The sequence below is a fragment of the Salmo salar genome, chromosome 08 (assembly GCF_965601325.2).
Source record: "Salmo salar chromosome 08, fSalSal1, whole genome shotgun sequence".
Classification (NCBI taxonomy): domain Eukaryota; kingdom Metazoa; phylum Chordata; class Actinopteri; order Salmoniformes; family Salmonidae; genus Salmo; species Salmo salar.
Genome location: NC_138298.1, coordinates 22,219,439 through 22,363,617, shown reverse-complemented (window position 1 = coordinate 22,363,617; position 144,179 = coordinate 22,219,439). Strand labels below are relative to the sequence as shown.

Sequence of the window (144,179 nt, the reverse complement as noted above, 5' to 3'; positions counted from 1 at the left end):
AGTCTGTGTAGAACTGGTCCTGTCCAGCATGAACAGCAGCCTAACCTAACCCAAGCAGCACACATTAGCATGTTGTTGTTGCGCTGCTCTGTTGCGGTCAGACAAAAGAGGGCGACCACTCTCTCTGGTACATGACAAAGCACTCTGGGCTCAGGTTACCCTGTGGGGACACCGATAGGGCCATGGGGTGAGGTTACACTGGGGGAGAGAAAGAGCGAGAGGTTAGGCCAGGGTCGTGTTCATTTCTGCTAAGCATTTCTTATTGGACAAGCTCAGGTAGTCCCTTCCCGTTTCAGTACTTTTTCTACCGTTTGGTGCCTAATGAAAACGACCCTGGTTTAAACACACGGGGACATTTGACAGATGCTCTTATCCAGAGCAACTTACAGGAGCAATTAGGGTTAAGTGCCTTGCTCAAGGGCACGTCGACAGATTTTTCATCTAGTTGGCTTGGGGATTCGAACCAGAGACCTTTCAGTTACGAGCCCAACGCTCTTAGCCACTAGGCTACCTGCCGCCCTGCTGCTGTCCATAGTAACAGCTGGTCTGACTAGTTTCAATGGTGCTGGTTAAGAGCTTGTTGAAGAAGGCTTGTTTGAGTGGTGCTTCATTGCAGCTTCAACACGGAGTGAGTTTTACAAGCCTACTTGATTAAGGGGTGCTTTTCCCATATTAGCATGGTAGCAGATAGTGTGTAGGGGTGGGAGGAAAATGGTCAGGGATGGAAAGCTGTGTGAAAACATGAGCAATGAGAATCACTCTCAAAAGCTCGCTTTCTCCACTGACCCACACGTGGCCATTCCATTCATCACACCTCTACTCTAGTTAAATCTTAGCTAAACTGGTCCCTGTAAACCCCTGCCAGGTTCGTATTCAGTGAAACTGCACGCAACCAGAAATGCCATTGGTGTCTCCAGCCAGACAGCCAATGGCATCTCGCTGACACATACTTTCTATTGTCAGTGGAAAACAGTCCAAAAAGCTCTTCACAACAACCACACATGACAGTGACTGATGCACACAGTAGCTGAATAGCAGCACTGTTAGACAATAACTGTCCACAGACCTAGCCTGGTTCCAGATCAGTTTGTGTGGTCTTGCCAACTCTTATGGCCCTTGTTTTGACAATTACCATAAGAGATGGCAAGACAGCACAAACAGATCTGGAACCAGACCAGCACAGACCTACCTTGTGCTATTGATCCTGAAAAGGCCAGCAGAGGCAATGAGGACTCTAGCAGTGCTGAACTCCTGTTACTGTCCTCTCCTCCATTGTAGTCAATGAGGCACAGAGCACAGAACAGTCAATAATCCAACAGTCCCCAAACTGATCTGAGAGCAGTCGTTACTGATCACAGAACACAGCTAATCCAGGTTAGTCTACTTCCCAAGGCCCAAGACGATAGAGTCGATCAACTGATCACAAATCAGTCCTTACATACAACCAACCAAACAATCTAAGTCGTAACCAAGTGTGTGTTGACTCTTCACTGTCTGGGGGAGTGGAGTGGGACGGGGTGGGACGAGACAGGAGGAGCCCCGGTGCAGCAGCTGTCCCCCCCCCCCCTCCCCAAGCACCCTCCCCTGCCCTCTGATAGGGTGTGATGCAGGAAGAGACCCCTGTGCCCGCTCCAGCCTCCAGCCAGACAGAGACACCATTGAGGGGACGACCGGGAGGACTGGATGGGGGAATGCCATCCGAGTGGAGTCACACTGTTGCCATCAGGGCCCCACTGACCCAGAGACAGAGAGGAGAGGGGGGAGAAGGGGAGAGAGATGGAGTGTCTGAGAGGGAGATGGATGAACAGTATAGAGAGAAGAGAGGTAAAGGAGGAAGAAGACAAGAGTGAGTGAGAAAAGGAAAGAGGGAGAGAGAAAGCTAATACAATAGACTTGAAGCACTTTACCACATTGGGGGTTTCCCCACATTGAAGACTGGTTATGGGGTGTGGTGGGTGAATCAGAGGGACAGGGACAGACATTAAGCAAGGGGGTAACAGTGGGTGGGGCACGGGGCCCTGAACCGCCACATTCCTGGCTATGGCCTTGGCCCTGCCCTCCTATCCAGAGAACAGTGGCCTTTGTTGGGCTTGACTTTATTAAGCTGCCCCCTGGAATATCTGGAGCTCCAGGGCTCCAGTCTCAACCTTCTGCCTGATAGATAGGGGCCACAAAGGGCCCAGAGCTTTAGAGACTCCCAACTACCCAATCGTCTGCCCATACATATGTATTTATATACTGGAGTCTTGACATATCTACTGCTGTACATACGATGCAGTAGATCTTGTGTAGATTCATGCAGTGTACATATATATTGAATTTGGATTACTGTTACAGTGCTGTTTGGCTGTTAATTGGATTCGTGCCGATATTTCTTGATTTCCAGTGTAAAAAAAAATATATATTGTTTACTATGACATTTTACTGCATTGTTAGGAGCTAGTAACAAACGTTTCTCTGCATTAGCTACATCTGATAAACTGTGTACGTGACCAATAAACTTTGATTTGATTACTGTACCAACACTGACATTCTGGGAAGGTGGCAACAATACCTACCCATCATACAGCATGATGTAGCCTAGCGTCTGGTTTATTATAGTGACACACACAGACCCAGATTAAAACCAAACAATACCAACCCATCATACAGCATGACGTAGCCTAGCGTCTGGTTTATTATAGTGACACACACAGACCCAGATTAACACCACTCCTGTACTTAGTGTTTATAATGGAGAATCTTCATTGAAAGCTATTTAAAGAAGTCCAGGCGTAGGCTTAATCTCTGTGCAACCGCCCTCGACTGTTCTAACATACTAACTAACATCTATTACATAGTCTAACTGTGGCACCTCTCATAATAAACAACCAAATGACGTAATAGTGAAAGTGAACATTCCAGAAGGATAAGCGCACCAGCTGGTTGGGGAGTTCCACCGGGCTCTAATCCTAATCAAAGAATGTTCTGGAAGGAGAAGAAGAATGGGACATTATGCCGCCATTTAGGACAGTGATTAATGACATTCTCCGGTACTGTAGCTAGAAATGAGGCCAGGCAGCTGGAGGAGCTGGCTAGTGTTTAACAACCTTGAGACGGCAGCGCCTTGGAGCAGGACTGCTGCTGATCTAGGATCAGTTTCACCTTTTAGATAGCTCTCAATGAATATGATTACATAGACAGGCCAGACCTGGATCCCAGATCAGCGTTCCTACTTTGAGATACTATGTGAATATGGGCCCAGCAACATAATATTCAATATATTCTTTATCATTGCTAACTACATAGTAGCTCCTTCCTGCACTTATGAGGTCTAATTATATTGCAATTAAAAAAAAGGTAGCTAATGCACCTGAAGAGCCTTTAAGAGCACCGATGGCTACGGATGGTCCTCCAGGGTAGATAAATGGCACACTTAAACACATCCATATACTCTACATATCTGATGGTTTGAGAGTTAAAGCTAGAATCCTTAATTGCGCTACAATCATTTTTGGTCTTATAAATTAATGATATATACCCATTAACTTAGTTCAACTGTCATAACCCATCAGCACCCAAAATATCAGCTTGTTTTACTCCAATGTTTGTTAACTAAGTAAAATGTAAACAAACAAGCCTCAAAACATGGTTAAAACTATCATTTTGATATCATGGCTGGTCCTTGCATCCATAGCTCTATGAATGAGAGTGGTTCTACTTCTTTAGGTCCATTCCTTAACAAAACAGAGGCGGAGGCTTTATTGTTTCAAACAAATAGTTCAACTTAAAGCACGGCAGGCCTTGGGCTTTTTGCCTGCCACAGTAGCATTTGGAGCAAAAGAGAGAACCGTCAATTGAAGATATAGGACGGTGTTGTTCCTAGGATACCAGCACCGGCGACTGATTAGCAGGCGAAAGGTGACGCTGAAGTCATTTGTAAGTGTGAAATGGGCCCTGGCTCGTGTGCCAACGAGGTCTAATGTGGCACAGCGTGTGCCCTGCTGGACCGTCAGACTCATTGGGCTGGAACAGCGGAGTCGAGTCCATTTGGAACGACAACAGGAGCCACTAACCACATAGCCACTGCTAACCATAAGCTCTTGGGTTGGTCCTAATAGTGGAAACTGACCGTGTTTGGTTGGACATGTCAGGGATTTAGCCATGGTGCTAGTCTTCCGGGGGAAATTAGCTGTCTATAATATAGCTGTTACAGCCAACTTTAGCTTGGTTGCCTCTTCATAAAGGGCCTACCTGCACATGGAACAGATATTCCCACATTGAGCCAGGTGGTGAATGGTTCAGGGGGGGGGGGGGGGGGTGGTGTTAAGATGTCAGCAGCTCAACAAGGAGTACCACAGATCGGCCTAGTAATCAACTGACTCACCCAGGCATGAGCCAAGAACAGGAGATGCACACAAAGACCAAAAACAAACTTGGCACTGGAATCGGATATGCACTACAGTAAACCAGGAAATTAACTTGAAGGGTTTAATCTGTCCTGATAAGTGTAGCGAACCAACGTAACACCACGAGACGAATCATAACCCACCGACTGACTGGGTTACATAACTGATTACAGAGGTTACTGGGGCTGTTTGTGTAGGAATTTGTGACCAGAGCCCGGCTGTCCCAACTCCATATATAAACACACACAGCTGCTACCTTTGAGAGGAAAGACTAAGCCAGGCACGCTGGCTTGTGTTCAGTGTGTGTCACAAACATGTCAGGGCAGAGTCCCGGGCATCCACCCCTCGTGCTGCTGGCACTGCCACCAACACAGGGTTACAGTGTCTGTCAGCTACAGCATTCTGCCTAGCTACAACACAGTCAGACAGTCACCTTCGCTGACAACAACCAACTCTCACCTCCTGCTCCATTATATTTAACACTGCAGGCCTATGCTGCCTAGTGACAAGTGAAAGCATGTGGGTTGGTACAATAGGAAAACAAAAATCAAGGCCAAGTTTACATTCTTTTAAATGTTTTTGTCATTTAGCAGACACTCATACAGAGCGCCTTACTGTAGTGAGTACATACAAGAATCGTAAAAAGTAGATACTGTTAAGGAAATAAGGTTGCAATCTACAAAGGCAATTAACCGCTGAAAACGTTGCCATTGCCTCACCTTTCAAAGTACATCAATTAATTGCATTGTAATGGCTGAGACTCAGTTTCTGCAGGGGAGTGATGTCACTCATTGAAGCTATGGTAAACCCTAACCAACTCACCAACCAAATCAAAAGCCACTTTCCTCATTTCCTCATCTAGTCATTACCAGATGGATTGGGATTCCCTTCCTTCCCACTTCCCAGTTGCTCCAAGGGCCAGAACAGGTCATAATGCCTCTGCCTAGATGATACTCCGGGAGGTGGAAACTGCATGAGGTCTAAAGGCTCACACGCCCTGTGGTTATCTCTGGGGCTATTATGTCTGAGCAGCCGGGCTAATGGGTTAAGCAAGTGTCGTAGTGGAGAGTCAACCATTACCCCTCTGGTCCAGTGTTCTCTCCCTCTCTGGTTCAAAACAAGAGCATATGTTAACTTTAAATGGATGGAGCAGCTACGTTTATTTACAGTCTCTCTCCTACACTCAAGACAGCAGGTGCCTCACGAAATATCCCTTTTTCTCAGTCCCCCTTTCCTCATTCGGCCATTGTGTGTGCTTAGTAAGGGGTGAGGTGAGGTCAGATTGTTTTACGGTCTTGACCTGAATAATTATGTAATTGTAAACCATCTTCTCTCTTAAGAGTTTCAAAGGGAGAGACTGACAAAAGAGCAGCGTATTAAAGTCTGTTGATTTATGAAAGGTAGCGTCTGGATGATAGTGTCCTGAACCTTTTGCTCCCATGACTGAGTCAGTTGTCAGTATTAGCCTGGAACTATCCCTTACTCAGATTGTTGTTAGCATTAGCATAGAACTCTCTGCTTAAAATCAGACTTGTGGAATGCAATAGATTTATTCTGTTTTTCTGGGTTTGGTATTAGCAAAAGCATGGGGCTAACAGCGATTACACATTTGTAGCATAGCATTGACACAACTCACTTTGCACATGTTATTAGCATTATAATAGCCTAGCTCCCTCAATCACTCTGGTGTGGTTGTTAGCAGTATAAGCCTAGCATAGCTCCCTCAGTGGCTTTGGGTGTGTTAGCATTTAGCACTGGGCCCAGCAAAGGCAATCTTGGCAGAGGTGGGATGGAGAAGGAGGGAGCGAGAGAGAGAGGGCGCCGGGGGCGTGTGACCTGCAGCTCCAGCTGCACTGACTCATCCCCGGCTGGGAACAGCCTCTCCATTTGTTCCTCTGAAAACAGCTTCTCTCCAAGCCCAGAGAGAGAGACAGAGGAGAGAGGGGAGAGAGAGGGGGAGAGAACCCGAGAGTAACAGGACAGAACCAGAGAGGAGGCAGGAGTGAGCATGGAGGAGGAGGGAGGGAGAGGAAAGGATTGGAGAGGGGAGAAGAGGTCAGGGTATTGATGATGCCATAACAAGATGGCCTGGTGACACTAACAAAGAACGGGGTCACATATTTTCAGGCCGGCCAGTCTGCAGACAGTGACTGCTTTTTTTCCAGACTAGGTCACTTGGAGGTGACATACGACCAAACCCCTCTCATATGGACTACATAGCCTAACCTAAGCCATAAAGAAACCATAAGCAGTCAGTAGTCCAAAGGGAAAAGACCAGGCAGAGACCAAACCCAGAGAGGTACAGTTGACGTCGGAAGTTTACATACACCTTAGCTAAATACATTTAAACTGTTTTTCACAATTCCTGACATTTAATCCTAGTAAAAAGTCCATCTCTTAGGTCAGTTCGGATCACCACTTTATTTTAAGAATGTGAAATGTCAGAATAATAGTAGAGTGACTTATTTCATCTTTTATTTCTTTCATCACATTCCCAGTGGGTCAGAAGTTTACATTCACTCAATTAGAATTTGGTAGCATTGGCTTTAAATTGTTTAACTTGGGTCAAATGTTTTGGGTAACCTTCCACAAGCTTCCCACAATAAGTTGGGTGAATTTTGGCCCATTCCTCCTGACAGAGCTGGTGTAACTGAGTCAGGTTTGTAAGCCTCCTTGCTCGCACACGCTTTTTCAGTTCTGCCCACAAATTTTCTATAGGATTGAGGTCAGGGCTTTGATGGCCATTCCAATACCTTGACTGTTGTCCTTAAGCCATTTTGCCACAACTTTGGAAGTATGCTTGGGGTCATTGTCCATTTGGAACACCCATTTGCAACCAAACTTTAACTTCCTGACTGATGTCTTGAGATGTTGCTTCAATATATCCACATAAATTCTCTTTCCTCATGATGCCATCTATTTTGTGAAGTGCACCAGTCCCTCCTGCAGCAGAGCACCCCCACAACATGATGCTGCCAGCCCGTGCTTCACGGTTGGGATGGTGTTCTTCGGCTTGCAAGCCTCCTCCTTTTTCCTCCAAACATAACGATGGTCATTATGGCCAAACAGTTCTATTTTTGTTTCATCAGACCAGAGGACATTTCTCCAAAAAGTACGATCTTTGTCCCCGTGTGCAGTTGCAAACCGTAGTCTTTTTTTTTTTTTAAATGGCGGTTTTGGAGCAGTGGCTTCTTCCTTGCTGAGTGGCCTTTCAGGTTGTGTCGATATAGGACTTGTTTTACTGTGGATATATACTTTTGTACCCGTTTCCTCCAGCAGCTTCACAAGGTCCTTTGCTGTTGTTCTGGGATTGATTTGCACTTTAGCACGTTCATCTCTAGGAGACAGAACGCGTCTCCTTCCTGAGCGGTATGACGGCTGCGTGGTCCCATGGCGTTTATACTTGCGTACTATTGTTTGTACAGATGAACGTGGTACCTTCAGGCGTTTGGAAATTGCTCCCAAGGATGGACTTGTGGAGGTCTACAATTTTTTTTCTGAGGTCTTAGCTGATTTCTTTTGATTTTCCCATGATGTCAAGCAAAGAGGCACTGAGTTTGAAGCTAGGCCTTGAAATACATCCACAGGTACACCTCCAATTGACTCAAATGATGTCATTTAGCCTATCAGAAGCTTCTAAAGCAATTACATTTTCTGGAATTTAAGCTGTTTAAAGGTAGTCAACTTAGTGTATGTAAACATATGACCCACTGGAATTGTGATACAGTGAATTACAAGTGAAATAATCTGTCTGTGTACAACGGTTGGAAAAATGACTTGTGTCATGCACAAAGTAGATGTCCTAACCGACTTGCCAAAACTATTGTTTGTTAACAAGAAATTTGTGGAGTGGTTGAAAAACAAGTTTTAATGACTCCAACCGACGTGTATGTAAACTTCTGACTTCAACTACATCTCTAGCCCTGAGTAAGAGTAGAAGCTTCTGTTCCAGCCATGTGTTGTGGTGAATAGAGTGGAGTCTTGTGGGAGAGAGGCAGCCAGGGAGAAAGGAGCTAGTTGAGGCGTCAGGTGCGGTAACCGGAGAACGAAGCGTTCTTCAGCTGCCACCCCCCCCCATTCGACAACAACCTCCTCTCAGCTCTGCCTGTAAACCAAACTACTAACTTGTTCCCCTCTCCCTCCCGCTCCCTCTACCTTGAACAAACAGGTCTGTTTGTTCTCAAGTCGGGTTCCGCTCCAGCACCAGGATAGAAAAAGATGAGGAAAACCCACAGAACACGTCCACGGTGTACGCACGTCATTGGCCATTCTTATTAACAACCACACAGCGATACGCTGCAGTCATCTCTCACACGTTGGTTGGTTTGCCTCTGATTACACTTTGCTTTTCCAGACTGAACGCATGAACTGTTCTTTGAGAGGTCCCACAAACAAAGACGGTGCCGTGCAAACGCAGGTCATTTCAACAGAATAACCCTCATTGAGATCTTGTTTGCCCAGCAAGCATGTGTTCTAATCAAGTGCGTTTCAGAGCATATGTAGCCTAGATTCTATTGGGCATTCCAGGTAGTGGAGCATTTGTTGTCTTTCTTATAGATCTGCTCATGCAGACAGGTAGGCCACAAAACTGTTTGTGCAACAGTGCTGGGAAAAGGTAAAGAGAGTGGGAGGAGCCATTCTGGAACTTTTCCTGTTCCGTGTTCATGACAGACGCGAGACGCATTCAGTTGCAATACTATTGGCTCTGGCATTCGTCATAATGCTGTCCTCTTTAAAAGCTCAGTGTTGCAACAGGTATACAAGTCAAGCCTTCCAGTAATGACTTGGGAGAAGCCAATAAAAACACAGAACTGCTGGAAATAGTATTAGTAGAACTAGACGTGAAAGCACTAGTGAGAATCAACCCCCACTACCAGATAAGGATAAACGGTTTTATATTTTTTTTTATTGTGAAATAGCTCTCTGCTTACTCAAAAATGTCCTGAAACCAACCACACATTCAGAATGACGCCGCAGTCCAACGTCAGGGCTTATAAACAAATGCAATCGCGTACACCGTTGTGGTACTCCAAGCCAATCAGCAAGGACCCCAAGGCCGTCCCAAACAATGCCCGTTCTTAAAGTAGAGTATTAGAGCTCGTCAGAGGTTTTGGCGCTCGCGGCCTTGGTGATGAGGTCTGGAGAGAGAGGGAGGTTGGGGGCACAAAAGCCTCTCTATGCTTAGCCCAGTAGCTTGCATAAATCAGTCTTTGTTTTCTGGGCATGTCTAAGATTCTTGCTGCTAAACAGCTATTTTTACATCCTCATAGGCCACAAGAGATATGGCGGTCAACGAAGGCCAGTTGACGCTCGAGCAGTGTGTATGCCCAGGCGTCATCCCCCTCCCCCGCTGGAGGGAAAGGGGACTTCCATCTGCAGGCAGGCAGACCTGAGGTCCAGCTGCCTGGAGACTGGTGGTCAGTGGTCAGTCCCTTCTCCTGTTATTCACTGCCATCAACATGTGACCTGGGATCAGCTTTCTCTGCCAGCAACTATCACTTTAATCACTAGCAACAACATAACAGGTCCTGGATCTGCTTTTAAAGGCAAATTGTGCACACAAAGACATGAGTATGGCACCTCTAGAGGTTTGGGGAAACAAAACAGAGTGATGATACTGGTGCTGATACATTGAACAGTGTTTTCACATAGTATTCTACTAGGGAAGGTAACTGTCAGTGTGTCGAAAGGCCATTGACAAACCACCCAACTGCCACAATGTGAGTTTATTCAAGGTTCCTCTTAAGTGAGAAAAGGCCTCCCTTGTTTCTGTTCTAATCAGTGGGAGTCGGTATGTGTCCTAACAGTCCCCCCTGGCCAGACAGGAACCCAGGGAGAGAGAAGAGAGACAGAGGTACAGGGTGCGGGCCAGCCGCCCCTGCAGACAGACACACAGAGCCAGAGAATAAGAGAGAGAAGGAAAGAGGGAAAGAGAAAGAGCCACGCGGGGGCAGGAAATGAGGGCTGGGAGCTGGAGGAGCGATGGCAGTTTGAGACCGAGGAGCAATAGCAGTTTTCCCGCAAGCGGGAGAGAGACCGAACAGAGGGAAAATGGTCTCTGTGCTAGCATCTGGCTCTGTCCAACCTGGCACAGTCGTTAGGGGAATTCAAAACCCATCTAAACCGCTGGTACAGTTCATGTCATAAACAGACATAGGAGGCCAAAATAAAATAGTTAAACAAAAAGGTGGCAAGTGTTTCAGTTCACAGCTATTGTAAAGCCATTGGTTTTCAATCAGTAATAAAATACTGAGCTAACACCTCAACAAGCATGAGTGGATTTAATAGTACTCCCTCCAACAACTGAATAGAACAAACATCTGGATCTATTTGTTCAGTTATAGTGTATGGCTGCATGGTCCTCCTTACACCAGCCTCTCGCATGTCGCCCAATGTCAACGAGACAGACCCTGTCAAATACAAAGCAGCAGGAGCAGAAGCTCCAGTTACATTGAGGGATCAGGCCAAAAAGGAGAGCGCAAAACACCTCGACCACTGACTCCGTTCTTCCACCCCAAACACCTACCACAGACCAGAGTTTCAGCCCATGCTGCTCCACTGTCTCACACACACACACACACACTCCACAGGTGAGTTTCAGTCATCTCACCTGGCCTCTCCCAGCAACCCTCTTGGCAGCTTGGCACGCACACAATCTTTATGTATTTGATATTACCTCCCCTGGCTGACACACTGTCCAAACAAACACAGGAGACCGAGCGTACCCTTTTACTGTACCTTACGAGTGCTGCGCGGGGTTTTGATGAGTCTCCTTAAGCGTCTGGTTAAAGTGTGAGTTTGTTGTTGTCTGCTCTCCTCCTGTCTTTATGGAGAGGTGCAGTGTGTTGCGCGGGGCTGCAGTTTGACCTCTACCTCTGACTTCCTGTGTAGTGTAATCAGGTGGTCCCAGACCTTAACTGCCAGCAGCACACAGCAAAAAGCAGCAACCACTAGCCCCCAACCCACCACTAAATCAGAGGGGGAGGGCCAGACACAGGCAGGGGTGGAGTGTGTGTGTGTGTGTGTGTGTGTGTGTGTGTGTGTTAAAACATTTAAATGCACCCCAACACACACATATATTTGGAAAGATAGTGAAACGATTACCCAAGAGCATCTCTGAAAAGCAAACACACCAGTTCCCATTGCACTATAAAAGTTGATCATGTTTCATTTCACTGACATTGATGGATAACTGACTTCAGCAGTCATGGGGAGAGTCTTCCTCTAATATTTACGTCTCTCTTCCTCCTCTTTGAGAACGAGGATATGGTCATCGTTTCACACACACACAACTTATCAGAACCACAACATTTTCAAAATTCCCCTCAGCACTAACAGTGACTAAAAGACAAACTGAAAGACGAACACCTTGCTTCTGGCCAGTAACCGAAAGGTCGCTGGTAGGAATCTGCCGTTCTGCTCTTGAGCAAGGCAGTTAACTCCACAACAACAACAACTGCTCCCCGGGCAATTCAGAGGGGTGGAGTTAAATGCGTTAGACATTTCGGTTGAGCGCATTCAGTTGTGCAACTGACTAGATATCCCCTTCCCTTTTCAGTAAGACAGGTTTACATGCTTTACCAGCAGAAAAATGTCCCTAATAATCCTGTTGTGGACAGATCTGACATCAGGCCAACTCATGGGACTTGAATAAACTCAGAAAATCATCAAAATAAACATTCTAGTACAGTGACCGTGTTATTTTTGCAAAGAATATTCGATTCGCAGTTCAGACATAACGTTTGTATGTGACAACTATAGATAGATTTTGTACCCTGTTATGACTTACACCAAATACACTATTCAAACCAATAAACAGCTTATGAAGCTCTAAGCCTATACTATAGATCACATATTGCCAACAAATAATCTTGAACTAAAAACTCCACACATATTTTGGAATTCCTGTGCATACTTGACAACGGTTAATCAATATCCAAAAACGGGACACGTTTTTTTCTGCAAACCCACACATCTTCTCTTTGTTGTGGCACCAATGTGAGGGGTTATGGTCGGGTAAACGGTGTGGCGTGTGTGGTGCGGGAAGAATCACGAACCTGGGGAGCTGTGTTCACATTGCCCTAAAACAAAAGGGACCCGGATCTGGTAATTCAAGCGAACGGAACTCAGGCCACCTCTCAAAATGGAGTGCTCACACCGCACAACAAATTAACCTACCAATGTGCTGGCACACGAGACGACAAAAATTGGCTGAAATTGACCAAGCGTGAATACTAAGTTCTTTTGAACACACTTCATATGAGGGTTGCGTGACCGGTGCTGGCACATACGCAGATCAAATACACAGCTGGAACGCCGAAAAATCCCTTTAAATATCCTAGTAATTCAAAAGATTGCTCAGAACGAGGTGTTACATCAATTAGGACCTTAACCCAATTAAGACAAGCAGATAAAGGTGTTTACGTGACTAATGCCATACTCTGCCATAATCAGTTTGATATCGAAATATTAATGTGCATGTAATCATGCTCAGTGTCACATCTTGAGACTAACCTAGTTCCTGAATCCTGGGCCAGCTAAGAGTCTTACTTCCTGTGCTCGGTTAGTTTCCTCCTGGGCCTGGTTGCTCGGGCTGCCACAATTACTGTATAATCGCGTAACGAACAACTGACTGAAGAGGGGACGGCCGGGCATTCATGAGGTTCAGTCCATTTCCGCAGTAACATGACCTCTAAACATGATAGAACTTTGTTGCTCCTTGCTGAAACAAGCAAGATGTTGCGGCAAACAAGAATTTGGTTGCCTATGCAACGCGCCCCCCCCCCCAGCAGCACATGCGGTCAGGAACAGAGGAGAGGAGAAAATCTGCACCAAAAAGAAATGATACTATTCAAATTTTTGTTAGTGCAGGTGGTCATTCCATTAACCTTCACAGGCCTAATCACAACCACAAAAAAACATCTCAGCACTACCAGTAACTAAAAGACCAAAACGTTTGCTTCTCAGTAAGACAGCCACATTCCTTGCAGACAAAGAATCAGGATTTTATTATTTTTCCAGCCAGTGTCACATCTTCAGACTTCAACCAATCTCCTGAATCCTGAGCCAGCGAAGTCTTCCTTCCTGTGCAGTTTATGGTCTTGTTCCTGCACGGTCAATAAAAAGAGGTTGGAGACGGCACGGTCTGCGTGGTCGGTTTCCTCCCGGGCCTGGTCGCCAAACACTCCCCATTAACAGAGCACAGCCCCCCTCTTACACTGAACAAAAATATAAACCCAAAATGTAAAGTGCTGGTCCCATGTTTCATGAGCTGAAATAAAAGATCCCAGAAATGTTTAATACACACAAAGAGCTTATTTCTCTAAAATGTTTGTTTACGTCCCTGTTAGTGAGCATTTCTCCTTTGCCAAGATAATCCATCCACATGACAGATGTGGCATATCAAGAATCTGATTAAACAGCATGATCATTACACAGGTGCACCTTGTGCTGGGGGACAATAAAAGGCCACTAAAATGTGCAGTTGTGTCACAACTTAATGCCACAGATGTTCCAAGTTTTGAGGGAGCGTGCAATTGGCATGATGACTGCAGGAATGTCCACCAGAGCTTGGTATCAGGTGGATGTATTATCTTGACAAAAGGATACAATGCTCACTAACAGGGATGTAAACAAATATGTGCACAAAATTTGAGAGAAATACATATGGAACATTTCTGAGATCTCTTATTTCAGTCAAGTAACATGAGATCAACAATTTACATGTGGTTTATATTTTTGTTCAATGTATTTGCACATTGTTACAACACTGTATATACCCATAATATGACATTTGAAACTTGAGTAATGTTTACTGTTCATTTCGTACTGTTTATTACCTATTTCATTTGCTTTGGCAATGTAAACATGCGTTTCCCATGACAAAGAGAGAGCGAGAGAGAGAGACCGTGAGACTCATTTATGCTGCAGCTCTTTGCTTTTCACGAGAGTAGTGGGCGTAGCTTCTTGTTGTTGGCCAATCATAAGTCATCAAAGCAGCAATAAGGTACAGTCAGAGCCTCCATGTGGGGGAAAAAAATTAGGAGATATATTGAAATTATAAATGAAAGGAGAAGGTTAGGCTACAACGGCCAAGTACAACAGTAGGCTGCTACATTTATATTCTAAACGGAGTTGTTTGTAACTGTGTAGGACTCACGCTATACTATTAGTCTACTTTAGAACACGTCTGATTGGTTGGTTGCGGTCGCTCCTCTCTCCCTCCCTCCTCCCTGTTCCCCATGTCACTCGCTCACACTCACAGGAGCCCACACACACACGGCCCCAGCTAGAGCGTCACCTCTCTACCTCTATCAGCTCCGTTGCTAAGTGACAATTGACACTTCCGCGTTGCGCTGTTTATTTCTGATCGTTTCCTAAACTAATGAAGATGTCCAGTGAAAGCAGGATGTGCAATTTGTTGACAGCACAACACAGTAAAGACCTGGATACACATTATCCTGAATGTTAATTATTAAAAACATCTGTTAAATTCACTGCTCTGTTTTGCTTGTTTAGTGTGTCATTTCATAGCAAATTGTCAGAGGCACTCCCGTGTTGTTACGCCACCAAAACACTCTTACTGAGGGGAGTTACTGGGGCGGACTGTGGTCCTCTCAAGTCCACTAGTGTCGACTGACTGGTATGAGATGGACTAGCATGAACTGAACAAAGAGTTCATATTTAAAACCAAACACGGATTTCACTTTGTTGATAATTGATTGAAACAGGGGGCTAGGTAAGAGAGTGGTTGATGCAAAGGCTTTGCCTGCCTTTAACAGAATATTCTATGGGCACAAAGTCTACGCGCTCATTTAGAACCCATACGAGGGGCAAAGGGGATTTTTGTCCAAATAGAATACGAGTGGCCCTCTAAAAAAAGGCACACAGTGAGTGACGTTGCCAAGCACCCAGGGAGTGGTCATGCATGACAGTCTAGACCGCAGCTCTGTGCATATTGACTAAGGTGCTTGCTTTTTATACCAGAGCATAAATTGCTCTGTTTAACTGGATAATTTGAGGCATTACAATGAAACAGGAAAAATAAATACATTCGGCCAACCCATCGTGATTAACTTGACATTAGGTCAGTTACAAAACTTCAGTTCAAACTAATTTTGCTTCCAATAAAAAAAATATAAAAAAATACTCTCCCACATTACAAGCAGGAGAAAAGAAAACCATATTTGAAAACCACAAATGGGGGGAGGGACTACCACATCCAGTCTGAGGTCATTAGGTAACGCTGTCTCCAGGAAAACCACCATAGAACCATAGATTGATTGCCCCATAGCCCTAACACAACCCCTCTACAGAGAGTCAGTCCCTAGTTCCTATCTCCAGCACCTGAACTGATATGTGAGCCGGCAGCAGGCTTGATGAAGGTGGAGACACAGGGGTGAGGAGGCCACACACTTACATTACACAGCCCTTGGCTAATATGAACCATGGAGATTCCCCCTCAATTCCTGTGTGTGTTTAAGCAAAATAGAGGGAAAAAGGAGAGAGAAAAATAAAGTCATACTGGTAAGGAAAGACACGGAGGAGGAATGGGCTGAGGAGCACCCGTGACCTTCTAGTACAGCGACCTTGTAAACAACAACCATGCCAGGTGTAGGCTACTTTCTTAAACAACCAGAAATAGGTTTATTTTCTGGTTGATAAAAGGAAGCTGAACTTAGATATGTGTTTTTGGTTGTTGAGTTAAGTAGACCATGCCCATTTCAAGCTTATCTTAAACATAAAAAAAAAAAGTTAATTCAGAATATTTAGGCACGTTAGCAGGCTAACTCCTGGGTCCTGTGTTGCAGTAGATTTGAATCTGGACAGGCTCTTCTGAATAAGAGCCAACATCAGAAGGAAAAACAGTGGCCAGTCCACCTAATGTCGTCATCATATACTGTGACCTTAAACACTTTCCTCCCCCTGGAAATACACTGGCCGGGACCTACATCTGCCGTGTAACATAAGGACGATCCTCTCTCCTCCTCCTCCTCCTCATCTCTGTAAGGGAAAGGCCAGCTGTAAAAATAGCCTACAGTCTATGCAGAGCACTGCTAACAGCAACAGAAAAAAGCATGGAATCCGCATAAGTCTTCATGCACATGAGGTCGCAATAACAATGGAGACAGACCGGAGAATATGGCGACCCCCAAAAAAGAACCGACGCAGAGTTCATAAAACGTTGCTTTGCTGAGACGAAGACTGACTAATGATGATGATTTCTGTGATGTTGCGAGAGCAGAATAACATTTTTTTTTAAAAGGAGCTCCACTTATCTCATCTTGTTTTCATATGACGTTAACAATGAAGTGACCAAACAGCCAAGGTACAGTATTCTGCCAAAAAGCCCTACACACAAACAATAGCAAGAGAAGCATCCTCACCTTACAATTCCATGTCCTGTTGAGGGGATGTATCTAAGCGGCGATGCATAGAGAGCATCCCATCTACATAACCTTCCAGTATCGTGCTATAGCTGTATGCATCAGACCCTGAGCTGCACTGGCTGGCTGGATGTGATCACTGTGTATTGATCTACCATGATGAACAAAACAAGCCTCCCTCCCTCCCTCTGCTGTCCCACAGTCCTGCTCTTTGATGTGCAGCTGTGAAATTCACACCCAGCGAGGCGCCGTCACCGTCGGACCTCATATCCATCAACCGCCCTCTACACTGACAGTCCAAAGAACACAAATCCATGTTTGATAGCCCTGCTATCCAGCCAAACAGTGTACACACACACACACACACACACACACACACACACACACGCTTCTTCAAAGGCTTTCCTGTAGTCTTGGGACAACAAGTGTGCACTACTGGAACAACACCTTCTGCATCCTCCCAGTTGAGATAACCGAGGTGCTTTAGTTCTTACCTGTCTGTGGGAGTGTTGGTCAGCTGGGAGGCGTTATCCACAGAGGACCAGTTAGAGGCAGCTCCCCTGTCCACCAGATCCTACTAGTCCCATCTGCTGCTGTCCACCTGTCATACTGCCACCCAACGCCGTACTACTGCTGCTGTGACGGCTAGGCTAGGGCTGTGTGACTGACTGTTACTGACTCTTAAGGCAGAGACAAGAGGAACTCTCAGTCAGGGGTCAGGCCACAATCATTCATTAGGAAAGGCAGAGAAAGAAAGAGGGGGGAGAGAGAGAATGAGAGGGGGGAGGAAGGGAAAAGAGAGAGGGAGAGGGCAAGAGAGAACAAGGGAGAGTGGGAGATCAATAGCCCTGAACAGAAACAGCGGTCCCGTGGGAATGGCCTGGTTTTAGAAACCGAGGACCGTTTTTATCTCCCGCTTCAACTGGTTCCGTTTCCTCAACCACCAGCAACCCGAAACCCCCAGCGACAGACAGGGTTGATGGTTGCCAGAGTGGAGAAATCCTCCCTCCCCACCACATCCCCCAGTATGTATAGCTCCAGTCAGTCCAGGTTAGGCTGCAGAGGCCTAAGGCGGGTAAAGCATTAACTATGAGTGAGTGGGCTTAAACATTAATGTGTTGGTTGATTTCCCATCGTTCACGGCTGAGAGAGCGTGGTGAAGTAACAGTTCTCCCACAGCGACTGAACACACAAACACAACCACTGACTGAACAGTAGGTACTAATCCATTTCTCAAACGCCAAACCAAATACCCCCCCCTCTTCTCTCTCAATGTTTACCAGGAAACAGGGTCTTTTAGAAGAGAAAAACACAAGAGCGAGAGAGGAGATAGAGAGACAAACACACAAGGAAAAACCATCCCTTGCTGCTGGAAGTTTCCACTTTGTTGGCATTTTTCTCCTCTTTTTTTTAATCTTCCTGGTCATCTGTTCCCGACACACACATGGCAAAAAGACTTCCTGTTTTGCCTCCGTTGTCACGCGGCAGGGGTCCGTTGGTCAGGGCTAACTATAGATCCCCCCCCCCCCCCCATGGGAGGAGGGAATCCTTTAGGAGAGGGGACCTGTCCTGAGTGTGAGGGGAACTGGGGATGTCCTGCCCATCCATCCAGGTCCCCTTTGGGCCCCCACAACTCCACAAGTGTACCATTTGGTTGTCTCAATGCAATACCGAGCGGAACGGATTCACACACTGATTACACAGGTTAGATAATATACTGTACAGTGCAGGTTACAAACTCAATACCCCCGTTGACATGGACATGCAAGTAAACCTAATGAGATTTAGCTCCCTTGAGAAAGGTCTACCGTTTAGCCCAATGCTATCATACAGAAAGGCTCTCATTGAGAAGTGTTATTACCACAGGTACTGCCCAGCTTCCTCTCCTAGTCTTCAAATAATACACGTCGCCTACCATGGCCACCCTGGAGGAGGCTTCACCTTACATAAGAGTGAGGGCGGATGGCACACTTCCACCGCCCACTTCCCGTCTCCCGTGTTATGGGTTTTTAGCGGCGGCGGCAAACACTGTCCACACGCAACAGATAAAGAAACAAGCCGCGGACAGACGATCTACAACGTCCAACTTGAAAGAAATAGGCACCATAGGCGCTGAGTGAGGGTAGGTGTTACCCGTCAGACATGTGTGATCGAACAATTTCCCCAACAACAAGTAAAAAACCTGCATAGCAACAAGAGGAAAACATGGCTACCACTAGTATGCCAACGAAATCAGGGGGCAATGTTTTACCTGGTGGTGCCGATTCGGAGTGGAGACGGGTATAGGGAAGCGAAGACAGGAGCGTGGTAGCTAGTGATCCAAGCTGCTTGCCAGCCAGCCAGCATCAAGTCGACCAAGTCTGGTTCCTTGCCTCCCCACCTCCGTCAAGTCTAACACCCTGCTCCAATAACCACTGGCCCACAGGAAGTAGACACAATGGACTGAAAATAACAGAGGCCACCTCCCCTCCACCCACCACCTCCTATTCCCCGCTCAGCTACGGCAGGCTGTTTCCACCGAGAGGAGAGGGGCCTACGCTAGCTAGGCCAGTCGTACAGCGGCGAGGCAGGACAGAAAACACCCTCACCGTCCGCCCATCGCCAGGCTGTGGCCAAATGGAGTCAGGACCTTAGTTCTCCTTAAGTCTGGCCCACAAGGCCTGCTGACAACCTGTTGAGTCCGTTCCGACCTGTTGTCATACGTCGTCATGCAAAGTTCATGACCTTACTAACAGATGGTCAAAAGACGATGATATGCCTAATAGGTCGGGGCTTCACCACTACCCATGAAGGACAGGTTAACTTCTGACAGACACAACCATAGTATGTTGATGAAGCTGATGGAACCAGAGAGAGACAGCACTAATCAGTAGAGCAGCCACACTACAGCAGCAGGCTGTGGGTGGTGGAGACGCCAGCCAGCCAGACACATAACCAGACCTTCTCACTGCCCACTGAGGGTGTGTGTGTGTGTGTGTGTGTGTGTGTGTGTGTGTGTACGTGCATGCCTGTGTCATGTGGGTTTGAGTACGAGTGTGAATGCTAGGGCTGTGACGACTACGTGATTTTGGGTAACGATTAATTCTCATGCAAATGACAGTCATGGTCATTTTTTATTTGGAAAAAAATGTGCGCTTTAATGAATCTTCAAAATTGAGCTACGACCATGTGGTTCTGCTCGTAAAATAATGACCAACCTTACCCTCACGGGGAAATGGAAAACTGTTCAAATCCCCCTCTTCCTAAAATGAATATATTGAGACCATAACAAAAAAATATAAATAATTACACACGTTTACTGTCCATAATTGTCAGTTACACATTCATACGATTACTGTGGCAGCCATAGTGAATGCATGTGTTTACATGTCTGAGTAAGTGTGTATGCATCTAACGGGGAATCCCTGGCCGGTATACACACACACTCTCCCCCTCTCGCTCTCTCTCTCCTGGGTCCCATCCGGAGTGTCTGAAGATAGTGACCAGCAGCAGACACAGACCGTCTCTAATCCAATCAGAGAGCAGAGCTAACCCAGACTAAATGACATTTACTGCCCCGGGCTGCGTTGATTCAACCATAATCCAATTCCTCTGCTCTATGACTAAGGAGGAGGGAGAGGAAATGGGCCTGAAGTTGCACTGACTATATTTAAAGATAAGGAAATGGAACGGACAGTCGCAGACATGTGGATGTGCTTGGTGTCGCAAGGGACATCACGTTTTTGTTTCCTCACCAAACCACTAGAGTACACAGTGTAAAACATTAACGTCTTCCTAATATTTGAGTTGCAGCCCCTTTTGACCTCAGAACAACAATTCATCGCAGCATCGACTCTACAAGGTGTCGAAAGTGTTCCACAGGGATGCTGGCCCATGTCGACTCCAGTGCTTCCCACAGTTGTGTCAAGATGGCTGGATGTCCTTTGTGTGGTGGACCATTCTTGATACACAAACTATTGAGCGTGGAAAAACCCAGCAGCGTTGCAGTTCTTGGCACACTCAAAACATTGTGCCTGGCACCTACCCCGTTGAAAGGCACTTACATTTTTTGTCTTGCCCTTTCACCCTCTGAATGGCACACACAATGCATGTCTCAATTGTCTCAAGGCTTAAAAATCCTTATTTTACCTGTCACCTCCCCTTCATCTACACGGATTGAAGTGGATTTAACAAGTGACATCAATAAGGGAACATCGCTTTCACCTGGATTCACCTGGTCAGTCTGTCATGGAAAGAGTAGGTGTTTTGTACACTCAGTGTAAAATGAGTATTTACAAATGATTTGGTTCAAAGAAATATAGCAACCAACACGACTGCAATACTTGACCTTCTATAATCAAACACTCCTTATGAGGGCTAAAAGCTCTCACACACACTACTTGCAAATGTGAACACTTCAACACGTGCAACTAAAGTAAGCAGTGAGAAGCAGTTTATTTTAAATCAAGTTATACCACACCTGTCTCCTCCTACAAGTGCAGGTATATCCCTTTGAGGATCATAATCCTGCCGTTTCTATAGTGACTCCAGTCACATGACGTGCCTGTGTGTTTCCCCTCTAAGAAGTGGGGCGGCAAGGTAGCCTAGTGGTTAGAGCGTTGGGCTAGTAACCCCGAGCTGACAAGGTACAAATCTGTCGTTCTGCCCCTGAACAAGGCAGTTAAGCCCAGTGAACAAGGCAGTTAAGCCCAGTGTTCCTAGGCCGTCATTGAAAATAAGAATTTGTTCTTAACCGACTTGCCTAGTTAAATAAAGGTAACAAAAAAAAAAAGTGTTAAAAAGGTGTTGGGCCTGTTGAGGCATGTTGTTCAGATAGCAAGGAGACACCTCCCCCTCTCATTGGCCCAGATTATAACATCGATACTGACACCACGCTTCACTTTCGATTGAAGGGGATAGTGTGTGTGATTGGAGCCACCAGGCAGCAGCAGGAGGAGAAATGTGAAGCATTTCCTAAGTCAGGCCTAATGCAAGCAGCCCCAAAACAATGTCAGCAATTTCTCAAACAGTTTTCTAGATGTTTTTTGGCCCTTTTTCCAGAGGACGGGGGTTGACTTGTGCCTACTCAGGCCCAGCAGGCTTGTACACACTGTCTAAGTGCTATGACGTGTGCAACGAGTTAGGTTATCTTGTGGGAAAGGACCCGTAAGTAAGCATTTCACTGTTAGTCTACACCTGTTATTTACAAAGCATGTGACAAATCAGAGTGTCTGTGTGCGTATCTGACTGGGATGCGTGTGTGTGCGCGTACGCCTGTCAGTGTGTGTATTCCTGAGAATTGTGTCATGATGTGTCTCTCCTGTTAAACTCTGCACACCACAGCTGAGAGCCTGCAGGGGGTTTCAGTTCCTTAAATGGGGTAAACACCACTGTGTTCATGGAAAGAACAGCAACCACCCCACTTCCTACTCCTGAAGCAGTTCTCTGGAACTATTGACATGCAACTCTGTTAACACCAGCGGTGCAGCATTCAGGAGTGCAACCGTTCATAACACTGCACGGGCACAACTACATTGCGTGAGGTTAGCACTGTTTTACATGGAACGATACCTTTTCCAAGCATAATGTATTTGACAGTGGTGGAGCGCAACAGTTCACTGTAGATTCAAGACATTAAGGCACAACTAGGACTCTACTGGTATCCGAAGAACCTCATGGAGCAGACAGTGACTAACAGAGCAAAGTAAAGGTCGACCGATTATGATTTTTCAACGCCGATACCGATTATTGGAGGGCCCCAAAAAAGCCGATACCGATTAAATCGGACGATTTTTTTATAATAATGACAATTACAACAATACTGAATGAACACTTATTTTAACTTAATATAATACATCAATAAAATCTATTTAGCCTCAAATAAATAATGAAACATGTTCAATTTGGTTTAAATAATGCAAAAACAAAGTGTTGGAGAAGAAATTAAAAGTGCACTTTGTGCCATGTAAAAAAGCTAACGTTTAAGTTCCTTGCTAAGAACATGAGAACATATGAAAGCTGGTGGTTCCTTTTAACATGAGTCTTCAATATTACCAGGTAAGAAGTTTTAGGAATCATAGGACTATTTCTCTATACGATTTGTATTTCATATACCTTTGACTATTGGATGTTCTTATAGGCACTTTAGTATTGCCAGTGTAACAGTATAGCTTCCGTCCCTCTCCTCGCTCCTACCTGGGCACGAACCAGGAACACATTGACAACAGCCACCCTCGAAGCAGCGTTACCCATGCAGAGCAAGGGGAACAACCACTCCAAGTCTCAGAGCGAGTGACATTTGAAACGCTATTAGCGCGCACCCGGCTAACTAGCTAGCCATTTCGCATCGGTTACACCAGTCTCAATTTGGGAGTTGACAGGCTTGAAGTCATAAACAGCGCAATGCATTGCGAAGGGCTGCTAGCAAACGCACAAAAGTGCTGTTTGAATGAACGCTTACGAGCCTGCTGCTGCCTACCACCGCTCAGTCAGACTGCTAAATCAAATCATAGACTTAATTATAACATAATAACACACAGAAATACGAGCCTTAGGTCATTAATATGGTCAAATCCGGAAACTATCATCTCCTAAACAAAAAGTTTTTCCTGTCAGTGCAATACGGAACCGTTCTGTATTTTATCTAACTGGTGGCATCCCTAAGTCTAAATATTCCTGTTACATTGCACAACCTTCAATGTTATGTCATAATTACGTAAAATTCTGGAAAATTAGTTCGCAACGAGCCAGGCGGCCCAAACTATTGCATATACCCTGACTGCGTGCAACGAACGCAAAATGACACAATTTCACCTGGTTAATATTGCCTGCTAACCTGGATTTCTTTTAGCTAAATATGCAGGTTTAAAAATATAAACTTGTGTATTGATTTTAAGAAAGGCATTGATGTTTATGGTTGGAGCAACGTGTACCTAAGCGATTATATGAAACGCAGGCTAGATAAACTAGTAATATCAATAAATCATATGTAGTTAACTAGTGATTATGATTGATTGATTGTTTTTTATAAGATAAGTTTAATGCTAGCTAGCAACTTACCTTGGCTACTTACTGCATTCGCGTAACAGGCAGGCTCCTCGTGGAGTGCAATGTAAAGCAGGTGGTTAGAGCGTTGGACTAGTTAACCGTAAGGTTGCAAGATTGAATCCCCGAGCTGACAAGGTAAAAATCTGTCATTGTGCTCCTGAACAAGGCAGTTAACACATCGTTTCCAGGCAGTCATTGAAAATAAGAATGTGTTCTTAACTAACTTGCCTAGTTAAATAAAAGGTCTTAAAAAATTTAAATTAAATAAAAAAATAGAAAAAAAATATGAAAAAGAATATTCAGCGTCCAAAAATACCGATTTCCGATTGTTATGAAAACTTGAAAAATCGGCCCTAATTAAATCGGCCATTCCAATTAAAATCGGTCGACCTCTAGAGCAAAGACACCTTGATGGACAATAAGAAGACAGGAGTAGAGAACTGTGCGGCTGTCTATGTGGTTTACAGTAGTCAAGACAAACAGCATAACAGTTTGCTTACACTGCTGCCAGAGACAAGACTCTCTCCGGACTAACCAATCCAAATGGGATTTTGTTTTTTTTCTGTCTGCGTCTCCTCTCGTGATCCGTCAAGATAACCCCACCTCCGCTCTCCCCTCCATGACCGCACCAACCCTCTCTAGTCCCTACTCCTATCCCACTCCACCAAACCACTACTAAATGGTCTCCATCCCTCTAAACAACAGAGCCAGCCAGTGTCTCGTTCTCTTAACAGCATGAGCCATAGCAGCAGCACCACCAAATAAAGCAGCGGCCCAGCCCCAGGCCTTTACTCCATCCATAACATTACCCTGACTGTTTTGGCCAACAGGACAGAGGGTTTCCGTGAACCCAGTGGACATAAACTTTAATAATCTAAAATAATGAAAGCCAATGGCCCGTAGGCTATATAGAGATTTACAGTGAGTCTGCTGTGTATGTGTTCCCATAGATAGAACAAGGCTAGTCTAATGACAGCCTACTGTGTTACAGCAGCAATTTCCCCCAAGCCACTGGAATGTCTTACTAAGCACTATATTATGCTCTGCCACATAACAGTGGGCTGGTTTTTGTGTTCTAAATGACCGTTTTCACATCAGTATTGTGACACAATTTTGTTTACATTTGTTTGCGTCTGAGAGGAATTGTAGGGAAGTGAGAGTGTGCGTGCGCGCACACACACACACAAAGTGCCAATAAGCCTGGTTGCCTAGTCTTCTCAATTACAGTGCCTTCATAAAGTATTCTTACCCCTTAACTTATTCCACATTTTGTAGTGTTACTGCCTGAAATCAAAATTTATGAAATCCTTTTTTTCCCCACTCATCTACACACAATGAAAGTGAAAAATAGACATTTTTTTTTTTTACATTTTTTCAAATATATTGAAAATGAAATGCCTATTTTACATAAGTATTCACACCCCTGAGTCAGTATTTTTTAGAAGCACCTTTGGCAGTGATTACAGCTTTGAGTCTTTCTGGGTAAGTCTGTAAGAGCTTTCCACACCTGGATAGTACAACATTTTACCCATTGTTATTTTCAAAACTCTTCAAGCTCTGTCAAATTGGTTGTTGATCATTGCTAGACAACCATTTTCAGGTCTTGCCATAGATTTTAAAGTAGATTTAAGTCAAAACTGTAACTCGGCCTTTCAGCAACTACAGTGTAGATTTGGTCTTGTGTTTTAGTTTATTGTCCTGCTGAATGGGAGATTAATTCATCAGTGTCTAGTAGAAAGCAGACAACCAGATTTTCCTCTAGGATTTTGCCTGTGCTTAGCCCCATTACATTTTTTTTTTTATCCTGAAAAACTCCCCAGTCATTAAAAATTACACAAATACCCATAACATAATGCAACCAACACTATGCTTGAAAATATGGAGTGTGGTACTCAATAATATGTTGTATTTGCCCCAAACATAACTTTTTATTCAGGACAAAAAGTTTTTGTTGCAGTATTAATTTAGTGAGTGCCTTGTTGCAAACAGAAAGCATGTTTTGGAATATTTTTATTCTGTACAGGCTTCCTTTTCACTCTCAATTAGGTTAGTATTGTGGAGTAACTACAATCCTCGGTTTTCTCCTATCACAGCCATTAAACTCTGTTTTAAAAGTCCCCATCGGCCTCATTGTGAAATCCCTGAGTGGTTTCCTTCCTCTCCGGCAACTAAGTTAAGAAGGATGCCTGTATCTTTAGTGAGGTCAAAGACCTGGCAGTGTGGTGCCAGGACAACAACCTCTCCCTCAACGTGATCAAGACAAAGGAGATGATCGTGGACTACAGGAAAAGGAGGACCGAACACGCCGCGATTCACATTGACGGGGCGGTAGTGGGTTCAAGAGTTTCAAGTTCCTTGGTGTCCACATGAACAAACTATCATGGTCCAAACTAGAGTTGCATATTTTGGGGAATATTCAAAAGTTGGAAACTTTCCATGGGAATTTACAGAAATATGCAAATTAATATTAATACCATTTAAATGTAGATGTTTTCTGCATTGGATATATTTACCATATCATATGGAGACAGAAACAAACTATTAACCTTATAAGTAGACAAATGCAAATGATTAAATCCTTCCAATAGAAAAAAAAAAATCATTACGAATTGAGCTTTAATTAAATGAGTTGACTCTTCACATGGGATGATTTCACTGAACAACAACAATGGAATATTGAATGATCCCAATAATCCATCGCATCTCTAGAAAACATTTTCAACAAACATCTGTAAAATGATAGTTTCTAGACTAAAGCCTTGCTTGTCTTCCTCTCAGGCTTCAATGTCTTCTCCCTGAACGACCTCAATGTCCAGCTCTTGAACATCAGACTGAGGCCTCATCGTCACTGTCACTCTCCAACCTTGTTGAGGATGGCTCGTTGTCAGGCTCAAAAAGCCTCAAATTTGCCCGGATGGCCGCCAATTTTTCAACCCTTGTATTGGTCAGCCTGTTGCGTGCGTGTTCCCAAACAAGGACCAGTTGTGCTTTGAGGTGGCTTATGTTGGTGGAATTTGGAGAATGGATGCAACAGGGGAAAGAGCCACAGATCCATAAAGTCCCTTCCACCAGGTGGCTGATGAAATATGGCAGTCATGCCAGCATCTCATCTCCATCCCAAAGCCCTTGCTTGAAAGTGTACTTCGCCAGACTGCCAAGAACCTTGCCCTCATCCAGGCCAAGGTGGCGAAACACAGTAGTGATGACACTATAGGCCTCGTTGATCTCTGCTCCAGACAAGATGCTCTTGCCAGCATACTTGAGGTCCAACATGTACACTGTGGTGTGTATGGGCTTCAGGCAGAGGTCTTCACACTTTTTGATGTATTTCAGAACTGCAGTTACCTCTGCTTGGAGCAACAGTGAAGTGGGCAGGGCAGTACAGATTTATTCTCTTATATCGGCAAGCAGTCTGAACATCAGACAGGACGGCATTGTCTCTCTCAATCCATGCAATGGCAGCTGCCATAGGTTTCAGGAGTTTCAGGCTGCTTAACACTTTCTCCCAGGAGGATCCTGATCCAGGAGGATCCTGATGGGGCTGTCCATATCAGACTGAAATGGCCATTTCTTGGAGAGCCTCCTCCTCCAGGAGACTGTCAAACATGATGACAACACCACCCCAACGAGTGTTGCTGGGCAGCTTCAATGTGGTGCTCTTATTCTTCTCACTTTGCTTGGTGAGGTAGATTGCTGCTATAACTTGATGACCCTTCACATGCATAACAATTTCCTTGGCTCTCCTGTAGAGTGTATCCATTGTTTTCAGTGCCATGATGTCCTTGAGGAGCAGATTCAATGCATGAGCAGCACAGCCAATTGGTGTGATGTGAGGGTAGCACTCCTCCACTTCAGACCAAGCAGCCTTCGTGTTTGCAGCATTGTCTGTCACCAGTGCAAATACCTTCTGTGTTCCAAGGTCATTGATGACTGCCTTCAGCTCATCTGCAATGTAGAGACCGGTGTGTGAGTTGTCCCTTCTCTGTGCTCTTGTAGAAATACTGGTTGAGGGGTGGACATGACATAGTTAATTATTCCTTGCCCACGAACATTCGACCACCCATCAGAGATGATTGCAATACGGTCTGCTTTCTCTATGATTTGCTTGACCTTCACCTGAACTCTGCATCCAGCAAATGAGTAGAAAAAGCATGTCTGGTTGGAGGGGTGTATGCTGGGCGAAGAACATTCAGAAATCTCTTCCAATACACATTGCCTGTGAGCATCAGAGGTGAACCAGTTGCATACACAGCTCGAGCAAGACATTCATCAGCAATTCTCTGACTAGGTTCCTCCATTGAGTCAAAAAAAAACTTCTGATTCAAGGAGGACCATGAGCTGTTGCTATCGATAAGTTAAGGTCTGATTCAACATGTTCAACTTGAATAGAAGTAGAGGGACTTTTGTCAGAGGTTGCTTGTTGTGAGCGCTGAGGGAACTTTATGCACTTGGCCAGATGATTCTGCATCTTTGTTGCATTCTTCACATATGATTTGGCACAGTATTTGCAAATGTACACCGCTTTTCCTTCTACATTAGCTGCAGTGAAATGTCTCCATACATCAGATAGTCCGAGGCATTTTCCTGTAAAGATTAGACAAAAATGAATAAAAAAATACAAAAACACAATTCCACATACAGATAAATAGTTAAGCAGTTAGATCAAACAATGTATGGACACAGGTGAATTAACACTCCTCAGTCAGCAGGCTCAAGCAAGCTAAAACCCACATGGTAGCAAAAACTAACTAGAAGAAATTGTTAACAAGTATGAAATGATTTAAACACACTTTGCTGTAGGCTACTATTTACTAGTTAACAAAAATCATGTCATATAAAATATATTCACCCCACCCAGTATCGTAATCAAAACTTACCAGAAAGCATGTAGCGTGGGCTCAATAGCATCTCATTAGTGTGCAAGATCTTGAGAATCAGCTGTACATGTGATGTAAGAGTGCACTGCACATGTGATGGAAGAATGCACTGTGCATGCTGAGGGTTGCAATTCCATTGAATTGGGGATAGTTTAACCAAAATATGCCACAAGACCTAGAATTGCCTTGTGTGTCCCACAAAAAAGGTTCAATTATAAGCTAACTTTTTTGGTGAATTTAAGCAAAATTCCAGGGCTTAACTTCCCATGGAACATTTACCGGCAAGTTTCCGACCCTTTGCAACCCTAGTCCAAACACATCAAGACAGTCGTGAAGGGGGCACAACGACACCTTTTCCCCCTCAGGAGACTGAAAAGATTTGGCATGGGTCACCAGATCCTCAAAATGTTCTACAGCTGCACCATCAAGTGCATCTGACCAGTTGCATCACCGCCTGGTATCGCAACTGCTCAGCGGGTAGTGCGTATGGCACAGTACATCACTGTGGCCCAGTACATCACCTACAGTTGAAGTCGGAAGTTTACATACACCTTAGCTAAATACATTTAAACTCAGTTTTTCACAATTCCTGACATTTAATCCTAGTAAAAATTCCATCTCTTAGGTTAGTTCGAATCACCACTTTATTTTAATGTTTAAAGTCTAGATTAATAGTAGAGAGAATGACTTATTTCAGCTTTTATTTCTTTCATCACATTCCCAGTGGGTCAGAAGTTTACATACACTCAATTAGTATTTGGTAGCATTGCCTTTAAATTGTTTAACTTGGGTCAAACATTTTGGGTAGCCTTCCACAAGCTTCCCACAATAAGTTGGGTGAATTTTGGCCCATTCCTCCTGACAGAGCTGGTGTAACTGAGTCAGGTTTGTAAGCCTCCTTGCTCGCACACGCTTTTTCAGTTCTGCCCACAAATATTCTATAGGATTGAGGTCAGGGCTTTGTGATGGCCACTTCAATACCTTAATTTTGTTGTCCTTAAGCCATTTTGCCACAACTTTGGAAGTATGCTTGGGGTCATTGTCTATTTGCAAGACTCATTTGCAACCAAGCTTTAACTTCCTGACTGATGTCTTGAGATATTGCTTCAATATATCCACAATTTTTCTTCATGATGCCATCTATTTTGTGAAGTGCATCAGTCCCTCCTGCAGCAAAGCACCCCCATAACATGATGCTGCCACCCCTGTGCTTCACGGTTGGGATGGTGTTCTTCGGCTTGCAAGATTAACCCTTTTTCCTCCAAACATAATGATGGTCATTATGGCCAAACAGTTCCATATTTGTTTCATCAGACCGATCTTTGTCCCCATGTGCAGTTGCAAACCGTAATCTGGCTTTTTTTAATGGCGGTTTTGGCTTCTTCCTTGCTGAGCGGCCTTTCAGGTTATGTCGATATAGGACTAATTTTACTGTGGATATAGATACTTTCGTTCCGGTTTCCTCCGGCATATTTATAAGGTCCTTGCTGTTGTTCTGGGATTGATTTGCACTTTTTGCACCAAAGTAAGTTTTTTAATTTTACCTTTATTTAACTACGCAAGTCAGAACAAATTCTTATTTTGAATGACGGCCTAGGAACACTGGGTTAACTGCCTTGTTCAGGGGCAGAACGACAGATTTGTACCTTGTCAGCTCAGGGATTCGAACTTGCAACCTTTTGGTTACTAGCCCAACGCTCTAACCACTAGGCTACCCTGCCCCCCCAACATCTCTAGGAGACAACGCGTCTCCTTCCTGAGCGGTATGACTGCTGCGTGGTCCCATGGTGTTTATACTTGCGTACCATTGTTTGTACAGATGAACATGGTACCTTGAGGCGTTTGGAAATTGCTCCCAAGGATGAACCAGACTTGTGGAGGTCTTGGCTGATTTCTTTTGATTTTCCCATGATGTCAAGCAAAGAGGCACTGAGTTTGAAGGTAGGCCTTGAAATACATCCACAGGTAAACCTCCAATTGACTCAAATGATGTCATTTAGCCTATCAGATGCTTCTAAAGCTTGACATCATTTTCTGGCATTTTCCAAGCTGTTTAAAGGCACAGTCAACTTATTGTATGTAAACGTATTGTGATAGTGAATTATAATGTCTAAACAATTGTTGGAAAATTACCTATCATGCACAAAGTAGATGTCCTAACCGACTTGCCAAAACTATAGTTTGTTAACCTGTTAGGGCTAGGGGGCAGCATTTGCACGTCTGGATAAAAAAAATGTACCCGATTTAATCTGGTTACTAATCCTACCCAGTAACTAGAATATGCATATACTTATTATATATGGATAGAAAACACCCTAAAGTTTCTAAAACTGTTTGAATGGTGTCTGTGAGTATAACAGAACTCATTTGGCAGGCAAAACCCTGAGACATTTTCTGACAGGAAGTGGATACCTGATGTGTTGTATTGACTTTAAACCTATCCCATTGAAAAACACAGGGGCTGAGGAATATTTTGGCACTTCCTATTGCTTCCACTAGATGTCACCAGCCTTTACAAAGTGTTTTGAGTCTTCTGGAGGGAGATCTGACCGAACAAGAGCCATGGAACGATGATGTCCCATTAGACACCTGGCGCGCGAGTTCATGTTGGGTACCCTCGTTCCAATACGTTATAAAAGAGAATGCATTCGTCCACCAGAATCAAAGGTAATGGATTATTTACATAGTATTTTCGATTTTAGATCTCCCCAACATGACGTCTAGTCTGTATCGCAACGCGTATTTTTCTGGGCGCAGTGCTCAGATTATTGCAAAGTGTGATTTCCCAGTAAGGTTATTTTTAAATCTGGCAAGTTGATTGCGTTCAAGAGATGTAAATCTATAATTCTTTAAATGACAATATTTTACCAATGTTTTCTAATTTTAATTATTTAATTTGTGACGCTGACTTGACTGCCGGTTATTGGAGGGAAACGATTTCCTCAACATCAATGCCATAGTAAAACGCTGTTTTTGGATATAAATATGAACTTGATAGAACTAAAAATGCATGCATTGTCTAACATAATGTCCTAGGAGTGTCATCTGATGGAGATTGTAAAAGGTTAGTGCATCATTTTAGCTGGTTTTATGGTTTTGGTGACCCTGTCTTTGACTTGACAAAACATTACACACAACTCTTGTAAATGTACTGTCCTAACATACTCTAAATTTATGCTTTCGCCGTAAAACCTTTTTGAAATCGTAAAACGTGGTTAGATTAAGGAGATGTTTATCTTTCAAATGGTGTAAAATAGTTGTATTTTTGAAAAATTTGAATTTTGACATTTATTTGGATTCAAATTTGCCGCTCTTGAAATGCACCTGCTGTTGATGGAGTGCACCACGGGTGGCACGCTAGCGTCCCACCTAGCCCATAGAGGTTAACAAGGAATTTGTGGAGTGGTTGAAAAACGAGTTAATGAGTCCAACCTAAGTGTATGTAAACTTCCGACTTCAACTGTAAATACTAGGCGGTGTCAGAGGAAGGCCCAAAAAAATGTCAAAGGCTCCAGTCACCCAAGTCATAGACTGTTCTCTCTGCTACCACACAGCAAGCGGTAACGGATCACCAAGTCTAGGTACAAAAGGCTCCTTAACAGTTTCTACCCCCAAGCCATAAGACTGCTGAACAATTCCTCCAATTGCCACCCGGACTATTTACATTGACTGACACACACACCACCACCACCACCCCCCCCCCCCTCTTTGTTTTTACACTGGTGTTACTCACTGTTAATTATCTATGCATTGTCACTTTACCCCTACCTACATGTACAAATTACCTAACCTGTACCCCCCACATCGATACCACCTATATATAGCGTCAGAATTGTTATTTTATTGTGTTACTTTAGTAAATATTTTCTTGACTCTATTTCTTGAACTGCATTGTTGGTTAAGCACTTGTAAGTAAGCATTTCACACTACACCTGTTGCCTCCAACACATATGACATCAAATTTGATTTGACTGAGGGGCCTTACAGATAATTGTATATGTGGAGTATAGAGGTGAGGTAGTCATTCAAAAATCACATTAAAACACTAGTATTGCACACAGAGTGAGTCCATGCAACTTATGTGACTTGTGGTAAGTACATGATGGCCGCCATCTTCATGCACTTTCGCTATTGGCTGGTGGAGCTGTATAGATGTTGGTTTGTGGTAGAGGGATGGAGCAACAGAAACCAAAGCTCAATAGCTATTATCCCCAGTGCTCGACTTGGACTGAAATGGGTTCCGGTACTTATTTTGGGGGCCGGTACTGTTTATATTTAAGTGCAGGAGCTCCACAATACTTTTGAGCTAATGTTCTATAAGAGGAACAGGAGCTCAAGCAGTAGAAAATCTGACGTGTCGGTACTCAGCTCCGGTGAGCTCCTGCCCAAGTCAAACACTGATTAGCCCAATGGAGAACACAACACCAACTGGCTTCTATCTAACTGACAACTGAACAGAGGTGGAGTCCATGTGTTCACTTGTTGCATGTTTGTAAGGAAAACACAGTAAGCTATTGTATATGTATGGGAGAATACTTCAACTACGCGAAAGAGTCCATTTGTGGTGTAGGCCTCCGTCATCAAATAAGATGGGTTGTACTCCAATTGTATTACAGAAAACAAGAGCAATTTGTTTGCCTAAATAATAAATTATGCAACAGTAATTCATGTTTCAGATTAGTTTAGAATTCTAGTTTAGAATTCCTTATATGGGATAGACAGACTGCAGAGAGATCTGATTTAGTCAGTCATACAGTAGGTTGACCCCTATTAGCTTGTTAACCCAATAACCTGATAGAATTGACTCGTTGATTTGTAGGTTTATTGAGTTATTGATTGGTTGAAGGATTAGATGATTTGAGTTTGAATAGTGTCCTTTCTTCCTAATAGGCCTGCAATGACAGAGGACTACAGTTACTTCCAGACGCACGCACGCACGCACACACACACACACACACACACACGTTAATTGTTTATCTAACGGAACCGCTACTAAGAGCGATTCCCATATTTATGTAGTTAATTGCCCTTGTTGCTATACAGTAGCCTATTCAATTTATGCAGGATAGTATTCAGTTAGGGGGATTGTTGTTAGTGGAACTGGCAACCGATCAGCCGTGAGAACTGATGGGGGACTGGAGATAAGGGCTCGGACTGGGTCATCTGACTATAGCAGTACAGGGCACAACAATGTGGAAGGCTCAGATAAATATATTATGGGGAACAAACATGCTCTCTCATGTTAGGAGGAATACTGTAGGTTCTACTCATGACATTTCTAGCTGTGCTGTTCAACAGCGTTTGTCTACTTAACGTGGGGGAGCAGGCATGGTGGAGGTAGGTGGCAGAGACTTCCCTCCCCTTGTACATCTCCTCTTTGCCTGATATTCAAGTTGGTTCTCAACAATAACATCTGTACAAAGGTTGAGGATCAAAACATGTACGGCAGCCCCCCCCCCCCCCCAAAATCACATGTGTTTGTCAAAACTGCATCTTTAGGAATTCAACACATTCCATTGGCAGGGCAGGGCCGTTCACATGATCAGTGTTTCTTGGCTGCAGAGAGCGAGCAGCCAGGCTGAGGGGAAGACTAGCGGCCCAGACAATTCCCCTCTTAGTTCTGCCGTGGTCTGTCTTGGCCTGAGAGTGCGTGTCTGTGTCTGGTCTGTACACACAAGAGAATGACTGAGCGAACAACTCGACAAGCCAAATGGCAGAGTAGTGGTCCAAACCACACACTGGCATAGTGGAGCTGAACACGCAAAACAGACAAGGCTATGCCATGTGTTATGTTACATGTTAAGGAAGTATGACAATGAATGCACGGCCAATGCCAGACCTTTGACTTTTCTTAACCTATATTTAACTAGGCAAGTCAGTTAAGAGCAAATTCTTATTTACAATGACGGCCAACCCCGGCCAAACCCAGACGACGCTGGGCCAATTGTGCGCCGCCCGATGGGACTCCCAGTCACGGCCGGATGTGATGCAGCCTGGATTCGAACCAGGGACTGCAGTGACGGCTCTTGCACGGAGATGCAGTGCCTTAGACCTCCGCGCCACTTGGGAGCCCCACATAACCACATCTATGGGCATAACACTGATCAACTTAATGGCCTGTTGATCGATAAGTTCTAGTTGAAAGAGCAGTATCTGGCTGAGGCGTATCTACTGTAAACAACAAATCCCTTCCAGACAACCAGCATGTCAGAATACTTACTGGAATGTTGTCCATTACTTTACCAATAAACTATGGAGGAAGGATCTTTTGTTTTTGGGATGATCGTTTTGAGAACCAAAACCACATTACTTTCACTGACCCAACACTTAGAGACTCCGTCACAGGCTGTACGGTTTCTGAATAGGCTGTACGGTTTCTGAATAGGGGAAGCCGAGTTGGTGTGTTGAAGGAGCAGTAAAGAGCTAAGCTCCAACGGCTGGTGTCTTGAGTTGTGTGAACACCTGCAGCCTGTGAGTCCACCTGGGAACCAGAAAGCCAGGGTCTAGTTGGAAATCCCCAAAATGTCCAGATATGCAGTAGTTAACTCAATAGAATTCCCTCAACAATAAATCAAACAAAAATGCTTACATTCTGCATAGTAGTACTGACCTGGAATTCAATGCCTGATCGACCGGTCCAGTCGCCTAGCCAAATGCCATTGGTATATCAGAGCGAGAGACAAAGTCGGCCCTACAAAATGTCGACGGGTCGAGCACTCAAGCTATTCCACAGGGTTCTGAGACGTACCCGAGAGATATACGGAAATAACGTTGGGAGAGTACATGGGAATACTGAGAGAGAAGGTGGGAGTTCACCGTCTCTCAGCCACCAATCAGAGGGAGTGTAAACTAGCCCACTCTCACAACAGGGTCTTCACTGGGAGGTGTGTGTGTGGTGGGGGGGCACCCCCCTTCCTCTGGCTGGTAGCCAGGCCAGAGATATAGAGCAGCACCAGAGCAGAGCTCTATAATGCAATCAGCCTGGCCGCAGGACACTCATTGGGGACAGGCTAAGAAAGGACTGGCCTGCCCCTCTCCCCCTCTACCTCTTGACTAGACACACATCTCTTTTTCTCTGGTATGAACTCATTTATATAATGATTTTAAAAAGAGAGAAAGAACAAGATGAAAAGCGAAAAATACAGAAAGAGAGCGATAGAGGTAGGGAGGAGTGTATGTCTGTCCGTATGGGCCTGGCTGACTCGCAGTAACCCGAGAAATTACACGGGGCGGCGGCGGGCATTTCACAGCTTGTCTCCAGGGTGCCCCCTCCCCCTGTCGCACAAACACACACAGGAATCCTCAAGAGGGGAGATTGGGCCACACAAAGAGGGGCTAGGCCACAGCAGCAGTGGGTCTAGAGGCTGTATGAAGGCCCTGCAGAAGCACAGGTGCACTTACACACGGTCCCTTGTGGTCGACTCTCAACAGTAGACCACTCACATGGATTGATAAAGAGTCAAACAGTCCAGATCTCTAGATCAAACAGTAAAGTCATTAAACACTGAAATGTGAAGGGCACACCATTTTCTCTCAACCACCATGAATTACAGCGGCTGTAAAATGTATGAGGTCTGGATATTAAAATGTAGCATTACAGGCTTTATGGCCCCGTTATGCTCATCTAGTTCATGTCTGCGTCCCAGAATGGCACCCTACATAGAGCACTACTTTTGACATGAGCCCTATGGGCCCTAGTCAAAAAGTAGTGCACTAGATAAGTAATAGGGTGCCATTTGGGACGTGACCAAGGCATGCAGGAGTAGGGAAGATGATTTAATGGTAGTTGTTAATGAAGCATGTCTTTTCTATGAAAGTGGATCTGGGAAAAGGCTCAACTATAAGCTGACTAAGAGGAGCACTGAGAGACAGGCAGAGTTAACAACCTCTACTGGGTTAAACAGCCCACAGCAGCAGCTCACACCCTGATACACACCCACAAACTGTGGGATTAGGTTAGAGCCAGAGAAAGAGGAGGCGACAGAGCGACCCATAGAGAGCGACAGAGCGAGAGCGACAGGGCGACAGAGCGAGAGCGACAGAGCGACCCAGAGAGAGCGACCCAGAGAGAGCGACCCAGAGAGGAGTTGTCAGAGTGACCGAGCGACCCAGAGAGGAGTTGTCAGAGTGACCGAGCGACAGAGCGACCCAGAGAGGAGTTGTCAGACTGTCCGAGAGAGAGTGACCGAGAAGAAGGAGGTAGCACAAAAGTGAAACAGAATGAAAAACACTAGACACCAGCGTGATAGACCACTATTCTCTTCCCTCTCTCCCTCCAGACATCTGGTAGCCATCAGCACCGCACACAGGAAGCGGCCGCCATGCCGTGCTGGGGCGCCAGGGAGCTGCGCCTTTTTCCCCCCATCAGACTCAGCGCTGCGCTCAGCAGAAACAACAAATCAGCCAGAGGCCAGCCCTCACTGAACACAGCAGAAGCACAGAAGAGGCTCACATTCCTACTGCCACAGCCTGCCAAGAGGAGCCCTGAGCAGGGAGAGGGACAGAGAGTAGGCTGACTGAGGCTGGCTAATGGTGTGGGTTTGAGGCTAGCTCAGTGCATCTTTTATTTTCCTTCCTTTCTCTCCCTCCCACTCTCTCCCTACCGATGACCTATGAGGAGGTGGATGGGGTTATTGATTGACATTCTGGAATATCCCAAAATGCACACACCAAACACATGCACACACACCTTGCTCACTTCGCCTCGGAACTGGTCCTGAACTCCTTCCAGGACGATTTCACATGTGCTTATACACAGGCTCCATACACACTCTCAGCTTTAGAGACTTGTTCCCATGACTGCACAAACAATCCAGTGGTCTGGACCATAGAAACAGGATCACTAGAAAAAGCATTCCCATTCAAGTCAATGTTCTGTGATGAGTGGATGGCCTGCAGGTCATATTTGTATTTCTATGGTCTGGTCCCGTGAGCTGCTGGAAGGGGAAGCCAGCTCTGCCTGAGAGGCCAAAGCAAAGGGACCATCTTTGGACATCTGTGTGCTCCTGGGTCCCTGCAACAGCCCCCTCTCTGGAGCAGCAGTAGGACTCAAAGTTGGGGCTGGAAATAGCCTCTCTCTCTCCGTCATAAGGTCTATTTTTACTAGCCCGATGACTCCAACCGAATTCTTCCGCTGCTCTGTTCACTACATAATTCAGTCTGAGACCGCCACCAACTACTTCAACGATGGCAACGTCAAAATAAGGGGTGTTGTACAGAACAAAGTAATCAGCGATTGGATCATCTCTAACCAATCGGAGTATCAAAGCCAATGACAAATGTAAAAAAAAATAAAAACGGCAATTTACCCACGAGCGTACCCGCCCAACCTGTCGGTTTCTGAGACCAATCAGAACGGTTAGAATGTTTGCGTCGGGGAAGTAGTAGGTACTCAGATAAATTGCAGAGAAGAAACTAGCATCCATGGTCGTGGCGTAGCGTTTGGGTAGCCAGGCAATATCTTTACAGCGAGCCATTTGTCCAGCCAGATGTCACTGGACTGGCTTAACATGGAACAATAAATAACAATTTCTAAAGTTGAACTCTGAACACATTCATATTATATCATACTGCAAGTTGCATTTGTGTAGCCTGCATTGCATAACTTAGGACCAAATCTGGCTTAATTGTCTGCCCTGGGTACAGGCTAGCATTTAAACATATCCAGTCTTGTGCACAACAGCCATGCCAAGAGTCTGGAGAAGTGTCTTCTGTGCTTCATAAGAACTGGCTCTGGATAGTGTTAGAGTTGGCATATTCAACCATAACGCCATGGGACTGTGGAGCTCTACAACAACCACAGGAGAGTTTCCACACAAAGAGTGTGTGTGTGTGTGTGTATATACACACAGTAGGTGTACAAAACATTAAGGACACCTGCTGTTTCCATGACAGACTGACCAGATGAATCCAGGTAAAAGCTATGATCCCTTATTGATGTCACTTGTTAAATCCACTTCAATCAGTGTAGATGAAGGGGAGGAGACGGGTTTAAGAAGGATGTTTAAGCATTGAGATAATTGAGACATGAATTGTGTATGTGTGCCATTCAGAGGGTGAAAGGGCAAGACAAAATATTGAAGTGCCTTTCAACAGGGTGTGGTAGTAGGTGCCAGGCTCACCGGTTTGAGTCAAGAACTGCAATGCTGTAGGGTCTCTCACGCAACAGTTTCCTGTGTGTATCAAGAATGGTCCACCATCAAAGGACATCCAGCCAACTTGACAACTGGAGTCAACAGCAGCGTTGGAGTCAACAGCAGCGTTGGAGTCAACAGCAGCGTTGGAGTCAACAGCAGCGTTGGAGTCAACAGCAGCGTTGGAGTCAACAGCAGCGTTGGAGTCAACAGCAGCGTTGGAGTCAACAGCAGCGTTGGAGTCAACAGCAGCGTTGGAGTCAACAGCAGCGTTGGAGTCAACAGCAGCGTTGGAGTCAACATGGGCCAGCATCACTGTGGAAGGCTTGACACCTTTTTGTCCGTGCCCTGACGACTTGAGGATGTTGAGGGGAAAAGGGGTGGGTGGGTGCAACTCAATATTAGGAAGATGTTTGTAATGTTTTGTACATTCAGCGGGAGATAGATAAAGACTCAATGACAGTTCAAACAGCAAGAGCCAGGCAATAAAGGAACACAGCTGTTTACAGAGTGCACCAAGTGAGGCCAGCAGCCCAGCCACCAAGCAACATGACAAAAAGCTTGTTGTTCAAAAGGGGGGATTAACTTCCAACTAGTTGCTATTTTCCCCAAGAGGAGCGGTAAGGAGAGAGGGAGAGAAGAATAGTTGGGTGGGTGGTGGTAGCATTATTAGCAGTGTTTGTCAGCGGAGCACGTTGGGAGTTATAACAGGGGGACTTTGGAAAGACGACATGGGCCTAGAACGCCACATGACCACCGCCGCAGTTGACGAGAATAGCCACAGAAACAGAGAACTGGTCACCAGGGCTGGCCACACAGCGGTAGTGAGTGACGCAAGGAAATTGTTACATATGGGGAAGGATGGGGTCTGTTCTGGTGGCCTTTCCCACTCCACAACAACAAGACAGACCCCAAGGAAATACAGATAAATGTATACTTAATAGTTATAAATATTTAATAACTTAGAAGTTGAATAGATCTTATCCCTGTTATGATATCACTGCAGTCCACGCTGTCAGACAGTGTGCCTCGTCTGACCGGCTACACGTACCTGCTGTAGCACTAAGCCTGTGAGTTTACGGCCGTGGGTCAACTCACAGCCCTATTTCTTGGTCCCCGAGTCCCAGACAGACTATCAAGCAGAAAGTGTGCATACTTTAACTGTCTAGTGTCTGTTATAAAAAGACCTATGGCTTTCATCACTGAATTGCTAACTACACCAATGAAACCAAATCAGGCGAAAGCGAGCACTCCCGTTGCCACACACACACACACACACACACACACACACACACACCTGAGTGAAAAACAAGCCGCTCAAATACACTACCTCTCCAGACAGCACAGGTCATGTTAAATCAGGCTTCCTCGATGTTATAAAACACTGACGGAGGTTTTCACCCATGCGTGTCCCCTGTAAAATAACCCAAACTTTATTCATAGGGTTTAGCTTTAATTGGCTGCTGTGTTATTGTGGTTATGCCCATTGTTTATCATGTCGTGATTGGGTTTCAAGCGGCCCCCGCTACGTAAACAAGCAAATGAAAACTTCGACAAGCGAAAAGCGCCTTGGGTCGTCTGGTGATACTGGTGGAGCTCTGGGTACATAAACACTAGTCAGGTGGTCGTTTTGGCTTTTGGAGAATCATTCAAATACAAACAATGAATGGGTCTGATGCAGTTAATCTGTTTGGAAAATATTTCAACTTTAATTTCAGTCTTTTGAAACGAGTGAAAAAAAAGGGATAAACAGGGTGTAAGTGATATGTAACGGCATTGTAATTGCTGCGTCAACAAGATATCACCCTGCATTAATTTTGTATGCCTTTTTTTCTTTATATTTCTAATGGACATTTAAATAATTGATGGCCGATGCAATCCATTATTTTCTGGGCATGACTGCTCCCACACAACAACAGCAGTCTGCTGCTTTTCAAAATGGACTGTTCCGTTGTCGTGGTAGCAAGGAGGACATACTCTGCATCTCAAATGGGACCCTGTTCCCTATATAGTACACTACTTATTGGTCAAAAGCAGTGCAATACATAGGGAATAGTGCTGTTTGGGACACAGGGGCTCTCCAACCCTGTTCCTGGAGAGCTACCGTCCTGTAGGTTTTTACTCCAACCCTGTTCCTGGAGAGCTACCGTCCTGTATGTTTTTACTCCAACCCTGTTCCTGGAGAGCTACCGTCCTGTAGGTTTTTACTCCAACCCTGTTCCTGGAGAGATACCGTCCTGTAGGTTTTCACTCCAACCCTAATCTAGAGCACCTGATTCTAATAATTAGCTGGTTGATAAACTGAATCAGGTTAGTTACAACTGGGGTTTTAGTGAAAACGTACAGGAGGATAGCTGTCCAGGAACAGGGTTAGAGTGAAAACGTACAGGAGGATGGCTGTCCAGGAACAGGGTTAGAGTGAAGACCTACAGGAGGGTATCTCTCCAGGAACAGGGTTAGAGTGAAGACCTACAGGAGGGTATCTCTCCAGGAACAGGGTTAGAGTGAAGACCTACAGGAGGGTATCTCTCCAGGAACAGGGTTAGAGTGAAGACCTACAGGAGGGTATCTCTCCAGGAACAGGGTTAGAGTGAAGACCTACAGGAGGGTATCTCTCCAGGAACAGGGTTAGAGTGAAGACCTACAGGAGGGTATCTCTCCAGGAACAGGGTTAGAGTGAAGACCTACAGGAGGGTATCTCTCCAGGAACAGGGTTAGAGTGAAGACCTACAGGAGGGTATCTCTCCAGGAACAGGGTTAGAGTGAAGACCTACAGGAGGGTATCTCTCCAGGAACAGGGTTGAGAGCCCTGGTCTAAACAATAATGTATGCTGGCTAGGAATAGCCTCTTACGCTAACGCCACACAAGCGCTTCTCTGTTCCACTTGCTAAGCAGATTTAATCCTGTACTCAACAAAAAAGCTATTCCTTTGTTTCGTTTGACCACTCCACTGAGTCCCGTCTGTCTATCCGTCCGCTCTGTCGTTTGTTCAGAAGTTGCAGAATTTCCTCCATGGTTGGTCGCAAATCAAAAATGTTAAATTAGGCTTGAGCACGAGTAATGGCTTACAGGGCGCTGCAGCGAGCTACATAGAGTAAGTGGTTCAGGTCAGGAGACAGACTCCCTCAAGCTGCTAACTGGTGGAGAGACATTTACAGGAGTGGAAGGATATTTTCTGAGCCGGCTAGAGGATGTCCTCAGTGAGTCTACTGCCATCACCCTATGGATTTGTCCCAAAGGCACCGTATTTCCTATATAGGGCACTACTTTTGATCAGGTCCCATAAGTAGTGCACTATATTAGGGAACAGTCTGCCATTTGGGACAGTGAGAGAGAGACTCAAAACAGGGACCTTTAGGGTTCAACATTTTCCCTCTCAGCTCGTTGTGTCAGCCTGTCTCCAGAGTGGTGTTGTTCAAACATTGAGGCCCTGTGAGGGAAAGGATGGTTAAAGCACAGCGTGAATAACCCCTCTGAAAGCTTTGGATGGGACCAACCAATTGAGCTTTCTATGCGGAGAGGAGCGATCCATGTCACCATACGGGGAGGGGACACCGAGAGAGATTCCCCCCTGCTGCCTCCCGGCCTCAACTGTCTCCGCACATTAAGTGGAGCTGACGAAGTAACAACCAACTTCTGTCCCCTTTCATTTCCTTGGGTAGTGTAGAAAACAGAGCGCAGATGTCGAGACACACAACCTGCAGGGCTCTCTGATGAAAGCTTTACAAGCGGGACCTCCATAAATTCACAGATTGCGAGAAACGAAAGAGGAAGTTGGTAAAAAAGAAAGATGGAAAGTGCAATGTCAATGAAATGAAAACCTAACAGAGATGCATGTTCAGCGCAAACGTTTACATTTCTGCGGCTGGGGGGGAAAAAAAGAATCAGACTGAAGTGGTTGTGGTAGGTTTCCTCATACCATCTCACCAAGACGAGAAAGGAGAACGGTTCTGAAGGTGACCTTACATTAATACATCCTATAGGCCAGGGGAATTCAACGCCTACTCTACGAGGTCCGGAGCCTGCTGGTTCTCTCGTCTACCTGATAATGAATTACACCCACCTGGTGTCCCAGGTCTAAATCAGCACCTGATTAGAGGGGAACAATGAAAAAAAGCAGCAGAACTGGCTTTGAGGTCCAGAGTTGAATTTGGCTATAGTATATCAAATTGAAAAAAAAAAATACCCATCCTGTGTATGGATAAACTTATAAACACACTAAACACCCACAACCCTGTGGTCCATGAAGTCTATATGCCAACGTATGGCCCCTAGCCATGTGACAGAGACCCCTTTCTCTGGGGCCCTGCACTGTCATGGTTACGCTCCCACTATATACGCTGTCTGTGTGCCTACATGTCTCCACTCTCCATAAAATTGAAAAAAGGCCTTAGTGTGCACTTTGAGCGGCCCAGTGCTCTGCCTGCCGGTAAACAGGGCGGTGCTGCAGACACAGGCAGGCCGCTGAACTGTTTAACCCTTGATCTCGTCCAATCAGGGGCTGAGCTGGCCAGCCGGGGACAAACTTTGCCCAGAGTGGTTAACCTCGCGGCAGCCGGCAGGGCTACGTGTCTGGACTGGAGCTACTGTGGAGAGTAGAGGCTGAATGCTCAGACGGTAAGGGTCAACACTGGAGAATGAGAGGGCACACAAACAGAAGGTCTACTTAGATCAACCTACACAGTCTATAGATGACCCGTCTCCCTGACAAAAAGCAACAGAACCACCTCTCTGACCCCTCCTCTCAGTCAACACCTCCACACAACCAAAATACCCAATCCTGTATCTGTAAGGTCACCTTTACATTCAGAACCCTTGCCAGAGTTAGACCTACACTACCTTTCAAAAGTTCAGGGTTAATCAGAAATGTCCTTGTTTTTGAAATAAAAGCACATTTTTCGTCCTTTAAAATAACATCAAATTGATCAGAAATACAGTGTAGACATTGTTAATGTTGTAAATGACTGTTGTAGCTGGAAACAGCTGTTTTTTTTATGGAATATCTACATAGGCATACAGAGGGCCATTATCAGCAACCATCTCCAATGGCACGTTGTGTTAGCTAATCCAAGTTTATCATTTTAAAAGGCTAATTGATCATTAGAAAACCCTTGTGCAATTATGTTAGCACAGCTGAAAACTGTTGTCCTGATTAATGAAGCAATAAAACTGGCCTTCTTTAGACTAGTTGAGTATCTGGAGCATCAGCATTTGTGGGTTCGATTACAGGCTCAAAATGGCCAGAAACAAAGAACTTTCTTCTTAAACTTGTCAGTCTTTTCTTGTTCTGAGAAATGAAGGCTATTCCATGTGAGAAATTGCCAAGAAACTGAAGATCTCGTACAACGCTGTGTACTACTCCCTTCGCTGTCTAACCAGAATAGAAAGAGGAGTGGGAGGCTCCGGTGCACAACTGAGCAAGAGGACAAGTACATTAGAGTGTCTAGTTTGAGAAACAGAAACAGCCAGTTTGCACTGTTCTGTGAAAGGAGTAGTACACAGCGTTGTACGAGATCTTCAGTTTCTTGGCCATTTCTCGCATGGAATAGCCTTCATTTCTCAGAACAAGAATAGACTGACAAGTTTCAGAAATAAGTTTTGTTTCTGGCCATTTTGAGCCTGTAATCAAACCCACAAATGCTGATACCTCAACTAGTCTAAAGGACAGTTTTACTGCTTCTTTAAAATCAGAACAACAGTTTTCAGCTGTGCTAACGCAAAAAAAGTGCTTTACTTTCAAAAACAAGTTTCTAAGTGACCCCAAACTTTTGAACAGTACTGTATATTATGTTGGCCTATAATCTGGATGGGCACCTGAAACCGGGTCATGATGTCGTGGTTACGGCGTAATCCTGAGGACCCGTAGGCTGTGTTAGGCATAATGGGTTCTGTTATTCACAGACCCAAGCCGTCCTGAGAGGGCTCAAGTGAGGTCGCCTCCACCCACAACCGCTGCTGTCGTTAGCCACTGTCACACCCGGCCAGTTTCACACACTCAGCAAGTGGGTCGCACACACCTGGCCTAGTGTAACTCAGTGGGGGCTCCAGCTAACAGCTTCAACCAGAAACAACAATTTGTCAGTGATCAGTGTTCCTTCTCATACTGCATGCAGGGCCTCATCTACACCACACAGATCCTATTAACACTGGAGGGTTAAACACAGCTATTCATATTGTAGAACACCATTAAGGACACACACAGTTCCAAAAATTGCACACACAAAAGGTTACAAAAGCGGTGTTTAAACAGACGCCGCCAGGCTTTGGCAGAAGTGTGAATCAGATGAATTGGGTCAAAGAGTTGTTCAGAGACAGCAGTAGAACAGGCTGTTCCTACAGGGCCACAACGAGGCAGCAGCAGAACAGGCTGTTCCTACAGGGCCACAACGAGGCAGCAGCAGAACAGGCTGTTATAGGGGCACAATGAAGCCATTTAGGCCAGAATGGACACGTACCAAATCATACAAATAGATAAACACATTCTTAAGGCCTAATAAATGTAGGGTGAGATAAATACACACTAGTCTATAGACCTGAGGGTAGTGAAGTAGTAGGCTACAGTGCAATCAGGTCACAATCAGTTTGCTCAGGGGCCTGGTGAAATGCAACGCACTGCATTGGATTATGCACTTAACAAAATGTCCACTTTTTAAGGGAGTAGACCGTTCTCAGTGCTCCATTCACATAAGGATAAATGTTCCCAGTCTGTCACTTCAGAGTGACATGCTGTAAGTAAGATGGACTTGATGAATGAACACCTCAGGGTGTCGCAGTCCACCAAGTTAGCAGTTACACAACCTCAGTGTGTGCAGCAGCTGGGCTGGCTCCCTACACTACCCACCAGTTAAATCATCACACACACGGTCTCCCTGTGTCTTGGGAATAAGGAACTTTGCTCACTAAGTGTCATGTGATCAGTCTCCTGTCTCATCTGTTCCTGCTGTGGGAGGGCATGGTTACTGTATCACCATGGTTACTGTGTCACCACCACTAGCCATCCCATAATAACCCCTACACCCCCATGGCTGACTGTCACACTTCACAAGGACAGAGGGAGTGTTGAGCTCCGGGTGCCGATTGATCATGACTAGGGGCTGGACTTCTTATCCTGACCATGTGACCTGAACAGGAAACGCTCTGGGCCCTCGATGCAGGCTCTAGCATTGGGGCGGCAGGTAGCCTAGTGGTTAGAGCGTCGGGTCCTAGGCATGGGGAACAATGAACAGTTCTGTGCCGATTCAGATTGATCATAACATCAGTGGAGGACGGACAGAAGGAATGGTATTTGGCAGGCGATGCCTTGGTTCAGTATAGCCAACCAGAGACATTGGGAGAATCTCATTGCATCCTCCTCGCATCTTCCTCTTGATCCGCCTCCTTCTCAAAACCCATTGGTTGAGAAAGCCAGAGGTCCTTCGCCTCCAGTGGGTTTTGAGGCGGCGGCGAGGAGAGAGGACGCGAGGGGTATACAATCGAGATTCTCCCTGAGAGATCGGTTGAGGAGAACTGTGGTTGCTGTGAAAACATGTAGAGTGCAGGGCTGTCCAGTTCCTAATGCAAACATCAATAGAGATATCCAATAAGATAGATATCCAATAAGCCACAAATACAACACTTAACAGCCTTTTGGACACAGCAAGACTCTTTTAAAAATGGCAATTTGTGTCTCAGAGTTGTGGCGTGCAGTCTCTTTAATACGCCATCTTTGTAGATTGGAGCAAATACAACTGATAGAGGGCCCACGAATACAATGGCGATAGATGTTCTTTGGATAGATAACAGATCCAATATCATGGGAACTAATATAGAGCCAACTGATTCGCCCACTGATTCACACAGTAAAGAAAGGGGACATATACAGGGTGGCAATTTCATTATGGGTGTGAGAATGTTAATACTTTTCAGGTTAAAAACACAAAGGTCATGTAAGACTATCAACAATGACATCCAGCTTCCAAAGAAGTGTGTGATTTATAGAGAGACAACCATTATTTTGCATAATCATGTTCTAGCTATGCAACTGTGATTGAAATGTATTTTTTCATATTATTTGAATACTGTACTGATTTATATGGGCATACCTCCCTGTCTCGTAACTAGGCCGAGTCTCGAGTCTACATGGGACACTCTTCACACCACTTTTGATACAAAGTGATTTGTTGCAGGTTAGGAGAGGATTTTTGGTAACCTTAACCTCAGTCTCCTAACCTGCTGCGTAAGTTCTCCTAACCTGCTACAAAAAAATGTCACTTCGGTATCGAAGTGGCGTGGGAAGTGCGTTTCCCTAGTCTACATAGACTAGACTATGGAGAAGACGGAACATTCTCATTTCCTGTGACAACCAGGAACTGCTTTCAAAAGCATTCCTTTTAAGAACACAAGTCAATTGGAATTCATTCACGACATTGTGAGAGTTGTCAATGTGATCTGGTTGTTAGATCCGTACATTAGTCAAACCTACATTTAGGATTTTGACATTAAAGCTTGTGCTCAAACTATTATGCTATGACTAGACAAGACAAGCATTTCAGTTGCCTTGCCGTGGAATGCGAATGTTGCACAGTATGGGACCATTTTCATGAATGCTTTGAAATAGGCCCACTGTTGGAATTTGCATCAAATCACTGAAAAGGTCAACAGCATGCAGGCTGTCATCATAACAAGATGTAGCCTAGGAGGCCATTGTCACTTGACAATACTACAAAAGGATTTGAAATCCACTTCTTGCTATTCATGAATTGTCGATAGTTTTGTTGTAGCAAACACAGATTCGAGATGCTGCATAAACTTTGTGCAGCTGGGGGAAATAATCAGCGAGGCAACGTAGGCAAATTCGAAATAATCGAAAGTGTTACATTTGCATAGCTACACTGGAACCGCTCTGTGGTAACGATCCAAAACAAGATATGAATATGATCAAGCTTAGACTTACGTAACGTCTCAACTTTTTTTCTGGAGGAGATTTTCTTAACCAGCCCGAGCACACCACATCTCCCCCGCTCATCTTTCCTCCTTTCTTCCTCGCCGTCTGGATGTTTGGGCCGAGATTGTTTTGAGTGAACCTGCAAATATTGACAGGGAGCGGTCAATGGAGAAAAAAAAAAGCTGAAAAAAAAATTACAATGTCGCATTGGTTGAGATTTTACGAGTTGGGTAAGCGATAAATGCCGTCACACCTCCTAGTCTGCGCTGCGAGTCACCAACAGCGACTTTAAGACAGTCCTCTGAAATGTATCAACCACTTTTGTCAAGAAGTGTGTTAAATAGCCAAATTAAATCCCAAAGTGTCGTGCGTCCGTGGTTACCTTCTTCTGGATATGTTTCGTACTCCAAGCAGAATAGTTGCTTGCAAGTGAAACTCGCCGAGTTCGGCTTTCAGTGAAAGCGCTTTTATGCAATTCCTTCCAAAGTCGAACAAATATTTTTAAGCACACTAGGATACGTATTTTCCTCTCCTTTCCGACGCATAATTGTTTCACGGAAAGTACAGTGCCTTTTCACCCAAAAACGTAGCGTTTCACCGACCTTCCTCCCAGTTTCACTCCCTGTGGTTGCTAATTATGATTGACAGATCGGCAGCTCTGTGTTTTCCCTGAACTCAGCCTGACAGCCTCCTTTGGAACGCGCAGGCAGAGGGAGAGGCGGCGTGCAGGAAAAATTAACCAACATACCTTGGGACATGTAGTTCTCAATTGTTTGGCGTTACTCCCCCCCCCAAAACAAATAACCGCATTTTGATAAATTATTTTTTGCATATGGTTAGTATAGATTTACACCCATCTGACTGAATACCGGGGGAAAAGATGGCTTTCTAATGACTGAACGAAATAACAAAGAAACTGCATTCCAGTGTTCAATGTAGGACCTCTCATACCATGCGCACGTGGAAACTACACTTACCACAATGCGCGCCATTTGTGCGCTCGAAGTCGTGCAACCTCGAGGACAGTGTAGAAATGACCGTACAATTAGAAAGTTGGCGATTTCCATTACATTATATCCATGTGTGTAAGTGTGAGCACCAAAACGAGAAACAACAACAACTCGAATAGGAATATTATAATTTCAGCAACAATAAATCAAACAGATCTCTTCATATGTTTTACCTTTATTTAACTAGGCAAGTCGGTTAAGAACACATTTTTATTTACAATGACTGCCGACGCTGGGCCAATTCTGCGGGTGCCCCATGGGACTCCGAATCACTGCCAGTTGTGATACAGCCTGGATTCGATCCATGGTGTCTGTAGTGACGCCCCTAGCAATGCAATACCTTAAACCCATGCACCACTCAGGAGCCCAAATTAATGAAATGTCTTTGTTGCTTCATTGCAAGAGTAGACTATCCATCCCTTGAAGACTCTAGTGGTGTTGTTCTTCTAGACCCTGAGCCTGACTATTGGCAATTTGACAGAGATAAGTTCCCATGACGGTTAAAGTATCTGTGGAATCCTGGAATGTTATTGTAATGGTAAAAAGCTCTCCACTGTCTTTTGGCTATTAGCCTGTATTTGTAAGTGCGTCTATAATGTTTGACTGCCAATTTCTAATGGGTTTGAGCATAGTATACATGAAGGTCAATATTGTTGTGATTAACGAATAGTCAACTGATGTACCAAAACAAATATTAACTTTTCATATAACTTACTATTACAAATGAATAACTATTATTGTGCACAACAGCCACCACAGGGCGGCAGGTAGCCTAGTGGTTAGAGCATTGGACTAGTAATACAATGTATTAATCATATGCAGATTCACAACTAAGTACAGTCATGACCCACCCAGTTGTGAGTGAGACTTTACATTCTAATATTAATCAATTTAAACATTCACATAGCCATTCAAGATATTTGTCACAGCATAGCTCCATACAGCAGGCAAGCCCAACCAGTGAGGACAACAATTGAGTACATTTGTCAGTCTACCATCCATAATACTATTGCTCCTACTTGTCAATTTCTTCCAAAATACTATTCAGCCCGGGAGATCATTTTTCCTTTTTACTGTGTGCTCCTCAAGATGGGTCTATGACACCATAGACCTGAAAGAAAGATATTGCTGTGGTAAAAGTTGCTCTAGTCACTGGAATTTTGCTGAGCCATGCTAGTCACTGGGTTAACAGGAGCATAAATCCCAACTTCATGGTCCCCAATAGACTGAAATCGAAAAGGAGAGAGGAAGGGAGGGAGGGAGACAGAGAAAGCATTATGTTTATTAAATTACATTTTAAATGAGTGGTTCCAGAGTTCATGCTTTTGCAATGGACTTAAACTTTTATGAGAAAGGCATTAAAACCAATTGCATTTGACGTGCCATGGGTGGAGACCAACCACAGAAAAATAAAAACAATCAAAACAGGGATCAAACAATATGCTTTTGTGTTTGTGTGGGGATGTTAGCTGCTCATCAATTCATCTCACGTTGGTTTTTGCCTTCATTGTTGTCACATTGAAATCTCTGCAATAATAGAGGGGTTATAGCATCCATTTTAAAGCCCACCGCCACAATAATAGTATTTCATAACTTCAATTGAATTGAATTGTAGTGTACTTCATATGTTCCCAGAGGGAAGTTGTTTTGCCACCATGGCAGTAAATACAATAGACTGAAAAAGTTGCTCCTAAAAATTGCAGCCAGGCAAATCTACATACAATAGTGAAAAATTTTATAAATGCAACAATTTCAACGATTTTACTGAGTTACAGTTATAAGGAAATCATTCAATTGAAATAAATAAATTAGGCCCTAATCAAGCCATGGGTGGGCTTGAGAGGGCATAGGCCCACCCACTTGGGAGCCAGGCCCAGCCGACCAGAATTAGTTTTCCCCCACAAATGGGCTTTATTACAGACAGAAATACTCCTGTTTCATCAGCTGTCCGGGTGGCTGGTCTCAGACGATCCTGCAGGTGAAGAAGCTGGATGTGGAGGTCCTGGGCTGGCGTGGTTACACTTGTTCTGCGGTTGTGAGGCCGGTTGGACGCACTGCCAAATTGTCTAAAATTAGGTTGGAGGCAGCTTATGGTAGGGAAATTAACATTCAATTATATGGCAACAGCTCTGGTAGAGATTCCTTCAGTCAGCATGCCAATTGCACGCTCCCTCAAAACTTGAGACATTTGTGGCATTGCGTTAGAGTGACTTTTTATTGTCCCCAGCACAAGATGCATCTGTGTAATGATCATGCTGTTTAATCAGCTTCTTGATATGCCACACCTGTCAGGTGGATGGATGATCTTGGCAAAGGGGAAACGCTCACTAACAGGGATGTAAACAAATTTGTGCACAAAATTTGAGCGAAATAAGCTTTTTGTGAGTATGGAACATTTCTGGGATCTTGAAACATGGGACCAATACACTTTACATGTTGCATTTATATTTTTTTCAGTATATCTGAACCTGCTGATGAAGCTGCTCTGGTGCTATCAAAAAAAGGCCACACTTGATATCATACAACACTGAGTTGTATAACTTACAGTGAATGCCATTGCTCAATAAAACTTTTGATGTGTCCTTACAAAACTGTAGAAGTGAAACGCAAATGGATCAGTCAATTAATAATTGAGTGCCATTGATTTTTCCCAAATGCTTTTTGAGGCGATTACAGTGCTACTACTACAGTGTGTTGTAAACCTAATGGCAGGGATACCGAATAGCACAGAAATGCCCCATTTGCAAACCACAAGCTTGCATTGCTACATTACACATATTGGCTATGCCATTAGCAACAGCAAGTGTGCTGATAGGGTCAACCGTTGCATACCATTCTCTCCCATTTTCTATTCATGTAGTGCCACTATTGCAAGTCTGACTACTGTTTTAAGACCCATTACATAAAGATGCTTCTCGATCTCCTTTTGGAGAGGGTAAGGGTTCTATAACATGTCGGCCCCGTCTAAGAGGTTTTGGGTCAGTTTCCACTGGGTAAGGACACCTATCCTGGCTGGTAAGTTGAATGATGAGGCTTTCCCATGGAAGGTGTCTGACATCACCTTGAACTCTCCCTTCTGTTACTCCTATAATCTCTCTACTGGGTCATGTTCATTAGGGCACACCGTAACAAAACATTTCAAAATGTTGTGCAACGTAAAACAAAAATGTGCGTTTTTTTTGTTAACGGACATGTTCAGATAGTACTTCCCCGTTTCAGAACGTTTTCCTCCATTTGGTGCCTAATGAACACGACCCATGGTATTATACGAGATTGTCAAGGAGGATGGATTTATTTCCTTCTTCCTGGACAGTCCTTCAGTCTTACTCAAACATATTCACCTATGGGCATAGAAGAGCACCGGTAATTGACCGAATGCCGGTACTGTGCATGAAAGACCTTGAGACGCCACAGCAGTGATAAACGCACCACACCTGAAGCAGGTGGTCTTGGCTACAGCTTCAAAGCCACTCTGCTCGGTCTTTGATCTACGGAAGGGAAAGGGGATACATAGTTAGCTGCACGACTGAATGCATTCAACTTGAAACATGTCTTCCGCATTTAACCCAACCCCTCTAAGTTATCTGATGAAATCACATCCACACTGGCAGAGGAAATGTTACCGCCACTGTAACTTAGCATGCCGTTCATCTGTATCACAGCAACAGACTTCATTAAATAGGAACACCACCCAAAGGTAAATGTCTGGACATTCAATCATTAACAGTGCCTCAAAACCAGACTTAACATTCACTCAAACATCAAGTGGCCAATTGGAAACCTAAGAACCATAGCCAGTACATGTAAATGTTTAGTATGGCTACAGCGGAGGAATGCCATGAAAAGAAAAACAATACACATAGCAACCCCAACCTACGATATTATAATGTTGAATAAGACAAAAGGGAGGAGGCATTGATTATGTGTGGGCAGACTGGCCACTGACAACACATGAAGCTGAACACAGCCATGCATTCACACGGCCGATAGCTAGCTACCGCAGTGTGTTCAGAGAAGCCAACAATACAAGAGCATCTAAATGACAATTGTGGAAGAATGTGAAATGTAAGCAAAAGAGTGTGTAAAAAAATAAAATAATAAACTCACCAGGGGGGGCTTGTGGGTAGCGCGAGGTGGACAGAGCAGGAAGACACAAACAAGACCCTTTCAGCAATTAATCTTTAATATTGGGGGGGGGAAAAAAATCATGTATTGTACATTACTTTAAAACACTGTACAGCAAGGCTGAGGTTTGTGTCTTTCCAGTCAAATTCTGCTTGTAAAATCTGGTTTAATAGTATCTAACTAAAAGGCACAAAATCTGCAACAAAAAAGTATCCCTGAATGAATAACTTAATTATATGAGTCAATGTTAGTAACCATAACCCCACCTTAAGAACATTGTCAAACGTTCAGCATGCAATTGTTCTCACGCAAATGACACAAATTTTGTATTAAAAGATTAATCGTATCTTATACTTTTTGTATACAGTATTCATGGCATTAGTTAATCATTCCATGTTTATTGAATATACTTTCGCACCCATATCTGTAAATTTTATTGCATATGAAAATGTCTTATGACAAGTACACGTCAATGAATCTCCTTATCAAAAATCAAACCCACCGCTTGAAAAAAAATAAAGAGAAATGCATGCAAACCAGAAAAGGTTATGAGGTCTAGCTTGTCCCGAGGCAGAAAGTTGTGAGTTATGGATGATAATAAAACAACAGAGGCAGACATGAGAGGTAAGACCCTCACTGTAAGGTTGAGTCCAGTGTTGGATTTAAGTCCATGTGGGCGTGTACATTATGCATTGTATTCAAGTGCTCCCTCCAAGATCTTCAGCGCTCTCTCTACGGTCATGTGCTTCACCATCCACTGGATGAGTAGCCAACCAGACTTCTCTGTGCATGTCTCTCATATAGAGTCCAGTGGTCTTTCAGTGTTATATTTACTTGTTTCTCACTCTTCCCAGTCCCTCCTCCATCAGAAGACCAGTCTGTTGACAGTGTTGAACCCCCCACCTCCTCCTCCTCCCCCCGAGGGACCACAGCTGCCCGGGGGTTCGTTGTCGTCTGGTCCGTTGGGCCTGAACGAGCAGGAGGCAGAGGCCGCCTGGAGAGCTCGGGTCCGCGCGTTCAGCTCCTGTTCCTATTGGACAAAGGAGTTCGGGACCATTAAACACTGTTCAGAGGGTCGTTCATTAGGGACAAAATGGAAGAACACAGAAACAGGCAGGGACTACCTGGAGTTTAATTTTCCATTGCAGAACTTTTTTAAATGTTGCCTGTCCTAATGAGTATGACCCAGGAGTTTGGGTAGTCTGTCTGAGCAAGAAAATGCAGCTCTGCTGTCCTCTAGTGGTTTCTGCAAATGTGTGGTTGAAGTCTTATTTTTTTGAGAGATTAACGACTCATAAAATTTCACTTGACTAATTGCAACTTGAAAGCACAAAGGAAATGTGTAACATGTGTATGGTTGGCTTTCTGAATACTTGCAACATGTTTTGATCAAAGCTTTACAGAACTACTTTACTCCTGTCAATGGATACATGGAAAACAGGGTCCTGTTAAATTTTGAACATGGGCACAAGTTGAAAGGACAAATTCCGAAAACAAGTCCAACGGAGAAGAGCAAAGCATGACATTACCAGAAATACCCTGAAGAATATGGAAACGTGTCTGACATACTGATGCCATCCCCACAACATTTTTTATTTTTTTTAATATTTATTTTTCCCCACCATCACGGACTTTGCTGATAACCAAGGGCGCAACTTTGGTTTTAGAAGTGGGGGGACACAATTTTTTTTTTTTATGTATCCAGTCAGATAAACACGCCAAACAGCCTACCGACCACTCAGAGGCGTCCGCATGGTCCTAAAGCACACTGTTGCCTTGTTTTGTATCACATTCCAATGATAAAACTGGGGGGGGGGGGGGGACAAACATTCTGAAATTGCATTTATGTGTGTGTGTGTATGTGTGTGTGTGGGGGGGGGCATGTCCCCCCTTCCCCAGTGAAAGTTGCACCCCTGCTGATAACTACTTTGTTGAGGGAAAATGTACTGATACGATTATGATATGTTGTCTCACCTAGCCATCTTAAGATGAATGCATTAATTGTAAGTTGCTCAGGAGAAGAGCGTCTGCTAAATGACTAAAATGTAAATACGCATGCACCTCAGCATCCCATGCTAATCAAGCAATTAGAGGAAGGTTATTGGAGGCTAGCGTGATCATAAGTGAACACAGTCCACTTCCCTGGGCCAATACATTAGCATAGCCTGATGCATCATTTAGGTCAGGATCACACTAAACGGTTATGCTAATGGCTGCGTCACCCCTCCTTGGCCTGTATTTAGTGACAAATGACAGGATCCGACACAGGGTGGGACTGGAGGGCTTTTTATATAGTGATAATTGGTTTGAGTGAATCGGATTTTCACCCTTCTGCTACCCTGTTATCTAAAACTGGTCATGGGGAGAGAGATGAAAGTAGATTATTATAATATGGGTTGTTGCCCTCTAGTGGTTAAGAGGCTGGGTGTCAAAGGTGAGGCTTGTCCTACTTGTAAAGCCAATGGAAGAGGCTGCTTACACGTCACCAATTTAAGAGTTAATTCGATTAATTTTTTTTTTTAAAAGCACTGATAACTAAAGAGACCAAATCCTTTTTAAGGTTTCAAACCAAAAATGAACATACTGTAAATGAAAGTGAGTAGAGCACTTGGATAAACACGAGCAAACAGAAAACGCCTCATTCACTATACTGTAACTCCTCACACCCCCTTCTCTCACCTGTAAAAAGAGCTTGTTGTCCTTGGTGACGGCGTCCATCAGTTCTTTCTGCAGCGGAGGTTCAGAGCCCAGTCTCATGCCGTTGGTCGTCACTCCCCCGGTACTGTTCTGCCCCCCGGTAACGTCCTGTTTCCGGTAGATCAGCACATAGGCCGTGTCCTTGGGGAAACGGTTGGTTACGTTCTGAACCGACCCCAACGAAGTGAACGTCACCCTGCTGTCGTTGAACAGCAGCCAATCCCCGGCCGCCTGGCCTCCGCACACCACCTCCACTTCCTGTTTGGGATGAGTCACCCCGGAGCAAGTGAGTGCGATGGGCTCAGTCTGCCCGTTCCCAGGCTCCTCCCCCAGGGCGAGGGGATTGGCTAGATGGTGTTGGGCTCCGTCGGCCCCGTTGAGGTTGCGGCCGTAGGAGTAGTAATGGCCGCTCTCCGACGACATCCCAGAATGCATCACTACAGAGCTGAGGACGTAAGGAACGAACTGGGCCGCCGGCCACACCCCTACCTCACTTTCTCCTCCTGCCATCCCGTTGTCGCCCTCTAGCCCAGTCTCCTCCTCCTCCTCTCTCTGCGACGGCTTCAGTTTCTTGGCCAGGTTTTCGCTGCTCTCGGGTGAGTCCACTTGGAGTGGAGAGGATGGTGGCGAGGAAGAGGACGAAGAGTGTTTGGGTGGAGGGGCGTGCACGGGCAGTCTCATGAGCGGCGGGATGGTGACGTTGTCCAGGATCTTGCGGCGCACGTGGCACTTTGCGTCGTAGGAGAACCTCAGCAGCGTGAGGATGAGGTACTCGGGCGCCGCCACCACCCTCATCCCCCGTTCCGCCCGCTGCAGCGAGCCACACTTCTGGCAGAAGTAGGCGTTCTCCTTGTCCAGGATCTCTGGCGCCAGGAAGTAGTCCACCAGGTCAGGAACAGACAGCGGTGGCTCGCTGGACCCTGGAACAAAATGGACACCGGTGGTGGAGGCCGTGGCGGGTTTGGGAGAAGGGCCTACTTCGGGAGCCTCACTGCCCCCGTTGACAGCCCCCTGGCAGGGGCCCCGGGGTTCCTCTGAGGGGCCCTCGGTCTGAAGAGGGCTGGAGGTGGTGGAGGGACAGAAGGCCAGGGATAGGTCAGTGAAAGGTTCTTCTTTCTCCGAGACACTGTTGCATGTCATACAGCGGATACCCGTGCTCAGCCTGCCTCCAAACATCCTCTCAATCAGCGTCCTCTCGTCATTCCCCTCGGACTTCCCCTCCACAGGGGCCACGGGTGACACTCCGGCACCCTCCGCAGAGGTTTCACCCCCGGTGTCGTCGCTCGGTCCGTTGCCAGGGGAGACATTTGACTTGGCTGACATGAGAACCTGGATGGTTTTCTCCTCTTCGTGTAACCTTGGCAACAGAACACGAGGAGACAAGAGAAAGTTCAACATGCAAATGAATGTAACAGCATAATAAATGGAGCTGTCCTTTTCAATAACACCCATTCGAGTGAACATGAATTCTTTAACTTCTTAAAATCTTCTCTCAAAACACTAGATTTATACATACATTCTTTCCATCTGTACCTGGAGTCATACAGGTTTTAGGAGTTGTAGGGTGCTCCAGCAGTCTACTAGATGGTGTACCTACCTGTCCAGGAGGAAGGAGCTGTAGGGTGCTCCAGCAGTCTACTAGATGGTGTACCTACCTGTCCAGGAGGAAGGAGCTATAGGGTGCTCCAGCAGTCTACTAGATGGTGTACCTACCTGTCCAGGAGGAAGGAGCTGTAGGGTGCTCCAGCAGTCTACTAGATGGTGTACCTACCTGTCCAGGAGGAAGGAGCTGTAGGGTGCTCCAGCAGTCTACTAGATGGTGTACCTACCTGTCCAGGAGGAAGGAGCTGTAGGGTGCTCCAGCAGTCTACTAGATGGTGTACCTACCTGTCCAGGAGGAAGGAGCTGTAGGGTGCTCCAGCAGTCTACTAGATGGTGTACCTACCTGTCCAGGAGGAAGGAGCTGTAGGGTGCTCCAGCAGTCTACTAGATGGTGTACCTACCTGTCCAGGAGGAAGGAGCTGTAGGGTGCTCCAGCAGTCTACTAGATGGTGTACCTACCTGTCCAGGAGGAAGGAGCTGTAGGGTGCTCCAGCAGTCTACTAGATGGTGTACCTACCTGTCCAGGAGGAAGGAGCTGTAGGGTGCTCCAGCAGTCTACTAGATGGTGTACCTACCTGTCCAGGAGGAAGGAGTTGTAGGGTGCTCCAGCAGTCTACTAGATGGTGTACCTACCTGTCCAGGAGGAAGGAGCTGTAGGTTGCTCCAGCAGGCTACTAGATGGTGTACCTACCTGTCCAGGAGGAAGCGGAGGTACTCAGAACAGTCCTGCTGGGAACCTGCATTGAACCAGGGGGGCCGAGACGCCTCAAAGAAGACTCTGGGGGCGTACGCTGCCCTCTGCAGGAGAGACACACACAAACTGAACGACCACTCACCGAATACACACACCAAGTGAAACGTCAGGGATGGAGCCATAGTCATTTCCATTGAAAAACCCGATGGCCACTAACAGCAGCGGGAGACAAACCTGGGTGTGTGAGAGGAAGGTGAAGAGGAGCTGCAGTTTCTTCATCAGTGTGTTGGCAGTGGCATCATTCAGATGTAACGATAAGACACGCCTCCTGAAACTGGGACAGGACCATAGAAGGGTTCGTGCAGAGCATTTCATAAGAACGTCCTACATAAATATTACAGCATTATATCATTCTATCGTGAGGGGATTCAAGTGAGAATGTATATAGACAGCTTTGTTAACCACGTGTACTAAATCCACTACTCACTCTGTGGCTGAGAAGAGTGTCTGTATGATACTGTTCATGTAGCAGGTGTTTCCCAGGTTGACGAGGCCAGTCTTGCCCGTCTCAGACTTGCCCGGCAGCCTCAGCAGGCCTGAGGCAAACGAGTTGGACTGGGACGTCCAGGCACTTTGGTTCAGAACCAGCTTGATCTTCTCCTCCCCGGGCCCAGGTAGCTCCTAGAGGGGAGGGAGACAGCTTTCAGACACTCCATACACCCCGTTTACTATACATGAGCTGCATAGTATTGTACACTGTCCGAACTTTAAAGGTCTATCCTTCAATAATGACGACATTATTCACGACGCCACAAACACTACAGTTGGTCACATAAATAACGTAAACCCCCCCCAAGGGCACCACTCGAGTGATCACTCGTTGTCAAGGTGTCTTACTTTGATGGCCTCCAGGATGTCGTCGTAGAGGTCAGGGAAGCCAGAGTACTGGTACATCATACAGTGGACGAGCTCTGTGAAGTGCAGCAGGAAAGCCTCACTGGTGGGCAGGCCGTCCCTCTTCAGACTCTGAACCAGGTCCACTATGTGTGGCACGACCTGGGGAACACACATTGAACGTATTGTAGACAAACATTTACATTAAAGTCATTTAGCAGACGTACAGTTAGCGCATTCATCCTAAGATCGCTAGGTGAGACAACCAACGTATCACAGTCGTGGTACGTCAATTTATCCTCATCAGCTAAGTCAGTGCTGATAGACATGATGTTCTTGGTCATATGCACATCACATCTGTTCTAATGTGTTACAAGGTGGAAAGGTGCAGTGGAGGAAACTAGGCACTGCATATAGCAGTAGAACAGCACTAAACACACTGATGTAGTGACTGGTAAAAACATCAACCTTCACATGCTACATTAAGCCTCCCTTTCTGTCATTGGGGTGGGGGTCACACTGACTTAAATGTAATCAACCTTTTAAAATGAATTGACAATCATGGCAGATGAAACCACCGCCAGTCAACTAAAGGACCATCATGGTGCTTTAAACACTTTACACCTCATTAGCGGAAGAGCCCTGCTGAGAGGAGAGTGCTTCTGGGAAATGGAGTTTAATGGAGCCTGAAGGTATTTCAGCTAAATGGGGGGAATGAGGGAGGGAAAGACATGCGGTGCACAATAGAACGAGTTGTATTGTGTGTTTCTTACCAAGTGGAAGGCCTCGGGAGAGTGTTGGAAACTCAGCAGCATATGGGATAGAACCACTAGGGCCCCCTGTCGCACGATGGGGTACCACAGACGGTTGAACACCTACACACAAAGATATAACATACAGCATATGTATTGTATACACACTGACACAGAAAAACACAATTCAGAAGTGATATAGCTAGACACCATAATGACCAAACTACAGGAACTCATTTTCGTTCATGTGATCATCTATTCATCAGTTGTAACTGAAGTTACTCTTGTAGCATCTATAACTATCACCACAGAGTTTCTAAACCCAGAGGCGCAACATCGTAAGACTTCTGGGAACGCTTGCGAAACAGATCAGGCCGGGGTTTGGGGTTTGATACGTCAATGAGAGAAGTGAAAAATTGTTCCTTAGTTGTGGCTTGTCTCAAAATCTAAAGCTACAGCCTAGATTCCAGCCAATGTCTTCAGTAGTTGAACATGTTATTACTCCAACCTCGTGAAAGTGACAAACTGACACGTTTTAATTTTCGTCGAATACTACTTTATATGGAAGGAGTGCCTTTGATTTGACGGCCTGCACAGTTCAGCGCTAGATGACCGTTCGACCCGATGACGGGTTTCTGCGCATGGGCTTAGCTAGCCAACGTCGCCATGGCGTCACCTACAGTGTGATCGGGGGTTTCTATTGGAGAAGCAATTTCTGCCCATCTTCATATAGAGTACTGTCTTTGCTATTACCATGTGTAACTACCATCTTAGCTCATTGGTGCATTGACACTCCCTGCTGAGGTAATAGTGGTCAGTACACTACCCACCAGTTCAATCTTAAGCAGGGTGACATCTATGAGGATGGTGAACTTCTGCACCGCAGCCAGTCCCTTGAGCAGGGCAATGACCCACATCTCCACATGGTGGGCTAGAGGCCAGGACAACCAGTCAATCATCCTGAGGAAGGAAAGAGATGGAGAGAACAGTATAAGGACGAGCTCTGTGAAGGGCAGAAAAGCTCTATTAAATCACTACATCCCATCTAGTATACACACCGCAAATACAACGGATTCATTTATTCAGTTTAGCTAATGAAAAAACACAGTAAAGGCACCCAGTGACCTGCAGAGTGCTTGAGTCATGCTGGTGTCTTTGACGTTCTGGTCGGTGGTAAGGCTCTTGATGAGAACTGTGATCATCTGGAGAGGTATGTGCTGGACCAGGCTGGCTAGGGCAATGGAGGGGTCGAAGGAGGGGTCTGTGCAGAACACAAAAAAACTTGAGTATAATTGACTGATGTTTTTTTGGGGGGGGGGTCACAGCTTATGAAATATGTCCCAATTGTATTCAAATGTGTTGTTTACAACCTCTACCCTAACCAAGTGACCCAATTCAAGTCTGATATTGAGCGGTGCATGAACTCTCCACCACCCTGGATCATTAAAATGACAAAGAAGTTACCGTTCCAAGTCTCAAGCATGTGCTAACAAGCCTGACATTCCTAGTTTTTCCATAGGTGGGTGAAGATGGAGGTCAAATTAGTGACTGCATTAGAAAATACTATAGTGTACTTTACTTCTGTACAGTAAAAATTGCTATTGTATTTGAAACTGCTTATTTTGTTCAAATGATTTATAAAACTTAATTTAACTAGGCAAGTCAGTTATAAGCAAATTCTTATTTACAATGACAGCCTACCTGGGAACAGTGTGTTAACTGCCTTGTTCAGGGGCAGGACGACAGATTTTTACCTTGTCAGTTCGGGGATTCGATGTAGCAACCTTCCGGTTACTGGCCCAACACTAACCACTAGGCTACCTGCCACCCCAACTTGTATGGGGCATTGATGCATAGACACATACAGTGCAATCTGTGCGTGTGTGCTCATCTGTGACTGTGTGTGGTGCACCCTCCCTCAGTCTCACCAGTGGAGGAGATTATAGCGAACACCTCCTGCAGAGATGGCAGCAGTGTGACCGGCTCCGCCTTCCAGATGTTCTGTAGCAACGTGCTGACCTTGGTCACCTGGTCCACGTACTCCCTCAGCTCCTGCTCCTGGCTGGCCGGACAGTGGAAGTACCCAATGGTCCTCACCAACTGCTGGCAGAACAAAATGGCAGCCTTCTCCCGGGGGATGCACTGTACGAAGTCTGAGAGCATGGTGGCAAGACGGGCGCACAGGGCTGGCTCGGGCCGTTCGCACACCATCCTTAGGATTTCTGTCTGGATGATGGAGAAGATATCCAGCACCGAGGGGCAGCTGATCAGCAGCCGCAGGCAGCCATGGATGTAGTCGACCACGGCCGGGTCCTTGCGGTCCAGGGGGCCGTAGCCCTGCTGTAACAGGCCCAGAACAAAGTCTTTGCTGAAGAAGAGCTCAAAATCAGCACGGTGGTAGCGGGCATAGGCCTCCAGTACCTGGAAGCCCACCTGTTTCTGGAAGGCGTCTTCGCCCAAGAAGATGAGGCGAGTGGTGAGAGTGTACAGGGCCTGACATTGCTCCGCCGTGACCTCTTTCTCTGCGGCTTCGACTACCTTCTTCACGATGGCCTTCTTCACTGGGACTGAGTGAGAGGAGCTGACCAGGGCCTCTAGAATCTTGTCCATGATGGCAGGCAATCTATATAGCTGTGAGGGGAAAGATCAGGAAGCAGTCCACACCTAAAAGACGAAAGCGAGCAGGTCATCAACCACCATTAGTGACCAGTTACTTATTCTGGCTAGCTTTCCATTTCTTCATGGCATGTCCACCACAGCTAGCTAGCTAGACGTATGATTCGGTCAACAACTTGTAAATAACAAACTGTAATCGTTTTTACCATTGCTGAAAAGTTGTATAAGCATAGCAATATCACACGGCTATGAAGCTAGCCACAGGTAAACAAAAACAACACAGCATCATGCTTTGCCTTATCATCACAAAGTCAGCTAACTTAGCTAGTTAAACAAGTTAACACATTGAGATAGTTACAGTAACCACAAGCGGCATGTTATCGAATTCAAATTATCTGAGATTAAAGACATTGATGCACAAATAAAACATGTGTGGATAACAAACTTATTTTTCGCAATCTAGCTAGCTAACGTTCTTTAACAAACTAGCTAGCTATGCTAGCATGACGTTAGCTGTGTATGGTATTGCAACAAAGCAGGCCGGAGATGTAACTAATTTAGCTAGCAGAAATGTATCTTCCCAAACATCACGTACCAATATAATTCATAACACCAGCATCCGATGAAAATATCATAAAATGCCAGTTGACATTAGTCGCCTGTTGACAACTCATTCATCTCTTATTTTGACATTATAAAATCAGCTGATTTAAAAGCCCTGCAGAAACGTCATTCCGATGGACCACGAATTTTTCTAGGAGCCTTCTGCTTTTGACGATCTCATTGCCTGTTTAATAAAGAACAAAAATGGCGACTATAAAATAAAATATATAAACATTTTGTGAATTACAGGTTTGTTTAAATACAAATATAAACATACTGACAATGGTTTGTAATGACTTAAAACAAAATGTATTATTCCACGGATTTATTTTACGCGCAAACTGAGCTCATAGCCATTGGACAGGCATAGCATTTAGACTGATAGAGTAGCAGATGGGTTATAAGTCAGTACATTTGTGCAGTTTTTGCATTTTGGGAGTAAACACGCAGCCACGCTACCAAAGTCTCGCGAGACAAAGCGGAACCTTTGTGAACGCGGGTAGCGGGGAAAGGAAGCTAGCGAATGAATCACTTGTAGCCAGCCAGTCTCTTTCATAATAAACAGTAGGACTATAGCAGCGTATTTTCTGAAAGAAAGTTTTTGAAAACCATATCTGCCATTTATAGGCGGACGAAGTAATCGAATAAACAGACGATCGGTTTAAATCGAGGAAGAAATTCGGTAACAATGTCCGAGACTGGAAACGGCGTGGAGCTGCGGGAAGAGCAAGCAGTTGAACTTGAAGAAACCGGAGGAGTGGAGGTGAGCCTGAACAAAATAATAATAATACATATTCTGAGCCCATCATTCGAAAAAATGGCTCAACAAGTTTTAGATTATGCTAAAATCAACCGTATGTCTTTTGTGACTTCCAAATCGAGCCATCTCAAACTTTGTCTTTGCTAGCTCGAGTTGTTTAGCTAGCAAGCATTAGCGTCGTTAGCTAACGTTAATCGACAGCTCCGACCCATCTTCCTGGAGAGTGTGTCTCGCAGTACTGTATAGTAGAGCTAGCAGCTAGCCTGTTTCATAAACACTCAGCTCACTATGCTAGCTAACGTTACAGCTAATACACTTTATTTTAATACGCATCAAGGGTTTCTATACAATTGTAGCAGTTGTTTACATCTGTTTGAAGCTGCATTCGATCCTCTTTATATTAGTGCAGCTTATCTCACATTAAGACAACTGGGAACTCCCAGTCAAATCGTGACGCCAGTGATCTTCAGGTTGGAAAGTCGGAGCTCTAGAGCAGTTTTTCCAGAACCTGGTCCTCGACTACCCCCAACAGATTCGTTGTTGTAGCCCCTTGACAAACACACCTCATCCAACTCATTTAGGGCTTGTTGACAAGTTGAACCAGGTATGCTTGTCCAGGGTTACAACAAACAGGTGTACTGTTGGGGGTACTCGAGGACCAGGGTTGGGAAACACTGCTCTAGAAAGATGCCCAAGTTTCAGACTTGGAATTCCGAGTTAGATGACCTTTCAAAATATTTTTCCCAGTTGGAGGTTGTTTTTTTCTTCTTTTTTTCTCGAGTTCCCACTTGTCTTGAAGCCACTTAGGTCAGAAGTCAGAGATTTCTGAGTTCTCAGTTGTTTTGAAAGTGGCGTTACATTCCTCTTTTCCAGGAAAAGGATGATGCGTCAGAGGCCAGCAAGGAGGAGTCTTCTGAAGCCGGACAGGATGCCCAAGATGAGGACCCCTCTTCATCTACAGCGCCAGCCTATGAGGAGAAAGTGGTAATGGCACACTGCTAGATGTTCATTTACAGTTTTAATATCTAATTTTCCGGTTGTAAATGTAATTTGTTGCTCACAAAGTTTCACTGCTTTTCTGAGTGTAGGCATCAGACCGGACCAACCGATTTGAGTACCTACTGAAGCAGACAGAGGTGTTTGCCCATTTCATCCAACCTGCGGCCCAGAAGACCCCCACCTCCCCGCTCAAGATGAAGCCAGGACGCCCTCGTGTCAAGAAGGACGAGAAACAGAATCTCCTCTCGGTCGGAGAGTGAGTATACAACGCAACACGCAGAACAACTTGACCTGATGATTCGTCAGTCTTCCGTGGGAGTACGTTTGGTGTACGTTTGGGGCATTTGATATGCTGTCTCTGATGAATTGCGGGTACCCCTTTCTCTCTTTGACAGTAACCGTCATCGTCGCACAGAGCAGGAAGAGGATGAAGAGCTGCTGAGCGAAAGCAGCAAGACCACCAACGTCTGCACCCGCTTCGACGAATCTCCCTCCTGTAAGCAGTCACATGGTTTTACTTATTAAAGCTACAATATGTAACCTCTTGGGTGACCTGACCAAATTCACATAGAAATGCGTGTTATAGATCTGTCATTCACATTAAAAGCAAGTCTAAGATGCGGTAGATCTGTTCTAGGTACTCATTTTCTGTGCAATCCATGGTTAAGTTTTGCATCTTTTACTTTCGGTTTTGTACACCAGCTTCAAACAGCTGAAAATACAAAATGTTATGGAAAATACATTTCACAGCGGTTTAGATGGTACAAAGATTCACTAAACTTACTTGTTTTGTCACAAACTGAAATTAGGTGAACTATTAGAATTTTAGCATCCATGAAATGGCTTCTGCATAGTGCATCTTTAATGTAGCAAAGTCCTGACCGGGACTACTATAGTCCATAGTTGAATGGAAAGTATATCAAACTTGTGCACTACTGAGTATGTTGTGCTGTATCTATCTCCCAACAGTTGTAAAAGGGGGTACAATGAGAGACTACCAGGTCCGTGGTCTGAACTGGCTCATCTCTCTGTACGAGAACGGAATCAACGGGATCCTTGCTGATGAAATGGTAGGTTCTCGTTTCAAAATAAAGTGAAAAATGTTACCTTTTTGGTATTCTGGTAGTTCTACATGTATATCTCTTGATCTGTGTGTGTGTGTGTGTGTGTGTGTGTGTGTGTGTGTGTGAGTGAGTGAGAGACTCATGAAGATTAGTCCTGGACTACATCAGTAACAGCATCCAAAGACCCATTCATGCTAAAATTCGGTATTCAAATTATTGTGCTTTTTTTAAATTGTATATATACTCACCTTGCTTGTTGTCCTTCAGGGTTTGGGTAAGACCCTGCAGACCATCTCTCTGCTGGGGTACATGAAGCACTACAGGAGCATCCCCGGGCCCCACATGGTGCTGGTGCCCAAGTCCACCTTGTACAACTGGATGAACGAGTTCAAACGTTGGGTCCCCTCCCTCAAAGCAGTCTGCCTCATCGGAGACCGAGAGCAGAGGGTGAGCTATGAGCAGCAGCAGACCACATGAATTCTCTGATGTAAAATGAACAGGGCATGTTGATTGCTGTAGATCAACTGGAAAGCATTGGGTGGTGACTGTGGGACAGTGTTGAGGCTTATGTGTTTTCCAATGTTCCATATGGGAAGAAATGTTTTCATGGAAATAGTCAGTTAATGTCTATCTCCGTCTGCAACTGAAAACGTAACACGTAGATTTCCTGCAAAATAAGACTACTAATGGAGATTCTGCATAATGCAAGCCAATGCTTGTCATTTTTCAATAACTTGTACTACAGCAGTTGCAGCGCGTTAGACTGGTGATGTTGCTGGGGCTTTGGTCTTGTGCCCCACCGATAACCCTGTATCTTCACCCTCTTTTTTTCCCCCCCAGAATGCCCTGATCAGAGATGTGCTGCTGCCAGGGGAGTGGGATGTGTGTGTCACCTCTTACGAGATGCTCATCATAGAGAAGGCCGTGTTCAAGAAGTTTAACTGGAGGTACCTGGTCATCGACGAGGCCCACAGGATCAAGAACGAGAAGTCAAAGGTTAGCGAGCTTCTAAAGTTGACACACTCGCACTGTATCCATATTTGATTAAATGTAAATATGTGATTTAAAATGTGTATATACACTAACAAAACGTCAATGGGCTCAACTCACAAAAGACTCTTAGGTGGTTTGTCTTACCTGTGTATGTTTGTGCTGTAGCTGTCTGAGATAGTGCGTGAATTCAAGACCACCAACCGTCTGCTGCTAACCGGCACCCCGCTGCAGAACAACCTCCACGAGCTCTGGGCCCTGCTCAACTTCCTGCTGCCAGACGTCTTCAACTCCTCAGAGGTAAGAGGCAGATAAAATAGGATGAACTTTAATTTACCTGAGGGGAACAAATTGTTGAACACAGACAATTGCCCTCTATTAATACTACAGTTTAGGAATAACGCTTAGTAACACTTAGTGAAAATAACAATATTCTCTATTTTTCACTTATTTAAAGGGTCCCGAAAATATGGATTGATTTAACTTTTAATTTTTCTCTCGAAGGACTTTGACTCGTGGTTTGACACCAACAACTGCCTGGGGGATCAGAAGTTGGTGGAACGTCTTCACACTGTAAGTATCTGAAACACTTCCTTACATTTAACTGTACTGTATACGTGAATATGTACTGTGTATATATGAATGGTGAGTAAATAGTAATTTTGTCTCTTGGTGCCTTGATAATGTATTACTTTCAATTTTAATGTAATAACATCTTATGTACTTGTCTATAACTGTTTTTTTGTGGACCCAGGAAGAGTAGCTGCTGCATGTTCAACAGCTAATGGGGATCCTAATGAACTAAAGATGTAACCATGTAAGGTTTTATCAAATAGTGTTATGGGGCCTTCCCCCATGTTCTCTCTCTCTCTCTCTCTGTGTGTAGGTACTGCGTCCTTTCCTGCTGCGTCGTATCAAAAATGAGGTGGAGAAGTCTCTGCTGCCTAAGAAAGAGATCAAGATGTACGTGGGGCTGAGTAAGATGCAGAGAGAATGGTGAGTAGCCCACACACAGTCAACGTGTGCCCTTTCCCTGCCAAACAAATTCTTCAGCCCTATGCACTATAATGTGTATTGAAAACACTGTCCCGTCACTCCTCAGGTACACCAAGATCCTGATGAAGGACATAGACATCCTGAACTCTGCAGGGAAGATGGACAAGATGCGTCTGCTCAACGTCTTGATGCAGCTGAGGAAGTGCTGCAACCACCCGTACCTGTTTGACGGGGCCGAGCCCGGCCCGCCTTACACCACCGACCTGCACCTGGCCGTCAACAGCGGCAAGATGGCCGTCCTTGACAAGCTGCTGCCCAAGATGAAGGCTCAGGGTGGGTGGAACGAATGGCTCCCCTCTAAGACCAGTTACAAAATTGGTGTTTTTATGGCTTGTTTGATGGCTCTGTGGCCCTTTCAACTTTAAAGTTGATATGGAGACAGTGTTGTGTAAAGGCTATTTGACTTTTTGTGATTCAAACTACTATGTTAAAGTTGCAGAAATGTAGGCATGGTGGATGATTGATTGGCGGCCATTTTGAACTCACCTCCCTCTCCCAGGCTCCCGTGTGCTGATCTTCAGCCAGATGACCAGGATGCTGGACATCTTGGAGGACTACTGCATGTGGCGCAACTTTGGCTACTGTCGCCTGGACGGACAGACGCCCCACGAGGAGAGACAGGTACGACTATGACTCCCACTCCTGGATCTCATTAACGGCAGTGGCTTATTACCCAGGTCCCAGATCTGTTTGTGCTGACTTGGTGTGACATTGACCGTAGGAGTTGGCAGGGCAGCACACGCAGATCTGGGACCAGGCTAATAAATGGCTTGTAAATACAAATAATTTAACTCGTTGCAGTTTGAACACACTTCATTTAACACTACATTTCCCATGTTCCCTTGTTCCTCTAGATCTCCATCAACGCGTACAATGAGGAGAACAGCCCTAAGTTCATCTTCATGTTGAGCACCAGGGCCGGAGGGCTGGGTATTAACCTGGCCACAGCTGACGTGGTCATCCTCTACGACTCAGACTGGAACCCTCAGGTCGACCTGCAGGCCATGGTCAGTACCTCTCATTGACCCACGTTAGTGGACTAATTAATCAGTCTTTTATATGACATTTTACTGTTACTTTAATTAGAATTTGCCCTACAGATTTAACATGGTCAATTGCCCCTAGTTTGAATCATATCACAAGTGAGCTTACATTCAATAGAATCTCTCACCAGTAACTTAATTTATCAAGATGTTTCTACAGTGGGGGGAAAAAAGTATTTGATCCCCTGCTGATTTTGTACGTTTGCCCACTTACAAAGAAATGATCATCATAACAACAAAAAAATCCAGAAAAACGCACGTCAAAAATGTTATAAAATGATTTCCATTTTAATGAGGGAAATAAGTATTTGACCCCTCTGCAAAACATGACTTAGTACTTGGTGGCAAAACCCTTCTTGGCAATCAGAGGTAAGACGTTTCTTGTAGTTGGCCACCAGGTTTGCCACATCTCAGGAGGGATTTTGTCCCACTACTCTTTGCAGATCTTCTCCAAGTCATTAAGGTTTCGAGGCTGACGTTTGGCAACTCGAACCTTCAGCTCCCTCCACAGATTTTCTATGGGATTAAGGTCTGGAGACTGGCTAGGCCACTCCAGGACCTTAATGTGCTTCTTCTTGAGCCACTCCTTTGTTGCCTTGGCCGTGTGTTTTGGGTCATTGTCATGCTGGAATACCCATCCACGACCCATTTTCAATGCCCTGGCTGAGGGAAGGAGGTTCTCACCCAAGATTTGACGGTACATGGCCCCGTCCATCGTCCCTTTGATGCGGTGAAGTTGTCCTGTCCCCTTAGCAGAAAAACACCCCCAAAGCATAATGTTTCCACCTCCATGTTTGACGGTGGAGATGGTGTTCTTGGGGTCATAGGCAGCATTACTCCTCCTCCAAACACGGCGAGTTGAGTTGATGCCAAAGAGCTCCATTTTGGTCTCATCTAACCACAACACTTTCACCAGTTGTCCTCTGAATCATTCAGATGTTCATTGGCAAACTTCAGATGGGCATGTATATGTATTCTTGAGCAGGGGGACCTTGCGGGCGCTGCAGGATTTCAGTCCTTCACGTCGTAGTGTGTTACCAATTGTTTTCTTGGTGACTATGGTCCCAGCTGCCTTGAGATCATTGACAAGATCCTCCCGTGTAGTTCTGGGCTGATTCCTCACCGTTCTCATGATCATTGCAACCCCACGAGGTGAGATCTTGCATGGAGCCCCAGGCCGAGGGATATTGACAGTTCTTTTGTGTTTCTTCCATTTGCGAATAATCGCACCAAATGTTGTCACCTTCTCACCAAGCTGCTTGGCGATGGTCTTGTAGCCCATTCCAGCCTTGTGTAGGTCTACAATCTTGTCCCTGACATCCTTGGAGAGCTCTTTGGTCTTGGCCATGGAGGAGAGTTTGGAATCTGATTGATTGATTGATTGCTTCTGTGGACAGGTGTCTTTTATACAGGTAACACGCTGAGATTAGGAGCACTCCCTTTAAGAGTGTGCTCCTAATCTCAGCTCGTTACCTGTATAAAAGACACCTGGGAGCCAGAAATCATTCTGATTGAGAGGGGGTCAAATACTTATTTCCCTCATTAAAATGCAAATCAATTTATAACATTTTTGACATGCGTTTTTCTGGATATTTTTGTTGTTATTCTGTCTCTCACTGTTCAAATAAACCTACTATTACAATTATAGACTGATCCTTTCTTTGTCAGTGGGCAAACGTACAAAATCAGCAGGGGATCAAATACTTTTTTCCCCCACTGTACCTGGTAACTGTTAGACACTTACCTGATTGGTTCATTTAACTTTTCTTCTCAGGACCGAGCTCACAGGATTGGTCAAAAGAAGCAGGTGCGTGTGTTCCGTTTCATCACGGAAAACACAGTAGAGGAGAGGATCGTGGAGCGGGCCGAGATGAAGCTCCAACTGGACTCCATCGTCATCCAGCAAGGTACTGCACCGGTGGCCATTTTGGATCTCCTCTTCCCAGTTTCAAATCTACACTATTGAAGTCAATGCCTTGGTAATGCAACTAGCTGACTTGTCTGTGTCTACTGTGTCTGTTCTGCAGGAAGGCTAGTGGATCCCAATGCCAACAAGCTGGGGAAGGACGAGATGCTGTCTATCATCCGGCACGGCGCCACGCACGTCTTCGCCTCCAAGGAGAGCGATATCACCGACGATGACATCGACGAGATCCTGGAGCGAGGCGAGAAGAAGGTCAGAACACAGACGGACAAGGACCTAGCGTTGGCATTGGGCCTAGCATTAGCATTTATCTGCACTCAGATCATTTATATAATATGTGATAGCATTAGCATTGCTATATGTGGGTTGATATCTAGATGCCAAACACATTAGCAATGTGTAGCTAGATGCTAACGCTTTGCTGTGTGTTTGTATCTGACAGACCATGGAGTTGAAGGAGAAGATGAACACCATGGGCGAGAGCTCCCTGAGGAACTTCACCATGGAGTCCGACAACAGTGTGTACACCTTCGAAGGAGAGGACTACAGGGAGAAGAAGAAGGTGGTCACCAACTGGATCGAGCCACCCAAGAGAGAGAGGAAGGCCAACTACGCAGTGGATGCCTACTTCAGAGAGGCCCTGCGTGTCAGCGAGCCCAAAGCACCCAAGGTAAGCCTCGCTACCGCCGGCCTCTGGCTATGTATATGCATGCCACTGGGATAGCTGTGTGGAATGAATCAGACCATCTTTCTCCATGACTAAAACTCCAGTCCTCCTCTTCCAGACCATCTTTCTCAATGACTAAAACTCCTGTCCTCCTCTTCCAGACCATCTTTCTCCATGACTTAAACTCCTGTCCTCCTCTTCCAGACCATCTTTCTCCATGACTTAAACTCCTGTCCTCCTCTTCCAGACCATCTTTCTCCATGACTTAAACTCCTGTCCTCCTCTTCCAGACCATCTTTCTCCATGACTTAAACTCCTGTCCTCCTCTTCCAGACCATCTTTCTCCATGACTTAAACTCCTGTCCTCCTCTTCCAGACCATCTTTCTCCATGACTTAAACTCCTGTCCTCCTCTTCCAGACCATCTTTCTCCATGACTTAAACTCCTGTCCTCCTCTTCCAGACCATCTTTCTCCATGACTTAAACTCCTGTCCTCCTCTTCCAGACCATCTTTCTCCATGACTTAAACTCCTGTCCTCCTCTTCCAGACCATCTTTCTCCATGACTTAAACTCCTGTCCTCCTCTTCCAGACCATCTTTCTCCATGACTAAAACTCCTGTCCTCCTCTTCCAGGCCATCTTTCTCCATGACTTAAACTACTGTTCTCCTCTTCCAGACCATCTTTCTCCATGACTTAAACTACTGTTCTCCTCTTCCAGACCATCTTTCTCCATGACTTAAACTACTGTTCTTCTCTTCCAGGCTCCTCGTCCACCTAAGCAGCCCAATGTGCAGGACTTCCAGTTCTTCCCCCCAAGGCTGTTTGAACTGCTGGAGAAAGAGATCCTATTTTACAGGAAGACTATTGGCTACAAGGTATACAACATGTACTGTTACTAGTGTAACTGGTGGTACATCAGTGATGGCAGGTGCCACTTAAAATCTAAGGATGGGCTCATAGTAATGGCTGGAATGGTATATATGTGCTTGAGCTGTCCTCCCCTTACCAGCCTCTTCTGTGGTCAATTATGATGCCGTCAGTATGATAATGTTCCATCAGACGGCGGCCATTTTGCAGTTTCAAACCAACACAGTCGGTTTAGTTTAGAATGGGATGTATCCGTTGAGTGTTTAAGTGATATACATTTTCTCTCCAGGTTCCTCGTAACCCAGAACTGCCCAACTCGGCTCAGCACCAGAAGGAGGAGCAGGCCAAGATTGACGAGGCCGAGGGCCTATCAGAGGAGGAGCTGGAGGAGAAGGAGAACCTCCTCTCGCAGGTAATTGGCTGAAACAAGACCAACTTAAACACTCTAGACATTCATCATAGTGCCCTACTCCATGTCATACTTATAGAACTACATATAGTTCAGTTGAGATACTCTTTAATGGCTTCAACTACAAAGTAGAGACAAATGTTAGCATTTGTGGCTAGTGTCGTTACAAACTGTCATCGATCTCTCCACAGGGCTTCACCATCTGGAACAAGCGTGACTTTAACCAGTTCATCAAAGCCAATGAGAAGTGGGGGAGAGACGACATCGAGAACATCGCCAGAGAGGTGGAGGGCAAAACCCCAGAGGAAGTCATGGAATATTCCGGTAAGAAGAAAAAACATGTACCTTTTTTTTTTTTTTTTTTTTTTTTCAAATCGCAGAAATGTATCTGAATCTACGTCTTATATAGCTAGTGGACATTACTCCCAAGTGTATGACAGAGATCTAAACGTGTGTGTGTGTGTGCACACAGCTGTGTTCTGGGAGCGCTGCAACGAGCTGCAGGACATTGAGAAGATCATGGCTCAGATCGAGAGAGGAGAGGCCCGCATCCAGAGGAGGATCAGCATCAAGAAAGCACTGGACACAAAGGTAAGCCATTCCAGTGAGGTCATCATTAACATGAACAACGTTGGGGAGCCTAGACCTTTTATTTTGATCAGATGCTCGATACAGTTGTGAAAACCTCTGGGCACTCCCAACCCTTCTGAAGGAATGTGTCTGGGCCCTCCCAACCCTTCTGAAGGAATGTGTCTGGGCCCTCCCAACCCTTCTGAAGGAATGTGTCTGGGCCCTCCCAACCCTTCTGAAGGAATGTGTCTGGGCCCTCCCAACCCTTCTGAAGGAATGTGTCTGGGCCCTCCCAACCCTTCTGAAGGACTGTGTCTGGGCCCTCCCAACCCTTCTGAAGGAATGTGTCTGGGCCCTCCCAACCCTTCTGAAGGAATGTGTCTGGGCCCTCCCAACCCTTCTGAAGGAATGTGTCTGGGCCCTCCCAACCCTTCTGAAGGAATGTGTCTGGGCCCTCCCAACCCTTCTGAAGGAATGTGTCTGGGCCCTCCCAACCCTTCTGAAGGAATGTGTCTGGGCCCTCCCAACCCTTCTGAAGGAATGTGTCTGGGCCCTCCCAACCCTTCTGAAGGAATGTGTCTGGGCCCTCCCAACCCTTCTGAAGGAATGTGTCTGGGCCCTCCCAACCCTTCTGAAGGAATGTGTCTGGGCCCTCCCAACCCTTCTGAAGGACTGTGTCTGGGCCCTCCCAACCCTTCTGAAGGACTGTGTCTGGGCCCTCCCAACCCTTCTGAAGGAATGTGTCTGGGCCCTCCCAACCCTTCTGAAGGAATGTGTCTGGGCCCTCCCAACCCTTCTGAAGGAATGTGTCTGGGCCCTCCCAACCCTTCTGAAGGACTGTGTCTGGGCCCTCCCAACCCTTCTGAAGGAATGTGTCTGGGCCCTCCCAACCCTTCTGAAGGAATGTGTCTGGGCCCTCCCAACCCTTCTGAAGGAATGTGTCTGGGCCCTCCCAACCCTTCTGAAGGAATGTGTCTGGGCCCTCCCAACCCTTCTGAAGGAATGTGTCTGGGCCCTCCCAACCCTTCTGAAGGAATGTGTCTGGGCCCTCCCAACCCTTCTGAAGGAATGTGTCTGGGCCCTCCCAACCCTTCTGAAGGAATGTGTCTGGGCCCTCCCAACCCTTCTGAAGTACTGTGTCTGGGCCCTCCCAACCCTTCTGAAGGAATGTGTCTGGAGCTGGTGTCTGATCATGTCTACCAGAGGCTTACCATACACCCTGAAGGACATCTTTTTCTCTCCCTCGTTGTAGATTGGTCGCTACAAGGCGCCGTTCCACCAGTTGAGGATCTCGTACGGCACCAACAAGGGGAAGAACTACACAGAGGAGGAGGACCGCTTCCTCATTTGCATGCTGCACAAGCTGGGCTTCGAAAAGGAGTCGGTCTACGACGAGCTGCGCCAGTGCATCCGCAACTCGCCCCAGTTCCGCTTCGACTGGTTCCTCAAGTCCAGGACCGCCATGGTGAGTGGAGTGGCCCCGGGCCGACAGTGGAATTAAGTACAACTTTGTTGTAGAATCAATAGAGTACAACCTGAAGGTGGAAATGTGTCTTTACTTCTTCAGTAACATGATAACCATTCATTCAAAACATTCTACATTTCAAGAGTTGTGGTTGTATACGTGTGTGTGTAGGAGCTCCAGAGGCGATGCAACACCCTGATCACCCTGATTGAACGAGAGAACATGGAGCTGGAGGAGAGGGAGAAGGCGGAGAAGAAGAAGAAAGGACCACGGAGTCAGTCTTCTGTAAGATCACAACGCTCCACTTCCTGCCCATCACTGAACTCTCTGGTCATGCAGTCCTCTATCTCTGTGCATTGTCCAGGAAGACACACACGACACTAACAATATCACACAATGTTCTTTTCCACTATATAATCTTGTCTATACCAATATAGCATTGTAAGCAGACGTTATTCTATGAAGTGCCGATTTTTATGATTATTTGAGCTGACACTCCTTTTCTGTCTTCCTCTTCATCCCACACTTCCTCAGGCTCAGAAGCGTAAGGGAGAAGGGACCCCAGACCAGCGAGGAGGCCGCAGGAAAAAGCTAAAGCTGTGAGGTGGTGATGGTCAGAATGAGGGCAGCGGCAGGCAGCAGTATAGTAGCCGTAGCGTCTGTTTGTTTTGTACGGGTTACCGTGGTGATACATGATGATGATGATTTACTGTATAAAACCCAAGAGGACTGAACTTTTCTTCACTATAGCGTGTCGTTCTATCTAGAAGATTCCAGGAGGGAGCCTAGGTTCTTAGTGTCAATTTAATGCAGCCCCCCGCACCTCTCTGATTCAGAGGGGTTGGGTTAAACGCAGAAGACACATTTCAGTTATATAACTGATTAGGTATCCCCCTTTCCCTATAGTATTCCTTCTACTCACAGGCCTGCTAGTAGGGACTAACTGCCATACTGCAGATGCGCTGATTTAGTTGAATTTTTTGGTTGTTTTCTACCCTTTTTTACTAGTACTTGAGGTGACGAGAAATGTATTTATGCCCGTTGGTTATGTTATCACATTCCATTGATTGTAACGATACCTGTATGTACCCCCACTCCCACTCTGTTATGTTACCGACCTACATTGTAGAAAATGTATTTTTGGAACGTGTCACTAATAAATTACCCCTTTTTTTTTTTTTAATAAGTATTCTTATGCAACAAAAAAAAATACTTATGTTGAATATTTGTGCAAGCTTTTCACACAAAGAGCAGTGGACGTTCACAAGCAGTCTGAGTGAAGACTAGGACCAAAATCATTCAGAAAAGTACATTTGTATTTGGCAGTTAAAGTTGGAGTACATCAAACAATTGATTGAAATTATCACAAAATTGATAAGTCACCAATTTGATCTAAATTGGTCGGAGACAAATTTCTATACCTTAACTAATTGGCACCTATTAACTTAAATTGTCACTTGCATAAGATCAAGATGGTCACATTCTTCAGTTGATAAACAGCATCAAATGTGGGGTTTACATATTCTTCAAGTTGCACCAGGGTTTAGTAATTAATACCTTTTTTGTTTGCATTGTCCTGTGTTGACTTTGAACATCCTATACATGCAGGTATGTACAGACTTATAAGAGTTAATAATATGCACATACATGGGATTTTTTTTCTTTTAAAACCGCACCTGAAACAAAAATGTATAAAAACATTCTGAATTAATAGTTTACGCACTTGAATGGCTAAAATCACAATCCCATTGAATAGCACCATGTCTATGCTCTGCTGCAGTGGGCACACCTGCTGACGACTGAGGGCTTTGCAGTGCATCAATCAATATTAGAAAATACACAAATTTAGCGCATTTGATTCGACCGGACCGACACAACATTCGATCCACTTGGCTCTCTATCTCGCACTCAAAAAACATATCAGTTGACACGGATTGAACGACCGACAACAAACATACCGTGATAGGCTAGTTCTCTTAAGAAAAACAGGACAGAATAGTCTCCTCAAAGCTGCTCTGCACTATCAAGGGGGACATTTAGTTGCTTTTACCTTCTGGAGATGCCATTACTGTTTTAAGATTTAATTGGGATGTTCAGCTATGGCAGTTAGCTTAGTTGGAAGGGGTATTCTCCACAACATCAGCCCTTGGGGACTCCTAATATTTGACACATGAACTAAAGCACACCTGAATGGAGTTCTGACAATTGAGTTGTTGAGGGGGACTAAAACCCATGTTATACCACAGGAAAAGGGGTGAAAACACTTTTGAGGGTTCATGGATCCTCACATGACTTTCTCTCCAGGCTTGGCCAGCCATGCATGCATTCATACTCTGGTTATAGGCCCACAACACACAACTGACATCAACTGTCCCAAGAATTGGCTGTGCTGTCTTCAGTGCTAGCAGAAGGCAGGGTTAGCCCTGTCTTAGGGCTCTATTCAATCCGTATTGCTGAAGTTCAAGTGTTACAGCGTGATTGAAATTGAAAGCCATTGTTCCCGAGTTAGCAGAGGCTGTATTCACGGTAAACGCTGCATATGTCGGCTCAATCGGAAATGACCTTTTACATTTCTATCACGCAATCTATAACGCTTCAGCGGTAAGGATTGGATAGAGCCATTAGACGGCACCGCAGTGGTAAAGGGTGGAACTGTTGACAACTGTCAATGTCTTATCAGAAGGCCATGGGGACGGGATGGTGTTGGTAGGAGGGCTGCCTCTAGTCTTGAGCCTAGACCTCAGAGCTGTCCAAGCTGCTGCGCCCAGTACCCATCATGCCCTCTCTGCTGTTGCCACTCCCTCCGCTGTAGGCCGAGCACGACGAGGTGGAGTAGGGAGGGAACTGGCTCTTCTTCTGGTTCTTCCTCTTGCGCCGCACCAGCAGAATAACCACCATGGCCACCAGGCAGGTGAGAAGGATCAACCCGGCCAGGCCTACCAGCGTGGGCAGGGTGGAGGTGTCCACAGGCTCCCTGCCGGAGCTCTCCAGGAGGGGGCGCTCCAGGAAGGGTGAGTCGCGGTCCGACCCAGCCCGGTCACGTCCACCCCATGGCTGGCGCTGGCTCACCACCAGGCGGTCCGTGCGGTCCAGAGCGATGTGCTGGATGTTGGTTCCCCGATTGTTGTCGGTGCCAATGTCCTGGGCCAGGTCCGGAGCGGGGGCGGCACGACGGTAGCGACCCAGGGACGAGGGGTGGAGGTCGGGCTGAGTGTCGGCCACGGAGGACAGGCTGTGGTGGTACTCCAGGCTGCGCTTGCCGATGCCACGGTTGGCGTTGTCTCGGGAGCGGACGGTGTAGATGGTGTGGATGAACCACTCCCGACCTGCAGCCACCTGGAACATCCAGACACAGTGGAGCTTGAGGTTAGTGATAAAGACTTTGGCCTATACCTTTGAGTGTGTGATTACAAGAAAATTCTAGTTTTTTTGTGCAAGTAATCAAACTCAGATTTCAGAAACCAGATTGAATTCAACCATGCAGAGACTATTTTCCCATTGGTATCCAGTTTACAGACCATTAGGTACGATTAGAGTCAAAGAGAGAGCCGCGGGGTGGGGGCGTGCGTGCGTGCGTGTGTGTGTGTGTCAGCTGACCTGGAAGAGAGGCGAGGAGGACAGGGCGAATCCGTCTGAACCAGGCTGTCTGACCAGAGGCAGGCCTCCAGGAGTGTCCAGGGCCAGAGTGGCATCAAACAGCACATCTCCAAACGCTGTGGCCTGGGTCTCTGGCTGAGCCTTGTCCTGAGGAGGAAAACACACACAGGTTAGACCGCTGAAATAATTAGAGATAGAACCTAACTTAGATTATATAGAATGTCTATGGATTAGAGGTAGGTAGTTTAGCGGTTAAGAGCATTGGGCCAGTAATCTAAAGGTAACTGGTTCGAATACCGTGGCCGACTAGGTGAAAAATCTGTCGACATGCCCTTGAGCAAGGCACTTAACCATAATAGCGCCTGTAAGTCGCTCTGGATAAGATCGTCTGCTAAATGACTAAAACGTAAAATGTATTTCAACAGCCTAACAGCAGCATAGCTCACGTACTGAGATGTCAAGAACACAAATGGTTGTAGATGGTTGAAGCAAGAAATTACTTGTGAATTACTAAATATAGCAAAACTGACCAAACTGCATTCAAAGTGACCATAACAAAACTCCAGAGGAATTCCGTACGCACCAGGATCTTGAATCTGTAGAGCAGTGAAGGAGCGTCGGCCAGGCAGCCATACTCCTTGTTGGTGGGGTTGTACTTGGGGACGTAACCGTCAGCTCCTGTACACAGGAACACCTTCTCTATACTGCAGGAGAAGGAGTCACCCAGGTTCTGGACTGGGTCCACCATCACACGGCCGTAGATAGAGGAGCCTGGAGAGGGGGGTGGAGGGAGAGATGGAGGGGGATGGAGGGAGAGATTAGAGGAGGGTGGTGTCCATTGCTCTGTGACAGTTCAACAAGCACTGAAAGCTTCATTAAATGGTTATTAGACTGTTAAATATGATCTTTACATTCAAACTCAGAAAGCAGTTAGATAGAAAGCTGTGTGAGTTCTATAAGATAAAAAAGCAAATAATATACACTGAGTGGACAAAACATTAGGAACACCCTACTAATATTGAGTTGCACCCCCTTTGCCCTCAGAACAGCCTCAATTCATCAGGGCATGGACTCTACAAGGTGTCCAAAGTGTTCCACAGTGATGCTGGACCATGTTGATTCCAATGCTTCCCACAGCTGTGTCAAGTTGGCTGGATGTCCTTTTGGTGGTGGACCATTCTTGATACACAAACTATTGAGCGTGAAAAATCCCAGCAGTGTTGCAGTTGTTGACACTCAAACCGGTGCGCCTGGCACCTACTACCATACCCCGTTCAAAGGCACTTCAATCTTTTGTCTTGCCCATTCACCCTCTGAATGGCACACATACACAATCCATGTCTCAATTATCTCAATGCTTAAACATCCTTCTTAAACCTGTCTCCTCCCCTTCATCTACACTGATTGAAGTGGCTTTAACAAGTGACATCAATAAGGGATCATAGCTTTCACCTGGATTCACCTGATTAGTCTATGTCATGGAAAGAGCATGTATGTTGACTAGTGGTGTATCTATCTATATGTTGACTAGTGGTGTATCTATCGATATGTTGACTAGTGGTGTATCTATCTATATGTTGACTAGTGGTGTATCTATCTATATGTTGACTAGTGGTCTATCTATCTATCTATCTATCTATCTATCTATCTATCTATCTATCTATCTATCTATCTATCTATCTATCTATCTATCTATCTATCTATCTATCTATCTATCTATCTATCTATATGTTGACTAGTGGTGTATCTATCAATATGTTGACCAGTGGTGTATCTATCAATATGTTGACCAGTGGTGTATCTATCTATATGTTGACTAGTGGTGTATCTATCTATATGTTGACTAGTGGTGTATCTATCTATATGTTGACTAGTGGTGTATCTATTGATATGTTGACTAGTGGTGTATCTATCTATATGTTGACTAGTGGTGTATCTATGTTGACTAGTGGTGTATCTATCTATATGTTGACTAGTGGTGTATCTATCTATATGTTGACTAGTGGTGTATCTATCTATCTATCTATCTATCTATCTATCTATCTATCTATCTATCTATCTATCTATCTATCTATCTATCTATCTATCTATCTATCTATCTATCTATCTATCTATCTATCTATATGTTGACTAGTGGTGTATCTATCTATCTATCTATCTATCTATCTATCTATCTATCTATCTATCTATCTATCTATCTATCTATCTATCTATCTATCTATCTATCTATCTATCTATCTATCTATCTATCTATCTATCAATATGTTGACCAGTGGTGTATCTATCTATATGTTGACTAGTGGTGTATCTATCTATATGTTGACCAGTGATGTATCTATCTATCTATATGTTGACTAGTGGTGTATCTATCTATATGTTGACTAGTGGTGTATCTATCTATATGTTGACCAGTGGTGTATCTATCTATATGTTGACTAGTGGTGTATCTATCGATATGTTGACTAGTGGTGTATCTATCTATCTATATGTTGACTAGTGGTGTATCTATCTATCTATATGTTGACCAGTGGTGTATCTATCAATATGTTGACCAGTGGTGTATCTATCAATATGTTGACCAGTGGTGTATCTATCAATATGTTGACCAGTGGTGTATCTATCAATATGTTGACCAGTGGTGTATCTATCTATATGTTCACTAGTGGTGTATCTATCTATATGTTGACCAGTGGTGTATCTATCTATATGTTGACTAGTGGTGTATCTATCTATCTATATGTTGACTAGTGGTGTATCTATCTATCTATATGTTGACCAGTGGTGTATCTATCAATATGTTGACCAGTGGTGTATCTATCTATATGTTGACCAGTGGTGTATCTATCTATATGTTGACTAGTGGTATAGCTATGTATATGTTGACTAGTGGTGTATCTATCTATATGTTGACTAGTGGTGTATCTATCTATATGTTGACTAGTGGTGTATCTATCTATATGTTGACTAGTGGTGTATCTATCTATATGTTGACTAGTGGTGTATCTATCTATATGTTGACTAGTGGTGTATCTATCGATATGTTGACTAGTGGTGTATCTATTTATATGTTGACTAGTGGTGTATCTATCTATATGTTGACTAGTGGTGTATCTATCGATATGTTGACTAGTGGTGTATCTATTTATATGTTGACTAGTGGTGTATCTATCTATATGTTGACTAGTGGTGTATCTATCTATATGTTGACTAGTGGTGTATCTATCTATATGTTGACTAGTGGTGTATCTATCTATGTGTTGACTAGTGGTGTATCTATCTATGTGTTGACTAGTGGTGTATCTATCTATATGTTGACTAGTGGTGTATCTATCTATATGTTGACTAGTGGTGTATCTATCTATATGTTGACTAGTGGTGTATCTATCTATATGTTGACTAGTGGTTCCTAGAGTGCCCACTAGGGGTCAGTAGTAGTCCAGTACCCTCTGAGAAGGCTGTGTCGGTGCTCTCTCCGAACCCCATGGATCCGTCCGACAGCCACAGCTCCCTCTTGGACAGCAGGAACATCTGGGTGTTCAGACTGAACTCAGCCGCCACCGGGTCACTCACCTGGGGTGGTCAGAGGGCAAAGGTCAAACACATGCACCAAGAGAGTTGATAAGATTTAAACGTTTGGTTCAATGCATTTAATCAACAAGTATCTACTACTATTGTTTTTAGCCTCATACAACACCAAGACAAATCAGCATTGGTGAATGACAAAGTTTCCTCTTGATTCTAGCGTCTTGGGTATGCTAGTCTGCCAGAGACTGTGAGTATGCAGTGGTGGTGGTGGTTCTGACCTGCTGGAAGCGGATGTCCATGTGGAAGGTGAGGGGTTCTCGTGGGTGACACACAGGGGGAATGCTGAACTCCCCATTGGGAGAGGCACTGCAGGGGATCATCTTCACTGTGTACGTGCCAGAGTAGTCCCGCACCTACAGACAACAACATCATTAAAACAACTTTAAAACACACCAACCATTTAAGGTAGTTACTGCTGGTCTGGTATCCATACTGTATGTGCTGCTAAAGCTAACGCTAGTCTTCTGTCATTACCATCTACCAGTTGGCTTCAGCACAAACACTAAGAATACAAAGTTAAAGGTAGACTCAACAATATGACATAGGTACACAAAGTAAACAGCATAGTGGGTCCATTTCCTCAACAACTAAGAGCGCTCAGCTGTTTTGGTCCTGCACCTACCACGCTCGAACAGCGTGAAGCGAACCCGTGCACATACGCAGATACTGTGTGTGACAGTGAAGTCTTGCATCTCGCGCATCGCAATATCCACGTCATATCGCTGAGTCTACCTTTAAGACATACAATGATCAAGATGGCAGCTCACAGCGAAGTCAGAGACGAAGCTCCACTGCTGCATGGGCTGGTTGTAGGTGGGCTCAGTCCTGATCAGGGCCAGGGTGAAGGTCAGGCCAGAGAGGTCAGCACACATCACCATGGACGACAGAGTGGTTCCTGGAAACACACAGTCAAACCTCTCTTGAGTCTCACACATACATTTCTGTTGAGCGTTTCTTTGCTTTATGTGTCTGACAAGGGCATACATGAACACACCGTCTTAGGACCGCCGTTGTACTGTAGACTGTATGTCTAAGTTAAAGATGAACGCACCTCGTTGTAAGGTATACACATTTTACGTTGTTGATGGTAGTTTTATTCTTACTGAAAAAGGGTAATGTCCTGTTGACATTTAGCAGAACAACCCCTAAGACGGGTCCATTCTAATAGCGGTACAGAATCTGGGTCACAGTGCAACCCAATAGGAGAGAAAGCTATGCAATCACCCTATCGTGTGTGTATGTGTGTGTGTGTGTGTGTGTGTGTGTGTGTGTGTGTGTGTGTGTGTGTGTGTGTGTGTGTGTGTGTGTGTGTGTGTGTGTGTGTAATACCTGGGTGGGACATGACAAACTGTCCCCTGAAGCGGGCCTCAGTCTTGAAGTTGACCACCAGACGTCCCTCCTCGTTGATCCTCATGCTGGTGGGGTACATGGATCCTATAGGGACACAGTTCCATCGAACCAGGGTTATTGTCCACCTCTATCATTCACTGGTGAAATAATGCATTATTTACATTTTAGTCATTTAGCAGACACTCTTATCCAGAGTGACTTACAGGAGCAATTAGGGTTAAGTGTCTTGCTCAAGGGCACATCGGCAGATTTTTCACCTCGTCAGCTAGGAGATTCTAATCAAATGTGCCTGCAGACTATTAATTATACAGGTATTAAGTGAGTTATACAGCAAGTCATCCACCTCACTGTAGCACTTAAAATAGCCAACAGTGGGCCGAATTGGCTGTACCTTGTAGCTCAGCCTCCGGCGGGCTGCCGATTCCGTCCTGCCACAAGATGGCGGTGTCGTACACAAAGGTGAGCTTGAGCTCTGACTGCAGGTCAAAGTGCTGCCATCCTCCCACGGCCACGGGGGAGTGGAAGACGTAGGACACATAGAGAGGCACGCGCAGAGTCACGTAGGACTGGACCAGGTTCAGCACCTAGAGGGAGAGCAACACAGAGATACATAGTCAGGGTCACCTTCAACTGTACCTGGATCAACATATACCACAGTACAAAACAGAAGGATAGGAACACTTCAGAGCATTCAAGCATGAAAGGTAACACAGAGGGAATTTAACACCGAGGGAATTTAACACCGAGGGAATTTAACACCGAGGGAATTTAACACAGAGGGAATTTAACACAGAGGGAATTTAACACCGAGGGAATTTAACACCGAGGGAATTTAACACCGAGGGAATTTAACACAGAGGGAATTTAACACAGAGGGAATTTCAAAATGTCTACTTTCAACTTGACAGATTACTGAAAAAACAATGACAGCAGACTGAGTAATCGAGAGTTGCACACAGAGAACAGCCAGCGTGTCAGTGTGTGTGTGTGTGTGTTTGCATCAGTGCATATGTGTTTATGTCTCTCTCTCTCCAGTACCTGTCCATCCGTCCCGATAGAACCTCCACAGGTGGTGAGCAGCTCGGACATGTCGTAGTAACTATTAAACTCCCACAGACAAGCCTCCAGATTCAGGTTCCTGTAGAATCTCAGGCTGTTGGTGGAGCGCATGTCGGTGCTGTACTGGTAGGGCGACGTCTCGCCGATGATCTCAGGGTTCTTGGTGGCGTCGGTGATGAAGCCGTGGCCCGTCTGGATCTCGTTGAAGTCCAGTAGGTTGGAGCAGCGGTGGTTGCCCACGCGCGTGCCGTCCGGAGACAGGGTCAGCTCGAAGTTGGACAGGGGCCGCGTAGAGATGACCGGTAACATGCCTGAGGAGAAGAGAGGTGAGAGAGAGACGGTTTCAATACATCATCAATCAATTGCAACATTTATAACTCTTTTAATGACCTGGTAACTTTTTACCCTTGACAACTGATCTTGAATCAGTTCTTTCTACCTCAGTCCTATTGTCATGTTAGCTAAACAATCAAACTGACTCTAGACCAGTATGTAAGGACATGACAGAGCCTGTTACTCACCGTCCATGTGCGGCATGTTGACAGTGAGTTTGATGAGGTTGGGGAAGTCAGGGTGGTCAGGGCCGGTGTAGCGGATCTTAGCAGAGAAGGGCTCAGCTCCCACCGTGCCAGGGATACGGGGTTGACACAGACCTACACAGGCACACGAGACATATTATTGTCGGACAGACAATCATCCTTGAACTCTCCATCACAAGGCCTACGTAACTCTGTCCTAATAAGGACACATAACAGATGTCATCAACAGTCATGAAGGTTGATGTCACTGAACTCTGAAGTCGTCATCGTCGTCCCCGGTCTCTACTCACCCTCCTCCTTGCTGACCACCACGATGGGGCTGGACAGCTCCAGACCAGCATCCCCGTTCGTATTGAACGCCCGGGCAGCACACTGGACTCTCGACCCAGCCTGGAAGTAGATGGAGTCCAGGGTGATGGACTTAGTGTTGGTGAAGAAGGTGTTGGTGTCCACCTCTCTCACGGGCGAGGTGACCCCGTCCGACCCGCTGGGGGCGCTGACCAGCCAGCGGTACTGGGTCAGGGTGTCGTTGATGCTCTCCGCCGTGCAGATGGAGCCCGTCTTGTCAAAGTCGTGGTATTTGGGGTTGCAGGCCTGCAGGTCAGGGAGGGGCCACATGTATGTGGGATTATGGCATGTAATAGGACTATACACAGTAGTCTTGTAAACCACGCTCAACACGTGAAGTGAAGTTTACGAGGCTATATGCAATGGTATATCGGTAATATGTATTTGAGAATACACGTGTACATTTGTTATGCCGGTGAAAGGGTCTCACGTTTAGGATTTAGTCAGAACTGGAGAAAGCATTTCAATGGAAAATGGATTGATTTACCACTTAAACAACAGGTTTTGAAACTACGAAACACAAAGACCTTCAGTTTGAAGCCTCGGCTTTTTGGACTGGATGAAAGTATTCCGACATTGTCGCTAGCTTAGCTTTACATGGTTAAACACCTGGATGTAAGGTGTGTGTGTCTAGGTGGTTGCATTCTGCGTGTGTGTGTCTGGACCCAGTGGCCACCACTCACCGTCACACAGACGATGGGGTAGCCAGTAGAGGGGTGAGGGTTGTCCCTGGCGCGGGCAGTGTCATCGTACATGAGCAGGGACACCACAGTAGGCACAGCCGGGAAGGTGACGTCTGCCACGCTGTCCATCTCCTCGATGTACACAATTGCCTTACTCATCTGATGAACGGGAGAGAGAGATTCAAAACACCATTCCACGGGTATTGTACACCTTGTTCTACATTGTAAACTTGGACGTTTGAGAAGGTGGGGTCCTCCTTTAGAACAGCATATTTGTAATACCAAAGGAGAAAAGTGAGTTAAAGTGAGCGTACGCCTCTAGCATTATTTGTGGCAGGTTAGTGGTATGGTACAGTACATGTCTGGGATGCCACATAGCTGTGTTTGTAGGTCACACTGCTCTGTGGGATGACTTGAGGGACATTCTCATAGCATGGACTCAACCAGGACGTCTTTTTATAATAGCTGGTGATTTGGGTGCTGGGGCTGCTGACAGTGGCAGCTGCTGCCTGGCTATTTGTGTGTTCAAGTGTGTGTGCATGCCCTGAGACCTGCTGAGGGTATTTATATGGTGTGTGTGTGTGTGTGTGTGTGTGTGTGTGTGTGTGTGTGTGTGTGTGTGTGTGTGTGTGTGTGTGTGTGTGTGTGTGTGTGTCTCTCGGTGGGTGATCTAGGTGGGTGCCAGCAGCATACCACCCTGCATCTCACTGCCGGCTTGCCTCTGAAGCTAAGCAGCTAAGCAGGGTTGGTCCTGGATGGGAGACCAGATGCTGCTGGAAGTGGTGTTGGAGGGCCAGTAGGTGGCACTCTTTCCTCTGGTCTAAAATAAAAAAGATCTCAATGCCCCAGGGCAGTGATTGGGGACATTGCCTGGTGTAGGGTGCCATCTTTCGGATGGGTAGCTAAACAGTGTCCTGACTCTCTGTGGTCACTAAAGATCCCATGGCACTTATCGTAAGAGTAGGGGTGGTGTCCTGGCTAAATTCCCAATCTGGCCCTCATACCATCACGGTCACCTAATCATCCCAAGTTTACAATTGGCTCATTCATCTCCCCTGTAACTATTCCCCGGTTGTTGCTGTAAATGAGAATGTGTTCTCAGTCAACTGACCTGGTAAAATAAGGTTTAAATAAATACAGAGTGAGTGCGTGAGTGCGTGAGTGCGTGAGTGCGTGAGTGCGTGAGTGAGTGAGTGAGTGAGTGAGTGAGTGAGTGAGTGAGTGAGTGAGTGAGTGAGTGAGTGAGTGAGTGAGTGAGTGAGTGAGATCCCATGCCCTCAGTCTTACTTGCGTTTCTGCGACCATGTACTCATCAGGTTTCATGTGGACGACGAAGGCTTCTCTCATCTCTCTCTGGCCGTCATACAGGATCTGCACCTCCACAAAGAGTTCTGTCTCGCCCTCCTTGAACTCCACATCTTGAGAGACACACACGGTTAAACAAGAGCTTAATAAGGATCTCTATTAAAAATGTATCAGGTCGTTTTTGGTGTGAATGGGTTATACACGACAATGCCCAACACAGTATGACAACGATGGCTGCATAGGGGCAATTCTACGGTAACAGGAAAGAGAATAATGCTGAGAATTTAAAATGTCTGTCAAACATGAAACATATCATTGCAAAGTTAAACGAACCATACAACTCTCTGACAAGGACTACTTTTAACAATTTACACTGAAAATTCTACAAAAAAACCGAATTTACTTGAAGAACAGTGCAGATGCAAAGTTTGGTAACAGAATGACGGTTTGTGCTGTTTCTTCAAGTAAATGTGTTTTTGAAAAATGTTCAGTGGACATTGTTAAAAGTCGTCCTTGTGCAGAGAGTCGTATGGTTTATTTTACTTTGCAATCATTGTTTTTTCTTTGACATCCATTTTAAAGCATCAAATCTGAGTCTCAACATCATTCTGTTACTGTGGTAATGGCCCTCACCCTCCGACAGCGGGTTGTAGTCCTCTCCAGACGTTAGGGTTGGTTATGTCTGTGTTACATGATTAAACTATATGAGAACTTAATGGTAGGACTCACCCTCCGACAGCGGGTTGTAGTCCTCTCCAGAGGTGGCTGACCCGTCCTTGGTGTGGACCCTGACCAGGGAGACCTTGGAGGTGTCTCCTAGCCTCAGGATAGGGATCTTCACCACGGCTGTCTCCCCCTGGATCTGGGGCTCCCGTACACTGTACTTTATCTCACTGAAACGGATGATGGGCTCTGAGGAGAGAGAATCAGGTTAGACTCCAGATACAAAACATACTACCAACTCTAACTCTCTAGAGACTGAATAAAATAATTAATAAAACAGAGTATTTTGGCATTTTATTTGTAATACTTCATTAGATAGATCTATACAATGTTAGCCCAATGTTAGGTGTGGTAGATATCTCCGTGTTCCTTGGGTAATGCTTACTGTCTTTCTCGTCAGTAATGGTGACCACCGCCTCTTTCTGTTCCCCTATGGAGGCTCCGAAGGGTGACTTGCTCTTGGGCGTTCCCAGCACCAGGCGGAACTCCTCATCCTCCTCATACAGGTTATCATCCACCAGGTTTACCACACACTCCTTCTCACTCTCCCCTATAGGATAGACAGACAGGGGGAACACAGCGTTAACACATAGAAATATGAGGATATGGGGGGTTGGCATATAAAAAGACATTGAGAGAGAGAAGGGGTAGAGCTAGGGAAGGAGGGAGAGAGAGGGAGTGAGGGAGGGAGGAAGGGAGAGAGAGAGTAAGAGAAGGGGGAGAGAGAGAGAGGTGAAGAGAGAGGAAAGGAGAAAGAGAGAGGAGAAGAGCGAGGAAGGGAGAGGGAGAGAGAGAGACAGAGAAAGGGAGGGAGATGGAGAGAGAGAAACGGAGAGAGAGAGAGAGAGAGAGAGAGACTGGGGTTACCTGGTAAGAAGGTGACGAGTGACCCGTCCGTGTTGGGCCTCTCATCATAATCCATCATGACCTCGGCAGAGCCCTGGCGGGTGTAGCAGCGCACCGTAGACCTGTGACTGATGTCTCCACTACGATACACTACGGCCTTCATCTCCCCGTCCGCCTCATCCACCTTATAGGCAGCATCCTTGAACTGAACCTTGGGCACTGGAATGATAAATAGATTTGAATTAGGCTCTGAAGAGAACAGAATACTACTTATCAGTACTGTGGTTTTCTAGTAGCTCAATATTCTTTTCATGGCTTCTGCATAGGGAGCATAGCTTAATTTTCTCATTGCTCACTGACTAAATGTGCCTTAGACCATCATCTCAAAGCTACTTCTATATGGATAACAAAACAGCCTATGTTAATGCTAAAACAGGGGTTATGTTAACGCTAAAACAGTGTGTGAAAGTGTGTGTGTCTGTAGAATTCATGGTCAGTAACAGTATCATTAATAGTGATGGTGGTCTCTCTGGGGGCTATATATCTACATGTATGTGTAACAGAGTGTGTATAACTCACGGTCAGTAACAGTATCATTAATAGTGATGGTGGTCTCTCTGGGGGCTATATATCTACATGTATGTGTAACAGAGTGTGTATAACTCACGGTCAGTAACAGTATCATTAATAGTGATGGTGGTCTTGCTGGGCTCTCCCAGCACAGCGTTCATGGGCATCCTCAGCACCAGGTCAAAGGTTTCCGGCCCCTCCAGCTCCGGCTGACCCAGGTCATCCAGGATGGTCACTCTGAATGTCTGCATGGTCACCCCGGGGGCAAAGTCCAGGTTACGGCTGATGCCCACGTAGTCTAGGCCAGCTGGCAGGGAGACACGGGGAACATAGAAATAGAACATTACACATATAGCTTAATGGGGAGAGAGTCAGTAAGGGCATTGGAATACTACCATGAAAGAGATGACACCGGAATGTTTGAGAAGTATTAGGAACGATTGGGAATTCTGTGTAATTACACTGAGATTGTGAATAATGTGAAAACAGAGATTGAGGGACTCCAGGGGAAATGTAAATACTGTGACAGATACAGTGGCTTGGGAAAGTATTCACCCCCTTGCTATTTTCCTATTTTGTTGCCTTACAACCTAGAATTATAATAGATTTTTTTTTTGGGGGGGGTTGTATCATTTGATTTACACAGCATGCCTACCACTTTGAAGATGCAAAATATTTTTTATTGTGAAACAAACAAGAAATAAGACAAAAAAACGGAAAACTTGAGCGTGCATAACTATGCACCCCCCCGAAGTCAATACTTTGTAGAGCCACCTTTTGCAGCAATTACAGCTGCAAGTCTCTTGGGGTATGCCTCTATAAGCTTGGCACATCTAGCCACTGGGATTTTGGCCATTCTTCAAGGCAAAACTGCTCCAGCTCCTTCAAGTTGGATGTGTTCCGCAATCTTTAAGTCATACCACAGATTCTCAATTGGATTGAGGTCTGGGCTTTGACTAGGCCATTCCAAGACATTAAAATGTTTCCTCTTAAACCACTCAAGTGTTGCTTTAGCAGTATGCTTAGGGTCATTGTCCTGCTGGAAGGTGAACCTCCCTCAAGAATTTCCCTGTATTTAGCGCCATCTATCATTCCTTCAATTCTGACCAGTTTCCCAGTCCCTGCCGATGAAAAACATCCCCACAGCATGATGCTGCTACCACCATGCTTCACTGTGGGGATGGTGTTCTCTGGGTTATGAGAGGTGTTTGGTTTGCGCCAGACATAGCATTTTCCTTGATGGCCAAAAAGTGAAATTTTATTCTCATCTGACCAGAGTACCTTCTTCCATATGTTTGGGGAGTCTCCCACATGCCTTTTGGCAAACACCAAACGTGTTTGCTTATTTTTTTATTTAAGCAATGGCTTTTTTCTGGCCACTCTTCCGTAAAGCCCAGCTCTGTGGAGTGTATGGCTTAAAGTGGACAGATACTCCAATCTCCGCTGTGGAGCTTTGCAGCTCCTTCAGGGTTATCGTTGGTCTCTTTGTTGCCTCTCTGATTAATGCCCTCCTTGCCTGGTCTGTGAGTTTTGGTGGGCGGCCCTCTCTTGGCAGGTTTGTTGTAGTGCCATATTCTTTCCATTTTTTAATAATGGATTTAATGGTGCTCCGTGGGACGTTCAACGTTTCGGATATTTTTTTATAACCCAACCCTGATCTGTACTTCTCCACAACTTTATCCCTGACCTGTTTGGAGAGCTCCTTGGTCTCGCTTGCTTGGTGGTGACGCTTGTTTGGTGGTGACGCTTGCTTGGTGGTGCTACAGACTCCGGGGCCTGCAACACCACCAGAACAGGTGTATATATAGAGAGATCATGTGACACTTAGATTGTACACAGGTGGACTTTATTTAACTAATTATGTGACTTCTGGAGGTAATTGGTTGCACCAGATCTTATTTAGGGGCTTCATAGCAAAGGTGGTGAATACATATGCACGCACCACTTTTCCTTTTTTATATATATATTTTTTTAAACATTTTTTGAAACAAGTTATTTTTTTCATTTCATTTCACCAATTTGGACTATTTTGTGTATGTCTATTACATGAAATCCAAATAAAAATCCATTTAAATTACAGGTTGTAATGCAACAAAATAGGAAAAACGCTAAGTGGGATGAATACTTTTGCAAAGCACTGTATTCTGGAAACGCTACACCACAAAGAGGATAGGAATAATAGATCTAACATCCACGTTCTTCTTCTGACCTTCAGCAGAGACGGGGTCACTCTTCCTGGAGCGGACGGTCACTGTGGCCGTCTTGGAGAGGTCAGTGCCAGTCCTCCAGACCCTGACCTCCACGTAGCCTGAACTCTCATCCACAATGTAATCTAGTTCTCCGAAATACAGAGAGGGCTCTGTGGGTTAGAGGGAGAAAGAGAGAGAGGGGGGAAGGGAGAGAGAGGGGGGGAGAGAGAGAGGTCAGGTCAGTATATTATCATCTACATCTTACAGATATGAACATTAAGTTACAAAAATGTGGTTTCAATTAAGGATGTCTTAAGGGAAGAAGCTGTCATGGGATAATCCACATTTCTGGAATGAACTCGGCTTGTCAGATACAGTTGGTACGGCTGACGGGGTCACCCCCCTTTTCCCCTCTTTTTCCAGGAAGAGAGCTGTCACCCCACTCATCCCTTTATCATCCTCCCCTCATCGAGGCCAGACAGTGTCGTCTGAACTCAGTGCCAGAGGTCTACAGTGCACACCTAAAAAGCCAGGTAGAAATGGTGGATAAGTGAAAGGGGGATGAGTTGGGGGGCAGAAGAGGGATGGGATGTCCTCCTTGTCTGATGACAGTAGCACTGATAAGAGGGAGGAGATGGGGGAGGCAGCACAGGCAGGAGGATCTCTCTACCTCTCCCTCTCTGAGTAATAGACTAGAGGGAAGGAATGCATATCTTTGGAACACACAGCGGATTAATCTCTCTACACCCCTCTATAACAGCCAGACTGATCATCACTGACAAGCTACCGCTGTCTACTGCACACCCCTCTATAACAGCCAGACTGATCATCACTGACAAGCTACCGCTGTCTACTGCACACCCCTCTATAACAGCCAGACTGATCATCACTGACAAGCTACCGCTGTCTACTGCACACCCCTCTATAACAGCCAGACGGATCATCACTGACAAGCTACCGCTGTCTACTGTACACCCCTCTATAACAGCCAGACTGATCATCACTGACAAGCTACCGCTGTCTACTGCACACCCCTCTAACAGCCAGACTGATCATCACTGACAAGCTCCGCTGTCTACTGCACACCCCTCTATAACAGCCAGACTGATCATCACTGACAAGCTACCGCTGTCTACTGCACACCCCTCTATAACAGCCAGACGGATCATCACTGACAAGCTACCGCTGTCTACTTGTACACCCCTCTATAACAGCCAGACTGATCATCACTGACAAGCTACCGCTGTCTACTGTACACCCCTAATGAGGTTGATCTATAATTGAGCTTTCTGCCATCTCTATAAGGGGCAGATACAATATTGTGACACTGGTGATTATTTAGTCTATAGCTGGATAAAATAGTAAAAGTAAGATGGAGAATAGGAAGTATGTACACATTTAACTGACTGTTATTTTAAGAGGTGGTCTAGAGATGTTTTTAGACTAGGGCTTGTACTGCCACAGTCAGACAACCACCACTGACCCGCTGAAACTTAGCTTACTCTCAATGCCTCTCAATCACCAGAGATACTGTTTAGTACCAGGGGTGGCTGGTGTGGGGGAAGGAGACATGGCAATCCTTAAAGGATCACTGAGAAGGAAGAGCCAGACTAATAACAATGAAGCCTAATGCTGGCTGGTCCCAACCACAGGTTTACTCAGCCAGGAAGATGGGTTTGCGCGCACACACGCGCACACACGCACACACACACACACACACACACACACACACACACACACACACACACACACACACACACACACACACACACACACACACAGAGTGTTGTCACTTCAGATTTCAGGACCCACCAAGAAGTTTGTGGCACAATGGAGGAATGAATCTTTCCATTGAGAAGACATCTCCTCTTGTCGCCTGGAGATCATGTCTGGGAATGCACGCTGATTACTTATACATAACGTTCCCATTGTACTCCAAATTACAGGGGAGGGAGTGGGGAGTGTAGCCCTGACTGTGAGTGTGTCTGTCATTAGAACAAACCAGTTAGTGAAATGAATGAGCTCTGAAGGGTGGGAGAGAGGAAGGAGAGGAGGAGGAGGAGGAGGAGGAGAGAAGTGCAGGAGGAGGAGGAGAGGAATGGCTCAGAAAGACAACTAAAGAGAGATAAATGACTCATTCAGTCAGATAGATGGATGGGGAGGACTGGAGTGGCCTCAGATTCAGAAAGTTAATCACTTGAACACTAAGGGGCAGTTTCCCAGACACAGATTAAAGGCTGATTTTCGTGATTTTTCTGTGTTTTATATATACTTCCACACTTTGAGTTTGGAATAATACTGTGAAATAGCTGTTAGTGTAAGAGCTGTTTGAAAAGGCCGCCTGAAATATCAGCCTGTTTTGTTGGGATGGAGTTTTGGCCTTCCATGGTGACATCACCATGTGGTAATAAGAAAGAGATGTCTAAACCTCTCTACCAGTAACGGTAGTTCTCGCTTGAGAAATTACCCTTTGCTAAGAAGCAATTTTTTGTGTATTTTTGTCCATTTTAATTTAAAACAATCACAGTGAGGTAATTCATTCTTACCCAGTAATGATTTGATATTGAGATAAAAACGGCTGCATTGGACCTTTAAGACTGGTCCTGGATTAACAATCATTATCAATGGAAAATCTCCATTGAACGTGCTTCTTGGTTTACCTGTGTCCAAGAAACAAACACATCTCCTTTTTCTCATCTAAAGCCTACGGGTGATATTTGACGTAGATGCAAACGAAAAGAGGGAACATTTATGTCGATATGATATCCTAATATGTTGCACTTTCTTTTTTCTTTTTTTTTTTACCTCCAAAGCATTCTTGAAGTTGTAAACAAACCATCACCCCCATCTCAGATAACAGCTACACAATTAAAACAAAAATGGAGGCTGAACGCCATCAAACAGGAGCCGGAGGAAAAACATGCCTGTCATTTGACATTCCTCTCCCACAAATCCCTGTTTCCTACCTGCCTCTTGGCCCCTGCAACACAAAGGGAAGCCCTCTGTTTCCCCCAGCTCCACTGAACGGTGGAGTTGGAGGAGTGACTCAGAACAAAACACGTTCAGAGAGCTCTTTTATGTGTCATGACAGAGGGTTGTCCGGTGTAGTTAAGACTGGAGTTTCTATTCTATTCCGTTTTCTCTCTTCCCAGTTCTACCACCTGTTACTAGAAGTATAGGATTGTAGAACAGATGGAGTGTGTAGTCAGGGGTAGAGCGAGAGGAGGGAGGAGGGGAAGGACCCGGCAAAGAGAGGGAAGTCAGGACAAACATGTTGGGAGAGGTGCTTTTGTCTTGGGTTGAGTGTGTTTGTGTGCCACTGTCTGTCTGTGTGTGGCTTTGGGGAATGGCGCCATCCATGAGTGGACCTGTAGTGGAATAGATTACACGTAGAGACCAGTGGTTACAGTAAAGAAGGGCATCACCTGGCCTCTGAGTTATGGTGTTGATGATGGCTGGAGGATCCTCAGCACCTGGCCTCTGAGTTATGGTGGTGATGATGGCTGGAGGATCCTCAACACCTGGCCTCTGAGTTATGGTATTGATGATGGCTGGAGGATCCTCAACACCTGGCCTCTGAGTTATGTTGTTGATGATGGCTGGAGGATCCTCAGCACCCGGCCTCTGAGTTATGTTGTTGATGATGGCTGGAGGATCCTCAACACCTGGCCTCTGAGTTATGTTGTTGATGATGGCTGGAGGATCCTCAGCACCTGGTCTCTGAGTTATGGTGTTGATGATGGCTGGAGGATCCTCAGCACCTGGCCTCTGAGTTATGTTGTTGATGATGGCTGGAGGATCCTCAGCACCTGGCCTCTGAGTTATGGTGTTGATGGTGCCACTCTCACCAAAGAGGTTTCACTGGGCTTTGTACAGTCCTACAGTACATGCTCTCACAAGCCCTACTGTAGTTCCTATGTGGCTCAGTTGTTTTTTGTTGTTGATAAACCAACTTGTAACCACATCTTTCCTGCCTCTCCTCTCTCCTTTCATCTACTGTTTGGCACCAGCTCTCTCTCTTTCAGTCTCCTGTCTTTCCTCTCTACCTTAGTGCTTTTGGCTGCATCAATTGTTCCTTTATTCTACCTCACTAACAGGAGAACAAAGAGTGAAGCAAAGTAATGCTATTGATACGTGTTTATCATCAGTGGAAAGTAATGACCCTGTTATCAGTTCAATAGTGTTGTATCTATTTGCATGACTCTGTGTTTTCAGCGACTGTGTTTGATATTAGACAACTGCTGGGAGATCAAATTATAATAAATCAATGTGGATGAAAGGGTTTGGGTTGCTAAGGCATCACAGGTGCACACTGACACACAACACACAGCACAGACAGAGACTGACACACAAAAACCCAGAGACAAAGACACACACAGCACAGACAGAGACTGACACACACACACACACACACACACACACACACACACACACACACACACACACACACACACACACACACACACACACACACACACACACACACACACACACACACACACACACCTGTAAATTGTAACTGGGAAAATCAAAGTGTCTCGGGCAACAGTTAAGCCCCCATAACAAACATAGAGGGAGTCGTATCATTATGAGTGGCCCATAGGAAGTCCCAGGAAGTCATATCATTAGGAGTGACCCATAGGAAGTCCCAGGAAGTCATATCATTAGGAGTGACCCATAGGAAGTCCCAGGAAGTCATATCATTAGGAGTGACCCATAGGAAGTCCCAGGAAGTCATATCATTAGGAGTGACCCATAGGAAGTCCCAGGAAGTCATATCATTAGGAGTGTCCATAGGAAGTCCCAGGAAGTCATATCATTAGGAGTGACCCATAGGAAGTCCCAGGAAGTCATATCATTAGGAGTGACCCATAGGAAGTCCCAGGAAGTCATATCATTAGGAGTGACCCATAGGAAGTCCCAGGAAGTCATATCATTAGGAGTGACCCATAGGAAGTCCCAAGAAATCATAGGGAAAAGCTGAAAGGAACAGTGTTCATAAAGGGTTATTCTGCTGTCCCCATAGAATAAACCATTTTGGTTCTAGGTAGAACCCGCCGTGGAAGGGTTCTACATGGAACCCAAAAGAGTTCTACCCGAAACCAAACTTTTTTATTAAAGGGTTATCCTATGGGGACAGCCAAAGAACCCTTTTAGGTTCTAGATCACACTTTTTTTAAAAGAGTGTACCCGTGTTCACTGAACCCAAGAGACTGGGGGGTTGAATAGGAAGTAAATCTGATACTGGTAGAGTTTCCTTTATAGTCAATATAGTAAAGGGTCAGGAATCATTGAGTCTGTTGCCATTGACAAGTAGCATTCAAGTTGACTTGAACCTGTGTGTTGAACTATTTGAGCTAGGGTTTCAAGTTTCAAGTAGGGTTTCATGACAATTGAGTGACCTCTGTATTCAACAGGTGACTATAGATGCCACCACCCACCATACGCCCAACAACCCCACTCACCGTCGTCGCTGTCGGCCAGGATGGTGACCTTCGCGCTGGGGAAGGTGGCTCCCACCTGGCCCCCCATGGGCATGCTGAGGGTCACGTTGAAGCTCTCTTCATCCTCGTAGAGCGAGTCGTCGATGATGATGATGCGGCAGGGCTTCTCCCTCTGGTCCTTGTCGAAGCGCAGCACGCTGGTGTGGTCCTCGGGACGCGTGATGTAGTCACTGTAGGAGAGGACCGTGCTGGGGATGGTGCCCGTCGCACTGGCTGTTGGGAAAAGGAGTTCAGGGGTCAATGGTTAAGGGTCAATAGAAGAATGACAGGCAGTTGTGGGGGGAGGAGAGTACTTTTATGTTACAATATATCTACAGTGCATTCAGAAAGTATTCAGACCCCTTGACTTTTTCCACATTTTGTTATATTACAGCCTTATTCAAAAATGGATTAAATTGTTTTTCCCCCTCATCAATCTACACACAATACCCCATAATGACAAAGCAAAAACTGAAATATCGCATTTACATAAGTTTTCTTACCCTTTACTCAGTAATTTGTTGAAGCACCTTTGGCAGCCATTACAGCCTTGAGTCTTCTTGGGTATGATGCTACAAGTTTGGCACACCTGTATTTAGGGAGTTTGTCACCTTCTTCTCTGCAGATCCTCTCAAGCTCTTTCAGGTTGGATGGGGAGTGTCGCTGCACAGCTATTTTCAGGTCTCTCCAGAGATGTTCAATCGGGTTCAAGTCCGGGCTCTGGCTGGGCCACTCGAGGACATTCAGAGACTTGTCCCAAAGCCACTCCTGCGTTGTCTTGGCTGTGTGCTTAGGGTTGTTGTCTTGTTGGAAGGTGAACCTTCGCCCCAGTCTGAGGTTCTGAGTGCGCTGTACTTTGCTCTGTTCATCTTTCTCTCGATCCTGACTAATCTCCCAGTCCCTGCCGCAAAAAAAAACATCCCCACAGCATGATGCTGCCACCACCATGCTTCAACGGTGCCAGGTTTCCTCCAGACCTGACGCTTGGCATTCAGGCCAAAGAGTTCAATCTTGATTTCATCAGAACAGAGAATCTTGTTTCTCATGGTCTTAGAGTCCTTTAGGTGCCTTTTGCCAAACTCCAAGTGGGCTAACATGTGCCTTTTACTGAGGAGTGGCTTCCGTCTGGCCACTATACCATAAAGGCCTGATTGGTTGAGTGCTGCAGAGATGGTTGTCCTTCTGCAACTCTGGAGCTCTTTCAGAGTGACCATCGGCTTCTTGGTCACCTCCCTGACCAAGGCCCTTCTCCCCCAATTGCTCAGTCTTGGTGGTTACAAACTTCTTCCATTTAAGAATGATGGAAGCCACTGTGTTCTTGGGTACCCTTCCCGAGCTCTGTGCTTCGACACAATCCTGTCTCGGAGCTCTACGGACAATTCCTTCGATCTCATGGCTTAGTTTTTGATTTGACATGCACTGTCTACTGTGGGAACTTATGTAGACAGGTGTGTGCCTGTCTAATCAATTGAATTTACCACAACTGCACTCCAATGAAGTTGTAGAAACATCTCAAGGATGATCAATGGAAACAGGATGCACTTCAGCTCAATTTCGAGTCTCATAGCAAAGGGTCTGAATACTTATGTAAATAAGGTATTTCTATTTTACATTTTTTACAATTCAAAAAATCTGTTTTTGCTTTGTCATTATGGGGTATTGTGTGTTGGATTGATGAGATTATTAATATTTTTGATCCATTTTAGAGTAAGGTAACAAAATGTGGAAAAAGGGAAGGGGTCTGAATACTTTCCGAATGCACTGTATATCTATGTGTATTTTATTCATGCATTTAATCTTTGTAAAAACCCATGTATTTGAATTATATAATTGACTGTATTCACCTTGCTGGGTGTAGCAGATGACCATGAGTTCCTGGCTGAGGTCTCCAGAGCGGCGAACAGGCACCAGCAGCTCCCCAATGTCCTCCTCTATCTTATACTCTGCCTGGGGGATGAACACCATGGACTCTGCAGAGGAAAGAGGGAGAAACCATAGAATTCAGAATTAGAATAGTAATTTAGTAGGATCTCTATGGGAGAAACACAGAGGATAGGCCATAGAGAACAAGAGAAGAAGAGTTTACAAGCCCAGGTGGGTCTGTACTTATTTGATGCATGCATATTTGCTGCTGCCATCAAATTGCCCAGCAATGGAACAATAAACATGATCTGATTCGGAATCTTAAATGAAGGATACAATTATATTTTTTTATGTGTCAATCCATGTAAATTAATGTAGCCTTTCCAATTGACTTAAGCCTATCTACTATTCATAAAGGATTTCATGTCGGAGGGCAAATCAAACAGACAATCTGAAGATAAGGCCGTTCATTCTTACCATCACCAGGGTCCACTATCTCCACAGTGGCTGTATCGGGGTACTCCAGCACGGCCATGACAGGCTCTGACAGCTGGATCTCAAAGGTCTCGCTGGTCTCAAACTCCTGGTCCGTGAAGATCTTCACCCTCCAGGTGGCCACTGTCTGGCCTGGGTTGAACTGGACCTGCTTCTGGGCCTTTCCCCGGAAGTCCTTGTCCTTCTCCGCCGTGCCATCCTTGGTGGTGATGCCTGAATAGAACCATATCGAACTGAACTTAATAGAACCTAATTGAATTACATTTAATAGGAATTTAGCTGAAGTAAGCTGAGCTGAACTGAATTGAATTGAACCTAATTGAACTGAATAGCTTTATAATAATGGCACGTAGCACTGTATAGTTTGTAGGGCATCAGAGGATGTGAGTTGACTGCAGGTTGACTGTGATTTACAGACTGTAGTTGCCTGGTTAGCTCTCATTGTCTGTCTTTGTTCATATTTGCCCACTACTGCGTCGTCAAAGACAACTGTGAATATAGGAGTGTACCCAATAAAAGCCTGTGTGTTGGATGTAGCCAAACAGACAAGTATGTTGACATTACCTGGTGACCTCTATGAGGAAGGGCTATCTGACCCCTCAATCAAACTAGGTTTTTCACCAGCGAGACAGGAAATGGGTCATCAGTCAAACAGGAACACAGACAGGGCAGATTGATAACCAGGGGGTCTGTTTTATTCTTAGGTTTCTTCTAATGGCAGGGTAATAATAGATAAATACACTCCATGAAGACCCTTAAAACCTGTTGGGGCTCGGGGGCAGTATTGAGACATTTTGAAAAAAATATGTGCCCATTTTTAACTGCCTTCTACACCAACTCAGAAGCTAGGATATGCATATTATTAACACATTCGGATAGAAAACACTCTGAATTTTCTAAAACAGTTTGAATGGTGTCTGTAAGTATAACAAAACTCATATTGCAGGCAAAAACCTGTGAAAAATAGATTTTAAAAAATGTGAATTTTGTGACTGTACTATTTAGTGTCATTGTTTTATAGATACCATAGTGAGAAAGGATTCATTTCGCAACACCTACGGCTTCCACTAGATGTCAACGATCTTTATAAAGTTGTTTGAAGCGTCTATGATAAACAGAGAGCAAATTAGAATCCAAGGAAGTTGACATGTCATCACTTCATTTTTCTGCGCCTGCGCATAAATCTGAGAAACGTGAGTTTTGTCTTCATTGTTTATCTCGACATAGGATAGGTTGTGTGAAAATATTACTGATGTTTAACGTTAAAAATGGACCAAAAGATTAATGCTAAACAACATTTGACATGTTTGAACGAACATAAATAGATTATTTACTAGGTTTTTTTTTAGCTTTTCGGCGTGATTTTACAGTCCCCCACCACGTTTTGTGGGAGCATAATGAACGCTAAGTTCTTGGTGTTATTTGGACATAAATTATGAACTTTGTCAAAAGAAACCACATTTGTTCCGGACCTGGGATGCCTTCCGGACCTGGGATGCCTGTCTTCTGATGGAGATAATCAAAGGTAAGGGGATATTTACAATGTTATTATCGATTTTAGATGATGCTAACTGTATAGCATAGCCTGTTGTTCTTAGCATAGCACACTGTTTATTACAAAATGTGATTTCCCAGTAAAGTTATTTTGAGATCTGGCCATTCGGTAGCAATTACGAGATGATAATATATTATTCTTTGAATGACAATATTATAATTTACCAATGTTTTCGAATAGTAATTTTGTTATGTTCACCGGAAGCATTTCAGAGAAGAAAAAAATCTGAATTTCACGCTACTGTAAAATGCTGTTTTTGGATATAAATATGAACTTGATGGAACAAAAAATGCATGTATTGTATAACATAATGTCCTAGGAGTGTCATCTGATGGAGATTGACAAAGGTTAGTGCATAATTCAAGCTGGTTTCTGCTTTTGGTGACGCCTGACCTTGAATTGAAAATGGATGTTTGTACTTTTGTGGCTATGTACTGTCCTAACATAATCTAACGTTATGCTTTTGCCGTAAAGCCTCTTTGAAAATCGAACAATGTGGTTAGATTAAGGAGATGTTTATCATTTAAATTGTGTAAAATAGTTGATTGTTTGAGAAATTGAAATGATTAGATTTTTGATGTTTTGAATTTCCAGCCTTGTTAGCAATCCCGGCTCGGGGTTCATTGCACAGGTTAAAGGGCCAATCAGTCTTTTACACAATGACAGTTAAATAGGTCCTGCTTTCTGAATAGTCTCTCCACTGACATTTACATTTTTTCGAAGTACCCCTAGTCAGAGTTGATGGTGGTGGGTGATGGAAATATTTACACCCCATTAGGGATAAAATAGTGGCAATTTAAAACTACCTTTATCTGAATGACAAGCAGAGAAAACAATGGGAGAAATGTACTATCTTAGATATATCACTTGGGTGATGATTTGTTTTGATTTGATTTGACTTGGGTGATGACCCAACAAGTGCAAGCCAGTTCCAACAGGATCTACCATGGTACACTCTTAGAAAAAGGGTTCCAAAAGGGTTCTTCAGCTGTCCCTATAAGAGAACCCTTTTTGGTGGCGGGTTCTACCTGGCACCAAAAGGGTTTTCTACCTGCAATAAAAAAGGGTTGAGACAGCCGAATAACCCCTTATGGTTCTAGATAGCACCTTTTTTTCAAAGAGTGCATTCCCTTGGCGTCGGCTAATGGGGATCCTAATAAATCAAAAATCATATCTATGTTCCCTTACATAAAAACCACATGGTTTCACATGTGGAAAATCACAATTTCACGTTAGATTTCACATGTGAAATCATGTGAAAACGTTTTTTTTTGGAACACTTCACATGTCCCATTGTATTTCTAGGTCAATAGGTAAATACTGCTATAGGGTCCATTTTTGTCATTTTATATCTATGTTTATAGGTAAATACGGCTATAGGGACCCTTCTAGTCATTCTATATCAATGTTTAGAGTTAAATACTCTCCTAGGATCCATTCTAGTCATTCTATATCTATTTTTAGAGGTAAATATGGCTATAGGTCCCATTTTAGTCACTGTATTTATCTGTTTAGGTAAAGACTGCTGTAGATCTGTGGTAAATACTGTGTAAGACTTCCAATACTCACTGACGAAGGATGTCTCTCCCAGGTATCCCCTGCGTCTGAGCATCACCTCCAGAAATTTGGCGTCCTCATCCACCAGATAGTACTCCTTCTCCAGGCTGATCCATGACCAGTTGAGCCGGAATGGCTGCGGCTTCAGCTTGTTTCCACCTGGAAGACAAAACTTTGACATCAGTTTTTGGAAAGTATTTTAAATTGTGAAGGGTAACTTGATAACTTAATGTCAGGGCTTACCCCCAAATCCTCCATCACAGGCCTCTTGAATGATGCCTAGTTTCTAATTTCCTCTCCCACTCCATTGTCCCCCCGTCCCCCCTCTCAGACAGTGCCTGGCTAGGGTTTCTCACCTCCTCACCCACATACGTGTGTCAGTTCCCTGGCTCCTTTGGCAGGGTTGTCTGTCCCTGGCGAGAATCGTACCTCCTTACCAGTCTCAGGGAATGGGCCAAAACAGGACAGAGAGCGAGAGACCAGTTTTTAATGGATCACTTGCTGACAGTGACTCAGATAGCTACTGTAAGTGATGGTCTTTTCAAGGGAATCCCTGTCTCTCTTCGTCTCTCTTGCTCTCTTGCTCTCTTGCTCTCTTGCTCTCTTGCTCTCTTGCTCTCTTGCTCTCTTGCTCTCTGTCTGTCTGTCTGTCTGTCTGTCTGTCTGTCTGTCTGTCTGTCTGTCTGTCTGTCTGTCTGTCTGTCTGTCTGTCTGTCACCTCTGACCCAAACCAGACAGTATTAGCAGAGGGGTTAAAGGTGAGGTGCAGAGAGAAGCTCCATTACTCCTGGTGACTCACTGACATGGCAGCCCCAGCCATATCCTTTAAGCACCAGCCGTATCCCTTTAAGCACCAGCAGCACCTCTGAGGGACAAGGGTAACTTCATGTCTATAGGCTTAAAATATACCTTTTACCCCTTGGTGTTAAACCTTAGTATTGTGAAAGTAGCTCACATTTGTTGTGGTGAAAAACAGAAAGATTAACTCATTAGTCCTTACAATGTTTGAGTCTGTGACCCATGCATACGGAAACCTCTAACTTGAGATTTGAACCTGGACATGACCCTCTGTAAAACCCCAGATTTAAAGCGGTTAAGACTTCATATCTAGGTCATTTTTCTCAGCTTGAAGTGTATCTACCTCATTAGGCCTAATGAAGAGAACAGGTGCCATAAAACACACATATTAACCAGACCTGGGTTCAAGTACTATTCTAAATAATTTCATAATTTCAAATATGTTGCCTGGTCTCTATTAAGCTTACCTGACGCAATAGGACCAATATAATAGTCCCAAAAGTACAACCCCCCCCTCCCTTTTTTTTAAGGTATTAATGTCTCGGCTGTCGAAAGGAGGAGCGTACCAAAATGCAGCGTGTGTGATGTTCCACATTTTATTTACACTGTGAAACTATGCAATACATAAATAAACTGAATGACAACAACAAACCGTGATGCAGAAGTGAAACATACACTGACTCAAAGATAATCTCCCACAAACCCAGGTGGGACAAACACCAACTTAAATATGACCTCCAATTAGAGACAACGATGACCAGCTGCCTCTAATTGGAGATCATCCCAAACAAAGCCCAACATAGAAATACAAAACTAGAGCAACCCAACATAGAAATACATAACTAGAACATAACAACATAGAAAAACTAAACTAGAAAACCCCCCTGTCACGCCCTGACCTACTCTACCATAGAAAATAACAGCTTACTATGGTCAGGACGTGACAATTAAATAAGATATCAAACGGTATTTGAACCCAGGTTGAAGCTCGTAGTCACCTGGAACTGATCACCGTTGACTATACGTTGCCTCCTCTGCCCTTAATCCATACTATCACATGACTCCTTTATCCTTCAAAAGAAAGTATTCCACTCGCCGCTTGACATTGGCCGCTCTAGACAGACAGAGTTACTTACTTAGCCAGTAACTTTCTTAATGCTTAAATCTTAATCCCAAGCTTCTTTTTTATAACTGCGGCCAAATGTCCAAACGCCTTGGCTTATCCCCTCTCTGACAGGCCCTAGGAGGACCCTTGACCTTGTGTCTGATTTGGCCAGAGCTTAGTGGGTTCAGAGAGCCGCGGAGGTTAGAGAGGTGTTGGTCGGTTTTGCACCGCTGGTCACAGTGGCAGAAAGGCCTTAATAACCTGTTATTAACCTGACCCCTGAGTCTAACTCTGATCAGCCATGGAGGAAGTCGGTCAATGTCAAGAAAAGACCCTTTCATATTAACCCTTTACTTCCTTTAGTGTAGCACCATGATGGTTGTGGTCATCAGAATATCATTCTATTTCTATGGTTGTAGTGCCAGAGTTGAGGATTTGGTAGGTAGACTGAGAAAAAACCCTGTGATATTAACCATTGATCTCCCTCTAGCAGAGGAGTGCTAGTGTTAGCTTAGTAGCATAGTGGTTGCAAACATATGGTGGTGGATTTGGTTAGGTCCGTGTCAAGAAGTAAATACCCTTGATATTATTAACCCTGTTGTGTCCTTGAGGTTTTTGAAAGGTGCTCTAAATTCAATGTATTATTATGTGTTATTAATATCATTATTATCTCACTCTTGCAGCATGATGGTTGCAGCACCAGAGTCGAGGATTTGGTAGGTCAATGCGGAGAAAAGACCCTTTGGATATTAACCCCTACATAACAGAACACTAAGGAAAGGAAGCAGAACCAATCCTCTGAGGGGTAACAGAGAACCTGTGAGAGGAGGCTAACTAAAGAAATAAACTCTCACTAGGCTTTATGGAGGACAACAGCACGGAGCATCTGGTTCATTCATACACTGAGCCTGCATTGGGGTTGGTTTTGCCTGGCTGAGGGAGAAAGGAGCTGTGGGCGTTCTGCTATGTGACTGGGGAGAATGAAAATACTGGAGGGAGGAAATGGGGCCACTTCCTCAAACCCACATGTCAACATGGCGCACCGGGCCAGCACCAAGACACAACAGGGCCAGGATCAAACCACACTCCACCAAGCCTGGATGTCAATGACGGTGGATTGAATTGAACTGATACCAACTAGTGGATTTTTGGGGCATTGGATAAATTGGATCATTTCACTATGTTGTTTACTCTAAAACACACACACACACACACACACACACACACACACACACACACACACACACACACACACACACACACACACACACACACACACACACACAAACACAAACAAAAGCCATCCCCCAAGCTATAGTATAGTAGCCATGGAGTCCCAGTTTGACATAGGAGCCCCTAGCACCTAACGGTGGCTATCCTTGACCATGCTCATGTTTCTGACAGCTCCGGCTAAAAATACAGGAAGCATTCATCATGTTTGTCTCTGCCTGCCCCAAATTCCACCACGCTTGATGAGTGTGCACGTGGCCAATTGATAGACAAGACGAGCCAGCTAACTTCAAAAGAAGAGTTGAGTGTTTGATTAAGTGTATTTTCATTTAGCCTGAGTGGAAATATCAAACACCTCTTAAGCATCTTTGAAATGTAAAATGGAAGTGCAGTGACTGTTGACTTTCGTCCGTCACTGTACTTATAACGTACAGTGCACATAAACTAAATGCTACAGACACATCAGTCACACCTCAGTCCATCACATTAAGTATAATAATCCCTTATCTAGGAAGAAACTTGATTTATAAAACCTGTATACCTTTCTGCTCATATCTCCTCAAACCCACAGAATCTGAAGGAGTGTTTCTGTTCAGAACAGCACGTGTTCCTAGGCAGGCTGCCCAGTTTACACAGAGCTGATATTGAGCTTAGTGAGCCTGTATTGTGTGTCAGATAGGATTATCGTATGAACATGGTCGAAGACAAAAAGACTCTATCATTCTGGCATCCAGACTGGCAGTCTATCTGACAGCTTCTGGTTTCAGCTCTGACACTGTTAGCCTCAAGACATGTAATAATCGGGTAATAATGACATTTTGTCTTGTGGATTGCATAGAAATACCTTCAGTTTCTAACGTGGTGTAGTTTGTCTGGTGAAATACTGTAGATGATGAGACTATGTAAGTAAAATAATATTGAAAACAAAGGAGTCAATTGACCAGTAAGAATTAGAAAGACTATTCTGCACAGGGGAAATTAAGCGCTAATGACAATATTTAATTTAATTGATCAGCTGCTGTTATTTCTCAATAAGGTGCAATAAGGGTGAAACAAGGTCTTGGAGTTCATTTGACTTTAAATCCTCAGAATAACCTAAATCAACATGTCGATAAAATAGGACAGGTGAGATTTAAGGACATCTAGCATTTACCACCTGACCTGACGCCTGTTTAAAAACAGAGTTGGATTTCCGACCGGGGGGCGGATGGGAGTCAACTGAAAAAAGAGCTGAGGAAAAGTCTAACCATGTCTCCATTTCCCAGACCTGATAGAGATACTGTATGTTGTGACACCATGACATCGCTGTGACGTTATACATACATCATGTTATACATAGATGCACAGCCAGTGGAGGGGACCTCAAAGCCCTGGCTGTGTGATATCTGAGCCTTTGAAAACTCTATGACAACTATGACAAAGGCAATGTCGTCATCATCCATATATTTTGTGTGTCGTCCAAGAAAGTTGGTTGGCAGGCAGGCCTCAAAAACAAATCAGCACCTGCTACAATGATACAAGCAGACAAACATACCCTTTAAAAAAATGACAAGGTGATATCATTACAATCTGAGCTGTCTGTGTATAATGAATTACATTAATATCTCATTCCATCCCCCAGGTGGACATGGTCAGAGCCATAGACGTGACAGTGAGATAGGGGGCTTCAGATCCGGCCGGTGTGACACTCCAGTCAGCCATTGTCATTAAAATGTGTCCACTCTGCCCACAGTGAACCTAAAGCTCTGCACCTTCAGTGGGGTCAATAGAACCGGAAACATCTGTTTTTCAAGTAATAAGAACAGATTCAAAAAAACGCCTCTTTCTCTCTCTCGCTCGGTGTCTCAGAGAACTCCTGCCAGAACTTCAGATTCCAGAAAAAGAATCTGAGTGACAGCTGTGCCCCTCCCACCCCATCCCTCTATCCCTATGTTGGCTTTGTCCCTCCAGGATGAACAAGGGACAGCAGGCCACTGTCTGGGTGGCCCACAGCCCACTGTTCTGGCATGTCTCTCTGCCTCCCTCCCTCCTTGCCTGCCTGCCTGCTTTCCTTTCTCAAACTCAGAGGAGGGGATCCTCTTCTGGCTCCTTTTGTGAATCCTGTCAGATACCGTGTCCAGACCTGGCATGGAATCCAACTACACCAGACACAGATCCAGTGGTGTGTTGTCAAGCACACCATACACCTTCTGCTTTCCATTAGAGAAGGTCACATCACTAGCACTGATTCAGATAAACCTAAAGTGAAACTGAGCGGTAGCCTTTCAGTGTTTGTATAAAACTCCATCTCAAATGATATGTAGACTGATTAGTGCTCAGCGCTGCTGCCTATTTAAATGAACTGAGGCGTCTTGCCGAAGTGGAGCGGGACGCCTTCCTTGGTATTTATGAGAGCAATAATGTGGATCGAGTATGTAAGGCTAAGTAATGGCCACATTCCCTCTGAACCAGGTGTCTCTGCTGCGACTTTCAGAAAGTTACAGGAATAGATCAAAATGGAGGGGTTCTGATGTCTCTAACTGATTTACGAACTCATTTATTACAATCTTTACAACTAACATATCAACCACACTCCCAGCTCACATTTCTTTTGCGTTTCAAACTGACAATAATAATCATTCTCACCATCAGATGAAATGTTTTATAGAAGACGGCATTTTGAAACGCCCCTGTTTCAGGCTCTTAATAAATGTGTCCTTAGAGTGATTTATTAATGCTAGGCTAATCGTTTGAGTAAGCAGTAAGCATGGCCAGTATATCACAGCCACTGCTAAGTGTTGGCCCCTGGACATTTTTCATGTTCTTAGACCTGAGTGAGAAGACTGGATGTTTTCCAGGTATGGGGCTCCCTACGGTGCAGCCATCTTTGGATAACTAACTCACACGGTAGCTAGCTAGCTCTCCCCCCTATGCTCCAACAACATGTAACTTTAGTGGCTAACAGGTCAAATTAATTTACCACTGTCATTTTAATGACCTGTTAGGGGATTAGCCAAGATTCTCAAGATGGTCTCCTGTGAGCCCCGATAACTAAGGATATAATGGAGACATCAGTTAGGTTCATTCCGATTCCAAACATGTTTGATTGTATCTCCTGACTGTACATCAGAGGAGGCTGGTGGGGGGAGCTATAGGAGGATGGACTCATTGTAATGGCTAAAATGGCATAAATGGAAGGAGTCAAACGTGGTTTCCATTTGTTTGATGTGTTTGATACCGTTTCATTATTCCATTCCAGCCATTACAATGAGCTTGTCCGCCATTGCTAACTACCAGCACCTTAGCTAACTAGGTCCCATTGTTGCAAAGAGTTATGGGATATTAGATACCCTTGTTTTAACGTTTGTCATCTTCAACCTAGACCATGGTCAGCAATCCATCCATAAAGCAACCAGCAGCCCTACAGAAAACCCCCTCAGTGTCCTTTCATTCCACATTCTTCATCAGGTCATCAGGTCCTATTTACATTGCTACAGTATTCATAGCCATACATAGATATACTTAGGATAGTGGGTGGGACTCAAGAGGAGGGGGGGATATCATTGGTCAGAATGAGGTTTTGACAGCCAAGAGAATGATGCAAGGGTGAGCAACAGAAAGCGACGCCCATGTAAGTATATCCCCGCTGAGTGACAGGAATGAGGACCATGATTATTACATTTCCTCATTCCTCTTTTTATTTATACTGGGTCACATTGCACTCTGCAACATGGCACAGTATAAACTTGCAGAAATGTACATTTTTAGTAATTTAGCAGACTCCCTTATCCAGAGTGATTTGCAGTCAACTAAAGTAGGCAAAACAACCACATAGATACAAAAATAATAATAATGTTTTATTGTCACATACACCGGATAGGTGCAATGAAATGTGTTGTTTTCACAGGAGGCTGGTGAGGGGAGGACGGCTCATATTGGGGAGGACAGCTCATATTAATGGCTGGAATGGAATCAAACACATGGAAACCATTTGTTTGATGAGTTAGATACCATTCCATGAATTCCGTTACAGCCATTACTATGAGCCCGTCCTCCCCAATTAAGGTGCCACCAACCTCCTGTGGTTGTTTTACAGGGTCAGGGTAGTACGGCGCCCCTGGAGCAAATAAGGGTTAAGTACCTTGCACAAGGGCACATCGCTAGATTTTTCATCTTGTCAGCTCAGGAATTCAAACCAGCGACCTTTGGGTTACTAGCCCAACTCTCTAACCGCTCGGCTACCTATGGCCCTTATTATTACAGTCCCTGCAGCTAAAACCATCAACAACACCTGTGTGAATATAGATTTCACATGTGGTCCATTCATTGAGTCATTATATTGAGGTGTATGATCAGAATTTCTATACCATTTATTCAATTACAACAGCTTTCTCTTTTTTTAACGTTGGCGCTACAGTACAGAAAGTGAATTCTCAAATGCCAGAGTGCTCAACTTAGTTTCCTCTGGGGCATTCCGAAGATCCCATGGTTGGGATTTTGGATTGGAGGAGCCAGGCATATTAATAGATCCTATTGGCCACTGCCGTGTACTGTAAAATAACACTGACTCCAGAACAGTGACCTGATCTGGGTCGGAAAGGCAGCATGCCGCACATCACAAGGTGACAGAGAGACTGGGTCACCCCCAATGGTGCCACTGGCGCTTATTGCATCATTTTGGAGAAAACGAATCTAACTGTCCATGGCAACATGCCAAAATGAATAATTTAATCATATATACACACACAACACTGAGTGGACAAAACATTAAGAACACCTGCTCTTTCCATGACATAGACTGACCAGGTGAATCCAGGTGAAAGCTATGATCCCTTATTGATGTCACTTGTTAAATCCACTTCAATCAGTGTAGATGAAGGGGAGGAGACAGGTTAAAGAAGGATTTTTAAGCCTTGAGACAATTGAGACATGGATTGTGTATGTGTGCCATTCAGAGGGTGAATGAGCAAGACAAAATATTTAAGTGCCTTTGAATGGGGTATGGTAGTAGGTGCCAGGTGTACTGGTTTGAGTGTGTCAAGAACTGCAACGCTGCTGGGTTTTTCACGCTCAACAGTTTCCCTTCTGTATCAAGAATGGCCCACCACCCAGAGGACATCCAGCCAACTGTGGGAAGCATTAGAGTCAGCATGGGCCAGTATCCTTGTGGAACGCTGTTCTGAGGGCAAAAGGGGTGCAACTCAATATTAGAAAGGTGTTCCTAATGTCTTGCACACTCAGTCTATATGCCATTTAGCAGACACTTTTATCCAAAGCTACTTACACTCATGCTTGCATACATTTAACGTATGGGTGATCCCGGGAATCGAACCCATTATCCTGGCATTGCAAGAGCCATGCTCTACCAACTGAGCTAAATGAAACGACTAAGTGGTGTCAGGATTCTTAGTGAATCCTCACAGAACGTACAGACTGAGGGAAGGAGTGATAGAAGAGAGAGAGGAAAGGAAAGGTGCATCTGCTAAATGACTAAAATGTAAATATAAATGAAAGAGAGAATAGATACTGACGTTATAGCTTAAGTGGAAGACATACAGATGTGGGATCTTAATTTGATCCCCTTGTTGCAGGATAATGTTTCGGCGATGTAGGACATTTAAAACATGTAGTGTATTTGAGGTTTGAAAAATGCTTCTGAAATTTGTAATTTACACTCTGAAATGTCAGACTTAATTTTCCCTTATGAAAAATGTATCAACCCCTAAAAAAATGTCTATTAATTATAAAAAATAATTCACATTTCCCGTTGCTGAAAGATTATTTTCCTCCTGTGGCAAACTGGCTCAAATTAAGACCCTACATCTGTGCAGAACAAGTGTGCAAGTGACACATCTTTAAATAGACAGCGAGAGAGTAGAATATAATGTAAAGTATAGAATATAAAGACACTTTTAAAAGAAAGTATGGGGAGCAGCAGACGGCTTTGCCATATGGAAGCAGACATGAATAACCTCTAGGAGCCATACATCATAACACCAACACTCTCCCAACACCAATAAATCTATCTGCCCCGTGTCAGGAGGCAAGGAGAGAGCGAGAGAGAGGGAGAGGAAGAAGCCTCTGCCTCACAGTCACAGTATACATGTAGGTAGACCTTCAACTGGCACCAGGGGACAGTAAATCGTTGGCCGGCTGTTGACATGGCTGACAGGTTAGATCCGAACACACTTAGGAAGTCATGGTGCCTGCTGTGTAAAATGGCCGCGACCCACTCAAGCCTCATTCACTGGCTCTCACTGCCTCGACAGCACTCAAACCTACAGTACTGTTATGTGCTGTGCACTAGCCCTTTGGGAAACAAATGTTTTAGCATGGGAACAACTATGGAACATCATACATGCTCTCTCTGTGTCGCTCTCTGTCTCTCTCTCTCTCTCAAAAAAAGACTATTCCCCTCCTCTGAAAAAGTGCCATTCTACCCCTCTGGAACAGAACAGGGGGCTGTAATGCAGTCAAACAATCCTATCTGACTATTGGCTTTGATTTCTGGGGGTTGTGAGTGGGGTCTGTTGGGGACTATGAAAGGGGATACTGCCGGTCCTGGAACTCTCCCAGTCCCATACACCTGTCTACTAGTGTTCCAACTTCACTTCCAGGTATGTCTGTGTGTGTGGCAGGAGACGGGAGTCTTGAAGGCAGGAAGCACATTCCTTGTTCCCAGGAATGATCGCATAACACTGTTACCTCTGCCACTGGTCTACTATTATTCCATGCAACATGAGCCTGGAGTGAAAGGGGAAGCTACCAGATTAGAAAACCGAGAATGATTAAACTCTATTCAACACAGGGAGGCTATTTTCAAAATACAACCAATTAGCATGACTATATATGTACATTTTGATCATTGCTATTGCTATGAAAACTAAAACGACACGACCTCCTCTTGCATAACGTATTAACCTTGGTAGAGTTTGCCTGGAAGCTAATATTCACTATCTACTCACTAGCTTATCATTTTCTTAACGAACGCTCTTAAAAAAACCTGATGTAGACTTCCCATATCTATCTAACTAACTGGATGAGTTTAAAACTCTGATGCAAGACTCTGTTCAGGAGGAGGGTAAATTGTTATTGTATTGTGCTGATTGGATCGTATTGTTACGCTGATTGTATTACATTGTTGTGCTGATTGTATTGTATTGTTGTGCTGATGATATTGTATTGTTGTGCTGATTCTATTGTATTGTTGTGCTGATTCTATTGTATTGTTGTGCTGATTGTATTGTTGTGCTGATTGTATTGCATTGTTGTGCTGATTGTATTGTAATGTTGTGCTGATTGTATTGCATTGTTGTGCTGATTCTATTGTATTGTTGTGCTGATTCTATTGTATTGTTGTGCTGATTCTATTATATTGTTGTGCTGATTGTATTGTATTGTTGTGCTGATTGTATTGTATTTTTGTGCTGATTGTATTGTTGTGCTGATTGTATTGCATTGTTGTGCTGATTGTATTGTAATGTTGTGCTGATTGTATTGTATTGTTGTACTGATTGTATTGTTGTGCTGATTGTATTGCATTGTTGTGCTGATTGTATTGCATTGTTGTGCTGATTGTATTGTATTGTTGTGCTGATTGTATTGTTGTGCTGATTCTATTGTATTGTTGTGCTGATTGTATTGTATTGTTGTGCTGATTGTATTGCATTGTTGTGCTGATTCTATTGTATTGTTGTGCTGATTCTATTGTATTGTTGTGCTGATTCTATTGTATTGTTGTGCTGATTCTATTGTATTGTTGTGCTGATTGTATTGCATTGTTGTGCTGATTGTATTGCATTGTTGTGCTGATTGTATTGTAATGTTGTGCTGATTGTATTGCATTGTTGTACTGATTGTATTGCATTGTTGTGCTGATTGTATTGCATTGTTGTGCTGATTCTATTGTATTGTTGTGCTGATTCTTTTGTATTGTTGTGCTGATTGTATTGTATTGTTGTACTGATTGTATTGTTGTGCTTATTGTATTGTATTGTTGTACTAACTGGATGAGTTTAAAACTCTGATGCAAGACTCTGTTCAGGAGGAGGGTCAATTGTTATTGTATTGTGCTGATTGGATCGTATTGTTACGCTGATTGTATTACATTGTTGTGCTGATTGTATTGTATTGTTGTGCTGATGATATTGTATTGTTGTGCTGATTCTATTGTATTGTTGTGCTGATTCTATTGTATTGTTGTGCTGATTGTATTGTTGTGCTGATTGTATTGCATTGTTGTGCTGATTGTATTGTAATGTTGTGCTGATTGTATTGCATTGTTGTGCTGATTGTATTGTAATGTTGTGCTGATTGTATTGTATTGTTGTGCTGATTCTATTGTATTGTTGTGCTGATTGTATTGCATTGTTGTGCTGATTGTATTGTTGTGCTGATTGTATTGTTGTGCTGATTGTATTGCATTGTTGTGCTGATTGTATTGTAATGTTGTGCTGATTGTATTGTATTGTTGTACTGATTGTATTGTTGTGCTGATTGTATTGCATTGTTGTGCTGATTGTATTGCATTGTTGTGCTGATTGTATTGCATTGTTGTGCTGATTCTATTGTTGTGCTGATTGTATTGTATTGTTGTGCTGATTGTATTGTATTGTTGTGCTGATTGTATTGCATTGTTGTGCTGATTGTATTGCATTGTTGTGCTGATTCTATTGTATTGTTGTGCTGATTGTATTGTATTGTTGTGCTGATTGTATTGTATTGTTGTACTGATTGTATTGTTGTGCTTATTGTATTGTATTGTTGTGCTGATTGTATTGCATTGTTGCGCTGATTGTATTGTTGTGCTGATTGTATTGCATTTTTGTGCTGGTTGTATTGTAATGTTGTGCTGATTGTATTGCATTGTTGTGCTGATTGTATTGTATTGTTGTACTGATTGTATTGTTGTGCTTATTGTATTGTATTGTTGTGCTGATTGTATTGCATTGTTGCGCTGATTGTATTGTTGTGCTGATTCTATTGTATTGTTGTGCTGATTGTATTGTATTGTTGTGCTGATTGTATTGCATTGTTGTGCTGATTGTATTGTAATGTTGTGCTGATTGTATTGTAATGTTGTGCTGATTGTATTGTATTGTTGTGCTGATTGTATTGCATTGTTGTGCTGATTGTATTGCATTGTTGTGCTGATTGTATTGCATTGTTGTGCTGATTCTATTGTATTGTTGCGCTGATTCTATTGTACTGTTGTGCTGATTGTATTGTATTGTTATGCTGATTGTATTGTATTGCTGTGCTGATTGTATTGTTGTGCTGATTGTATTGTATTGTTGGGCTGATTGTATTGTATGTTTTTAATGTTGTAATGTTGTATTGATGCTGCTGCCTTCTTGGCCAGGTCTCAATGGGCTTTTCTTGGTTCAACAGGTAAAAAAGACAAAAGGAGGAAGAAAAACCCTTCAGAAGTCTGGACGAGTCTGGACGAGTTTAAGGGGTTACTATTAGCCTCTGGTAGGGTAGCCCTGGCCTGATGGACCACTCGTCTGTAGACAGTCCTGGATGACAGAAGAGGAGTAATCCCAACTGACACACTGAACTTCATTATTGGGATAGAAAAATACATCTAGCCTTTAATGATAGAATGACACTGCCTTTCATCCAAGCACCTTGTCATAAACCTATTATCACACAGGGATAGTCAACAACAACAAAAACTGTGTTGAGGAAACATTCAAAGGTGGCCATTTTGAGCGAGGCAGAATTCCCTCCCTTCCAGGTCAGGGCTTTGCTGTGTCTTTCAGCAGGATTAGGTGAAGGGACGGAGGGTTGACACTAGATCAATAATCAGTTATCTGTGTAGTGAATGTAATAATACCCTGTCCTCCTAACCCTAACCATTCTCACCTGTTCTAACAACTCCTCCTTGAGTCCATCACTCAACGAAGAGGAAATCTCTACACAGCCATATGCCTGGAGATGAGGGAGTAGGTCTATACCTCAGCTCACCTTATCCATCAGAGTCCCTCATAATCTCCCCTCAGAACAGAACCAGTGGGCTGGTTGTGTCCTTATGGGCCTCAAGGGATAAGGTATTCCCTCATCGAATAATACATTAAGGCTTGAATGAAGGGAACCCGTCTGAGTTTGTCACTTATGATTCAGGCAGTCTGCTTATTGTTGTATAACACTGACATCAGTTTCTAAACAACCATTTCCAAAATGCATTTACATTTTTTAATTGCAACTCCACAGGGCTGACTGGTGATTTACACATTCCTCCGTCCATCGGATCTCCCTGAAGGGTGAAAAGTTAAACAGGCACTCCGCAGGGCCTCCCTCTGGGGTCCTGACAGAAAAAGGATAGCATATGCTACCAGGACTTGGAATGTGGCCACTGTCCATTTCAAGAGACAGGACTTCCTGCAGTGTGGCAACTGCTGACCCCTTTCTTGAACAATGCAGAGACACTGGGAAGTCATCACTAAACCCCCCCACACACACACAGCCGTGCTATGGGTAGAGCCGCCGCTGCCTCTGTGTCTCTCGACACCTGCTGGGACTGGGAAATACTTCCTCCCCCCTTCCTCCCCCTTCCTCCCTCTTTCATCCCCCTTTCCTCACCACCCTCTCCACCATAGAGACTGTAAGTCTCTAAAGGTAAGGAGATTGAGTGTGTACCCATCCATCGCATGCAAGACCGTGTAACTAGTATGTGTGTGTAGCTTCCCCCTTTTTGGAAGCCAACCACTCGATTTCGTCCCTACGTTAGATCGGCATCGGACATGTCACCCTCTCTAGGAGAGATCCTTGCTCCCTTCGGTCTCAATGTAGACTTTGATCTTAAGCCATTCCTGTGATTAATGTGATTTTGTTATTCATTATAAATGTTTGTAGGCCTATGTAGCCAAATTGTATCTATGATCGTATGCTATACATTCATATTTTTTGTACGTTATCTTTATATATGATAATATACCAATAATATCAGGCCAAAGCTGGCCATGATTACAGACACCTGTGTGTCCTTTGACACTATATAAACTGGTGACCCGCAGTGTTTGTCATTATACCCTGATGAAGACAGCTTCTCTGTCGAAACGTTGGATATTAGGTTATTAAATGATTGCATCTGAGCTCCTAGAGTTTGCGGCTCCCCTTTTCTTTTTCATGTGTAGCTTGACAAGACTTCTAATCTTTGACACATATACTGGTACAGAAAAGGTAGGTACAGTATGTATTGAAAAGGGAGGATGCATACCGGACCGCTACATATTGGTATTGGCTGACTGTCTGGGGAGGCTGAGGTCCTGTGTTGCTAGGCAGGTTTGTGATGATGTGTGTTTAACAAGCCTGTTCCACTTAGAAAGCTATGGGATGCCTCCAAAAATGGCACCCAATTCTCTATATAGTGCACTGCTTTTCAAAAGTGCTGTAATATGAAGGGAATCGGGTGCCATTTGGGACGCAGCAAGGGAGTCTGGTGCACTACATGCATCCGCCTGGCAGGTATTTTAATCCATTTAAAGGGTGCTAATCACTGTAGCCCTTTCCTACAGTCAAATGACCTTGTGGCCTCATGGGTGGAATGTTATTCATATTTTTCATAATTTCATAATTAATAAACATTATAAAAAATACAAATAAACTGAAATGACGGTGTTTCTATGTCAAATAGTTTTGTTATTGTGACAGAACAGAGGGCTGACACTAGATCAATAGTCAGATGCAAACTCCAAATGTAATACATTTCATCTCTATATCTGACATGGTACAGGTGTCTTCTTTGTTTAAGCCCATAACCGTGTGTGAGGTGTATACTTTTGTTTCAAAGTAGATTTGTTTAAGACTACCAAGAATCACTCTGTATGACCCTAAAAGGTTAAAGACAGCTGCAACTTTAGCCCACTACTGTAAAAGGTTAAAGACAGCTGCAACTATCAATGTATCTGCAGGTCTATTTAAGTGTAAAAGGTGTGGTACCACATAGAGAAAAAGGCACATTTCACACAGTATCTGACTCAGCTGAAACCCCTGTCTCTTCTGGTCTCTCCCTCCAAAACAACCAGGACCAGAGCCACCGCCACCCTGCCTGGACCCAGTTCATCCTGCCTGGACCCAGTTGAGCCTGCCTGGACCCAGTTCACCCTGCCTGGCTCTCCTTGTCAGAACCCCAATCAACAGATGTGCCCACTTGCCCCAGGAAGGCCTGGGCAGCTGTAGTGTAGCCAGGGTGACACCACACCAGCAAATCAAATCAAATTGTATTAGTCACATACACTGAATACAACAGTGAAATGCTTACTTACGAGCCCCTAACCAACAGTGCAGTTTCAAAAAGTTGAGGTAGTATGTACATGTAGGTAGAGTTATTAAAGTGACTATGCATAGATGTGGCAGTGGTGTGGAGAGGGGGGTGAGGGGCAATGCAAATAGTCTGGGTAGCCATTTGACTAGATGTTCAGGAGTCTTATGGCTTGAGGGTAGAAGCTGTTCAGAAGCCTCTTGGACCTAGACTTGGCGCTCCGGTACCGCTTGCCGTGCAGTAACAGAGAGAACAGTCCATGACTAGGGTGGCTGGAGTCTTTGACCATTTTTAGGGCCTTCCTCTGACACCGCCTGGTATAGAGGTCCTGGATGGCAGGAAGCTTGGCCCCAGTGATGTACTGGGCCGTTCGCACTTTCCCCCTGTAATGCCTTGCGGTCAGAGGCTGAGCAGTTGCCATACCAGGCAGTGATGCAACCAGTCAGGATGCTCTCGATGGTGCAGTTGTAAAACCTTTTGAGGATCTGAGGACCCGTACCAAATCTTTTCAGGCTCCCGAGGGGGAATAGGTTTTGTTGTGCCCGCTTCACAACTATCTTGGTGTGCTTGGACCATGTTAGTTTGTTGGTGATGTGGACACCAAGGAACTTGAAGCTCTCAACCTGCTCCACTGCAGCCCTGTCAATGAGAATGGGGGTGTGCTCTATCCTCTTTTTCCTGTAGTCTACAATAATCTCCTTTGTCTTGAGGTATGCTAACGCACCAAGGGATGCTAACGCTACATCACCACTTCACACATAAAGGTTATGCTAACGCTATGCTATGCTATATCACTACATTCCCATCAAGGTGAGGGACAAGGGGAGAGCTTCATTCAAAGGAATTCAGTCAGGGTCTCAACATACTATTGAGAGTAAGAATAGTAGAATACACAAGGTGCAATTTCGACATTTGGTTGTGCATTAGCAGTTTTTTCTCATTATGTCAGTCACTGGTTGTCACTCATTTAGCCCATGTCAGCTAACAATTTTTAGATTGGTAAGTTAGTCCAGTCAGCTATTTAAACTTGTAGTAATCATGGCCGAATAATGGCAAATGTGTAGAATTGCAGGAAATTAACTTTAAAACTAAAATAAGTCTCTACAGTCTCGCATAGGGCCCCCAAAAGGCGCATAACACATTATTTATGACATGTTGTTTCAATGCAGCAATAAAACTCTACAGGGAGACAACGCAGCCATTTTGAGTATTTTCTAGGTGAATTTTGCACGCTTAGGGTGTAAATAGTATTAGTTTTAAGGTATTGTTCATGGTCATTTCTGCTGCAAACATTTATTCTATAGAATCTAGAACGTCCAGCGGTGTTTCTCACACACATAAAAAAACACTAAACTTTTATGTGCATGTTCGCTGACCAACAGAATGCTGTTTCAAATTGTTCCGACATGACAGTAACAGACTTACGACTCAGGCAATTGTTGCCTTTTCATGCCTTTATTCGATGTTACTCGGTGTGTGTGTGTGGTGTGTGTCCTACCAGCCCTGACTCAGTGCTCTGCACATGTGAACCATAGTCAGACAGAAACAAAGTCACATTAGACAGATGGCAGAGAGGTATATAGCCAACCCTGCACCTGGTTCAGATGTGCTGGCTGGAATCTCAAACAGAACAGTGGGACAGACTACACTACAAACACAGGGGATTGTGGAGCTAATTGAAGCCCTTGTGTCCCCTTCCTGTTGTAGTCAGACCCTCAATTACAGACAGCCCTGAGAAAGAAAGCCCCATTATCCATTAAGGCTGTACTGTCTGAGAGCGACAGTCTGGAGGATTCAGCATGTTCTGCTTTAGCAGAGTAAGAGGAAGTGTCCATCCAAAACATACGGAAACTTTGGGAAGACACATGCATTAAAAAGTATTAATAATTAAGAAAATAAGTCTCAGTATTTCAGCATGTGTGAATCGGGACAGTACGGGAAAATAATTCCTTGTTGTGCAATACCTTCAGAAATTATTTAACCTTTCTCCCACTCTGTTCTCACAGCCAATTCTCTGTCCTAACAGGAGAGTTAATTACTGGAAGTGAACGCTAACATGGAGATGAAAGGGTTAACTTAGGAGGGGTTCAATTTGGTGAAAACAACTAGAGGAATTGACCAAAAGGCCTTGACACCTAAACCCTCCGTGGCCAACAACCATGGCGATGATGATGATGATGATGATGATGATATTGCGCTAGCTAGCTAGTCCTCAATCCAGCATAAATATAGCCCAAACTTTTCTTACAGTGTGTCATGGAGGGATGCATTTCAAAACCTCAGAATGTGTTAAGCATTTACAGCTGATGTTAAAATAGCAACGCATGCCCCCATCCCCACCTGCTATATTTTTTTCCTTTGCTTTGCATTCGCTATATATATCTGTGATGCAGTTAAAGTAGGTCCATAATGGTACTTTGGACGAAGTGAACCATAACAAAGTGCAAACGAATATCCAATAACTGATTTGTTTCAAAACTCTACAGTCTGTGTGTGATACACAAATGTGTAGAATATGTAGAATATACTTTGAAACCAAAAACATATTTTATGATATACATGCATTACTCCAACAGTTGAAATCTACCGACAATAAGATAGAAAAGCTACGTTATACAAACACTAACATCATAATCATGCATATTAATGACTGTATACTGAAAACACCAATAGGATTGTCACGATAGAAATGCAACCTGTGTGGATAGTTATGAAATCCAATAAGGAACGGTTCATATGACATCGGACCAAAAGTTAATTTCCAGGGGAATATAAATACACACAGCTACTGAAATCCAAAGCCTCCCAAGCAAAGGATCCCTAGAGAAGGTAAGGAATGGATCTGGCAGCAAAACGCAGAAGACCATATCGGATGGTGATGACAAGTCAAACAGAAAATAGAATCCAAAAAATAGAAGCACTTAAAACGATTCCATGAGAATTTGGGATTGTGATGCAAAACCTGCTAACTTCACTATGAAATAGTTACGTGTGTCTGAGAAGCCACACGTTTCTGTTCCACTAACCTTGAGAAGCAATGAAGCAGGCCAGGACCTTAACAGTCACCTTCATCCTTACAAAACTGCTGTTCAAAATTAGTGGTTTCCTCTACACACAGGGTCAAAGGCTCATGCTATTCTCACTTATCTAGGATCGATTTCCATAAAAATGAACATATGGTTTGATGAATACTTGGAATGCCTTGGAGGCATTGAAGGTGGCAAATGTGGTTTCATGCTATCACTTCAAACACTGAAGGAAACCCAGGACAAAAACCTCAAAGGAAAAGCCCCATTGTTCATGATACAATAAAGTTAAGAGTTTTTTTAATTGCCGGGCGTTCCATCTCTTTCACTCCTAACACACCCAGGGACACTGTTTGGCCCATGTCCCCACTGACCTCTTCCACCCCTTCTTTAAACCCCCTTTAAACCTGCCACCCTCAGCGGTGGGGCGAGGAGAGAGAAGGGGCTCTGTGCTAGCTGTCAGTCATGGCGAACTGCATTTAAGTCTTTGTGATGCAAACACTTTGGACAGAGAGCAGGAAGATTCAATCTGAAAAGAAGGCTGATGCCGAAAAGAATGTCTACAGGCCATGTGATGTAAGTCTGCAGTAATGGGAAACTACAACGTCAATGAGCATGAGGTTCAAATATTAAAAAACAGGGTCTTACCTTTATCTTCTACTGTGAAGTAGAATATATCACTTGTGGCATTGCTACCATCAAGCAGCACGTAGCAAATCTTCATTTCGTCGATATCAGCTGATGACATGAAAGGGTGAATTGGAAATGTAAGGAGGAGAATCTCTACACTCTTTAGAACATCAGATGATTACTCCACTTTTTACTGAAGGTTACTTACAGCCCTCAGGCATCACTTTAGATTATGTCAAAGACAAAGGCATTACAATAATGATTCTGGCAAGAGTATGAATACTGGTCTTACTGATATTGTAAACATCATTTTCCCAAAGTACGGAACTTCAATCAATTTAGAATAAAAAAATGTAAAAGTACATTTGTCAGATTTTAATTGTTTTGAATGTTCGTTCACTTTTTCCTCAATTGTTTTTTTACATTTTTATATATGTAATATTAAATGCTAGTCTTACCTTGAGTGAAGGCCTTGATGCTGTCATTGCCCAGGGCGGTGTTCATGATGAAGCCGTGCTGTGGAGCCTCGGCCACGGAGTACTTCAGGACTTTGTGAGGACTGTCTCGATCCTCGGACTTCAGGGCCTTGCTGGTGATCAGGAAGCCAAGGTGGCCACTATGCAGAACCCTTAGGGAGGGGGCAGCCTTGTTGACCACGATCTGGGGGACCCCATTGTCAATAGTGCTGATGTGAATGGTCATCATCTGAGGCTTACGTGTCTCGTACACGGTATCAGGGAATACGTAGAAGTCGTTGTGTGTGCCGTCGGTGACAGTGAACGAGAAGCTGTCTTCGTTGGACTCGGTGCCATCGTGCTTGTAGGTGATGAGGTTCTCGTTCAGGTCCTGCTTGGTGAAGGTGTTGATTGGCTGGGTGCCGTTGAACAGCAACTGGCCATGAACCGGCACCTGGGTTACCACAAAGCGCAGCAGGTTGTCTGGGGTGTCACGGTCCTCCACAGTCAACTCGAATGGGGTGATGAGCTTGTTTTCACCCTCTCCCAACAGCAGCTTGTGGACGCTCAGGACAGGTTTCTTGTTGTCCACATCCGTGATGGACACTCTGAAGGTGCGGAAGACCGGGTTGTAGCCGTCCGTCACCTCGAACTCAAAGCTATCCATCTTCATCTCATCGTCTGAGGTGTGGATGTAGTAGATCTTGTTGCCGGCCAGCTGCAGCTGGGTGAAGGTGGAGATGGGCACACCTGGGAGGTCAGTGCATTCAAGATGGCCTCTGCTAGGGGCACGTGTGATGCTAAAGCTGAGGAACTCATCCGGGCTGTTGATGTCAGTGGTGCTGAGCAGGTCAGTGGTGAGAGTCACTTTGCCCCCTTCTTTTAGGGTCACCCCTTTGTTGATGACATCGGGGAAAACCATGTCGATGCTTCCGATGTTGATGTAGAAGTATCGGTCGATAAGGGGGTTAATGCCGTCGGTAACATCAAACTTTAGCAGGTCACGGACACCCTCCTGGCCCGTATGCACATACTGGATCAGGTTTTTGTCGACTTCGTCTTGGGTGAAGTTCATGTCGAGGGTGATGTTGCCCACAACGTGTCCGAACTTGGTGATACGCTGGAGATAGCCTTGGCTTGGGCCGTAACGCACAACGTAGATGAGCTCTTTGTCTTCAGAGTCCAGATCGGTAGCCTTCATGACCCTGTTGTTGATTATTTTGGTTTCTCCGATCTCAACCTCCAGTCCGTCATTGATGGCCATTCTCGGTGTCTCGTCATCGACAGGAATCACCATGATGAGAATCTTCTTCTCCACTGTGTGTTTCCCATCTGTGAGCCTAACTTCGAAGCTGTCTTCTTTGGTCTCTGAGTCGTCGTGTTCATAGATGATGTTGGAGGCCTCATTTATCTGTTCCAAGGAGAACCTGACAACAGGGACTGTGCCCGTTGTAAGCTGCTGAACTATCTTGCCATGCTTGGGGTTCTTTATGATCTCAAACTCCAGTTCGTCCCCTGGAATGTCTGCATCGGCCGCATTCAGGATGGGTGTGTCGATGACCAGACTCATGCCCTCCATCACGACAAACTCACGGATGAAGATCTCTGGTTTCTCATCATTGGCAGGGATGATGACGATGGGGAAAAAGTGGCGATCAGAGAAGTTGATGCCATCGGAGCAACGGAAGGTGAACCTGTCTTCCACAGGCTCCACACCTTTGTGGATGCTCTGGACATAGTAGATATGACCGAGGATGACATCTTTGAAGCTGAAGGCGGTGATGGCGGTGCCTGCTCTGGACTTCTCAGAACCTGGAGCTGGGGAGATATTCTCCACGTACCCGGATGTTGATTGGACAATAACGGTGCACAGGATGTCATTGTTGTCTGTGTCCATATCCTCAGTCATAACGTGATCCAGAGTAATGACGTTCTTCTCCCCTTCTATCACCACAAACTGCTCCCCGACGCTGACGATGGGTGGGATGCTGTCGACGGGCAGGATGGTGACGAGCACCCGGACTCCTTGGACCTTGTTGCCCCCGACCACCCATTCATCGGACATGTCGGAGATGGTGAGGTTGAAGGAGTCATGCTCTTTGAAGGAGCCAATCTCACCACTAGTGTGGGCATACATCACCACGCCGTTGATGATGTCCTGTTGGGTGAACCTCTCGGCGCGGGCACCGCTCACCAGGATCTCACCGAGCCTGGGGGGCTCCTCAACAATGAAGGTCAGCATGAGGTCGTCAGTGTCTTCGTCGCGGCCCTGGATGACGTTGCTGGTGATTTCAGTTGCCCCGTTCTCCAGGACATCGATGGTTGCCCCTAGAAGGCCAGCAGGGAGCATGATGGTGGGGGTCTCGTCATCAACTGGGTTAATGGAGATCTTGATGATGATAGGTACCTCATGGAAGCCGTCGCTGACGTCACACTTGATAACGTCACTGAGGCTTTCCTCCCCGCCATGGATGTAGGCAATATGGCCATTTTCGATGTCCTCCAGGACAAATGTCTCACTGTTTGACATATCGATCCCTAAATACTGCAACTGCCCATAGCGAGGAATCTGGGTCACAGTGAATAGAATATTTTCATATTCTGTGTCCTGGTCAGTGGCATCGAGCTCCTTCTTAGTGATGATGTACGTGCTTCTCTCCTGGCAAGTGAAACCAGTGTTGGTGATAAAGGGAGGCTTGTTGTCGACGGGCTGTAAGAAAATAGTGAATATTCCATCTACTGTATTCCCAGCAGTATCCTCTACAATGAATGTGAACTGAAGGACTTTTGGAGTGATGCCCAGTTCCTGGTCTGGGGGCTTGTAGGCCACTTTGTGGTGGTTGACCTGCGCCTGTGTGAACTCACTGATCACAGAGTCGGGACTGTCAGTCAGAACAATGTCACCCAGGGGGGCCGGGTTGTTCTCGTCTGTGTCAGTGGGGGGCTTGGTGACGGTGTATTTCAGATCCCTGTCATCCGAGTCCAGATCTGTGTAACGCAAAAACGTCTTCTTGAAGTGAGTCAGCTCATACTCTTGCACTGTCATGTGAAGTGTGGTCCCTGGGTAGAGCTCTGGTGGGAGGTCATCCACCGGGTGGATTTTAATGGTGAAGGTATGCTCACCGGACTGGTTTGGTGGGTTATTGTCATCTTGGACGCGGAACACAAACTGATCCATCACAGTGGTGGTGCTGTGAGGCCCAATGTGGCGGTAGAAGAGCTTCCCATCTAGAATGTCCTGCTGGAAACATTCGGTCACCACCTGTTCAAACATTTCATCTGTCTCACTGAACTTCCAGAGAGAGGGGTCAGAGGGAGGCTCCACTTGTCTGAGGATAAGCTCCCCTACAGTGGAGTATGGGGCCTCAAGGATGAATTTAATGGTAGAATCCTCTGAGTCTATGTCTGTGGCGCTCAGAATGAAGGGGGAAATCTGCATGATTTCATTCTTGAAAAGCACCAGGCCGGTGTTTGCATTGATAGTAGGGGGTTCGTCGTCAGTGGGGGCTATAGTGATAGGGAACAAAAACTCAACCTCATTGCTGCCATCAGTCATTCTAAAAATTATGTTATCGCTGTAGGTGTCGCTGCCGTCGTGCTGGTAAACCACAATGCCGGCATCTAAATCAGCAGGTGTGAAGAATTTCTTGCGAGTGCCGAGCACCTTCAGCTCGCCGTGCTTCAAGCCATCCACCACTGTGATTTTCACATTGTCCAGGTTATCTTCATCACTGATCTCTAAGTTGTGAGAGCTGGAGAGAGTTCTGGACTGGCCCTCAAACAAAAGTTGCCCTGTGTTCTTGGTTGCTACGGGAGCAAGAGTATTCATAGGCTTCACCACAATCATAAAGGCAAACGTATCAGAGACGGCACCCTCTGTATCTACAATTTCAAACTCGAGCTGGAAAATCCTCTCTACTTCTGAATCCTCAGACGGAGGCTTATAGGCTATCTTCAAATCTTTAATGTCTCTCTGGTAGAATGAGGTGATGGGGAGGTTCTGATCATCTGTACTGATGATGTAGCCTTGCTGATGGCCCAGGGGGGAAGTAATGTTAAAGATTAAGTCGTCCGGATCAGATTCAACATCCTCGGCAGCCAACATGTCACTGGTGATAGCTGTCATCACAAACTGATCAATCTCCATCATCATCATAGCAACAAAACTAGGCTTAGGAGGGGTGTTCTCTGTACCCTCTCTGATTCTAACCATGATCTGGAAATGCTCCTGCATAATGGTGTTTCCCTCATTATCCTGCAGCTCTACCAACATGGGGATATAGTCTCTGTTAGGAGAGTTGGTGGTGGATGTGTGCTTGTAGCGAATGCCTTGCTTAAGAAACTCATCACAGTCCATCATCTGGCCATTAGTGGAATTATTTAAAAGGGTGCCATACCTGGGGAGACCGCCGGCGCCGACCAGCGTGGCGACCTTGCACTGAGTGACACCATCCTCAAAGGAAAAGTCCAGGCCCTTTTTGTCGATGGGGTTGCTGTTGCCGTTGAGCTTGTCCACAGCCAGGGGCATGTTCCTGGTGAGGACCTCCAGCTGCTGGAAGACCACCTCCACCTCCAGCATGAAGGGGATGACCACCGTGTCCGTCTGGGAGTCGTAGCGTAGCTGCAGCTTCACCCTGTCTTTATTGGGGCTCCGGGAACCAAAATGAGTGTATTTCACCTCATCACCGTCAAACGCACAGGGGAACTTCTTAGGGCTAAGCATTCCGGGTTTTTGGGCCAGTGGGTCATTCTCCAGGACCGTGATGGAGCAGCGGTCTCCGGGCTGCACCTCAGTCACCAGGTCATTGACAGGGTCCAGGAACACAGACTTCCCGAAGGGAACACGGAGGCCATTGTTGGCCACGATGATGCTGTCAGCATTATGTCCTTGTCGTTGTCGGTAAAGGAAAGCAGAATCGAATTGGTGGGGCTCTGCGTCCACAGAGGAAAAACAAAAGACCAGAGTGAAAAGCATAAAGAGGCATCTCAACAAACGTGCCTGCCCTTTACAAAGTTCTGTCCTTTGCAGACAACCAGCCATGTCCACTGCCAGTTGCCCTGCAACTTTGTTTAACTCAGCAGAAATAAATGTCCTTCAAATCAAATCTCTCAAGAGAAGAAAAAAGATGAGAAAAAGTAAACCCCACTCTGGCTGTTGAAAAGTTGAAGCTTGGGTCTCTTTTTCTCTCTCTCTGCTCCCTCTTTCTCTCTCTCTGTCCACACACACACTCACACAGGAAAAGTGTAGTTGATCTTATGGTGCAGGTAATACTGAAGCAGTAGACAGTGACAGCGCCCCCAGACTCCTCCCTCTGACAACACGGAGAGAATGCCTCCTGCCCCCAACAGCTAATTTAAGAAAGCACATTGGACAGCCCCTCCAGTACCCTTGCCTATCACCTCCCTCCCCACTCTCTTCCCCCTGCCTATCCCCTCCCTCCCCTCTCTCTTCCCCCCCTGCCTATCCCCTCCCAGCCTTCCCTCCTCCTCTATACCCCCCCAGCCTTCCCTGTCTCAGCCCCCCCCATCCTCCTCTGCCACCCAACAAACTACCTAAACCACTCCCCCTCTCCAAAAGAAACCTAAATCATCAGTTGAAGACCTCCAAAAATGCAGTGTCCAGGTTTCCAAGACAACACATGCAGAATTGGCTTTAATGTGGGTCCGGACCCAAAGTGGGCCCTGGGCATGTATGTGAGAGAAGGGTCACAGGTTATGAAAATACATCTGTAATCACACACTATTTCTTCTTAATTTGGGTTGTTGGGGGACAATTTTGGTCACGGGAGGAACATCAATTTCTCATTTGGGTCTCGAGCTGAAAAAGTTTAAGAACCCCTGGTCTAAACACATTGATAATAAACCTCCTTACATAAATACACAGTTTGATTAATGCATATTTATTTTGAATGAGTCTTACACTAAGGAGGATGTGATGATTTTGTGGACTATTACGTTAAATATTTCAGATTCAAACACCAGTGCTGATTTAGAGGTTCGCTTTCATTGTGCATTAAGCATGATCAAACACTGAACAGGAGTGTTTGAAGTGCAAGGCAATGACACTATGGAACACTGACGATAGTGCCCTCTATTGGGTAACCTGGTGCAGGTTACATGAACTACGGTTATTGAACTACATTCCAACCAAAATAGAAAACAAAAAAAAATCCCATTTAGTCAGTTAACATAATCAGTTAAATATGAAATGCAAAACATAAAGTAATAAGAGTTTTAAAATGTCACAATGTTTTCCTCAGGGTATTTTCGTGGTCAGATATTATGAGGTATAGGTAGGCAGGTAACCTGCCCCATTAGTTTCGGAGACACTTTGAAGTCAACCCGGTGCTCTGATAGGCTATATCATCAGCGATCGCCATGGTATTTTCACATTGTGCTTCACGTGAACAGTGGGGTCTTTCAGAAGGTTCAGATCCAATGCTAATGAACCATGACATCTCTCTTATCATACTGTGGCCTGACAGACAGGCTACCAGAGAATACCCAAAGCCAAGGTCAGTAACGTAATGTCCTCTTCCTCCTCTCCACTCTATTCCTGTGATCAGGGGCCCTGGTGTATCACCATACCACAACCCCTCACACCTTGGGGTTAACAAGCTTCTATTCTATTTTTCGCTACATGGGATGATATTTGATAAGGTTTAGAATATCATCATACAAAGCATTCATGTTTAATGCAGCAGAAAACACTCGACAGCATATGCACAAGGAAAACCTATGCAGAAAGAAAACCTTTAAGTGTTGTTCCCAAGACATCCTATGCAGTGCATTCTGAAAGACTTTCCACATTAAATTGTTTTACCCCTCAATCACACACAACACCCCCTAATGACAAAGCAAAAACAGGTTTTTCGATTTTTTTTGCAAATGTACAGTGAGGGAAAAAAGTATTTGATCCCCTGCTGATTTTGTACGTTTGCCCACTGACAAAGAAATGATCAGTCTCTAATTTTAATGGTAGGTTTATTTGAACAGTGAGAGACAGAATAACAACTAGAAAATCCAGAAAAACACGTCAAAAATGTTATAAAATGATTTGCATTTTAATGAGGGAAATAAGTATTTGACCCCTCTGCAAAGCATGACTTGGTACTTGGTGGCAAAACCCTTGTTGGCAATCACAGAGGTCAGACGTTTCTTGTAGTTGGCCACCAGGTTTGCACACATCTCAGGAGGAATTTTGTCCCATTCCTCTTTGCAGATCTTCTCCAAGTCATTAAAGTTTGGCAACTCGAACCTTCAGCTCCCTCCACAAATTTTCTATGGGATTAAGATCTGGAGACTGGCTAGGCCACTCCAGGACCTTAATATGCTTCTTCTTGAGCCACTCCGTTGTTGCCTTGGCCGTGTGTTTTGGGTCATTGTCATGCTGGAATACCCATCCACGACCCATGTTCAATGCCCTGGCTGAGGGAAGGAGGTTCTCACCCAAGATTTGACAGTACATGGCCCCGTCCATCGTCCCTTTGATGCGGTGAAGTTGTCCTGTCCCCTTAGCAGAAAAACACCCCCAAAGCATAATGTTTCCACCTCCATGTTTGACGGTGGGGATGGTGTTCTTGGGGTCATAGGCAGCATTCCTCTGATGCCAAAGAGTTGATGCCAAAGAGTTCAATCTTGGTTTCATCAGACCAGAGAATCTTTTTTTAGGTGCCTTTTGGCAAACTCCAAGAGGGCTGTCATGTGCCTTTTACTGAGGAGTGACTTCCGTCTGGCCACTCTACCATAAAGGCCTGATTGGTAGAGTGCTGCAGAGATGGTTGTCCTTCTGGAAGGTTCTCCCATCTCCACAGAGGAACTCTGGAGCTCTGTCAGAGTGACCATCGTGTTCTTGGTCACCTGCCTGACCAAGGCCTTCTCCCCCGATTGCTCAGTTTGGCCGGGTGGCCAGCTCTAGAAAGAGTATTGGTGGTTCCAAACTTCTTCCGTATAAGAATGATGGCCACTGTGTTCTTGGGGACCTTCAAAGCTGCAGACATGTTTTGGTACCCTTCCCTAAGATATGTGCCTCGACACAATCCTGTCTCAGAGCTCTACGGACAATTCCTTCTACCTCATGGCTTGGTTTTTGCTCTGACATACACTGTCAACGGTGGTACCTTATATAAACAGGTGTGTGCCTTTCCAAATCATGTCCAATCAATTGAATTTACTCCAGGTGGACTCTAATCAAGTTTTAGAAACATCTCAAGGATGATCAATGGAAACAGGATGCACCTGAGCTCAATTTCGAGTCTCATAGCAAAGGGTCTGAATTGCTTTATTTTTTAATACATTTGCTAAAATTTCTAAATACCTGTTTTCACTTCGTCATTATGCGGTATTGTGTGTAGATGGATGAGGAAAAACATTTATTTAATCCATTTTAGAATAAGTTTGTAATGTAACAAAATGTTGAATAAAGGAAGGAGTCTGAATACTTTCTGAATGCACTGAATGTAGTCCTCCATATGACGCCTGTGTAATATAAAATTAACTAAGGGAGAGGATTTTATTGGTAACATGAGCCATGTTTTAACATTATCCTTCGTCCCTGAGAAATTGACATGGACAACAGTAGAGATTGGAGGATCAGTTTACAAAATGGATGTTCAGCCTCTTAGTCCACTCAAACAGTACACATTGACCTAACTCAACATCAACACTCGCTTGAACAAAATACATTTTCAAACTGCAACTGTCAACAGCAAAACAAAATGGCACCAGGTATACAGGCCTACAGGGCAAATATTGAACGCCTCAATAAGTTAAACAACGTGACATGTGTGACCTGGTCATGTGGCGGTTTATGATCTGTTCACGGGTTGGTGCCCTTTAGGGTCAGGTCTCTGGGACACCCCGGTACCAAACTCCTCTCGGTCACACACTGAGAACCACCCAGCACCTGGCATCAGCTGGCCTAGCAGGGCAGGTGGGGTGACAGTGACCCTGGGACACTGGCCTCATCCCCTAACAAACCCCTTCACTTAATGACACTAGACTAGAAACAGCTTATGTTACAATCAGACAGATACAGTAAGCAAAAAGCAATTTCAATCAATCAGTCAATCAATCTATAAATTACAATAACCAGTCCTAGACCCCAAAGTCCAAGCAGAAGCAGAAACAAAGTGTCCAGGAAAAACTCCCAAGTATGAAGAAACCTAGAGAGGAACCAGGCTTTCCATATGTGTATGAGTAAATATCATATTTATAATTCTTGTCATAATCGTTTATAGCTAGGCTATATTACAGATGATTGGAAGTGACCTGCAGAATTCGATAGACCATGTCTCTACTGTAGTTAAAAAAAGCACTGGATGACCTTTCCTATAAATTATTAGTAGAAAGTCCAAATATATCCTTTGCGGTGGGCTGTTACTGGCATCAGATTTAAAGCCATGCAATGATGGAAACCCCCTCCGAGGCCCGTCCTCCCTGGATATGGAGAGATGGAGAGGAGTTTATCTCATCTCATGACGCGACACATGATCTCGGCATCTACGCCAGCAGCCAGGTCTTCAGCAGCCAGGTCTTCAGCGGCCAGGTCGCCAGCAGCCAGGTCTTCAGCAGCCAGGTCTTCAGCATTCTCACGTCAATGTCTTATGTTATTTAGGATTATTATATTTTTCATCTAAACATTCGATTGGACGACAGTAAGCATGAGGGTTCGCTGGGTTCTCATGATGGTGGGTCACGACGACACAGCATGACACAGAGAGACGTGTTGCGGTCAGATTGGGGAACCAGGGAGAATGTGAGAATGCACCGTCGGTATGGCGTGGCGCAAGGTCACGTTAAGATAAATATACTTAGTGACCTTTTATAGAGTAACGTGTATGATAGCTATTAAGCTATAATCATGAGGACGTTGGTCCACAGTTTAAATTTTAAAAAACGCAAGTCTTCTATAGTTCTTTCTCTTTTATCATGATTACCAAGTATATTCAAGGAGAATAAGGAATTATTATTGCAGAAACCCAAACTTACTGTTCTAGAAATGTAAGTGTAGCAATAATTTCTCATTCATTCAATCTACCACAGCTGGTACAAATGAAATACAGTTTCAAGTGATTAATATGGCTGTTCTGTCACTGAATCACTTTCTGGTGAAATGGGCTCAATCTATAAATCTCTTTAATACGGATAGGAAGCACTGGACACAAATCTTTTGTACATTTTTTAAAATGTATTTTTTTACCTTTATTTAACTAGGGAAGTCAGTTGAGAACAAATTCTTATTTACAATGACGGCCTACCCTGGCCGAACTCTCCCCTAACCCAGAAGACGCTGGGCCAACTGTTTGCCGCCCTATGGGACTCCCGATCATGGCCGGTTGTGATACAGCCCGGGATCAAACCCGGGTCTGTAGGTGACCCCTGTAGCACTGTGATACAGTGCCTTAGAACTCTGCGCCACTCGGTCCCCCCGGGGAAGAGATTTTTACAAGGGGGCCCATTGAACAATGCATGGGTGGATGAACTCTGGGTGAGCTGCTGAACTTATACCTTAAATAACGCTGATAAAAATAAAAGGCTGTACTGTTTCTGGAGATGCTGACGCGTTTCGGACAACACTGCATGGCACTTAGCAACCTCCTCCCGTGACAAATGCCCCTTAACGTGTGCCGAATACCCAGCATGGCATGCATTCTGCATCTAGGTCCTTTCATTACATCTCCTAAATAAGTCCTGCATTACCTCCGCTCGTCTGGACAGTTATAGGAATGGAACGGTGGGTGTGTCCGAATGGTGTAACTATAGAAACAAACAAACCAAGCTTTTTATATAACTGTATAACCCCAATGGTTATTTACTTTATTTCTACGGTTTAAGAAACTATTTCTGTTTCGCTCCAAGCAGGATAGGGTTTCCTCTCTAGTTGTCATCCAACCAAGGCAGTACTGTAGTTCATTATGGACCATTAGATTGTTCCAGGGGTTAAATGCTAAGTAGAAAATGCTAGCAGTGACTGCTGAGTGTATGTGCTGCCTGTGGATGCTGCTAATAAGGGTCATTAGCCTAGGATTAGCCTAGCATTAGCACAAGCCTAGCATTAGCCTAGTGTTAGCATTAGCCATAGCTGTTGAGTCACAGTACAGTAACAGTATATAACACATGGCATAGTGCTGACTGACTCATTAGCTTGACTGTACTGTATCAATGGCCTAGTTGTGTGAGGTTTACCTTCTCTGTTCCCTTGGGGCCATGCTCTTATTGATGGCCTTTGGTAAACAGAGAGAGGTTGGGCAGGGGCCAGGGCATTCAGCTCTTGCTGCTGCCAGGTCTCACTTCCCCATCCTGGGGACAGGCACACGATGACAGACCCTTAATGACCCATGATGGATGGAGAACAAAGCCGAAGTGTATTCTCAAATCCCCCTCTTTCCTCCTTGAGAAGAGATTGGGAATTCCTACTGTCTATGTCATGCTTGACGTTTGCAGCAGTTGTTGGTTCCACTAAGGTGAAGTCAAATTGAGGTCCAGGCAGAAGCTTACATGACTCATGCTTTCCGGTAATGTATATTTTCCCCATCTTCCAAACTTTCCCATTACAACCATCGAGAATTTAGGACTATGAGGTTCTATCTGCATTTTTGTCAAAATTGAATTATTGCCATAGCCTTGTTCTGTTCAATGTTCTCTACCTATATAGTACTCTAAATACCCCAATTCATGTTGTTAAGTTCCAAAGAATACTTATCACTGACACCATTCAAGCCAATGAGGGTTCGGAACTTTAAAGCCAATGATCTCAGAATCATCTTTTTGCAGATATAAACTTAAAGGGGATTTTTTTTACTTTAAACTCGGACAAAACAGAGATGCTAGTTCTAGGTCCCAAGAAACAAAGAGATCTTCTGTTGGATCTGACAATTAATCTTGACGGTTGTACAGTCGTCTCAAATAAAACTGTGAAAGACCTCTGCGTTACTCTTGAACCCTGATGTCTGTTTTGACGAACATATCAAGAATATTTCAAGGACAGCTTTTTTATCTTCGTAACACTGAAAAAATCTGAAACTTTCTGTCCAAAGATTATGCAGAAACATGTATCCATGCTTTTATCACTTCTAGATTAGACTACGGCAATGCTCTACTTTCCAGCTACCCGGATAAAGCACTAAATAAACTTCAGTTAGTGCTAAACACAGCTGCTAGAATCTTGACTAGAACCCAAAAATGTGAACATATTACTCCACTGCTAGCCTCTCTACTCTGGCTTCCTGTTAAGGCTAGGGCTGATTTCAAGGTTTTACTGCTAACCTACAAAGCATTACATGGGCCTGCTACTACCTATTTTTCTGATTTGGTCCTGCAGTACATACCTACAGGTATACTACGGTCACAAGACGCAGGCCTCCTTACTGTCCCTTGAATTTCTAAGAAAACAGCTGGAGGCAGGGCTTTATAGAGCTCCATTTTTATGGAATGGTCTGCCTATCCATGTGAAAGATGCAGACTAGGTCTCGACCTTTAAGTCTTTATTGAAGACTCATCTCTTCAGTAGGTCCTATGATTGAGTGTAGTCTGGCTCAGGAGTGTGAAGGTGAACGGAAAGGCACTGGAGCGATGAACTGCCCTTGCTGTCTCTGCCTGGCTGGTTCCCCTCTCTCCACTGGGATTCTCTGCCTCTAACCCTATTACGGGAGCTGAGTCACTGTCTTACTGGTGCTCTTCCATGCCGTCCCTAGAAGGGGTGGGTCACTTGAGTGAGTTGAGTCACTGACGTGATCTTCCTGTCTGGGTTGGCGCACCCTCAGGTTCGTGCCGTGGGCGAGATCTTTGTGGGCTATACTTGGCCTTGTCTCAGGGTAGTAAGTTGGTGGTTGAAGATATCCCTCTATTCGTATGGGGGCTGTGCTTTGGCAAAGTGGGTGGGGTTATATCCTGCCTAGTTGGGCCTTTCCGGGGGCATCGTCGGACAGGGCCACAGTGTCTCCCGACCCCTCCTGTCTCAGCCTCCAGTATTTATGCGGCAATACTTTGTGTTGGGGGGCTAGGGTCAGTCTGTTATATCTAGAGTATTTCTCCTGTCTTATCCGGTGTCCTGTGTGAATTTAAGTATGCTCCCTCTAATTCTCTCTCTCTTTTTCTCTCTTTCTCTTTCTCTTTCTCCTTCTCTCTCTCTTTCTCTCGGAGGACCTAAGCCCAAGGACCATGCCTCAAGACTACCTGGCCTGATGACTCCTTGCTGTCCCCAGTCCACCTGGTCATGCTGCTGCTCCAGTTTCAACTGTTCTGCCTGCGGCTATGGAACCCTGACCTGTTCACCAGACGTGCTACTTTGTCCCGGACCTGCTGTTTTGGACTCTCTCTCTCTACCGAACCTGCTGTCTCTAACTCTGAATGAGAGGCTATGAAAAGCTAACTGACATTTACTCCTGAGGTGCTGACCTGTTGCACCCTCTACAACCACTGTGATTATTATTATCTGACTCTGCTGGTAATATATGAACATTTGAACATCTTGGTCATGTTCTGTTATAATCTCCACCCGGCACAGCCAGAAGAGGACTGGCCACCCCATAGAGCCTGGTTCCTCTCTAGGTTTCTTCCTAGGTTCCGACCTTTCTAGGGACTTTTTCCTAGCCACCGTGCTTCTACATCTGCATTGCTTGCTGTTCGGGGTTTTAGGCTGTGTTTCTGTACAGCACTTTGTGACATCAGCTGATGTAAAAAGGGCTTTATAAATACATTTGATTGATAATCCCAAGCGCTCACGTAATTTTGTCTTTATCTTCCATGAATTTGATTTACAGAAGTCCCTAACAGATGACTAGTCATGCATATACATTGTCAAACATCTATCATGTACACTGAGTACACCAAACATTAGGAACACCTCCCTAATATTGAGTTGGGACCCCCCTTTTCCTCAGAACAGCCTCAATTCGTCAGGGCATGGACTCTACAAGGTGTCGAAAGCGTTCCACAGGGATGCTGGCCCATGTTGACTGGCCCAAAGTTGTGTCAAGTTGGCTGGATGTCCTTTGGGTGGTGGACCATTATTAATACACATGGGAAACTGAGTGTGAAAAACCCAGCAGCATTGCAGTTCTTGACACTCAAACCGGTGCGCCTGCCAGCTACTACCATACTCCATTCAAAGGCACTTACGTTTTTGGTCTTGCCCATTCAACCTCTGAATGGCACACATACACAATCCATGTCTCAAGGCTTAAAAATCCTTCTTTAACATGTCTCCTCCCCTTCATCTGGATTTAACAAGTGACATTAATAAAGGATCATAGCTTTCACCTGGTCATGGAAAGAGCAGGTGTTCTTAATGTTTTGTATACTCAGTGTATGAATACTCACCTGTATGCCCAGGGCAGCAAGTAACCACAAATCTGAATAACCCAAGTATATGACTTTCTCCACTTTGTAATCAAATTAATGCATTAACAAAGTTATTATTGGGTAAAATTGGCATTAAGAGTAACCTGGCAAAAGAATATAATGAAAAATCATTTAATTATAGAATCTACATTCTTCGGGGAAAAAAGGTGCTATCTGGAACCTAAAAGGGTTCTCCAGCTGTCCCCGTAGGATAACCCTTTGAAGAACCCTTTTTGGTTACAGGTAGAACCCTTTTAGGTTCCATGTAGACCCTTTCCACAGAGGGTTCTACATGGAACCCAAAAGGTTTCTACCTGGATCCAAAAAGGCTTCTCCTATGGGGACAGCTGAATAACCCTTTTGGAACCCTTTTTTAGGCTATCATATAAGGACATAAACATTTGTTTTACTTTAGCGTTATGTCTGTAAATTCCTAACCATGTCCATGACACCACTTCTGTGTACTGCTGTGACTGTAGCACCATCTCGTCGTGTAGGTTGTCTGGTCATATCTGTCACACTGTGTTCACACCGTGTTTAAAAACATTCTATACATTCTCAACAAGTCCGTAAAGTTTATAGATCTTGAACATCTCATAACCTCTACATCATGGTGATGATGAATGGCTAGTCACAGCTGCACGGACAGTTGTGGACATGCATCCCTGTAGGCCAATGTCAGTAGTGAAGGGGAGTAACGTTACTGGTAGAGGACATACCGTTATTTTACTAGGCCGCTCAGTGCTCACCTATGTGCCATCAACGCTGGTGTGCTAACAGACGACAAATTATAGTGTCAATGCATTCTGGCCGTTTGTGACACAGGCAGCCCAATTCTGATTTTTGTTTCACTGATTGGTCTTTTGACCAATCAGATTAGTTCTGAAAAAGATCTGATGTGAAAAGATCTGATGTAATTTGTCAATGACCAATTAGTGGAAAATGATCAGAATTTGTCTGCCTGTGTAAACGCAGCCCTAATCACCCACAGTTTTGTACTCAAGTGAGCAAGCTTTGTCAGGACTGTTAATAAGTGTGAAGCAGATGCTGAGGTGGAGGATCGGACAGTGAGGAGACAGACAGGATGTTCTGGTGCTCACCACTCAGAGGCTTTGATTTACAATATTAACAGGTGCAGGACTAATTGGCCAATAAACATTGTACAGAAAATAAAACAGGACGTTGACAAAGACTTGAAAAAAATCTAAGATATTCTCAGTAAACTATTCAGGCAACAACTATTTGCCGATAACAAAACTCAGGTATGGCTCTACTCTAGCCAACCTGCTACCTGCCCAGCCTGCACTCTCCCAGGCAAAGGCAAATTGAGCACTAAGTATTCTTTCCAGGAACTCCTTTCCGCTAGGAATGTTCCAACATGATAGCCCACCATACCTTTCTATCACAAATGCATAATTTCACATGGACATCCCAACATATTATAAACAACGGTTTTAGATAATTTCACATGGACACATTGGGGGTTCTACTAAGCTAACAAATGGAATTGTTTTAAGATGGACATACCAAGGATCATTTAGATATTTGAATTTTAGGTCCCTTGTGGCTATAAAAAACAAACATTATTTGATAAAAATATTGAATTTAAGCTTTACTACTTCTTGGCGATACTGTCACGTCTGTTTGAAGGATCGGACCAAAATGCAGCGTGTTCGTAGTTCCACATACTTTCTTTATTGTGAAACTAAATGCAATACATGAAAATAACTGAATATACAAAAACAACAAACCGTGACGCAGAGAGGAAACCACACTACTCAAAAGATAATAAACCACACTACTCAAAAGATAATAAACCACACTACTCAAAAGATAATAAACCACACTACTCAAAAGATAATAAACCACACTACTCAAAAGATAATAAACCACACTACTCAAAAGATAATAACCCACACTACTCAAAAGATAATAAACCACACTACTCAAAAGATAATAAACCACACTACTCAAAAGATAATAAACCACACTACTCAAAAGATAATAAACCACACTACTCAAAAGATAATAAACCACACTACTCAAAAGATAAACCACAAAACCAGAAGAGAAAAACCCCTACTTAAATATGATCTCTAATCAGAGGCAACGAGGATCAGCTGCCTCCAATTAGAGAGCAACCCAAACAATACCAACATAGAAATAGAAAAACTAGAACTTAAACATAGAAATAGAAAACATAGAACCACCCAAAACACCCCCTGTCACGCCCTGACCACTCTACTATAGAAAATAACAACTTACTATGGTCAGGACGTGACAGATACATTGCAGTGACAATTAATAAAGAGTCTTTCTCAAACCAATAATTTGTTTCAGTGTCATTGTCTAGAAGTCACAGACAATAAGGCAATGGCAAATACTCAGCACCTTCATACTTCACACTAAATTCAGTCACCTCATACTTGGATCTTGTTATAGAAAATCCTACTTCAGTGAACCTATGGGCCCTAGCACTTCTAGTCGAAAGCCTGGAACTGTAGGCTACATAAGGGTCAAACCATGCATCTTGGGGGAAGAGGGAAGGGGACAGTACAGTTGCAGTGGGGTGGAATGTTTTCTAAGTTGTGGATGGAGTGTCCTATATAGCAGAGCTGGGTCTGCAGCTGCTGTCCAGGCAAAAGCCATGCACCCTGCTGGGACGCTGTCTGCCACAGTTACAGTATATTACATAGGAATGTTACATTGCACTGTACTGTGTCGTTGAATGACCAGACTAGCCCACTTGTCCATGCTGTCCCCATTCTGTCAGGTATAAAGTTACTTTAACCGCTTACAATCGTGGGAATTGGCCTATATGGATAGGGCGAAATTAAAGTGTTTCTTACAGGAAAGCGTATGCATAACCATAGTAGCAATTAAAAATGAACAGTTTGGAGATTGAGAAAATTATTCGACTAAAGGCGAGGACAAAACAGTCAATCTGACAAGACTGAATCCAAACATTACAGTGTTGATTTTATGTGCATTTTACATTTACTGTAATTTTCCCCGCATTTTTTTTATAACGAAATCTGAAAATACTCTGGATACATTCTGGTAACATGATATGAATATTCATGGGACATTTGGGGTAGGTACAACATAAGACAAAACATTTTTTTTTTAAGTGCTTGAGTGAGAGGACTAACTGGTTTCTTTCCCCAAGTGGCCACACACCACTCCAAAGTAAATTCAATGCACTTTTATGACTCAAAGAGTCTTTAAAACTATAAGGTGCTTTTTTTCAGCTCTCTTAGCTGCTGTTGAGGAACTAGAGCAAGCAGACTTGTTGAACACTGCCCTGTATTCCCAGCATCACACAATTACTGTTGTTTACACATTCCAAAAAAGCTCCATTATGAATCAAAATCTGGTCAGGTGGGCATCATTTGAAAGCGTGCACTATTGCCAACATGGCTAGCTAAGTTACAAAATGCAGTGGCTGTCTTTTGTGTTGCTGGGTGCTCCAACTTCTTTTTATCTTGAATGAGTCCTCTAGGAAGTTTTTCTTGGTAAGCCATTCTTACGATCTTACAGTGTTAGGCTTTCACAAGGAAATTCAGAGAAGCAGATTGTAATTTTGGTGTGCATAGAATAGTCACGAGTGCATTCGGATGCTTGTTCCACGCCAAATTTCTTCACAATATGACAAACAGGCTCATAGATTTTTAAAAATTATTATACAAAATTATCAACAACTTACATCTCTACATCAAACATGTCTAACAAAAACAAAACACAGGTATAAACAAGAAAATACTAAATACACACAAAGAAAAAGAAAAAAAATATATTAAAGTGCAATTGTATTCACTGAAAAAAACCGGCATTATAATGATTCAGTAAGATGTTATTCTTTTTGTTATTCACTATGGATAATGTCTTCAATGATGATTCAATTCAATCAAAAATATTTGTAATTTTTATTTGAGTATAAAGTATTTGGCAACAAGAATAAAACAAATTCACTATCATTTCAATGGTTTTGTTATCATTGCAATAGTAACATATTATATCCTTCATGTCAAAAACATGGGTAGTGTTCAAAACGGTAAATAAATATTCAGCAAGGTTTTCCCAAAAATCTATCACAGATTTACATTCATAGAACAAGTGAGTGAGATGTTCACATTTTTCTCAGAAAACGCAGATGTAGAAACGGGTTCATTCTGTTCAGAACAACCCAGGGCATGACGCCATGTCGTCTTGTAACTGTACATCAAGCTTAGTGATCATAAACGTTGACACTGTATAAGACCTGAGTTTTATGATATGGAAATGTGACGTGCACATTTGGACTCACTGGTGTTTGGCTTGTATGACATCAAAGCGGTATATTTATTATAATCCTAATCACCTCGTCTTTCAAAATACATAGAGTCCTCTTTATTTACGGCATTTCCCTCACTCAGACAACAAAATATGTTGCACAACAATTTTTTGTTGCTCGCGATGTTCAAATTCAGAACTGCTGTCAGTCAAAACCAATACTGAATTGTGAAGTGGAGACCTTGACCTCTGACATCATGTATAGCATGTTACTGTACAGCCACTGCATCCAATTTAAATGCCTATCAGTGTCCAAATCTGCTATTTTGAACCCGTGTACACTCCTTCAAATTAGTGCATTTGGCTATTTCAGACACACGTTGCTGACAGGTGTATAAAATCGAGCACACAGTCATGCAATATTCCCACGGGGGGCCAGTATGTAAAAATGTAATAAAAATGTATGCACTCTACTGTAAGTCGCTCTGGATAAGAGCGTCTGCTAAATTACTAAAATTATAGTGTAATTCATAAACAAACACTGGCAGTAGAATGGCCTTACTGAATAGCTCAATGACTTTCAATGTCACACCATCATAGGATACCACCTTTCCAGTCAGTTCATCAAATTTCAGCCCTGCTAGAGATACCCCTGTCAACTGTAAGGGCTGTTATTGTAAAGTGGAAACTTCTAGGAGCAACAACGGCTCAACCGCAAAGTGGTAGGCCACACAAGCTCACAGAACGGGACTGCCGAGTGCAGAAGCGCGTAAAAATCATCTGTCCTCGGTTGCAACACTCACTACCGAGTTCCAAACTGACTCTGGAAGCATTGTCAGCACAAAAACGGTTTGTCTGGAGCTTCATGAAATGGTTTTCCATAGGTGAGCATCCGCACACAACCCTAAGATCACCATGCGCAATGCCAAACATTGGCTGGAGTGGTGTAAAACTCGCTGCCATTGGACTCTGGAGCAGTGGAAACGCGTTCTCTGGAGTGATGAATCACGCTTCACAGTCCGACGGACGAATCGGGGTTTGGCGGATGCCAGGAGAATGCTACCTGCCCCAATGCATAGTGCCAACTGTAAAGTTTGGTGGATGAGGAATAATGGTCTTGGGCTGTTTTTCATGGTTTGGGCTAGGCCCCTTAGTTCCAGTGAAGGGAAATCTTAACGCTACAGAATACAATGACATTCTAGACCATTTTGTGCTTCCAACTTTGTGGCAACAGTTTGGGGAAATTCCTTTCCTGTTTCAGCATGACAATGCCCCCTTTCGCAAACAGAGGTCCATACAGAAATGGTTTGTCGAGATTGGTGTGAAAGAACTTGACTGGCCTGCACAGAGCCCTGACCTCAATCCCATCAACCACCTTTGGAACGCCGACTGTGAGCCAGGCCTAATCGCCCAACATCAATGGCCGACCTCACTAATGCTTGTGGCTGAATGGAAGCAAGTCCCCACAGTAATGTTCCAACATCTAGTGGAAAGCCTTCCTAGAAGAGTGGAGGATGTTATAGCAGCAAAGGATGGACCAACTCCTTATTAATGCCCATGATTTTGGAATGAGATGTTTGAACGAGCAGGTGTTCACATACTTTTGGTCATGTTGTGCACGTTTAGAAGGTCCCATTTACCAGATTCTGAACATGGAGAAGTTCTAGTGGCCACCTTTCCCTGATCACCTCTGATAAGCCCCCCTCCACATCCTCAGAATAGCACCCAGAAAGAGGGTCCACCATAACCCCTTTCTCTTTGCTTTCACCCTTTGACGCTAGCATCCGAATCATCCGGCCCGCCTGTAAAAATACACAGTGTATAAATAGGGGATACCAAGAAGGATCCTAATACATTTGGATCCGGTTCAGTTCAGGGAGAGGATGGGAGGAGGGTAGTATTCTGCCTCCTTTAGCTGGTTGGCGCGAGGTCCCAATGACTGTGGTCAGGTTTGGAGGGTATGAGCCTGCATTCCAGTGCCTCTCCTGCCGTCACGAACTCACCACAAGGCCCAACGCAGCATTTCAGCTCTTAATGGTGGATTAAGATGTAAAAACCACCCGATTGGTCCGCTGGCTGTAGGGACTGGTGTTATCACCTGGCGTTATCACTAGGCAGAACAGGACAGAAGCCCTGGAGACAAGCTTCATATAGCACCTGGAACAGGCCCAAAAACTAGGCACTAGATGGGTGGTACTATAACTACATTACATAAGACTTTAAAAAGTATGTATGATCACAAGTAATTTATGGTCATAAGTAAGCATTAATGCACAAGACTGTGCATTGTCAGGGAATAACTGTACACCTCCAGCGGTGTGAGAAGGCACACGGCCGAAGGAGTTCACACTGAAGGAGTTTAGATGGAGTGCTAGGTAGTCTACAAACACAATGTCATGGTCGATCCATGTTCCAAGGCTATATTCAAGGTCTAATTAGCGGTGATAATGAGCTAGCTATTGAACGCCAGTCCAGCTAAAAGAGCCCTGCTAGAGACTTGAGGGAGTGCTGCACTGCAGTCCCAGGAATGTGTGGCACAGTGTCAGGGAATTCCTGTCTTTTAACGCTGTCACTTTGAAGCGAACGCATTGACACCTGTAGCCCGTGTTTACACTCACCATAACATGACCGGCTGGACCGGAGGCGAGATGCTGGACAGTTGGCCGGTCAGCAAGAAGAAATTACATGTTTAGGGGAACCTTGAGACTAGGGGAACCTTGTTACAATGACAACTATTTTAAAAAGGTTTCTAGAAATGTTTTTTCCCCTTGAAAAATCTGAGAGAAGGAAGTGCCGTCTCCACACTTTTAGAAAAACCACAGCTAGATGCTACAGATGTTTTTGATAGATTTATTAAAATGTACAAACAAGAGAAACAGGTGTTCTAGACAGAGCATTGTTTATGGAAACGTGTTCTAGACTACTTAGCTTTTAACATTTTATTTGTGTCAAGATTTTAGACTTGATGCATGAAAAAAAAGGAGGTATATTTTGACACACTACATTGGGATGTTTGTGAATGAGTGTGTAGAAAGAAGATAAACTATCCTGTAAAGGAAACAGTTTGGAGTTCTCGCCCGTATCCCACCTCTCCCAGCTGTATCTTTCTGTCATAGCTAAGCTATATCACAGTATCACTTTCATTTCCCCTGGATCATGAACCAACACTGCTATCTTCTTGGCTTGGACTGTATCTAGCCCTGGCCTCCCTTTCCTCTCCTTTTATTTGTTGTGTTTTACTACGTGGAAATTATAGCATATCTGCTATTATTAGCATCATCCAGAGCAATCCACCCATAAGCCTTTTAGGATGTCTTCTTGGATGGAGATGCAGTGGATTGGCTCGATAGCCTGGTTTCTAATTCATGAGGGTATTAACAGGTGGCCTCGCAATAGCAGGGTCCAGTTCACTGTATGTGGGGGACCATGGCTGCATTTAGCAGGGCACAACATTGTGAAACGTTCAGAAATATATTTTACAGAACAGACATGCCTCTGTGAGATGCGGAATCAGGTATCACATCAGCTCTAATCATGACATTTCTATCTGCAACGTTTCCACAACGTTTGGCTCCTGAACGAGGCCCAGCTGACACGAGGGGAAGTTGAAGAACATGAATAAAACACAAGCTTCACGCTGAGTAGGACTGAGATCGCCCAATAACAGACATATTGTGACACATTCACTACATTTATCTAGCTACTGACATCAAAACAGCCAAAAAGGATGTAATCAAATCCATGCAAATAAAATGTACAGAACATGACAATGGAAGTATTGCCGTT

At 44.6% G+C, this 144,179-nt stretch overlaps 4 protein-coding genes across 19 annotated transcripts in view; 1 reads left to right on the top strand and 3 right to left on the bottom strand.

The window, feature by feature from the left end:
* gab1 (GRB2-associated binding protein 1) overlaps window positions 1-48,426 on the bottom strand; it is a 68,236-nt gene extending 19,810 nt beyond the window's left edge. For 2 of the 16 annotated variants that reach the window (XM_045722789.2, XM_045722791.2), the window contains exons 1-2: window positions 48,117-48,426; window positions 47,744-47,873 (exon numbers count right to left, since the gene is read on the bottom strand). In XM_045722789.2, the coding sequence (XP_045578745.1) occupies window positions 47,744-47,815 (72 nt within the window). In that variant the 5' untranslated portion in view covers window positions 47,816-47,873; window positions 48,117-48,426. Of the gene's footprint in view, window positions 138-1,189; window positions 1,473-11,126; window positions 11,343-16,774; window positions 16,896-17,268; window positions 17,787-35,287; window positions 35,436-47,743; window positions 47,874-47,987 lie in introns of those variants that run through there. The other 14 variants (XM_045722784.2, XM_045722794.2, XM_045722796.2 and 11 more) reach the window with 12 other exon arrangements.
* Window positions 48,427-52,909: 4,483 nt separating this feature from the next.
* On the bottom strand, window positions 52,910-62,981 carry LOC106610239 (ubiquitin carboxyl-terminal hydrolase 38). The gene is made up of 11 exons (XM_045722769.2): window positions 62,720-62,981; window positions 61,437-62,172; window positions 60,634-60,769; window positions 60,339-60,468; window positions 59,530-59,631; window positions 58,760-58,918; window positions 58,350-58,543; window positions 58,097-58,196; window positions 57,860-57,966; window positions 55,549-56,923; window positions 52,910-53,899 (listed from the first exon to the last, which is right to left on the bottom strand). The coding sequence occupies exons 2-11, from the start codon at window positions 62,116-62,118 to the stop codon at window positions 53,735-53,737; spliced, it is 3,150 nt and encodes a 1,049-aa protein (XP_045578725.1). The 5' UTR covers window positions 62,119-62,172; window positions 62,720-62,981; the 3' UTR covers window positions 52,910-53,734.
* Window positions 62,982-63,204: 223 nt separating this feature from the next.
* LOC106610209 (SWI/SNF-related matrix-associated actin-dependent regulator of chromatin subfamily A member 5) lies at window positions 63,205-75,724 on the top strand. The gene is made up of 23 exons (XM_045722770.2): window positions 63,205-63,490; window positions 64,361-64,471; window positions 64,576-64,742; window positions 64,882-64,982; window positions 65,456-65,556; window positions 65,818-65,997; window positions 66,391-66,546; window positions 66,709-66,840; window positions 67,045-67,113; window positions 67,427-67,536; window positions 67,643-67,869; window positions 68,096-68,217; window positions 68,451-68,603; window positions 70,414-70,546; window positions 70,667-70,815; window positions 71,006-71,233; window positions 71,994-72,107; window positions 72,389-72,511; window positions 72,700-72,832; window positions 72,981-73,099; window positions 74,331-74,543; window positions 74,715-74,828; window positions 75,078-75,724. The coding sequence occupies exons 1-23, from the start codon at window positions 63,416-63,418 to the stop codon at window positions 75,144-75,146; spliced, it is 3,099 nt and encodes a 1,032-aa protein (XP_045578726.1). The 5' UTR covers window positions 63,205-63,415; the 3' UTR covers window positions 75,147-75,724.
* Window positions 75,725-75,841: 117 nt separating this feature from the next.
* Window positions 75,842-127,056, bottom strand: LOC106610216 (FRAS1-related extracellular matrix protein 2). The gene is made up of 24 exons (XM_045722768.2): window positions 121,782-127,056; window positions 121,342-121,431; window positions 102,303-102,449; window positions 99,161-99,391; window positions 98,665-98,790; window positions 96,803-97,054; window positions 91,358-91,507; window positions 89,246-89,455; window positions 88,600-88,797; window positions 88,118-88,282; window positions 87,739-87,921; window positions 86,992-87,122; window positions 85,705-85,863; window positions 84,964-85,267; window positions 84,656-84,787; window positions 84,114-84,445; window positions 83,467-83,659; window positions 83,055-83,159; window positions 82,493-82,620; window positions 81,944-82,078; window positions 81,584-81,710; window positions 78,724-78,911; window positions 78,141-78,287; window positions 75,842-77,879 (listed from the first exon to the last, which is right to left on the bottom strand). Exons 1-24 carry the CDS (start codon window positions 126,817-126,819, stop codon window positions 77,277-77,279), a joined length of 9,474 nt encoding a protein of 3,157 aa, XP_045578724.2. The 5' UTR covers window positions 126,820-127,056; the 3' UTR covers window positions 75,842-77,276.
* Between the last annotated feature and the right edge of the window lie 17,123 nt (window positions 127,057-144,179).

Excerpts from the sequence above, each read along its gene's own strand:
- LOC106610239 (XM_045722769.2), bottom strand. The coding sequence starts at position 62,118 with ATGGACAAGATTCTAGAGGCCCTGGTCAGCTCCTCTCACTCAGTCCCA. Across the intron at positions 60,469-60,633 it reads ATGACTCAAGCACTCTGCAG|GATGATTGACTGGTTGTCCT; the intron begins GTCACTGGGTGC and ends TTCCTTCCTCAG. Across the intron at positions 58,197-58,349 it reads ACACTCTTCTCAGCCACAGA|TTTCAGGAGGCGTGTCTTAT; the intron begins GTGAGTAGTGGA and ends GTCCTGTCCCAG.
- LOC106610216 (XM_045722768.2), bottom strand. The coding sequence starts at position 126,819 with ATGGCTGGTTGTCTGCAAAGGACAGAACTTTGTAAAGGGCAGGCACGT. Across the intron at positions 88,283-88,599 it reads ACTCGTCACCTTCTTACCAG|GGGAGAGTGAGAAGGAGTGT; the intron begins GTAACCCCAGTC and ends TCTATCCTATAG. Across the intron at positions 78,288-78,723 it reads TCTACAGATTCAAGATCCTG|GACAAGGCTCAGCCAGAGAC; the intron begins GTGCGTACGGAA and ends TTTCCTCCTCAG.
- LOC106610209 (XM_045722770.2), top strand. The coding sequence starts at position 63,416 with ATGTCCGAGACTGGAAACGGCGTGGAGCTGCGGGAAGAGCAAGCAGTT. Across the intron at positions 64,983-65,455 it reads CTTCGACGAATCTCCCTCCT|TTGTAAAAGGGGGTACAATG; the intron begins GTAAGCAGTCAC and ends ATCTCCCAACAG. Across the intron at positions 65,557-65,817 it reads GGATCCTTGCTGATGAAATG|GGTTTGGGTAAGACCCTGCA; the intron begins GTAGGTTCTCGT and ends GTTGTCCTTCAG.